At 34.1% G+C, this 144,179-nt stretch overlaps 2 protein-coding genes across 3 annotated transcripts; one reads left to right on the top strand and one right to left on the bottom strand.

Moving 5' to 3' along the window:
• The first annotated feature begins 2,878 nt into the window (after window positions 1-2,878).
• LOC113500010 (Hermansky-Pudlak syndrome 5 protein homolog) lies at window positions 2,879-14,507 on the top strand. The gene is made up of 5 exons (XM_026880652.1): window positions 2,879-3,144; window positions 3,787-3,897; window positions 6,427-6,666; window positions 10,531-12,774; window positions 13,114-14,507. The coding sequence occupies exons 1-5, from the start codon at window positions 3,049-3,051 to the stop codon at window positions 13,465-13,467; spliced, it is 3,045 nt and encodes a 1,014-aa protein (XP_026736453.1). The 5' UTR covers window positions 2,879-3,048; the 3' UTR covers window positions 13,468-14,507.
• Window positions 14,508-19,345: 4,838 nt separating this feature from the next.
• On the bottom strand, window positions 19,346-119,302 carry LOC113499865 (transcription factor egl-13). 2 transcript variants are annotated; one of them, XM_026880443.1, is made up of 7 exons: window positions 118,882-119,302; window positions 83,561-84,103; window positions 68,694-68,838; window positions 28,438-28,599; window positions 26,699-26,924; window positions 21,019-21,313; window positions 19,346-20,907 (listed from the first exon to the last, which is right to left on the bottom strand). In XM_026880443.1, the coding sequence occupies exons 2-7, from the start codon at window positions 84,097-84,099 to the stop codon at window positions 20,655-20,657; spliced, it is 1,620 nt and encodes a 539-aa protein (XP_026736244.1). In that variant the 5' UTR covers window positions 84,100-84,103; window positions 118,882-119,302; the 3' UTR covers window positions 19,346-20,654. The 2 variants fall into 2 exon arrangements, with proteins under 2 accessions (XP_026736244.1, XP_026736243.1); XM_026880442.1 differs by lacking the exon at window positions 118,882-119,302 and having other exon boundaries at window positions 83,561-85,095.
• Between the last annotated feature and the right edge of the window lie 24,877 nt (window positions 119,303-144,179).

Genomic DNA, 144,179 nt, shown 5'->3' on the forward strand with positions numbered 1-144,179 from the left:
GGGCAGGAAATCAAAGCTTTCGGAAGAGACATTAGGGCTTATGAAGAAACGACGTGAAAACCCGCCTGTCACTTCGTCAGCTAAGCGGGCTCTAAACCAAGAGATCAACAAGCACGTACGACGCGACCTCCGGTGCTCCAATACTCTAGACATTGAAAGAGCAATTGAGCTGAATCGGGGGTCAAAGGTGTTCGTACAATCTCTTGGAAGAAGCCACTTGACGAAGCTGACCACAACAAGTGGAGAAGTCGTCTCTTCGGTGCCGGCAGTCCTTACGGAAGTGGAAAATTTCTATGGCCGGTTATACGCATCGCATGCATCTCGACCTGATCCTGGAAATGAGGATCCCAGAGCCACATTAACACGCCATTTCACCGAAGACCTGCCAGAAGTCAGCAGTGGCGAAATCGAGATCGCTCTGAGACAGCTCAAAAATGGAAAAGCCCCTGGCGAGGATGGCATTACAACAGAGCTATTAAAAGCAGGAGGAAACCCCTTACTAGGGGAGCTCCAAAAGCTTTTTAATGCCGTCCTGTTTGAAGGGAGAACTCCAGAGGCGTGGAGTAGGAGTGTTGTCGTCCTGTTCTTCAAAAAGGGAGACAAAACCCAGCTGAAGAACTATCGACCCATTTCCCTCCTAAGCCACGTCTATAAGCTGTTCTCAAGAGTGATCACGAACCGACTTGCGCGAAGACTCGACGAATTCCAACCGCCGGAGCAGGCCGGGTTTCGGAGCGGATACGGCACCATAGACCACATCCACACAGTGCGGCAGATTATACAGAAGACCGAAGAGTATAATCAGCCCCTGTGTCTAGCATTTGTGGACTATGAGAAGGCCTTTGACTCGGTGGAAATCTGGTCTGTTCTGGAGTCCCTGCAGCGTTGTCAAGTAGATTGGCGATACATCCAAGTGATGAGATGTCTTTACGAAGCCGCTACAATGTCCGTCCAAGTACAGAATCAGCAAACAAGGCCCATACCGTTGCATCGAGGAGTGAGACAAGGGGATGTTATTTCCCCGAAATTGTTCACTAATGCAATGGAGGATATGTTCAAGACGCTGAACTGGAAAGGACGCGGCATCAACATCAATGGCGAACACATCTCTCACTTGCGATTTGCTGACGATATTGTCATCATGGCGGAAACGCTGCAGGACCTACAACAGATGCTGAACGGCCTGGCTGAATCTTCTCTACGCATCGGCCTACGGATGAACTTGGACAAAACCAAGGTCATGTTCAATGAACATGTTCTACCGGAACCGATTGCGATACACGGCGCCGTTCTCGAAGTTGTTCAGAAATATGTATACCTCGGGCAGACATTGCAGTTAGGTAGAAACAACTTTGAGGACGAAGTGAATAGGAGAATTCAGTTGGGTTGGACTGCATTTGGGAAGTTACGTCGAGTCCTAACATCGTCGATCCCACAGTGCCTAAAGACAAAAGTCTTCAATCAGTGCGTCCTACCTGTCATGACTTACGGAGCCGAAACGTGGACACTGTCGGTACGGCTGGTTCACAAGTTTAAAGTCGCTCAGCGGGCTATGGAAAGGGCTATGCTCGGTATTTCTCTGAGGGACCGCATCAGAAATGAGGTAATCCGTCAGAGAACCAAAGTCATCGACATAGCCCACCGAATCAGCAAGCTGAAGTGGCAGTGGGCTGGCCATATTAGCCGAAGAACCGATAACCGTTGGGGTAAACGAGTTCTAGAGTGGAGACCACGCCTCGGCAAACGTAGTGTAGGACGTCCTCAGGCACGGTGGAGTGATGACTTGCGCGAGACGGCTGGCAGGAGCTGGATGCGAGAAGCCGAAAATCGATCTCAGTGGCGTGCACTTGGAGAGGCCTATGTCCAGCAGTGGACTTCGATAGGCTGATGATGATGATGATGATAATGATACAGAACATTCTGTATCATTAGACTTTTAAGAACTCCATGTATATTATGGAACGCAATAAATTATTGAGTATTGAAAGAATATTATTATACCTAGTTACTAGCGTACCTTGTGTTGTATGCTTACTTAATCTAGTGTGTAATATTCGAAACTGAGTCTTTTAAGAGGGATAATAAAACGAATTGTAAGACCATTGGGTGTTTTCATTAACTGAAAAGATAGGTATCTAACCTGAAAAAGTGGATAAGTAAGTACCTTCTTTGTAATCTGACATCAAGTTGAGAAATAAAAGATGTACATGCGATGTACTGGGATTTCCCAATACTTACATAATTTTTTCCAACATTTAACAATGTAGAGAAAACGAATAGCATAAAGATTTAAGTATCGAAATAATATTGTAACTATTCCGAGCGTAGATTCAAGGGTGAATAAAACATATTCTCAAAGATGACCCACTGACCTAATTTACGTACAATACCTAATATTCTGCATTCCTTATAAATGCAGGTTTGAGTGTATTAAATGGTTGTGTAAATATGAACTTACTCACCTTTATGTATTAAAGAATTAGGTATCGTATTTTTTTCCAGCAATCCTCAGGATCCACTTCATAGCAAAAATGTTTGTTTACACCATTTAGGTAATTTTAAAGATCTATTAATGACTTGCTATATATGTTTATTTTAAACATAAAGCACTTTTACATTTTAAAACATTCCCGCCTTTTTTCCGGTTATTTATGTTGTTGTTTTTATTCCTCTTTAAGCAGTCTTTTTTACTATTTGCATTAATCCTTTTTTATAATTGTAAATAAAAATACATTGTCAAAATAGACTGATTACTCCTCGTAAAATATTTAAAATTATCAAAATTACTCGTTTAACAAAATTACATTACATTTCTTGATGTGTAAAAAAACATTAATATATTATACTTTATAAAGTTATCGACTGCTAAATTACTTTAATATATCTTGCAACACTAACATTAAACTCTGAATAACCTGACATTCACGATCATCTGTCAGAGTCTGTGTCTCTGCATTCCTATTTGTTTGTGTCGTACTTCAAATCTTCAAAACATCAGAAAACGTGAATAATTTAGAGTAACATAAATTAAAAGATGATCTATTAAACATGTCACGCAACAATCTACCGCCATATGTACTGCAAGAGATTCCAGATATCACAGAAAGTATAAATTATCCGATAAAAAATGTTCAACGTATAAAGGTTAGTCTAAATTTTCACTTTTTTGGCCTTTGTTCAACATAATTTGGCTAATTATCTAATTTTAAACACAATGTTAGTGTCTTAGCTTGTTTTAATCATGTATTTTTCGAACACAGTTCATTTTAATATCATCAGTAATTTGGTATTATTATGCAAGATGAGATGCATTCAGATCTGTACGATAGTACCATTACAAATAATTAATCTACTTAGAATCTCAAACATATCTTAAATATGTATATATGCTATAAACTGCAATATTCGTACTAATTTCATAAGACATCTTTCATAGGTGTGTTTCTCACTAAACCCTAAGATTTCTATGTATTAAATGTGCCCTAAATTTGGTAATGTAATGTAATTGTTATTGCATAAAGCTTCTGTAATAAGTAAAGGCTACTGATGAAGTAAGTTACTACTGATAAAATAAGAATCACAAGCTTGTCCAAGTTTTGTGTATCAGTATTTAATTAGGTACTTTCATGACTTTTCTGTCAATTCTATGTAAATAATAATGTTTTAACTATTGTTAAACTTCCTTCTATACACAAACCTATTAAAAGACATTTCTCACTTAAGATAAAACCTTTCTTGGAAATACCTTTATTGTATCTATCTTAAAAAGTATTTTGTTGTTTTCAGTACACTTGTTTCGATGTATCAAAGTCCCTAATAGCCTTTGGAGCTACTAGCGGTGGTATCTACATATTTAACCGCGAGCCATGTGAGTTTGTACAACTTATACCAAACAAGGTAAGCGGAATCAATTAAGAAAATCTCAACATACAATTACTCATAAATAAAATTAAAATACTTTAATAAACATCAACACTTGCTGAGCAAGCATTGGAATCAATGCTTAATGAAGAGGCTAAATGTCCTCCTGTATATAAAATTATTCTTAATATACCAAGATTACCAAGACATCACTGACATATGGTGAAGGAAAACATTGTCAAGAAACCTGGATTTCAAATATTGAATCTGAAATCCCCAACTCGCAGTAAGTTAGTGTGGGGGGTATGGGAAGGGGGCTGTGCCCAGCATTGGGATGTATATAGGCTGTTATTATTATTTCTATCAGGGACCGGACAACCCCACTTTAGAGTTAAGCCGTTTGACAGGGTAACCCGTACACGGGGTAACTCATATCGCAGTGTTACCTTTTGTTCGAGTTACATCCTCGAAACCCAGCGAAATGGTTAACACCTTCATTATGGTAACCACGTGAAGGGGTTAACCCCTTCAATAACTTAACCCTTTGAAGTGGTTACCTTCACGAAAGGCTTTTATTCGTGTTACCCTGAATTACCCACTAAACTTGAGCTGCATACTTGCACCCTAGCGGCCCCTCATTGCTTTACTAAGACTACAGCTGATTTTCTTCTATCGCCGACGCGTCGCGCCTCTCGGACAAACTACCTACGCGCGAAACGTCATATAGGTAACTAGCTGTTGCCCGCGACTTCGTCCGCGTGGTTAGAAGATATAAGTTAGGAATTTTTGAACGAAAGCCCTCGAAGATTAATATTTTTCCCCGTATTTGCCACATTTTCCATTAAATCTTCGCTCCTATTAGTTGCAGCGTAATTTTATATACCTAGCCTAAAACCTTCCTCGATTATTGGTCTATTGAACACAAAATGAGATCAAATTTTTTAGATGAAATTATTTATAATAATTTTAAAAAAAATCGAATACAAGTTTTTTTTCATTTTTTGCATTTTCTGAGAAGATTTGACGGGTGAATTTTCGATTGAAAATTAGTGTTTTTTTATATTAATTCAAAATAAGGTGAAAAAATAAATATTTTTAATCAAATAAATTACAGCGTATTTGGGACACAAAAAAGTAAGTTTTCACCAAATTTCGTTACAAAAATAAATTTTTGTAAAAGATAAAAATAAAAAGCCACAATCTTGGTTTTTTAGATTTTTCACATAAATTTTGAGGTTATGTGAAAAAAATGTAAACAAAAGTTTTAGATCTTTTTCTTTTGGAACTTTGCCATTTAACTTTTTTCGATACGAATTTTAGTTTTGCCGGAAATTGATAAAAACCGTTTTTTACTCTTCAAACGTCACTCCCACCCCCTTCCCGACCTCAGATCACCCGTAAATTATTTTTCCTTTCATTTTTATAATATTCCCCTCCTTTTCTAATGGGTTTCATCCTACTATTTTTTAATTTGGTTTTAAAAATTATCGACCCTGGTCTACAAGAATAGACACGAAAAATATATATCACAACGTTTGAAAAGTGCGACAAGCAAAATTAAACTGTAAGATCATATCCACAATGATTTTTATTCCATGTTTACAAGTCGCTCGGTAAATGCAACAATGGCGCCGCTGGGCGGTAAGATGTCACGTGCGCTCGTGGTTATACTATTTTCAAACCAATGTCTATGATAAAGAGTGCATATTGCATTGTCTTAGGTTGGAGTGGGTTACCCTGTTACAGTGTTACAGGGTAGTAAAGGGTAACCTGTTCGGAACAGGGTTCCAGTAATCCGTTCGAAGGTGTAACATATGTCATAGGGTTTTTTCTTGAAGCGCTTAAAAAAACCCCTTCAAAAACCCTTTCAATGAGTATCCGGCCGGTCCCTGATTTCTATCTTATGAAAACTGAACACTTTCTAGAATTTACATGTAACTACGAAACTAAGCAACTAAGTGTTCCATATAATTCAATTATTTTTTAAACTAAGTAATTGTTTATACTTGCCTATGCCAATAATGAACTAAAATATATTGATATTTATATAAACGTAATTATGCATATCTGAATCTGATTTCGGATTTAGGTGTATAAAGATTATCACAAACAATTCACTTCCACACAGATGAGATAATGACGGGAGGAGCTCGTGGCTAAGCCATAACCGCATAAGTGATACGATCACAGGTTAAGCTATGCTTGACGCGGTTGGTCTGTAGATGGGTGACCATCTTCGTCATAACGAGTTCCTCCGTGTTTCGGAAGGCACGTTAAATTGTGGGTCCCGGCTGTTATTCCTACATCTTTGACAGTCGTTACAGGTAGTCAGAAGCTTGAAAAAGTCTGACAGCCAGTCTAACCAAGGGGTATCGTGTTGCCCAGGTAACTGGGTTAAGGAGGTCAGATAGGCAGTCGCTCCTTGTAAAACACTGGTACTTAGCTGAAACCGGTTGGACTGGTAGCCGACCCCAACATAGTTGGGAAAAGGCTAGGCCAATGACAGATGAGATAATGACTTTATTCCATCAAAATAAATTTTACAAATAAAACAATATTTTTCAGGATGGTGCTATCACACGATTGGCCATATCGTTAGACGAGAGGCACGTTGGTTTCGCAAATGGCCGAGGTTTGGGAACCATAGCGGGATGCAACCAGTCACTTAGTGGCGGTCACTCCACTGTCACATCTAAAGAGCACCAAGGCAACGAGATCACTGCGATGATATGGAGTGCCAATCATATGCTGTTCATGGGTGACGATGTTGGCAAAATATCTGTATTGCAACCTCAGAACTTTATTGTAAGTATTCTTTTTTTTATATTTCAATAATTTACAGTTTCTTTTACATAAATCAAATAGTGCCTTGACTATTCTTATTTTTGTTTGTAACTGTTATACATAACTCTTTTATGGGGAAGATTATCACAATCGTCCTGTTATGGCCAATTAATGAATGCCAATTGTATTAAATTTCAAACTATGCCAACAATAATTGGAAACTAATTTTATTGACCATGAGTATTCCGCCACATACAAAATTTCCAATGATTGTGTTGGAAAAATGCTTATAGTGCCATTTTAATCCTATTTCCATCCATTCATTTTGCAAAACCGGCTAGAATAATGAAAGTTATAGATCAATTTGAAACACAGGAGTGAAAGTGTACAGACAGTATGTTTTGTAATGATTCAGCAATACTTAAAAAATGAAAATTAACATATCAGTGGAGCACTTGTTTCAACAACAATGAGATAATATTCCGGTTTAACGTTTAGTTAATATAGTTCTTTGATGAATATTCATGAAGTTCAGTTTATTCAACTGTTTCCAAGGACGATTTCGATTCTTATCCTTACGTCTGTTTCTGCGAGATACATGCACACGATTTATGATTTAATGAGTAGTGGATAGAAGGTTGAAAATTGATTAATTGAGATGGTTTGTTAATTAATTCTAGGTGTTGGAGTTTTTTAATTATCTTTAATGTTCTGTTATACGCGAATTGGTATACATTTCATTAAGTACAGATAGCAGCCATTAGAGAGCTCATATGTGGGAGTTAGAAAGCAAAATTATTTATTACTTTGTTTACAGTTAGAGGTTTCATCCTCTAGATGGCGTAGCTTTGCTTCGATTATTTTAAGGTTTCGATGCTTAAAGAGTAAAACAGAACCCTATTATTTAGACTCTGCTGTCTGTTTGTTCACTAGGCTATGACTGATCCACGAAAGACGGTTTAAATATTCAATCATAATTTTGTTTGCCATTTTAGCACAAAATCTATACATATAATAAAATTGTAGAAAAGTGGAAACTGTACATTGAATATTTTTTTAAAAGAATAATTGCCGGGTTGTCTACGAACGATTCCGATGCCGAAAATATGATTTTTAGAATTTTTGTCTGTTTGTCTGTTTGTCTGTATGTATGTCCGGAAAGATCTCGGAAAGTACTGGATAGATTTGATTCAAATTTTCAGAGAATATCAACAAGAGGTCCGGTCAACATACTTTTTACTTATTATCCCGCTTTTCGTTACAGGGGGTGAGCAGGAGCCTTTTATATCTATAAACAAATATCAATTTATCTTATAAACTACTGAATATATTTCGTTCAAATTTTGCATGAACCTTATCGTACACATGATACAACAAATATACAAAAACCTTACTACTACTATGCAGGGGGCATGAGCAGTAAAGTTTTCAATTTTTGGACTCACCCGTAACATCGTGTAATACAATTATGAGGTGTATTTTCACCCCATTGAGTAGTAGGCAGCACGGTCACCAATTTACAAAAAAAAAAATCACGCTATTTATCTTAAGACTTTTGGCAGAGCAATGATAGGATTTTTCGAAAATAAACCATTTTCACAAAATTAGTCATTTTATTCTCTTTCAAGTCTGATATAGGCCCACCGCGACTATTTCACACGTAAAATAAAAGAAACATAAACTAATACGTTTTTTTATGCAATTGTTACCGTAATCAGTACATTCTTGAAAGAAAGGAACTTAAATTCTTTTTATTTTTATTGATGTACAAAAATTGCTCAAGTTCAAATGTGGAATGCCGTAATATGATTTTGTATTTATTTACGATAGGAGTATATACCTATGTTTTTAGCTCGGCAATGTTGGCGATGCTACTTCAAGATCAAAACATTCGTAGTGACACTCAACCCAAAGTTGCATTTAGTTCACATTGATCTCATCTATAATTATGCATAACAAAAAATTACTGAACGACACAGTTAATTACTACCTTGGTTCATCTGTAACAAATAGCAACATTTTTTTTTCTTAAATTTGCAACATTACATAGGCCAAAAGTATTTCGGATAAAAAAAACCAGAAAACTTGCATAAAAACTGCATAATAGGTATGCAATGTGAGAGATCTATAAGACCAAAGCTATCAATGAATAGACATTATGTATCTATTGCTAGAATAATGTCTACTGATACCTGGGATTTTTCAATATTTTAACGATTTGATCGGTCTACATTCGCCATTACAGAGACCGCACACGTGGTCCTTCCAAAAATTCCTGTAACAATTTATTCTTTTTTCTACTTATTTAAAATTTACTTCTTTCGTAGCCTAGTAAACACAGGGCAAGGAACGAGACTGAATAAGTCTCTGAGATCCCTAAGCCGACGTGGATTAGGAACATATTTTTGGAAATTTCCCCAATAAGGCTGATAATAGCGTGTAGCTATCAGCACTTACATCCGTCATACAATGTCTGGAAAATTAATTTTGGCTGTCGGTATCGACAGCGTAACCTCATAACCAACCTCATGTAGTCTTTATTTAAGTTCCATTTATGCAGTAGGGATGACGGTAGGTATTTTACTTCAATGATCGTCAGGTATGTTAACGAATGAAATACCTAATTTTTCTTTGTAAATTGGTACAGTAAATAGAACTCATGCACATGAAGTCACTTTTATGTTCATATTTTTGCTTTGTCGTAATATCACAAATTACACATATCCTATACTTTAGATTTTTGTCATTGTCAATATTGAAAAAAGGGGTGTCTGATATTTTTTTTATTATCACGCCATTTAAAGATAAATCATGACCAAAACACCAGGGGGGCAAGATAACACGTTTACCAACTTTTTTATTTTGGAAATATTCCAAATGTTTGTGAGGATGATCAGTTTTAATATTAAGAGGACAATCAAACATAGAGTGTTTCAGGAAACCGTTTATTTGGGCGCAATTTTGCGAAATCTTATATCTTATGACACTATGTAACATCCACAGTTACCGAGCCCGACTCTCACTTCACCAGCTCCGTCCACAAAAATAATTTGACATCTTCTTTATATCGTCAAAAAACATCGTGTGAGAAAATAACAACTGTCTGGCTATCACTGTTCCTGAGAAACAGCCAGATGACAGACAGACAAACGGACACCGAGGTCTCAGAAATATGGTTCTGGTTTACCTCTTTGGTTACAGTACAATAATAATTTTATGATACCTCACAATCACTGTCATAATCCGTCTAGCAATTTCGGGTGTAGGCCGGCCCAAGAACAGACGTGCTCGAAAATCATAACCCACCCAATTAGAAAATGGAAAACCCTCGAAATGTTGTAAAACATGTCTAAACGAACACTCGCACATAATTCACGTTTAAATTAAAATAGTTCAATTCGTTCGGAAGCTATGATGTCACAGACAGACAGGCAGGCAGATATGTCAAAGTTATAAGCCCTCTTTTTGGGATTAAATAAGAAAAAATCATTAAAACAGCTCTGAAATATTTTACACCACGATAGTATCGTAAACGATGAAATGTGTTTGATTCAAACATTTGATAGTCTTTGGGCCGCTCAAGATTCATTATAATTTAGAAATAAAAAAGCAAGCTTAAAATATAAAAAAGTGTTTCACTTTCAATATTGCATTACATTTTTGAGATGATCGTTATTATTAAACTACATAGTTTTGTCACATCTTGAAAATCATGCAGACAAAGTCTCGGGCAACAGCTAGTAATATAAATACAAATGTGGTTCCTGTCACAACAACATGTTTTTTTTTGCCATCTGTATCTATGAAGACAAAATTCTGTTACTCTCTCTCCGAATTGACCCTTGATGCGTTTAATGTAATTTCTTTTCCTTTCTTATATTTCAGGCTAAAACAATGTTCCAGAGTTCTTCATTAACAATAATGAGCTTAGATTCCCGTATCTGTCAACTGGATATGAAATCAAGTATGTTGCTTGTGTCCACACTAACAAGATGTTATGTCTGTGACACATCCCGGGAACAATACAGACAGATTGGCCAGAAGCCAAGAGACGGCGAGTATGGAGCTTGCTTCGTCGACAAACAAAAGAACAACGAACAACAGACAACAAATACTGCACAAGATTTCACTGAAGTAAGAAGATATAATATAGTGAGCGATGACTCCGGGTTTGCTGTTGGCAAAGATCTGCAGAACACTCTCATATTCTGTGCAAGACCGTCGTCCAGAGTATGGGAAGCTACTGTAGATGGTTCCGTTATAAGAACTCATCAATTCAAACAAGTACTCGCAAGGAAACCAATGAAAATCATCTCATATGACTCATACCAGAATGAAAAAATAGAATTGGATAATGTAGTCAAAGAAGGTGAAGGACAATCCGTAAATTTTCCGAAAATTATATCAACAAATGGTGCCATATTCTCATTTAAAAAGAATGCTCTGTATTTTCTTAATGTCAGTGATGTTGATCATACAATTTGGTTTGATAAATACAAGGATATTGTTGATTGTAAGGTGTATCATGATATGGTGTATATATGGCTGTCAAGCGGCTCTCTAGTGAACTTGAGGTTCATGAAAATAGAAAAGTTTTTAGTCAAATGTTATGTGGAAGAAAAGTATTTATTGTGTGCGGAACTGTGTGCCTTGTTTAGTGATTATTTGCTGACTAACAATTTATCACCTAAATTACATATTTTGGTAAGTTTAAAAGATAAATTGAATAATGAAGAGTTGCTGAATAGGATTCAAGATGTTCTTGCCAAGTTTGAAGGTTTGAAGTCCAATGACGCTACACAGATGAAGTCTGGTATATACATAGTTGACAACACATATCACGCGCAATCATCACTTCTAGACACAGATGCAAGAAGTAATGAAGACTTCAAATTGACATTGCCTCCAGAAACCTTACAGACATTAAAAGACCTGAGTGTCAGTGTATCAGACAAATTAAATAGTAGCAAGAAAATATTGAAAGAGAAATGGGAAGATTTCGAGGGCAAAATGAAACATCTCAGTGTGGACAAGCATCATGAAGTAAAGGATACACCAATTATAGAAAAACAAACACATATTTTGAACAATACAAAGATACTACCGGATGATTCTATAAAACTCACCCCGCTTGTGTTAGAAAACGATATAATTTACAAAGAATCTAGTCAAAAGGCCATAGATGTAGACAATAATGCTTTAGAAAAAGATAAAGAGAGCAAATGTTTGTATCAATATTATAAATTAAGCATAGTTGGTAAGAAAACAGATCAATCGAATTTAGTTTCTACTATCGAAAATTTCACCTGTGATATTAGCCAGATCTACTCCCTTATGTTACAATTAGAAAGGTATTGCATTAATATAGGCTCGTATGATGAATCTAAATTTGTACCGAATCATATTTTTCTCAGTTATCTAAACGAATCAACGAGGAAAGAGGAATTACTTGATTCTATAATTAAAGACGAAACGTTATACAAATACTTTGTAGATTCGTGTATATCTGTGAATGTGAAGAATCAAAAGCTATCGAATATAGGTTGTGACTGCGGGTTCCCTTTGCCCTACTCAAGGACGCTACAAACTCCAGTTTTCTCTGACCTTATCGACGAATTTATTGAAAGACAATGGTCCAATCAAACAAGGAACCAATGTTACGATATTTGCAAACGCATGCCTTACTTATGGAGGAAGATATTATACTTGAGGAGAAATGAAGACTTATTGAATATTCTGAGGATATTGCTTCAAATGTTGGATGAGAATTTGCTCCATACTTTCCTACCTGGATTCACACTTGACACTTGGGAGAGAGCTGTTCAGCTATATGCGACTCTTCATGCTAACATATGCTTAAATTGCTCAAAGAAGTTTGATCATATATCTGTGAGAGAAACGTTAAGTTGGGACGATCTTGGGGCTCTGATGATCAAGTCTATTGGCGGTAGGAATGCTATAAAAGTTATGGAGAAGTATGCGAGTCTTATCGATGCTGGAGCTATCACTGTCAAGTTCTACCATACATGTCTCATGGTGACTATGTATGAGAGATATGACGTTACTATTACTGGACCAATGACGGACACGCTTTACAGTGCGTATACTTTTGAAGATTGTAGAATAGAGGTGAGTTCTGAAATATATCTATATTATACTATTTTAATAAACATTTTTAATATTAAGGGGTTTTTACACGAGCGGTGGCGTTTTTAGTTAGCAGTAAATCATAACTTCATTATCCAGTTATACAGAATTAAACATTATACAAAATTGCGTCATAAACCGTTCCATTCTCTTTTTACAACACACCCACGTTTACTTAATTTCAACATTAGCCTTTGCTTATATCGGTGAATTTATATCGACGATAATTATGAAATAGAACAGTCCAATCGACATAGAACTTTTATTAGTATGTTTATGTTTTTGCCTACCGTACGAACATATTTTTATTCTACTTTTCAGATTTGCAAACTACTACGTAGCACACTAAATGGCCAGACGAAAAATACAGCGCTGCCTTTGATCGTCGCAGCCAAATCCCAACATTGGGGTCTCAAACCGCTCACCGAAACCACAACGGAAAACGAAAGTGAAGAATGCAATATAAAAAACGTATCTATCGACCATATTTTAGATAATCTATCCCATATTAACAATGGCGTAACTGATTGCGTGCTCTGTGGGTTGCCATTACAAAATACTGTCTTACTCCAAGATGGCGGACTCTGGGTTTTCAAGTGCGGTCACACTTTTCATGGATCATGTTTAGAATTGAACAAAGTTAAGCTTTGCCCTTCTTGTTCACCTGTTAAATGAATTTTGAATTGAACAAGCACCTCAGTCATTTACAATATTGATATCGTTTTGAAGCTTTCCTATGTTTTTGAGTGAAGTGTAGAAAATATCGCATATTATTATATTGGTATTTACAATAGTACAGAGAAAGCTTCTAGTACTGATAATCACTAACGAAATTGTAGATTGTAATTAGCGATTTCAAACGACGATGTTAATGAACAAATTATCGATATCTGTATAATACGTGAACGTAACATCGTATTTTTATATGTATTTTTTTTTACAAATTAACACCTATTTTTATTATTATTTATTTAAACGTCGTTTGAACTCGAAAATTTCGTAAATTATATTGCTAAATGTATAGACCCCCATATCTATGTATTTTGTATGATAAAAATATATAAATTTATATTTGCTTGTTCCTAATGTTTTAGAACAAAAAATGGTTTGTTATGAAATGTTTTTAAAAGAACGCGTTACATATTTTTATGCAATCAATGGCACGTTATTCGCGAATTTGAATTGTTTTTATCCATATTTTAGGATTGAACTTGGCTAATATAGTCCTAGACAATTAAGATTTTTTTACTTACTTTTTAAATATTGTACAACACTCTTTACATCAATATTCAAGATTTGCAAGTTTTAAAATGTACTTTGAATGTCAGTTTTCTAATATAAGAACATATCTTAATTATTGTCTTGTTGTTGATCAGAAATAGTTTTTGTTTTCACTTCCAAATGACGCGACTCTATAAATGTACATTGCAACGTGCATTGTACAGCTGCAACATTTAGTAAATTGGTCATAGAATTTTTCGTCGGAATATTTTTATAAAAAAATAACTTGTTTGTTTCATACTGCGGTTATTGCATTCGTTACACTTCCTGTGTATCTAGATACATAATCTGCAGATATATCGAGGTCCGAATCCCGCAAGGGGTGTTTTAGTGAACTATTTCGTTTTTATCTTTGCCCTGTCTGGAGGCTAACATCTCGCCAAAAATCCCAGTAAAGCAACGAAAACCTGCTTTCAAGCTAACCGCAGAGACATATTAAAAAAAAACGGAAATACCTAATAATTTATTAAATAATAATTTACATTTATTACAACTGGTGCTGCCATCTATTTAAGTTTAGCTGCAACATTTAGTAAATTGGTCATAGTATTTTTCGTCGGAATAATTTTATAGAAAAAAATAACTTGTTTGTTCATACTGCGGTTATTGCATTCGTTACACTTCCTGTGTATCTAGATACATTAAAATAATCTGCAGATATATCAATATAATATAAATTGGTCATAGTATTTTTCGTCGGAATAATTTTATAGAAAAAAATAACTTGTTTGTTCATACTGCGGTTATTGCATTCGTTACACTTCCTGTGTATCTAGATACATTAAAATAATCTGCAGATATATCGAGGTCCGAATCCCGCAAGGGGTGTTTTAGTGAACTATTTCGTTTTTATCTTTGCCCTGTCTGGAGGCTAACATCTCGCCAAAAATCCCAGTAAAGCAACGAAAACCTGCTTTCAAGCTAACCGCAAAGACATATTAAAAAAAAACGGAAATACCTAATAATTTATTAAATAATAATTTACATTTATTACAACTGGTGCTGCCATCTATTTAAGTTTAGCGGCAGTAAGATGTTTTCGAGTGTCTTTTATTTATTTTACCGCTATTTTCTTGTTTTGTTTGAGTGCTATTTATTGAGTGTATTGTTATACTTAATTCTAGTTCTAATCAATATTTACGAGTGTAACTTAAGTTGGTTTTAAAATCCTGTGAAGTGGACTTGTTTATGTCGGACTCTTTGTACTTGTATGTCTGGAGGTCTACTGCCATGCTTATAGTAATATGATGTCAGTCTTTGGAACTTGAGAGCGCATTATATGCCCTATATGGCGTGGTTTCTCTTCCACAATTACTTTAAGAGGTAGCGATAGGCCTTCTCATGGCGTTTAAAAAAATGTTGTTACCCTATTCAGCCTATTACATACACTACGGGCATGTTACTTTCAATATAGTGATATTTTTGTATATTTCAGAGCTATGGAGCATATAAAGCAACGAAGCAAAATTTATATTTATTCATTGGGAGTTCCTAGCAAATTAGATCTTATGTATTGCTAATAGAGTGCACAATATACCTTATCTTTGCTTTAATAATATCAGACGCACAATATTCATTCATTTTTAGATGGTTTCGTGTTTTTTATTAAATTCATATAATGTAAAGGAAGGTATTTGCTTGCATCTCTTTAGATTTGATACAATACGTTATTAAAAATATCGATCGACAACTTACAGTCTCACTGTTGGGCAAGATCCCATTTTACTGCTATATCTTGAATTCACATTTCCGTTTCAGCATTATTAAGAAATTACGTACAACATAAGAAAGTTATCGTAGCATTTGCTTGAGTTGAAACATACAACGGTGTGCAAGGCAATGCTCATGCAATAAACTCTACTAGCGGCAATCAAAAAGTTCAAACAAATTTTTACCTCTCTATTTCATGTATATTTACCGGCACAGATCTTGAGCGTTCGGCGGAAGAGTAGAGATTGCCTTGCGCATCGTACACTCATGACCGAATAAAACTCCGTGAGCCGTATTGAGAGGCAACTGCATCAAAGAACGAATCTCTCATGACGGCTATGACGCGATGCGCTGTGGGCCAATCACTGCACTTTAGCCGCCCCGCGCCTCACTTCATACCGCAAAAGGGACCCAAAAAATCACTTCTACGCAGGTGAACCTGCGCAGGTACCTGATACCTCGCCATACTTCATTTAGCTTTGGATTAAGAAATTGATTAAAACAAAGTTTAAACAGGCTTCTAACTGCTCCAATTTGGTTTATGATAGACGATCAGACATGTTAACCCTTAACCCGCCTATTCGCAAAGTTTTCATAAACATATAACTCACAATAAAATATGATATTTGAATAATCTCACTTATGAATTTACCTGAGTAATTGCAATAACTAGTTTAATATTTCTACCAAAAATTAACTTATATTCTATTAATTGTGTGTACTTAAACGTTTGTATTAATTTGATTTATATCGCGTGCGTATTAAATGCAATGTTTCGTACATAATTGTAAAGAATATTTTTCTATATTCACATAGGATATCCATATCATATAATTATTTTATTGATACTTGATGTATCGTGAAATCTATGAAATTATGAATGTATAAAATTATGTAACCCTATATTCTTAATAAAATTAAATTTTCGTTTATCTTGTTATTTTTAATTTACTGGAGTGTTGGATGAAAAGTGGTATATGAAAGAAGGTATACTATCAATTCAGAACGAAAAATTACTCTTTGTTCATCATTGGCCTAGCCTCTTCCCAACTATGCTAGGGTCGGCTTCCAGTCTAACCGGATTCAGCTAAATAGCAGTGTTTTACAAGAAGCGACTGCCTATCTGACCCCCTTAACCCAGTTACCTGGGCACGCGATACCCCTTGGTTAGACTGGTTGTCAGACTTTCTAGTAACGACTGTCAAAGATGTATGAATAACAGCCGGGACCCACAATTTAACGTGCCTTTCGATACACAAAATTACTTCTTGTTGCTATGTTAAATATAAGGGAAATCATTAATTAATGAATCTTCCCGCTTGGGCTTGATTGGAAGGGAGTATCAAACTTTTACTGACAAACCATTTATTTCCCTTCCCATTGTATTGTTTGATCGCATAAATTTCGTGAGGCGCCTTCATTATTACTGATTTGATAAGTTTTCTCACGCGTATTTATCGGGATTGCCTCTCTGGTTTCGGATCTAACCAGAGTTCCTAATCATGAACGGTCTCTGACTCGAACCGAGTCTAGGTTGCGACCCTACCGCGCGCCGTTACATTTATATAAAATAGTACTACCCGCCTCTTAGTCCGTTGTTCCTGCCAACATTTACTGTTGAGGTAGGCAATTTTCACGCTGTTTAGTTTTCTCTACGCGTTAGAACTGATGTGACGTTTCAGCTTGTGCAAGTGTTAACCTACTTTATACCACATTTTAAATTGACATAATGTAGATGTGAAAGCGAGACAACTTACTTAGCGTAGAGCGGCATCTCGTTTTGGCAATCGCAGTCGTAGACGGCGTGGTAGGCTGGCTAGGTGCCATGTGACGCGTAGTTACTTTAATTGTGTATGCGTGTGTTATGCAAAGAAAGTGGCTCTAAGAATGTACGAGTTGGAGACGGTACGTTTCTAACTTTTATTAAAAGTATTGTTAACTATCGGTTATTAATTTGTCTCGCTTTTATGCCTTATCGAGGAACTAAGTCTGTCTAATAACTTCACAAGGAATGACACAAGACCGCACAACTTCATATGACAAGTCCACACGAAACAATTTGCTGACTACCCCCGCCGTCTATGGACAAATTTCAATAAGTTCACTTTGAAGGAAATTTATTTTCATAAAAATATTTTTGTTTTCAGAACTGGGACAAAAAAAATATACATTTATTAAAATGTTACTAATGATGCTGTTTATTGGGTTAGACAGATTTAATATTTTTTCTTAATCTATATAATGTAATACATTTTCGTGTAGGTACTTGTTCAATGTACCCTCACGGTTCATTGCGTCTCACTGTTCTGAAAGGGATAAAAAAATAAAACAATCTCGATATTTTTAATATTTATTTTTTAATATACTTTTGAGTTTTGGCACAATTTTTAAACAATGTGTCCTGGTTTACACTAGGTATTAAAAACCTAAACTCTATCTACTTACACATTTGAAACATTTTCCAATGCTAAGTATTACGGCATGCTACATGAAAATCTCAACAGATGATATGAATAGTTCAAAAAAACTATTAAAAATAACAACATTTTGTTTTTAAGTACGTAAATCAGTAGGTACAAACCGTTGAAAAGAAGTACTACGGTACTTGTAGGTACTACATATGGCAAGATGTGGGTACTACCAAACGATTCCGTTTTACATCTGTTTCAATAAATAAAAAACTCAAACTCCTCAGAGATCCTACCTCATACAATGGAAACACCAAAATTAAGTATCGTTCATTAAATAACCACAAGTACTAACATTTACATCAAAATATACGCGTATTTACATGAGTTCAACATAAAAAATAAATAATTTAACGGCACTGATCTAATCCCTTACCTACGAATACACACTACTTATAAACATTTAGTTCACATACACGCTAAGTTTATTTATCCATACTAATGCTACGTCACGACAATTACTGGCATACAGCTGTTAAAGAAAAAAAAAAGAGAAAAAAAAACAAAAACAAGTTTTACATAATTAGAAAAATAAATAACAAAATTCAAAAATGGCAATTAACGTTATCGAACAATTTTTTTTATTTTAAGTTTTATCGAAATATCTATACAAGTTCGTTTTACTAATAGCTATATAAAAATGTAGATAATATTATGCGTTACTACAGCTTAAGTTTCTATTATCTACTTATATAAATTGCACGATTCGATAAAGCGAATAATTGTTTATATTAATAATAGTTTATGGGCTACATCACTTGAATTAAAAACAATAGATAACTTATATTTTTCAAATCTCCAAAACAATCTGTAGTTAGAAGTTAAGACACAATTTTGTATCGCTACAATATTTTCGAAAAATCACAACAAAAGTTCAAAAAGGTTGTTCTAAAGAAAGATAACTACAAAGAGCTTTTGTGATGTAAACCCTAAAAATCCCACATTATGTCGGTGGGGTTTTAACAAATCAATAAAGGAAATGTCTTTATGTGATAACAAATTGACAATTTCACAATTGACCAATCAATTCATTGAAAAATACTGTCAGTAACAAAAGATTTGCCTTTGTATCGGCACCAAAATTTGACAGTGAGTTTTAAAAAAAATGTCAGTTACATCACATTTTCTAACTTTTTTTCGTTAAATATAAATATAATTTCATTTACGTTTCATTGGCTATGTCATTAGATAAACATTTAATATGCACGTGTTGATATTGCTTATTTATAAGGGATCTATTACCAATGTGTACTTAGTCTATGAGTATTTTATCATAACCATTATGCATAGATCTCACTGAATTTAAATAAAAACAGTTCCCGTGTTCAGAACACTTAAATTTTCAAGCAATCCGCTTCAAATTTTTGGTTTGATACATTTTATTTGCTTAGTTTCTAAAGCAGCTACAATATAACGTATAGTTTAACTTCGCTTTACTAACATGGCCACGCGATAGTCAAGATTCAAAGTCCATTACGACTAATACTAAATCTAACCTCTGAATCTTACACTAGAACTAGCCGAACATCCGAATAAACCTTACTAGTAAACTATCTACAAAGGGAATTTTATTTATTTACAAAGAATCCAGTCACCGTCTGTGCACTGTTGCCGGGGAACCGGTTACATCTAAATTACAATATCAATCGAAATGATTTACTTATGTCTACGTAGATATATACATATTTTCTTCTAATTATATGTAGTGTTGGGTTAATACAACGTTTGGCACAATTTCTTTTGTTAAAAGGATTATCTAAATGTGCCAATATCCTAAGATTCTAGTCCGACATTGATAGACTAATAGGTCGAACCTAAAGGGCGATATTTACATAACAGAAAAACTATACACCCGCATAATACTATTAAATAAGAATAATTTTAAGACTTTTTCTAATAGATATTAAGATAATATCTCAGTACAGTAACATATTGTCTAAATCTTATACAAACTTAATTCATTACTGTACTTAGATCTGTTACATCCGATTTTATTTCATTTTCTCCAAATATTTCACTGGGAATAATCACTGCTTAAGCACATACCGAATATACGGGCGAAAGTGTCAAAAGTTATAAGTTTCTTAATTCACTAATGGAATAATCTCATTATCATTAATCAGTTATTTTGTAAACGAGAGATCCAATTTGAGACACTGGCAAAAACTCACACAATAACATTATAGCTACCATTTATACACGAACCTCTTAATATGTGCAGTCACGATAAGAGGGTGTAGGATAACACTACAGATTCATGCTCCAAGTCTTTGTTTCCAACTTCTGAATGTGAAGCATTGTTCTAGAGTGTTCTAGAACTGTCCTCGGCCATTACCAGGGGTGGTGAGAAGGGGGTAGGGAGAGGGGCGCGGCGTGCGGGTAGGGCCAGCCGCGCGCCGTACCTCAATCATCCTCCCGCGGCGACAGCGGCGGGGAGAAACCGGGGTTCATGTAGTTGCCGCCGTTGGGGGGCGGCGAAGAGTTGGAAGGTCCGGGGGACGACAGCGCGGGCGGCAGGAAGCCCATCTCGCTGCCTCCGTCGCGACACCACAGCTGTCTCATCTCCTGCCGGCGAGTACGCATCAGGTTCTTGTACTCAGATATCCGCATCTTCTTGCCGTCGACTATGCATGTCCTTTTTGGTCTTGGTCGGTACCTGGAATGAGTACAGAGAAAGAAGCATTACAAAATTGGGTTCATATAAATTTAAAGTCTTCAAAGTCCTTATAAGAATAGAGTAAAAAAACACAAATATGAAGACACTTACCTGTAATCAGGGTGTTTCTCCATATGCAGTTTGGATAATCTCGATTGCTCTTCATAGTAGGGTTGCTTTTCAGCATTGGACATTGCCTTCCACCTCGCGCCGAGGATCTTTGATATGTTCGAGTTGTGCATGTCAGGACACGCCTTGAGTATCTTCCTGCGCTCGTCCTTAGCCCAGACCATGAAAGCGTTCATTGGTCGTTTGATATGTGGCTTGCCGGTCTCGTCGCGTCGCGGCTGGCGAACCAGCTTCGCTTTCTCCGCATCCTCGGATGGCGATTGGCTCCAAGACGAAGCTGTAATCACAGAAAAAGTTCATAAGACTTCACAAGGCTAATAAGCTTAGAACATTTTATCATTAAATGCTAAAGAGATATTGCCTTTTACGTAAGTTAGAAATAGGCAAAGTAATCTATGTTTGCAGAGTATAACAATCAAAATGCCAAGATTAGAAGCGAGCAATTTAAAGTAATCTGCTAGAATCCTCTTGTCATAAAACCATGTGTAAACAAAATTCCGAACCCGTCATAAAGTTATAGGAATATATCACACAAGTATAAATAAGATATGAAAACGTTAAAGTGCTGTCCCACTGTTGCTTGAGAATACAATCGGAAGCCGCGCTTAGCTGCGCAATAAATTATCGCGAACGATGGATGCCGGCCGTAAAACAATCGTTAAATTGGGATTGTGTGACTATTTTGAAACTCCCATTTACATCCAGATATATTTTTGTTTAAATAAAGGATTATTTTATATTATTCTGTTTTGGGTGATTCTTAATTATTTTATTGTGAAAATCAACTTTTAGAGTTATCAGTGAAAGATCACATATTATTTTCAAGGATAACCTGTGTTGCCTATTCTGGTTTTAACTGTTTCCACGGAATACCTAAATATTCTAGACCTAGGACTGAGAATAGAATTGTTTAAATGACTATGGCGTTTTAATTAAGTACTTTTTACATCATCACATGTTAATTTAACAGGTGGCATGCTTAACCTATATCCATAACTAAAATAAGCCGGAATTGTCTTGTTTCTTCAAATTATGCATTCATTTGAATACATTATAGAAGCGAATACATCCCCAAGCTAAGCTAAAACTAGTACCTTTTAATCTATCCTAGAAGTGACGGCTTTCTAGTTGCATAAATTATAGAATACTGCAATTGATAGCAAGTTTATGGCCTTTTAGTACTTAAGTGACCTAATTTCCTTGCATATTTTCTCGAGCTTTCTCTATTCTATTTTAGATTTTACGTTATTTTTAGATTTTATTAGAAAATTGTAATTTAAAAATCAATTATCTATTAGTAGTCAATTGCTTTAAATACTTTAAATGATTATATTTGAAGTGTAAAGATTAGATAAAAATGTTGGAATTTTTAAAATTCAAAAGCTGTGTAACGCAAACCAAATATGTCGGAATGTCTCTAAAGAATTTTTGAATGTAGTTTTAGTAGTCGTAATTCTTATTTGTCGTCCAAGTTTTCACGGTTTCTGTGTTAAACGATAATTCATAGGATGTTTAATTTAGTTAATGGTATTGTTTTGTTTTACTGTACATCTGCTTGTTTAAAAATATTATACCGTTTCATTGGTTTAGTGGTTATCTGTTATATCGCTTAAACGATGATGAGACGTTAGCCGGCTCGTAGGTTTACCTAAATTACATAATTTCAAACATGTATCATCATAATATGATTAGTTAAAAGCTAATTTCTTACTGCAACTAAAGAGAGACGGTTTCTAATATTAATCGTATCACGTCTAAGTGTCATGTACGTTAAATTCGAGTGTAATCAAATTCCGAAACGATCATTCGTGGTCTCCCCCGCCCCAGCTATGTGGGTCAGACTGGAAAATGTCCGGTTAACATTTGAGCTGACGGATTCGCAACCAAGTGTCCACTCGATTAATAAGCCACCGCGGAAACATGTCGCACTCAAAGCGCGGGACATTCCTCGAATTAATTTGAAGCGCTGTTAGATAATTTATAACATCCTACTGCGCCTGATACCCGCACGATACACTTCTAATATCAACCCAAACGAAAACACAATCGCGTACAAAACTGTTACACCAAAAAATGCAGAAAAATTTTGGTCATCGCAATTTCAGATCTGTCGTCTTGTGACGTCAATCTAGCTTTATTTTTGTATCAGTTACTCTGCTGTCACGCTAACAACTAGTATTAATGACGTTCGCATGGAATGATGGTAATAATTAGCTTTTCTAGACAGGTCAAGTACGTAACAGTTGGTGATTCACGTATAGTTCCAGGCCATTTCGTTTTATAGCGTTAGTCGTTTGTTTTCTCTAGGGATTTGCGTGACGTTGTAAGGTTGAAAATGTTATGTTACCGAATTGTTACCTGCTTATTGTGGTTTTTAAAGGACACCCGCCGTGAATATATTCCGTCGGCTTTCTATGCAACTTGCAAACGTTTTATTTAACTAAAAGTCAAGGCAAGCAAAACATCTATTTCCACGTTTTTGTTAGGAGAAAAACTATTAACATCATGTCACACTAGAAAACTCAGCTGTACAAAATATTAGTTACTAATAAGGCGTTGTGTTCGCGATTGTCCACAAAGGCGGGACGTTGGACCGAGCGGAAGTTTGCGTCTCGAGCGCCATCTATCCCTGGTTTCACGCGATTCTCTTGTTTTAAAGGAAACGAAACGACACTCGCGATTTTGTAACCAATTCGGTTTGGGTTTGAGCCAACTATTTAAAGTAGATATTTGTTTTATTGTGTTTGTAAGTGCGATCATACACAATTATTTATGTATGAATTATGAAAGTTTATTATTAATATTTTATGGCTTAAAATTGTAAAGGGAACAATATGATATAATGTCGACATTAAAACGCAGTAGTTGGCATCTATTGTTCTTCATGTATTACGTTTTTCCATGCCACTTACATTTTTTTCACAGTTTACCTAAGGCTATAGCTGTCTATTTGTTTGTTTGTTACAAACAATTCCCATTAGTAAAGTTATTGGAATGCCGTCATTATTCGGGCGAGGAATGTCAACGAATCTTTGAGGACGCAATAAAAACGAAATGTAAACTTAGCAACATAAAACCGTAAGCCGGAGGTTTACAGATTACCAACTTTAATTAATATTTCTAGAGTAATTTATGTATCTCTCAATTTTGTCTGACGTTCAACACGAGATTTTCGATAGTCTAACCTACTTAAAAAATAATTTTGGTTGATAAGTAAGTACAGAAAAGCGTTGCTCCTAAAATTATTTTTCTCATAATTATCTTGTATCTTATACGTGTGACGGGTTTATAGAATGAGTTCTTGGCTATTATTGTACAGATAGAGTCATTTGGAAGTCTTTAAGCAGTTTGAACAGCAGGTTATCAGGGTGAGTACAAAAACAAAAGAATGCGCCTGCCTCTCTAGCCAAACCCTTGCATTTAAGGAGATGATAATTTTGACTCAAGTGACTTATCAAAACGAAATCTCATTTCAATCTATTTAAGCGTTTTCTATGATGCTAAAAATTGTAGAGATGTCACTTGGTACTATGAAGATTGGTCAGGACAAGAGATGTAGCTTAAATGCTTGAAGTATAATCATGTGAGTGGAAGATAAACCATAACTTCACATTCTTTGTAAGTATTGTAATATGATTATCGAAATAAGACTACATCTTCGAAAGAGGAATGCAAATGTAGAGTATTAAGAGAATTTATGTTTTAAATAATTATATCAAATTCTATTAATTAAAGTAAAGTTTATATCCAACCAATAATCACGTAACACAGTGTTAGCAATAAATTGTAACTGGAAAACCCGTCGACGGTACGTCCTACATTTCGTTCAATATTTACCGAAGTAAACTGTTTTACGGTGTAAGACATATTAATTATATTTAGCAATTAAATGCGAGACATCAAAATGTTTGGCGGCGATACGGGACATTTCTTCATTTTAACATTTAGCCTATCTCACTATTCCTTGTTTATTTTAGTTTCTAATATTACGTAAGCGCGCTTTTGATATCAAAATTGATTCGGTATAATTTGGATTTACATAAAATCGTGTGTACCATGTAATTTTAGAATTCGTCGTTCGAGAAGAGATGTCTTTTAAATAGTTTGCGTGTGAAGAATGATAAAGGTTGAATATTTAATTTTGGAGTTAATGAGCTTTGTTGATTAAATACGATTTATTGAGTGTAGCTTTAAGTTATTTAATGGTCTCGGTCTTGATAGTCATGAGCTTTGAGTTCATCATCATGAATAATTAATATTCGTTTTGTTTGGTCTTGGGGTTTGTATCTCTTGCGACAAGAAAACAAAATTACAAAGTTCTGGGCTCTACAGACTACATACGTTAATCGTACAGATATTCATATTTCTTATTAATATAATTATTGTTGTTAATATATCAAAACAATGTTTTACATTGCTATCCTCAAACTTAAATAATTTCGTCGTTTTAGCATAATATGCTATGCGTATTTTCATAGGCCACCATGACCTTTCCAACAATTATTTATTTCAAATACAATTTAATAGCTATACAACAAGATTTCAACTAATAAATTAATACATAATAACAGAAAATGTTAATAATTTATTGTAACTGATTAAAATTTAATGTACAGATAATATAAAAGTCTATGTAATCGATATAATTAATATAATATCGTGCTTTACTCACTTTTAATTATCTTTCTGTAATAGTTTAATGTAGAGACTAGTTATGTAAATATTATGTTCCTTCCTAGGAATCCTTTAACTTTTGTTGATTTTGTACGATTGTATGTACTATGGACCTTATTTGATGGATCGTGGCTGATATATTAAATCGTTTTGTATTTAAACGTGTCTTTTATGGACATCTAAAAAACACTCTTTCTTATTGTGTTCTCTTATGAGACCTTTGTTGTGCCTAACTTAACACAATACCGAAATTTAACGACCTAATCGAAATTCACTGACAAAGAACGTCATACCTTTTGATCATATTAATATTATTAGAAAATATGAATGGTATTTCAAATATCTTAAATTTACGTTAAAAGAAAGGAACGGAAATATTTTTTTCACTTGCAACTTCTCAATTATTCAGAAGTGGACAAACTTTTAATAGGCAAAGAGCCTACGCACGAAAACTATTAGTAGTGGTTATTTACTCTAATGACATACATCAGGAATACTTCTCTAGGTAACAAATGAATCAGATAATATGATGACGTCACTCGCGCGTCATTACGAACCGCTTCCAAAAATATTAGTTCAGCTGTCCAATCAAATCATTTATTAGGCTTTGCGCACATTGGCCATTTACTCATGCTTAGATGTGGTTTTATTGGGCTTTTTGATCTACATATACAGCAATTCATTTGAGCTTGACCTCAGGTCTCGACCTGACTACTTCACCGGCCTATACAATCGAAAAGCACTTTCTTTTGTTTAAGACTGCGAAAACTTCATTGTGAATTCAGCTTTATTTTAAAGTCTGAACAATACTGGGTAAAATGCTTCTTGAAAAAAAGACGAGAAAGGATTACTTCAGCAATATTTCAAAGTTGTAATTTTGTTAAATGTTGGTCCTTCATCACATAAGCTTCATAACGTCTCCCATACACCATAAAGTTTACTAACTGAATATAGAGTATATCCATAATTTCTGGTGCCTGGTACTTACTGTTGCACGCAGCATTGAATTCCTCTTCTTTCGGCATATTGTATTGCGACTCATCCATTGGGGGGTATGGCACGAAGCGAGGCATCATCATGGGCTGCGCCGGCGACGGTGAGCGTTGCTTGCTGAGGTTCAGCGGGGTGTCCGGGTCTTGGGGGGGAGGGGACCGAGCGCTCGCTGTCAGCTGAGCGAGCTGGGCTGTCGCCGGCCATTGGTTCGTTGACATTGCCTAGAAGAAAGTTTAGTGAGATTATTATTGATGATGCTGAAATTGGCATGGAGGTTGTGGAGGATAGGTAGAAAGACGGAATCTGAATGAATATGGTATTGGAAAATGTTCCTCCTTCTGAATGAAGTTCATCCGAAGGAGAGTCATCAATCATCTGTAAGAGATTTTTACGAAGACCGTTTAGCTTGGTAGAATAGGGATTGGATGAACAGAAGAGAAGGTCGTACTGAAGTTCATTGTTAAATAGCCGGGTATATTTTAAAAGTTCTGTAAATTTGAATGGTAAATAAAATGTACTGTGCTACATTTAAAAATAGACATAGAAGGCACCTACAGACAGCAAAATCAATTACAGTTTACCGTAAGTCAATGACTACATTAAAAAAGTAAACGGCTAGGAAGATGACCATAAAAATATCGCAACATTTAATAGCCAACAAGTTGCACGTGTATCAAGAAATTAATGACAGACATTAAAAAGAAGAACAATCAATAAGTGATATAACTCGGTAAGAGGATATTACGCCAGAGCAAGCTCACACCGATACGTTTATAACCAAATCCACGTTAGACGCATCTAATTATAATTTTACATAACAAACACCAGTTGGTAATTAGTTTGAGAACAACTTTCGTTTTAACATCACGTCTTCTTGTGATACTAATGGCAAATCGCTATAATGTCGATTGCACCATTCAGGGTTTAGACTGAACAGAACGAAATATCGATATTGCGTAAAATGTTAACAAACGTTTGAGATCTCTAGAGATTTGAGGAATGTGTGAAGATATACCTAGTGAATTTTGGTTCCGTACCCTATTTGTACGGCATCTTTGGTTCTGCGTCAGATGACCGGTATGATGATGGGGCTTCTCAATCATTAAATGCTTACGGACAAAGGCATCCATTATTTTATGACCCAGAAATGATGCGGAGACTAATGTTTTAAAATGCAAGTGTCGCAACTCCTTAATGAAAGGAGTTTAACAATTTTAAGTAGGTATTTCTTTCTTGGACAATGTTAACCCACCGAAATATTATTAAGAGCTAATAAAATTGTATACTACAAAATTTATAAAACATTTTTTTTATATTTTGACAACCCTATATTAATGATAAACACAATGTAATTCATAATTGCTACAGAATACAGGATATTAGTCAATAATATAGATTTAGTAATGTCGACTCGTTCGTAAAAATATAAATATTTTATACATATTTAAGTATACAAACTTGATCATGGTTGTCTTAATTAAATTTGAAGACTACCTCAAAAATCCTGGTATGCTAAGATTAGGAAACAGGCTTTATAAAAATTACGTTACGATAGTATATTTTTCATCTAGCCCTCTGTGGCTTTCCTCAAATGCTCCCACGATTTTCTATCCGGGGCCATCGGAAAGATCATAATAAAATTGAAGCATTTCAAGCGTTTACCTTTTAAGCATCAAGAATCAAAACACAGCTTTGAAAAGGCCTTAGAAGTAATGATAGTACATAGTTACTTACATTGGATTGTTGCTGGGGTCTCATTTGCTCCAACAACGGTAGCAGTCCTAAGTGCGGGCCGGCGTACATGCCGTGCTGACCGCGACGCACCATCTCCTGACGCCGGAGCTGCTCCTGCTGCAGCCGCTGCAGTTCCAGCTCTGCTGTCACGTTGCCTATGTTCTGGAACAAGGAAATTAGCATTCGTGTGAACAGGTTGGCAATTAGGTTGTTCATCATATAAGACATGTAGGATGAATGATGGCTTTTTGAGAAATGACTGACAAGATTTTACGGGATATGAGTGTTGCAAGTAAGAAGGTGCCCAACTTTGACAAAGCAATAAGTTACAAACCAAGATGCATTTGTGAAATTTTGATTGCGGTGCCATTAATAAAAACTGTATATGCACTAACAAAAGGCACCGCTATACCAAATGAACCAAGTTTAAAACTTCGCAACTTTCTGCTATCAGTCTTAACGAGTCTCTCGACGCAGTATTTGTTTTACACAATATATTGCACACTTAAGCAACTCCCAACACAAAGAATAAGCTAAAATGTGTGCACAAATCAACCGACGGGACGGTCACTAAATCACGGCGACCATAAAGCGAATTCCCAAAAAAAAGTACACCAATTAATTGCCTGGGAGTCGTGACGAATAACACAATATACATTTTATCGGCTCTTCATTAAGACAGTATTGAATTGTTAATGGTTGTACAGAGTAAGACATTATAAGGTGATGAAATCAAAACAACTCGACGATGTAAGTTTCCGGATGAACGACGGCTGCAACTCTAAATATGAAAAGGATTTGCGATATTAAAAGTTTCCTGCAAACGCATAAATGCGCTCCTGACACAGGGAATACATTTAAGTGAATCACTGTCGGCGGAGATAAAAAAGAAAAAGCGCTAATGGAAGACAAAAGCGAATGCATAAATAAACGTGACATAATCGTGCGAATAAAAAGAGCGGCAGAGCGTAATAGGCGTCCCTTCGGCGATACCGCGATACATCGAGCGCCACCGGTAATCGACCAAGTTTTTCCATCGGCCTGACAAATTGCCGTCATAACCGAACGGATTAAACTTTTTATTAAAAACAACAAACTGAGCATAATGTATGGGCGTAATCGGTAAGGGACAGATGTTCCCGAATAACGTACGCGATTTATCTAATGTAAAAAGACTTTTATTTAATAGCTCTGCGGAGATGTCCTAGCAATTGGCGCTTATATTTTACAGCGGACCGTCGTTTTGGCATTTTGACCGCATTTTGATAGCATTATTAATGTTAGAGATGATATAAAAATGTGATTTTTGATCGAGGTGCCCAGCTGCTGCGTCACAATTTATTGTTGTACGTCGCAGGTGGGTTGCTGCGTCATAAATATGATATGGACGCTGAACAGCCAAGATACAGTGGCGTCGTTATGCTGATTGAAACAATGGAACCGGTGCCAATGGCAATAGGTGGGTGTGATTTGGCTAGGACCACCGCCCGATGTTCTGTCAATAATGATGACGATGGATATAAATGGAAGCGAAAACATAGTTCTGTTATTGTGTCCTTGTCGATTTTATGTAAAGAACGATTTCCTTTACCAATATTTCTTCGCGATACAAAATGGAGATAGTTAATCATACAAATATTATTAATGGTATCTCTATTCGCCCTTCGACCAAACTGTTTGCGAGACCTTGACACGAAAACTAAGAAAATGTGATCTAAGGAATTGTATCGCCGATGATCCAAAGAGATATGTTGGAGATGATATCAACATGTTTTACGTTTATGAAAAACATAAAGTTCTATAACATGCCAACACATTTTATAAGTCAGAAGCAACAAAATTTATTGATCTCGAGGATAAAGCTACAAATCCCCATAAAGCTATTGTCAATGAAACAGATGTAGAAAACCCTGATGATTTATATGTAACCACGGATTAGGTTGAAACGCACATCAAAAACAATATAATTGAAGAATATATAGTGGACAAAGAGATCACAGATGAACACCGGACATACCATGACATAATTTATAATGTGGGCGCCGATATCAAAATAGGAATCCCACTTTTTAAACGCGCTGCTAACGATATTGACCCTTACGTGGTCGGGTTAAGAGCTAATGATGTCTAATAAAAAGATTAGGTGAGAATACACGGAAAGCTTTATAATGAAACAGACGTCACATTGACGTAAGAGATGCAGATCTTTGGGTGAAATCATAATATTTACTGTCACAAGCCGACGTGCTCTCATTTCTAGATAGATTATTCTAGTCATGGATTTAGGAATCGGTAGTGTTCACGGCAACTAAGATTTATGAAAAAGAGCTGTTAACGCACACGACATTTTTTTTGCGTAAATCTTATCAGTGAAGTCGAATCTCATGATTTATTATGCGGCCTACGATGTGACTAAACCGTGGAGTTTCTATTTGATTTTCGGTATTTTATTAAGCGTTATTTTCTTTATTTGGCTGTGCCAATGACCGTGCAGCATTATGAGCGGGTTTTATGTTAATTTAATATTGACAAAACCTTTTACAGAATCTGGTTAAAACTTATAATGAACATCAGCATTCTTTAAATTCAATTCGTAGTGTGTTGTGTGGTGTATACTCTAAGCGGCTTGTCTATCCATTAAGAGAACCACAACAATCTTTTAATTTATTTATTTCATGACCCTAAAGTGTTGATAATTTGAATAATGTAATATAAAAAGGGCTTGACATGATTTGAAGGGTGCGCGGTGAAGGGCGGTACAGGCAAGCGATGACATATCAAAATGAATCGTTAATGCACTTCCAAGAACAAAAAATACAAAGAGCTGCTTTATTTTTTATGCAAAATCAAAAGTGAAAGTTTATTAGACGCAGACAAGTAAAAAATGCGTTATTTAGCTAAACAAAAAATATGATAATATGATAGCGAAACCATTTTTTGTTCGAAGATTATAAACTAATTTGAGTAAGCATAAAAACTTGCTTCGATTAAAATCGTACAAGTACTTTCACTTCTAATAAAAAAAAATGTGAAATATTTTCGTAACACTAGTTATAAACTGTAAGCAATATAAAGGTGATAATAATATTAAATTTAATGCAATAGAATAAACTGAAGCGACTCCACCCCGTTCCCTGTTCGTATATAAAAGTGTTTTAATATAGATAAACAGCACAATGAGTTGTATTAATCATAACGTGATAGTTTTTTAATACTTCATGGTTTGCGATAGCCAGATAGAATGTTATAAATATGTTTTTGAAATATAATTTCAAGCTTTTCATAAAGTGCGTTAGTGTTCAGTTTATTTCTATTAATGATTTAACAAAAACAATATTCAATAAACAATTTTTACATAATGCCATAGTTTACCTATAATACAGTACGAAAACTTTTTTTATTGGTACTAATTAGCCATTAGTAACCCATTATCTCCTAGGCCAGCCGCGAGATCTTTATTTGCCATCCAGTATTATCTTTGAATAAAATTCATTTGGACGTACATTGGGGATCGAACCCATGACACGTCGCGCTCAATAGGTTTGGCGTGGTGCCCTCAACCACTCGGCTATCCGTGCATCTGATGTTTCCAATACTACGGTTACCTAACCTCACTACACTAAATAAGTGATCAATAAAACCTATTCCCGCTAACCGTCTTAAACTGACGATTAAACAGAACCGGTGTAGATCTCCGAAAGATAAATCTAGGAAGAAAACAAGCGTGCCGACACATACTAATAAAGTTAGAATTTATACTGACTACTTAAACTTTATAGTAACCATAACTGCGCGGCTGCGGTGCGGTATGAAAGGTTAACGCTATAAGCCACTGATTTGCGGGTTGTCGCGTTCAACAAAAATAAGCGATGGGACTTTTTTGTTCATACTCTTTGGTAAAATGTTGTTAAGAACTAAATTTTTCACGAAACATTTGAAGACATTTAAAAATAGTCTACCAAAGAAATTGGTTTTCTAGCCTTTGAATACGAGTCTTTTGTTTTCCAGAACTCGAACAGGGTCTTGACAATAAATCATTATACTTAATATGCAATTCTTGCATACATAAAAAAAGCTCTTGACTCGACAATAATAAAAAACATTACCGTACAACAAATAAGTATAACATTATGACGTTGCCCAATTAAACTGGGCAGGGGTATACAAGCCGCACACCCGGCGTTCCCCGCAGGAGTCCTCTTATCACAAGTTTTATCCTCATGATGCGTGAGTCTCAGTTTTGCGAATGCAGACCCTACCAACCTCTTTATGTACCGGCGGTGGTAAGAGCGAGAAAGAGCTATACAAGGCGAGGAGCGCTGACTCGCTCTTACAACTGCAACAGACATAATTTGCGAGCTGATAGCACGCCTCAGATCTTATCTAATGTCCACGGTGATTATGCATTTTGCATAATGGAATCGATGCAAGCTTTGTCTTGAACCCCGTTTTATATTTATAACATTAAAGTATTATTATGTTTGTTCGAGAATTGCTTTTAAGAATTCGTTAACGAAAGGTTGTTGCCACTGAAATTTCGTGTGGTTTTTATGATAATGTTCGCTTGGACCTTAAAAATATACATCCACATTCTTTATTCAAATAGTCCTTTTATTGTTCATTCAAGTGCAGAACCCAATGTAATTACGAACTTTACGAATTAGTTTGTAATATCGGAACGAGAGTCAAAATATTAGGGGTGTGCCCTCTTGCATTTGAACTGTTATTGAATAATGCTTGACGTTTCGTTGGCGCCAACTTGCGGTGTTGCGATGAGTGGCAACCCTGCGGTTTCTTCAAATTAGCGTTGTGATTGGTATCGGGCGTCGGTCGGCCACGTGGCGTTCCGAATTACTGCGTTTTCATGTTTGTTTCATAAAAAGAACTCTATTATTGCCTCCAACTATTGTTATTGGACGCATTTGTTTATAGAGTTATTGTAAAAATAGATTCTTCATGACAATTTAATGACTAATTAAAGATATTTTGGTATTTTTATCGGACAATTAACTTTATTTTTATATTCAAATTATAAATTAAGTCCTTATAAATATACTCAATCACAGATTACACGCTTAACTTGTAGTAAGCAGACACTGGCGATTATAACGTCAAAAGTTTATATCTTAATTGGTCGTCAAAAGAATCTACTGGAACTAAAAACAAACATGTAACAAACTCGAAATAGTTGTTGACAACAAAACACAACTAAATAAGTACACCTCTTTTTATCTATTTTTAAAGTTACCGTGCAGCCCTATTCCACCTTTCATTATTTTACTGCTTCCCTTCGACGTAGGACATATCAAACGAGGTTCGGCAGTAAATCAACAAATTAAGCTATTACCGCCACATCATAAGCCGGCGTTCTTTGACATAAGCTTTTTTTATAATACAACAGAACAATTTTTAGACTTCCGGACGTGCAGTGTAACGACTTTATAATACGAAACATGTTTTTGTTATCGATAATGCACGAGAGAAAGCTTTGTCGGGTTTTCGTGAGGGTACCGTTTTTTGTGGGCCCCATAGTTGTTGATGGATACGAAATTAAGGGAGAAATATGAGTTTTTAATTTTTCAATCTTGCATTGTAATTTCACAGTGCTGATATATTGAGGTAGGTGTTACATTCTTACTTTATTAATTTGCGGTTCTGTTTTTATTGAAAAGTATGTGCAACTTTTCTTTTTTCTTTTTTAAGAAGCAATTTAGCAGCAAAATTGTACCTGGGTAGGACTTGCTCACTTACTGTTTATCTATACTTCTATATAAAGCTGAAGAGTTTGTTTGTTTGTTTGAACGAGCTAATCTCAACTACTGGTTCAAACTGAAAAAATATTTTTGTGTTCAATAGATCATTCATCGAGGAAGGTTTTCGGCTATAAACCATCACGCTGCGACTAATAGGAGCGAAGATACAATGGAAAATGTAGAAAAAACAGGGTAGATATAAATCATAACTTATACGAATATCTTCTAACCACGCGGACGAAGTCGCGGGCAAGAGCTAGTTTTTAAATACAAATCGTTCCTATCTATTGTATTTATTGTTAAATTGAATACTTATAAAACAAATCTAATTAAACGTCAAAAATCACCCAACCCAAAATCGTCAAAAAAGGAGCCCTAACACAAAAAATAACTTCAACAGTTTTCCCTAACATAATACGCCCAAAAAATTACCACTTCAAGTAGCATGATGTGAGTTCAAATACGATAAACAAAAGGGAACCGGGACGTCCAACGGACCGATGTGAATCCCGGGAGAGTACACAAACATGAGCCCACTGAAACCCGTCCCCACTTGCCCCCATCTCTAGCCCCCACCTCGTGCCCCCGCTCTGTCTTGCCTCTTGCTAGCCCCGGATGCTCGTCCCACTTCAGCTTTTCTTTTATTCCTTGCCTACTCTTATGTTTATTTTTGTTTTCCGTTAGCCAGCGGAAATAATGGCGTTAGGATGTTGGGGATGTTACTCTTTTACTTTCGTATTCACTGAACATTTTCTTTCAGGAATATTTTTGTTCCATTTTTTATAATAGTACAGTTATAAGATTCCTTTTCGGAATAAATAATTTTATTGTAAATTAAATAAAGTATAATGTATAAATATTGGGTCTCTGACAATAATAGGTCTGCAAAATTGAGTTTGACATTTTTGAGAATTCAGTCGAAATAATGAGGGAAAATCATTTATATGGAAATATAACCTATAAAAAGGTCGGTATTTATTTGTCACGTAAATATTTCGTACACCTTTAAAAATATTTAGTAAAAGTAAATAAAAATGTGTGTATTTTTCGCTACGAATTCCCTTCCATAATATTCTTTCGTATTCCCAAGATGACCTTTTGTAGGCGATAGAATTGTGGAGTACCGTCATTATTCTGTTCCCATTCAATTCTATATTTTACCACATTTTAAAAACAAAACTGAGCATCGTGCATTGAGAACAAACGAGTCCCGTAGAATGTACATTAATTAAGCGGTGTACTGTTTTCAATTACGCAGTTTTTTGTACAAACAATTTGTAGATGTTTTTGTACGTATTAAGGAATATGTTGAAAAAAAGGAATAATTAAGGAGACGTGTGTTTCTTGCATAATGAAATACTTTACATGCGAGTACTTTTTGTTTTGTAATTTGACATATACAATACACAATTAGCAAAGACTTTTTTGTGAATCGCAAATGAAATGTTTGCATTTTTAAGTTACGAATGTTAGATTAATCTACATTTACATTTAATGAACTTAGTTTTTAATTAGTAAATTAAAAAAACTGTTACTTTTCGCAGTAATCAATTCATTTACTTGTTCCTATTCTTAAGAGGCCGCGACATACAGACCACACGATAGTGCGAAAAATCCATTGTCTTTTAACGGCTTAACTAAAGAATATTGCACACTATACTCACATAAGCTAAAGCTTTGTGCACATCAATGGGCGATGCCACAAAAGTGCGAAACCTTACCGCATTCGAGAGAAAAGATTAATAAAGCTTAGAACACACTCAACACCTGTCCTTTGTCGCTAATGGACCGACTCTAATCTCCTTGAAAATAGTGCGGTCAGGAAAAAATAAGAAATATCTCTCTCTAATATGATGGTATAATATTTATATTGTTGTGTTGTGTTTTCTTTCAAATAAGAGCGCATACAACGACGCGTAGCATGTGTAGGTTTATTGTTTTTTAATGAGCTTTGATCGTTGTACTTATTGTAAAACATATTTAGTACTTTTTTTTGTCTTGAGATGTCTATAATGCTCTAATAAGAAGATATCGCAATGGAGACCTTGTCTTTTAGATTTAATCGTATACTTTGATAAGTAAAACCTACTTGTTATGTAAGTCACAACTTAAATATTCAAGTAACATAGAAATAAGTTTCTTCACTTGTATAAACTCAAGAAGCTAGGCAGTAGGCACTCCAGAGCTATCAAACTGGAAGAGTCCAAAAAATTAAAAGTTATATTCAGTTCCAAATGGTTAAAGCTGGTATAATTGGAGGAGACTCGAGTTAACCACCCGGATGGGGGTAACAAGCGGTTATCCGGGGAAAGAGGAACCGGGGAAGAGACGGGTAACAAGCCGGGCGAAATGCAGTAACGAGGATGCAACCGAGCTTCTCATAAGAAGGTTTTGTGGCCGCAAATATTGGAGTGTTGGAGCAAATGTTGGATGCTGGATGTTAGATACATTTATTTTGGTCTCAAATTCAAAATTTCCTTTGGCTAAAGAACCTTCTAAGATTATTTATATGTTAATCGGTTTTTAAAAACCGTCGTTTGTTGTGTCAGTGTAAAGTTGTCATTAAAAATACCTAAGTTTTTGTCCAGCCATTTTCTTAGGTATCTAAATTTCAGAACGAAACGTTAGACATAAAATCTTGTTATACATCGTTGAGAATATTATGCAACTACATATTAAGTGTACGTATTTCATATAATTATATGTAGCTCTATATTACAAAAATAACATGGCTCTCGTTCTAGATAAACAATTCGTAGAAACATCAGAGTACTTTAAAATGCTACACTTCTGTCTATTAATCATGTACATTTCATAAAAAAATAAATATTACTGACGTAATTATTTTACTTGTTTGAAATAACGAAGCGGAACTATTTTCAAGAATTTTTCACAAAGTACTATCACCGACAAAACTTTAAATAATATTTTATTTATTTTACAACATCTTTTGTCGATACATAATATGAGGTCTCTATATGTATTTGGTATATAAGGTCTCTATATGTATTTGAGCTCTTCTTGAGTATAAAAATAAGTTATTTACTTATCTGTACCTAATTGACTGGAAACTAATTTTTGCTCGCGGTTTCCACTGCCTTATTTTGGTTATAACTGTAAAAACATTACCATTCTTTAATGAAATCGTAACTTATAAAAGTACCCTACACAAGGTGTCAGCTATTTCTCTTTCAGAGGATACCAGATTTCATAAAAATCGATTCAGCCATTTAGCCGTGACGAGAGAACAAACACACACACTTTAGTATTTATAATATTAGTGTGTGATAAATGTAAAATGATTTGCGTGACTGACTGTACGACATACATTTTTATTAGACATATTTTTTTCTGCGCCATTTACATATCTTTGAGAATATGACAGTTGATGATTCAGATAAAGTGATGTAATGATGATGATAGGACACTACAATGATGTTACGGTATGGTTAATTTATTTCAATTTTCTTTGATATCTGACACTTTTTTCATACCAGCAAAAATACCAGTTATAATAACAGATAGTGAGAAACTTTTTGTAATTGGAATTCTTCAATCTTAATATTCTTGAATACCTGAAGCAATTGTTTTTGATAGTTACAGATTTCTTAATCTCGGTGCTTTGTGATGTAGGATGATCATTTACGATTTCCGATTGAAATTTCCACACAATATCCTTCTAACTCTTGGCGACATTTTGCATGTAGCATTTTTTTTATTAACAAGAACTGTTGATAACCAGATATTATTAACAGTCCAATGCTATTTGGACTAAAATATAAGTACAAGAAACGACTCCATATATGACCTTTACCGACCATTTAAACTTGTACTAAAAACTGCTCAACAAATTATAATAACTGTCGTTTCTGTCGTTTCTTAAAATCACATCCTCGATCAAAATCATTATTTATATTCATAAAATCTATACATTGTATAACAGAATTATAAATGTATTCGATAAATAGCCGTTTTATCCGAAGCCCGCTGACTGACACAAACACAATGATTCGTCAAAGCCGTCAGACTGAAGCGCGTCTCTCAGCGGACGAATGTGCGTCATCCTTTATTTATTGTTTATCAAAACGATTATAATGGACTCGATGATTGCCATTATTGAGCATCAAGACTAGATGCGTACACTTTGTATTTTGATGTTCTAAATGTACATGAAAAAGTTGTAGATGATGAAAACGAAGACGGTATTGCAATCGTCAAAGATGTTAAATTTGGTGAAGAAGGAAAATGAATTGTTGATTTAGTTTATTTCGTTCGAGCTTTGGACTTGGATAGAAAAAGAAATACCATAGCAGCAAACATCGAGCCAAAAGTAAAAAGTCTAATAATAAAATTATTATAATTCAATCTTCACTATCGATCGGCACGCGCCTCTATTTATAAAGATATTAACCTTTTCCCGTCAACAATATGCGGTGAAACGTAAATATTTATTTTTATACAATCCCACCGATGGAGCTCCGGCAAACGAAACTAAAAGTTTAAGAATAGTCCACGAATAAAATTTGGGAAACATACACAGCAAGCCGCCACTTGCCTTTAGAATAAACATAGTGGTCTTTGTGATCTACTGACGGGCATTACAATAAATGTACCGGGGAACGAACACTTAATAAAATAACAAACACCGAACGCTGTTCAGTGTTAACTATCAGACGGATCTAAATACTTCTTTCTATCTAAACACTGGGCTTTTGTCTATCCAACAGAGCGAGAGGCGATAAAACACAATGATGTATCTGTAGAATGATTTCATACCTGGAGTTACGCGCCGGCTTTAATGTAACATTGTTGGAATCGCACAGCTCGAACGATTGTCAAAACAAACCCAGATACCTACACCTGGGAATCTGCTCCGCCGAATGGAAGAATAACAAGGAATGTATGCTCTGCTTATTTTCGCTGGCGAGTTGTAAAATTCATTGAGAAAAACGGCTCTTGGACTATATATTTCTAGGCTACGGATTAACAGGCCTCTATTGTATAATACGATACATAAACTATGCCGTAATAACTGTAAACTCGATGGTTTTATTATAAGACGATTTTAAGACCATTCGACGCTTTTGAGGGCTTAGCGGCATCCAGCAACGACAAGGTGGCGTAAAATATTACATTCTAATGTCAGTAATATGAAATCCAATTACGAACAAATAGCTTAAGCCATTCTAATAACAGAATGACCAATTTGTAAAGGGATTGTGTGAATGTTATTACCATTTCATAACTCGTTTGTAACAATCGGGCGAAATGTAAAAATGTAATCGTTATCGAGCCGATGATACCAAATTTAAAACTCAATAAAGTTCCAGATTTGTTGGCATCCTAATAATGCGCGATATCGCGGCAAAATGGCGGGTGTCATTTTAAGTCCCCTTTCTTCCGTCCGCAACGATTTTAATAACAACATCTCCGCTTTCTTTATTCGTTCTTTTGAAATCTCTTTTAAGCTGAAGTAAGTTTATTACTAGTCAGATCAGGAATTTCAATCTCACATCCTGAATGAGACGTCTTTGATGTAACCGTTGTAAATTGTTGAATGGATTGTCAGTCTTAATTGTTGGTGGCTAGGGTTGATATTACCTTGACTGTTTCATTTCATTGATGGTTCTTCTAAAACTGAATTTGCACTCTTTAATAGTATGAGACTCATTCATTGTGATAGTGTCTTGTCAAAGGAGTTGATGACGTAGCTCTTGTATATTGGGTTTTTTATTACGTGCGTTGAAACATAAATGTTCTATAAATATCGGGGTTTTCGTATCATTTGATCAAATAATAGGTAGTGAGCGAGTATTTGCATTGACGTTTCGAATGGATGGTTCAGTTATTGTGAGCGGGGATGTTTCACATTGTATGGGGTCGTGCGACTGTGTTTGGTCAACGAACCGGTTTTCAGCTACTATTTTGGGGACAAATCAGTGAATGTACAGTCGCCGTGAAATGTATCTGTACTAGTTCGGAAACCTCTATCGAGAAGTAGTATTTTAAAAATAGTGTACAAATAGACCTGAATAATAGTGAAATAACAAAGTTTTAGATTTTGTTATTTCTTCAATTCATTTGTTTTTTTACGACACCTACCTACCCTCACCTTGAAATATCTAATTGATCTTTATTTAATTGTCACGAAATATTTCTGACCCAAATCCCACAACACATTTATTTTTTGTCTGTCCCACAAAAATATGAATAATATTCTACGCGACAGTAGCAACGACACAACGATTAATAAGAACACTAACAAAAACCTAATTAAAATAGGAAATAGAATATAAAATTTAATAAAACATCTCGCTGATATACAATATCAAAGAGAAATAATGTCATTATTTCAAAACTTGGTAGATCAAAAGAAGTAACGTCAATACAAAATGGCCGATCTTCATAATAACATTCATAATGGGACTCTTGAGAAAAAAAAATCTAAATTAATTTCCCCGATCCGTTTCTTGGTACAAAGGGGCTATCTCTTTGATAGACTTTCTTGTACAGTCGCCGGCGGTATGCAAATGACAGCCACGTTAGTTTTTCATTTATTTTTGTTAAAGGATTTGTCAGTGAGCGGGATTTTTACAGCTTTATTATGATGTGAATTTTAATTAGCAGTGGAGCTACTGCGCTTTTTATTTTGTTGTTGTTAGATTTAAAAGGTACCTTGAAAAAAAATTAGTTTGTTGAAGTCTAGTTTTACGGTATGAAAAAAACGAACCGTTACAAAACTTATAAGCTTATAGCACTTCGAACACATTATTAGGAATCAACACAATTATGGAAAAAAAATCAGAAAACAAATGACAAATCTCGATACACAAAAAAAATGAATTTCAGTTTATACTTTTGCTATCGACTGTACTTAATAATTTATGCAAGTGGTCAGCGTTTGATGAATGGGGCCCTTTAATTCATAAAATGATTTCCCCATACAAACAGATCCTTTATGAATGGCTCGAGTTTCTTAAGAAAACCTTAAGTGCATTAAATTCTGTTTAGAATTAAATCAATTATCTTTTTTTTTTGGATTTTCCGATGCCCAGCTTTTATGCTTCGAATCATTTTCTTTAAAAGAATAGAGTTTTCCTTCTTCTGTGTATTGCTATCTCAATTAATATGAGGGATGTTTTTATATTTAAAAGTAAGATTATTACGCTACAACTGAGATTTTTTTTGGAGGTTGAAGATAAATCGTAATGTGATTTATTTATTCATTTTTTTGTATATTTTTGTATTATTATCTATTGCGCAATATTTTTGTGGCTTTCTTTCGTTATTTTAGTTTTTTTGTGATTCAATTTAGGTATTTAAGTATGTAGCACTTAGGTCATCTATATGTAGATGATACATACAGTATTTTTTTTTTAAATAAGACATATTGACTTCATAATAACAAATGAAAACAAAAAGCAAACTTCGCTTAATTTGCAAAAGCTTTTACGAGTACACAATCATCAGAATTCGAAATTCAAACGCCTTTGATTCCAGAACGATTATGTACCGAACGCTAATAAAGTCACCATTTTATTTAGACCTCCCTTACCCCCTGCCTTCCTTAATTTAACAGGTGTCAGAGGGGTAAACGAATGAAAATCGAGGGCCTAACTTAAATAAGCACCTTATTCAATATAGCAGAGAAATGTAAACAGACAATCAGTTATTTTAAAGATAGAATTTGAGCGGGAGTGAGGGAGGGGCACGTAATTTGACAAACGCTTTGAAACAACTTCGATTATAAATACTTGGTGTTTGAATTTAAAATGTTACCTCAATAAAATATAGAATTGGCTTTTGGCAACACCTAATAAAATGGTTTACCCTAATAATATATTTTGTGTGCTATAATTATTTGATATTGAGTTACGTATAATTCATAAAATTATTTTCATAGTTTTCAAACACAATTTCCTCACAATAAGAAAAATAACTATGCCTATCTCCCTGTCATAATGGAATCTGTGCTTACCTGTGATGATAGTGAGAGTTGGCCATCATCCCGCCAAAAGCAGGTGTTTTATAGGGTACAATTTCTAGTCTCACGATTTCGTAAATATAAAGAATCAGCTGTAAACAACGCCCCTCCCTTTGAGAGCTGAATGTAATCTGTTTTGTTAATTTCCAACGTCGTCTGTCGGTGTTTCCATCAAAACCCCGGTAAAAGGAAAGGTTAAGTTCTATTTGCTTTAACTGTGGGGGGGGGGGGGTGATTGAGCGTTTGTTACAGGCCACAAACAAATGCAAATATTAGCTTTTTATTTTACTTTTTTGTCGAGTGCCAATGTTGGGAATTTGTTTTTTTTAAGTGATTCTTTTTTAGAATTATGTCAATAATGAATTGGTTTTTTTTACAATGTTTGGCTCAGTAAAATGTACTTGATAAAGACTATTTATTGAACGTTATCGTACTAAAGAAAACGCGTTTTTCTTGACAGATACATCTGCGCACTTACGCCTATCTATCGGATAAATTAAGTAATCATACATACATTGTATGATTAATATTCAGAAAACCAATGATTTGACAAAGCATGCTATGTACATTCCTTCTATGTAAATTAAATTTCTTTGATGAACCTGAACAATATAGATCAAATTAACAGCGATCTAATTAAAATATCAGTAGCAAGGAGACAGAATATTAAGCCATTATGTATCAGGGGACGCCTTATTTGAATAAGCACAAATTGTCAAAGAGATTTTATCTCTTTAAACAAAGATGTTCCTTGTGTTAGCTTTTGGCCCTCACAGGGGTCCCTATTTAATGGGATCGGCTAATACGGTTGATGATGCCAACGATTCGTACCCCTTGTTAATAATCCTTTTGTCTTGCTCTTCTCGCCTGGATAGATAAGGATGGAAGATATGATTATGAAAATGCGGTCGAATTATACTGTAAGCTTCTTATTTGTTATTGTTGCTATTGCTGTTGTGTGATTTTAAGCTTAAGATTAATGGAGTTTTAGTAGGTGATGGATTTTGGCTGATTCATATATTTTTTATACATATAGCTAGTGTCGATGTGACTGCACGTAAAGCTGAGTGGTAAAGGCCATCGCGCCAATCCCAATGTTGGGTTCCAATTGTTGTTCTGATAGGACAAGCATTTTTGTGATCCAATAAATGATTGTTTTGAGTCTGGGTGCCTTTTAGCATAAAACTTGAATGCCTGTGGACCCCCCGAGACGCAAACATTAAATTGCCTACTGCACGAGGCGTTTTTTATTTAATAATTCTTCTGATATAATATTAAATTTGAAAAAGGTCTTGACTGTATAAAGAAGATTTCTGGTGTGATAATTTTACTTACTTACAATGCTATTTAGTTATAGTTTTATCCAGATCCATAAAACTCCTTTGGGAAATTAAACGTTACAAATAACAGTACATTACAGAAAACGTGAGGTAATTTAACTACACGTGTTCAATCTAAAAACACTTGGCTCTAAAAATAAGCGAGTTACCCGGCGCAAACGACCCCACATTTAAAACCGCAAACAAAAATAGTTTCCCCATTAAAAACATCTCGAAATCTCAAAAATCACAGACAATCATCAATCCCAATTAAGGTGCATCCCTAACGTGAGAGAAATCTGACAAAACATTGGCCAATCACGTCGTCCACAAAAGCGTCAGCTTCCCTCCCTTCTTTTTTTAAATGGTCTCTGTCCCCCGCGTCATCGTGACGAAAGATAGCAGTTACGTCATTAGCGCCTGCCGCGTCATTCCAACACGATTTGTCGGCGTTTATCGCGCGATTTTTTGCCGCAAACGCGTGCTATCGCCACACGTACAATATGCGTAAATTTTTCGCCAGCTAATGTGTTGGAAGTAACTTTCGCGAGATAAGCGATGAAAGCGAACGCTGAGCGTAACGTTTTTTGTTTGGTAATTTTCTGTCGGAAAACGTTTACGACGCGCTAATTTTTTGTAGGTTAAAATATGTGTCATAAAGATACGCTTAGTCTTTGAAAGCATTGAGAAATATAAAATGTTACTTAATTATATCCTCTTCTTCTAAAGAGTCAACTTTGCAACATCAGAAATACCAATTACAAAATACAACAGAACATTTCCAACATAATTAAAAGGCATCCAATTGGATACATCATTTCCACGCAAGCCAACTGAAAACAGAAATAGTAAGCGGCAAAAACGCTCATAAACTTTTTTTTTCTCCCAAAATACTAACCCTTGCCAGCATAATGCGGAAATAAAAACATGACTTTAAAAACCATTATTTTCGATGTACAAAGTTCGTTCGGATACGAGCATGAGGGGTAAACGCGGGCACTAAAAAGCACAAGTGTGCTTCAAATGGCACGCGTCACAGACCACAACAAACGAACGCGGCGGATAGAAACGACAATCGGTATAATTTTAATTAGAGAAAAATTGCCGCGGCAAAATGCGCAAGTACCGTGTGTACCGTCAGTTGCAGACGAAGATAGCTCGTCAAAAAATGAACAGACGAATCCGTTATCGAACGTCAAATTTAAAAAGAGAATGTCAAAATTGAAAAAAAAAATAGGTTCCATTTTCAAAATTGAACTAGAGATGTATGTTTACACGAATTTATTGAACTTTAACTACTATGAGTTGTAAAAATATATAATTATTTTTTGAATGCAAAATTAACATTTATCATGCTGACGGTAAAAACTCTTTGGAACAATACTCGAGGAACCCTTTCCGCAAACAATTAGCGCACAAGTGCACTCGGAACAACGGCAATAGAGCGTCCCTCTAGCGGATAGAGTGGTGCAAAGCTTCCGACTGGCTGCAAGCCATCGTGCCTTTGCCTTTGCTTGCTCGGTCGCCGCCCGCCCGTGGCTCAACAGCGCGTGTACATTGCTAGCCGCTTTTGTTTTTAATCTGTCGAATGTGTAGATATTTGGATGCTTTACTTTTTACGTATCTTTTACGAAATATTTTTATTAATTTTAGTGTTTTTACACTGTGACTTGATAATTCAATTAGTATTTTACGAACATAATAGGCGAATACGATATGCAATACAATTTTAACTTTCATTTACATTATAACCATTTGAACGTAGGCGTATCAATAGGGGATACTATTGATAGGTTGTTTCATTGTCAACCGCTATCGCAAACTTATCGAGTCTCATTCTAAAGCCATGACATAAAGCGATAAGAAATAGGCAGCAAATAATATACTTATAATTAGTATTCTTGCTTTCTGATAAAACGAATACACGTATATATAGTACACTAAGAATTTATAATCTGTATCTGTAAACTAGGTTTTTGTAAGATTGAACATTTTATTCTTCTTTCAAAAGTAGATTAATGCGATTTTTGTCTTTGTCTAAAAATCAATAGTTTTTGGTGTAATTGTAATTTCGTCATTTTTTATTGAATTCGCCTCACTTTCTGAAACAAGGCAAACGTATACTTATACTTCAGTGGCAGTGCCGTTTTATCCATAAGGCATTTTAGGCCAGTGCCCACTATGACCAGGGGCCTAGCACTCAATTGTGGCAAAAGTAGGCATCTAAAAAAAGCTCGATAAAATATTCACTGAATGAACATTACTTTCATTCATTTAAGGGGGCCCCACACCACAAAAATATAGTGGTAGCTAATCTATACTAATATATAAAAGGGAAGAGTTTGTTTGTTTGTTTGAACGCGCTAATCTCGGGAACTACTGGGCCAAATTGAAAAAATCTTTTTGTGTCGAATAGACCATTCATCGAGGAAGGCTTTAGGCTATAAACCATCACGCTGCGACTAATAGGAGCGAAGATAGGTACAATGGAAAATTGAAAAAAAACAGGTATAAATCATAACTTATATCTTCTACCCACGGGAACGAAGTCGCGGGCAGCAGCTAGTATGGTATAAGATTAAACCATAGGTTAAAATGTTACCGCAATATAACCGATCCATGCGGATGAAATCTATTAAACATATTCACGTAACAAACAAGTACTTACAATAATTCAAAACGAAATTAATTTGAGAAACTCGAGAAGTTATTGCTTTTAGTAATCCCATACACTATTGTAGTAAAATAATTTATTTGACAGCTGCAAGCCATTTACTTCGTTGTGTCATAAGCCTATGATTGTTATCACATCTCTTCCTTATATTACATTTATTAAATTAATTGTATTTTATGTGAGAGAAAGTAAAAATCTTGATCTAAAATATTATTATCTCAGATCAAATAACCGCGTTATCTATATGACAAAACTTCAAAAATGCTGAGTACAAACGATGGACATACCGAAATATTTGATAAGGTTGATGTCAACAAAACGTATTTTATAAAACAAAGTACCTGTTAATTAATGACTTCAAGTTTTTTTTTTACGTAAACAAGACGCGAGTTCTTAGAAACGTTATCTCTACGTTACACTAACTACTAAACGCTAGCAATAATTCGTTAAAATTAAAAACCAACGTTCGAAGAAGTCGAGATTTGAAATTTCAAAAAACCTGTTCTAATTGGTCAGTATTGTCCGCGTTTAAAACGTTCTTTTTTTAAATTTATAGAATGCGTTATCGTCAAGATTAGTATCACGATTTATAATTTTTGTCTTTGTCTAACGATTGTATGTAATTTGATCCGTTCAAATATTAATGTTTTTTTAACCGTTTATATGAGCCTATTTAAAGAATCGTCATTTAGACCGATCTGAGTATAATAAGTTCACTATATTATGTGCTTGTTTGGATCTGATTTTGATAGGTTTATTAAACTTGAGATAATAAAGACATGCAAGTTTTTATTTAAATAATAATTAAGTCAGTGGTGTCAATTCACAGGTTTTGTAAAAAAATGCGATCTATAATGTTGTCATAAAATCTTGAATATGTGATGGCCTCATTAATAGTCAATACTAAATTAATAATTGTGTAATAGCCTAATTGTGTTACAAAGAGAATGAAATATAGTAAGTAGTTGTGTGTAATTAATTCCCACAATGCAAACCTCTAAAGCCTCTCTTTACTTCTCAATCCTCAGTACATTGTAATTATTGGATGAAAGTAACCTGCCTGTATGATAAATGAGGCAAAGACGTCCCGTCATTGTTCCACCAATGAAAGAGCTTTTGTCTATGGGCCGAAACAAAACCCTCGCTCGTTGTCTATGCCCTGCTCGGTTCACTCCTTTGTCGACCGTCGCGGCTTATTGTTGCGCGATGCGTTGGCGGAATCATTAAATGTGTTTAAAAAGGACAAAGCAAATGTTTCGCAAATATTTGCGATATTCTCACGCCTCTAAGTCTCGGCGAGCAATTTAAATGAGTTGTGGTATGCCAGAGACATTATAATGTGGTTTTTACCAATTTAAATAAACGTGGTTTTTATTGATGAACAAAACGACAGGAAATACATATTTTATAGCGATTTTATACTAATGCAAAGCATAAAATATTGTCCGCAATCAGATTATACTCGGATTTTTATACGTTTGAATCTATTAAATGCTTTTAGTTGCTCTCGTTACAAATATTATTTATTTATTATTTCATACAGAAAGTTTCTTGTTGAACAGAATTATTAACAACATAACTATTTAATTGCCTTAAAATTAATTATGATTCCCACAACGTTGTGTAAGTAAAATGGTAACGAAAACAATACTTTAAGATTGTCTTGTGTAGAAATGCGCGTGCGCCGGACAAAACGCCATTGTGCGCCCATATGGGAATATATCGCTTGTTTTGTCATCCTCATTGTTGCTGACAGACAGACAGACAACTGAAAAGACAGCCTTTGAATAGTTATGTAAGCAGGAAAGCACGTTTTGAATACTCTTAGCGACGACGTTAAATAATTCTATACGAGTTTGTTTTAATGTATCCGTTGTTGTTTTTACTTGCTTTTTTACAGGCTTTATTTAATAGATGCAGTTTCTATGTGAAGTCGATACTGACTATAAAATTCTATATGCACATCTCAATGTTTTTTTTATAAATAGTTTTAAGCATGATTAATTAATTATATAAAGCGATAGTGAAAGACTTCGGTTAGGTCCGAAAATATCTCATCGAGCTATCCCGATAAATACCCCTGATTAAATAAGTACATTTCATTCATTGTTTTATCTATTTTTTTCAATATTACCATAGTGCTCTAAATGTTAAAGACCAAACGTTTTGGGTGTTTAGAGTAGTATCTAACAAAAAGAATCGAATAAGCTTTGACATTTTTAATGATATCGAAAACCCATAGCCGCAGTTTTATCGGCACCTTCCCCATCCACAATGCCACACGGTATGCTAATAGTCCAATTAATCACAGCGCTATCCAACGTAGGTTTTAACACGGAAATATATTTTCCCTTCGCCTATTAACGTAGTAACAACTGCCTAAAGAAGACGCCATCCATTTTATTTTGAAAACAAGTTAACTGTGATCATTACCGCGGCCGGTGTTGTGAATAAATCATATTAATATTATGTTATGTCGGTCCATTACGATTCTTCTATTTTGCGTAATATTTTAATTAATAATGTTTTTTTTTTTCGATGATGGAATTGTGTAGCTTCGTTTTCTGTGGAAATTGTCGTGTGTTTTGAGAATAGGCGCCTTTTCCGGGTGACGATAGCGTAATAAGTACTTTTTATTATCCGTCCTATTATGTAAGTGTGCGGTTAATCGGATATCGATATGTAAAAGCTAAACTAGTTTTTTGTATAAATATGAGATTTAATACAATTTATTCATTAATTGAAACATTTTTTAATCTGATTGCCTATATTATAAGTTAATTTTTGATGGTTTAAAACTTGTTTATCCTCAGTTCTCGTTTATTCATTTACGAAAATCCCTTATTTGCATGATATTAACCTTCGTAATTGTTTTCAAATTAACGTTGAAAGAAATCTTGAAGCTCTTAGATTAAAATAAAGTAGCGTATACATGGGTTGAGACTTTATATTATAAGGGAATTCTCACATTGACAGACGTTTAGAAATGGACGGTAGAGTTTGATGACAGATACACAATCCACGTCCATTGATGCCTTGTTCAACGATCTCAGACGATATACACTCGGCCTTATCTCATTACATCGTTAGTCAAGTGGGCTGAGAACATTGATAGTTTTGTCCAAACTGTCGAAGCGTGGGACTGGACATCACCAACGTGTGAACTAGCTATCACCATTATTTATATTTTTATTAGAATTTTTATCGAACACTCGAAACAGCACACAAATCAAAACAAACCTTAACACGTAATGACTAAAGTACATATTCGTTTAATCACAGCGGGGGAGTATTATCGGAGCTAATCTTTTACGACTGCTTTGTCACACCAGTAGGTCCGACTTTATTGCAAGATAAATTCCCAAATCTATTTCGGAAGGTAAGCTTTTGACATATATATGATAATGTGCCTGTTGAAACTGAAGCCGTGAAATTAAAAACCATTGCTAGAAGACAATATAGTGTTGTATTAATTCACGAATTCTTAAAATACATCCCATTTTGAATATTTTGAGCGTCGTTTTATTACTCGCAGTCAAATAAACACATATTCAAGTGTGTATTAAGATTCGTTTTTGATTCGACTTACTAGTTATAGGCATATTATTTAAATACGAGCTATAAATATTGACAAAAAACTATAAAAGAGAATGTGTTTAATAGTCATATTTATGTATGAGCTAGGTTTAAGGTTAGTAACCAATGCTTTTTACTTGTTAAGCGTACTTCTTTGTATGTAATTATTTAAATTTAGAAAGGGTATTCTGAACAACCGTCAGCCATTCTTTTCATGTTTAAATTACGTTCTTTATTTGAGATAATTGAAATAAATTCGAATTTCAAATTAAATTTCGATGGCTACATTAAAAGTGTTGCAAGTATTTCACCCTATTTTATTTTTACCTAAGATTACAACACTGGTTAGTCAGGAAACCGTAACTAAGTAACGTCACTTACTAATTAACAAATAAAAACTTTTTACACAGTAGTTATAAAGCGGTTGTTACCACTCTAAACATATCACTGTATAAAAGAAGTTGCCACTTAAATAACTCTTTTCTCCCTTGACAAACTTAATTCTGCGGTTGTCGAAGCAAAAAAACGACATGCATCGCGACCGCGTCGATGTTTTCTATCTTATTTACGTACATTGCTTCTTAAGTGAGCGTGTAAGTTGACGATGTATGTAATTTCTGTTCTAAAGAGGCGATGGATTTTAAAATGTAGGGAATAACATGAGCAGTTGTTTCGTTGGGTGTATAAGATAAGTTTGTGTTGCCAAGTCTAATGGCCGTGGGGGCAATTAAAGGCAGAGATTAAAAGTAAAACGTTGTGATCTCGAGTTTCTCGGTACATTTGTGGGAAACTTTTGTTGTTGATTACTTTAGAACTGTTCTGTGGTATATGACTTTATCAGATCTTAGTTGGATTGTTTATTAGAATTTCGTAATTAGAAAATGTTTTCGATGTTAGTTTAGTTGCTAGCCGAAATGTGAGAAGATTGTATTTCTTATGTGTTTTGTGAATTAAATTACTTACTTGAATATACTGTTTATTAGAATTTTTCATTGCTTGTGTAGAAGTTTCAACTTACCTGTAAACAAGAGATAAATATTATTAATAAAAATATTATGAGTACAACAAATCCGTCGTGAATGACTTAAATGTATTTTTTTTATTGCTACTCTGCTCCTGAGTCAGATGATGACTCCTAAGATAAGCGCCTACAAACGGGAGAGGTTTAGTCAAAGTCAGAGACTTGGATATGGTTTAATAAACAATATAGCGATATTAATAAAGTTTTTATAATCAAATTCTTCAATTATCCAGCACAGAATTGTCACTGAATTTTTTGCAAAACAAACCACCGTTTATAAAACAAAACTTAAATAAATGCCAAACTTATCTGATAAACTAAAAGGTTTTAAATAACCTTCCACTAATGAGCATAATATTCATAATATTGTACCTTTCAAAAGGCCCTTGTTAGGTCCACACACGTCGCGCAAGGAGGGACTCTATTAAATTCTAACGCTGTGGTGCACTTGTGCGATATAAGCGGTTGATCATAGGCGGTAGCGGCAGCGAGTAAACAGTTAAGTGGCGGTAGCGAGATTATACCCGTTAAAAGCGATTTGAATGTAGAGACCTTACCGAAGATTTGAATTGAGAATTGTTTGTGAGATTTGAATTCAGATCTCTTTTAGAACTATTTGAATGTTGAGTTCTTCATTTAAAATTTATACATACCTAAGAAAGAACAAAGAATTGAGGTAATAGTGTTCGAATTTCAAAATGATTTCTGTTTTAGTGTCTAAACTTATATTGACATTCGGATGTTTAATAATCGAAGTCCATTATCTAATCAATTCGCAAACATACTTAATATTAAGAAAAACCTGTCATAACGACCTCTAGTCTCTCAGTATTTCCTACACTTAAGGAAGTTCTACACCATTGACCGCTCTAAGTGTACACTTTACACCGCGTCTGTTCGCATATTACCCCGCAAAGCCTTCACACATGTTCCCTGAATGCACAAAGACGTATAATAACATAAGGCGGCTTGCAATTAAAAAATTTAAGGCACTTTGTAGTCGCCCTAGCCTTTTACTTGCATTTCCTAATGTGAAACTTAACGGTCGGTAGTTTTGTAAACATTTTGTAGTTAGTGCAGTTTCACATGCCGTGTATTTTGTCTTTAATATATAAAAAGGTTTTAATGATGATGTCATTAATTTAATATTTTTATAAAGTTTTAATTTTCGAATGCGATGGTTACTGGCGAGATTTAAAAGCTTTTTTATTTCTTTTTGTGTAATTTTAAAAAAAGATTTTTTTTCTCTTAATATGCGTTCATATGTATAGTGACATATGCTAAATTAACTATAGGGTGCCCCTCGACTATAGGTGTAAATTATCATATACGATGACTAAATTACAACTGACCTACATTCGATTTCGACTTTTACAACTCATCCATTCAAATAATTATCAACAAAAGTATCTCAATTCTGTATTCTACGATACACCTGCCTAATAAAACGCACCAATTTTACTGTTTAAACCCAAAAATAAAAGTTAATTTAATGCCTATATACCTTATTAAAATGAGAGAATTTACATTAATTTGCGTTTCATTCCTTACCGAAGTTGATGAATGTCAATAATTTACGGGACATTCGGGACACATTAATGATGGGCTTTGGTTAATTTTCCTCAGTTTAACGTACTCTTGTTGACAACTGAAATGGCGCTGACAACCCCGCTATACGACTTCGTGACGAGCGATTTGTGCGCAAACCTATTTAGGGTGACATCGAAATCTATGTTCACTAATATATTTTTTTTTACAACAAAAAGGTGTGACTCTGGACGAAATTTCTTGTTCTCGTGACATTGTATGACGACTTCCGTTGAATATATCATTGTGTTGAAATTAGTATTTTGTTGTTATATTTTCAAAAAATGATTTTCATAATAATTTATTCCTCGTCTGTTTAGTTCTGCTGTCAAAATGCTTTCGAACGATGTTAGGGCGTGACATTCGTCGGGATAAAAAATGGGGGGATTTCGTAGCTAGAAATAATGAGACATCCATAAAAATTTTGTCGCATATTTTCGTATATTTTAAAGGATTTTATGTAGGCGTCAGGCATTCCCCTCTAAATTATGTTAGCTAATAAAACCCAATCGTAAATTACCGTCAGCTGTCTAGTTAGTAAAACTATCAATATTGTCACATCATTAAACCTACGATAGCACCTTTGCACACCTCATAGATTAATTTTCTCACTTCTCCATAAAAGTCGCGTAAAATAAGACACAAACGTCAAATATTTATATTAAAAAAAATAACACTTCAGCCCCAAAGATTCTATCAAAGATAAAAAAAGTAGTTCAGATAAACACAGATTAATGAACAACAACAGAAGTGTCAGTTCGCAGAATCGTTGATGAGTATAAAGCGATAGAGTTTTGCAATGGGTAGAGCTTTACTCGGAAACGCGTTACGATCTCACAGCTAGACGGATGCGATGCCTCTCTCTTTATTATTCCAATAACAATCCGTAATGAGTGCTCTGGTCAAACGTAAATAGCAACTTCATACATTTGAATGATGCCAATGTAAACTCTGTTCTATGGACTACTCTGTACCGTTTATAGGGTTAACATTTTATATTTTGTTACAAGATTACTTGCACAACACACGCATAAAATTAAAACGTCTCTGCAAATATAATAGTTATTAAAAATATCCCAATATAATTGGAGAAAAATAAAAAAAATATTTTTCTAAATGTGAATGATTGAACTTTATGTCCTCCCAAAACTACTCAAATTATAAACGATTTCAATCCCCTACATCATTGTTAAAAAGGTCACACTTCAAAATCTCGGTACACAATAAAAATATAAATATTCATAAACTAATTCAGGACAACCCTATCGTCGCGGCCGGCGTACATCAAAGGCGCACCTCACACTGGCTAGTTTACATTGTAACCTCTGTTCGGTAATGTTTACACTGACATTAGACTACTGACCTCTCCTGACACTTGCAAGTGTCGACACAGGAAATTGATTGTATGACACTCACGACACTCAAGATACTTTTGTGTGAACTTGAAAATGTAGAGCGACCATGAACACTGTTAAAAACTAAAACTTTTTTAAACTCATCTACGTCGTTAGACTGGTTCGTTGTAGTTTTGAATACAAGCACGCAATTTTTTTTCCAAATTCATGTGATTATTATAATTATAGTGCCTAAAACTTAAAACTAGAATTCAGCACACTTGAAAAATTATCCAGAGTGTGATAAGCCACATGAGAGGCTTAAACTCCGACACCAAGTTGTACATCAAAAATACAAAAAGAAAAACTCCAAGCTATGTAGGTACTTAATCTCAAAACCTTAACGTGGGAATTTCAGTCTATGTATCGAATTTAATTCTTATAAAAATAAAACTCTACTATTTTTAGAAACTAAGCGCTCCACAAACATAATAGTATTACAATCATTTCGTACCACCGCGTCGCGAACAATTCAGTAATTAAAGCATTTACGTATGAGACCGTCTCGCGACATCTCAAACGTGTGGCTCCCCACCTCATATACCGCTCTATATTAATGAACCTCTTGTTTCTAGGTTAGAATGTAGATGTAGGCGTGTACTAACAATATGCATGATAATAGGAGAAAATGAGCTTTGATCTCTAGCAGTCAAACGAAACGTTATGACAGGATATTCAATTATGTTCGCATAAAAATTGACGGTAACATCGGTCATCACAAAAGATTAAAAGAAATAACGGAATCGCGACACTGAGGGATCCGTATAAATAGGCTAAAGAAAAAACAAATATTTAAACGAAATTATTTATCAATTCGATTACAGTTACAGATGCTGTTTATAGCGGTTATAAAAATCATTTGCAAAAAATTCAACTGTTCAGCTTGCACTGGACGTTAGATGCAGCCTGGTGACAGACAGACGCATAAATGCTAGGTACTGGGGATCCACTTTTACCCTTTTTCTAAAGAACACTATATACTAGATAATGATGAATAGACCATCAATAACTATAATCATGATTTTTCAGCTGGAAACCGTTTAATCCATCTACTAAAATTCAGAGCAGTTTCATTTTGACAATTAATAATTGTAATACATTAATCTCGAGAAAGAATGACCTATCATCATTTAGTCTACAACTTTTTGTACGAACTTAATGATGAAAAAAAAATCTTCAAGAATAATCAAAGGCTCAAAAGAAACGAAATTAAGATCTTAATGTGAAACCTGATATTAATCAGAAAGATGTGAAAAAAAAAACATTGTAAAGCAAGTCAATAAAAACGTTACTACAAAATAGAAATCCGTAAGTTAAGATTAAGATAACAGTAATCCAAGTAGGTAACTAAATACATTTCTTTAATGTTTACTCCTTAGTTTACTCGTTTAATGAACTCGGGTTTGTTTGACCGGTTATTTAATCGGTTTTACTGATTATGTCCTAGCTTCAGCTATTACGTGAATTGGATAAACGGTGATTCAGTCCGTAGATAATGAAATTTGACACATATTTTTTTTTTGCTTTAAAAATATTAACTGTTTTAGCTGTAATGAATCACGACGATTGGAAAAATGAAAATAGGCGATTTAGGTGGTAAATAGTATAATTATACACGTATTTTTTTGCTTTGTATAAAATAAAAAAGTTAATGTTAAGAAACCTAATGTTTACAGTATTACAAAGTATGACGTCATGAGATATTTCAAATCAAAATTGTTTTTTTTTATTCTCATTAGGCCTCCAAATATTCCTGATGAATACCAATTTGTCACTTTTTTATACAAGACATGAGCGGCGTGATGAATTAAGAAAAAAAAAGAGAATTTTTGATGTGGCAATTATTAGCCTGAAGACACATCAAAAATTTCCCACAAAGATTAAATATGCGACTAATAATATCTAAAGTTTTATTTTTCAATCCTTGTAAGGATATAAAATATTTATTCTTTTATTACCTAGATTCATAGCACAATTTATATAAATATAAAAAAGCTAGTTAGATACTCATAAAGTTTTTCAATCATAAACACGAGTTTTTATTGCATTTGTACTACACAAATTACGATTTTAACACCTTACAGTATCTCGACAATCTTAGTCACATCGCTAAACGCGATTTCGTCACCTTTTTTTTATAAACTAACATAATTTAAATATCATAAATATTTTTTTAATGTCCGATTATTTAACCTGGACCGCAAACCGTAAAAATCACGTAAAAGTCGATGTCAGTCAGTGATGGAGTAATTTATAATGAATAAAAAGAGGAATGCCAATATCAATCTATGAAATTTACTTGTGTTGAGTCACTTACGTTTATAAACGTGATATTTTAGTGAAAAACAAATGGGAGAGTGGACAATAATATAATGTTTTGTCACAATAGAGGGGCTAACTCGTAAATCCGTCTGGCGTGGTCGAATTAGAATCTATACGAGTGGGATATGGCTGAGATGACGGAGAAACGTCGTATTATTTTGACGGGGCTTAAGATGTGGAATTAAAAAATATATTTTGAGGTAAATCTTGAGTTTCAGGGATTAGTTTGTGAAACAGTTTTGTGGTTGAACTGACTTTTGGGCGTTGTTTATAAGTTTTTGGACTGACTGCTAGATTTTAATATTAGCATGGGTTTTTAATATATAAAAGTAGGAAAGAAGGAACGAACTGCAACTGTAGAAGAACTATAAGAAAAAAAGCAGCACCTAAGCTATAATGACTTTAATATTTTGAATTTATTAAGATATCTTTATTTATGAAGATTGAACATGCTTCTATTATAAACATTATTAGAAATAAATCCTATTAGAAAGAGGAAATGTCTACAAAAATAATTACAACCCGAAGATGACAACGAATCATGAATTTTTGAAAAACTATATAAAAAATTGAATTCCTTCTTGCTCTTCACATTAGTAATTTTTCATCAAAAAATTTATTCTCTTATGTATTAAAACAGAGAAATAACAATAAATTGATCTGTTAACTTATTTACAATTATTTTAGTTGTAATTTATTGTTATATTCTAAGAAAATTTGGACAGGAAACAGTCGAACACATTTACTCGGCACGAACAAAATAATTCGAAATATTTATTGTCTTTTCATTCGATAGAGCTATGTATTACATTTTTTTGTGCTGGCAATCTAAATATCTTTCAACACTTAGCAATAAGCGTAATGTGACCTTTGGATTCTTAAAAAAATACTATAACACGTTTGCTTTCCCGAGATTCTTAATCTTCATGATTAAGTAAGCATCGTTAAAATATCTGCTCGCAATCTGAGATGTGCAATAAAAGAGATTTATTAACATTCTTATTGTGAACAATGCGAGTTTCGGGGCGAAAGAAAAAAAAATCGTCAATGACGCGTCACCAAAAATTATAATATTTTGGTCATCATTTAGTAAGGTTTATGTCAACGCATTTGGAGTTGATGATAGGTTAACAGCTTCGCAGGTCGACATTGAAGATTAATATACATTCATTTATCGCACATTCAATGATGAAAATAAATTTCGCGTACTCGCACCTACGTTACACCTTTATAGCTTTTCAGACGTCTCTTTTTTGACGGCTGTTATTTCTTTTAAATTCGAATAAATATAGCTCATGTCAGTTAACTAATAATAGGCATTAAGTACCTAACTATGCAATAGATCTATTTTTGTTAGGATAAAGGATAATCCTTAAGACGACGCAACATAGAACGTTCACACACCGACCACCAACAATGGACGGCAATTAATAAAAACGGCTTTTTAAAAAAAGGAACCGGGACGAAATGCCCGACTCCTGCGCACCTTAGCCAGCACTAGGGTTGACACTCGTCGTTCATTTGTTTTTATTCAAACTTGTACCTAATCATTCTAACCAAATGTGTCTGTTTTGTAGGTCAGATTTTATTTCAACTTTATTCAGTCTGCATTTTTTTAAAATATTGAGTTTAATTCACTTGACGATTGTTTTAGTAAATTACGAATATTATTTTAGTTCAGGTTTAGCAGCCCTAAGTGTAACGCATCACGAAATATACGCTCATCCGCGCACTTCGCACGAGATCACGTTCCGCGCATTATTTTGATGAATTCCAATTTCGAACGCACCTACGCCATTTTGTTTTCTTTTCTTTAACGTCTTTTGTTGTAGGGAAATCGTTAGGGATGTTTATATTTAGAACAATGATTTGTGGGCCTAATATATTACGTTAGGTATTCGGTAATTCTTTAGTATCGTCAGAATCAAATTTGATTACGAAATCCAAGCTATCTTTAAGCACAAAGTAGTAACATGTATTTTTATTTACCAACGTCATTATTTCAATAAAAAATCTATTTATTATGTATCATTGTTTTTTGAACAAAAACTGAAACAAATGCAACAAGTCATTACAGTAATACAGGGATAAATGGAAACAATAAAGTAGGTAAAGCCAAGCAATTAAAAATTCATCAAGTGGTAATTGAGAGAGACATAAACAACAGTTTATTGCCACAATTAATCACACAGTTAAAATCTCGCGTCAGTTATATAGGTGGCTATTGTGCGGTGTTCCTTTCATGCGCGGTGTGACAAGCTGCAATAAATCGCGAGTGTTGCCATCAGTAAATGTTACGTGAATTACAAGTCGGCCTTTTCAACTTTCAACCAATTATTAACAACTTACCTGGTTTTTGTTTTTTTTAATTTTGGTGTTGTACGATAAAGTTTTCGTGTTATTGTTTTTATGTGTTTTACAAGGTGTTCGGTGCATATATTTATTTGTTGCGCAGTCATTGAATTATAAGTAGGTACATAGTTGCTTCTGAAAATATTTTTGTCCGTAATATTTTCCTCATATTGATTTGTGTTACGTGTTAAATAATAACGGTATTATTTTTTATCTCATTCACATTATTATCATGAATCAAAAAAGAGGAAACGCTTTTATATTTTGTATAAAACCTCACCTAATTAGCGCGATATTTCAGCCAACTGTCACAAAAGAGAAAAAAGAATAAATGTAAAGCTTCTGTTACCTTTCAAAAACAAAATACTGAAGATTTTTTATTTGTGAGGGAGAAAAAAAAAGAATAAAAATAAGAAAGAAAAATGGAAAGTCCGATTCATCCAGCTCTCGTTCCCGGTGCTCTATTCAGAAACAACTTATTAAATAAATTAACCGCAAGTTGGTGGAAAAGGAAAACTAAGGCGGCGAGCACAGGCATAGGCGGTAGCGAGAGCGTTTTTATTTAACCTTTTCTATGGCTTCATTTATCGATGACTGCTTAATTAGCTAGCCTGAGTAATAATAGTTTTCATATTCATTAAAAATCTCGTGACTTTTATTATACTGCAGAAAACATCAAGGGCTACCTATAAAATATCGTATAGAATCTTACCTCTTCGTAATGAATTCTAATCGTAATTTTAACATCTTGCTAGCTAACATTTCACCCGTTTGACTAGAGATGTCCAGTGCAAATCTTTTCGAAAGCCAAAGTTAAATAATAATGATTTTCGTATCTCGCTATTCGCTATCGCTTCTGCTAATAAATGTCCTCGAGTAACAAGCAGTTCGTAGCCGCCATTTCATCGGGACAAAGCTGTTAATTCCTTAAAGCTCCGGCGCTATTCTATTCGCATTCAATGCCGACTAGTCCGTGGTGAAGAAAGACCGCAAAAATAATTAGAAAGTGACGGGAATAACTACGTTTTAGTGATGGTAAATGCATATATCGATATACTAGCTGTTGCCCGCGACTTCGTCCCCGTGGGTAGAAGATATAAGTTATGATTTATACCTACCCTGTGTTTTTCACATTTTCCATTGTATCTTCGCTCCTATTAGTCGCAGCGTGATGGTTTATAGCCTAAAGCCTTCCTCGATGAATGGTCTATTCAATACAAAAAGAATTTTTCAATTTGGACCAGTAGTTCCTGAGATTAGCGCGTTCAAACAAACAAACAAACAAACAAACAAACTCTTCAGCTTTATATATTAGTATAGATTAGTATAGAAGTATAGATTAGGTTTAGCTAATTTAGCTTATTTCAGTTAGAAATACGTCTGCTTAGTTCGAAAGGAGAAGGGCAAGAATTATTTATATTATTGAAAGCAGTTTCCTAAGATTTTTTTTGAAAACTTTTTGATCCATTTTAACCGGAGCCCTTAATAACAAGCTGACGAGGCATAAAATTATTCAAGTGCCATATGAAAACTACGCTAAATAAAATGAATTTTACTAAAACTTACAAGAACAAAGCAAAACCGAAGTCAACATGCATCTTCCATGTTCTGCATCAAACATTTATCGATAAGCCACAGTGTCGCATCCCTACGCCGCCTCGGGACCGCGGCCCAGATTCCCAACTTTTCATCAGTCTCCTTGCCTTCCCGGCCATTGTGTCCGTGAGAACCTTTATTACCCCCATAGAAAACCATGAATGCCGGCCAAGAAAAGCATTTGTGTACTGAATACACACAAAGAAGCGTTTCAGTTGATTTCGTACCTGTTTCAGACATCTTTTCATTCCGGTGTTTTCCGATTGGGGCAGCTCTATTGGCTACGGTCTTGTTTTGTATCGGTAAATGAGTTTCGTACTGTAGAGGTTAATTTACTTTTCAGTAATGTTTTGTGGGAGGTCCTATTTTTGTTGGCTCTTGAATATTGTATGAGTTTATTTAATATTCACGTTATTTATTATGTTTTTGGTTGGGTTTTGTAGTGGATTTTAAAACCTCTATTGTTTTCTTTGTGTAGTAAGATTTATTGGCGGCCCCTTGATAAAAGTATTTTCTTTCCGAATTATGAAATGCTAGGAAAACAAAAGCCTGTCCACAGCTTTAACTCCGAGGCATTCGCTGTTGCTGATTTATGTACACACTAATGCAAGTCTGTTTTTTTCCTTGACTTCATATTTTGATCAATAGACTACATTTCCATATATAAAATTTGAAAGAGTAACCTAACTTCCGACTCTCTTCCTTATCTATACTTACTAATATATAAAGCTGAAGAGTTTGTTTGTTTGTTTTTTTGAATGCGCTAATCTCAGGAACTACTGGTCCAAATTGAAAAATTATTTTTGTGTTAAATAGAGCATTCATCGAGGAATGCTCTATTTAACATTCGGCTATATACCATCACGCTGCGACTAATAGGAGCGAAGATACAATGGAAAATGTAAAAAAATAGGGCAGATATAAATCATAACTTATATCTTCAAACCACGCGGACGAAGTCGCGGGGAACAGCTATTTAAACAATAAAGAAAGGCTCGTAGTAGTTCTTATTTCGAAAATGCTATTCAGTTCAGTTCTTGAAATCCTTACAAAACTTTCCCGTCATCTCTGAGTAACTAAGCGTGCACTACTTAATTACGAAACAAGTCCTTTTCGGATCCGTATTCCTTAAACCATCTTAAAAAGAGAAAAATCAATTTCAACATTTTTTTCATTGTTTTCCTACACGATAAGTTCCTATAGATTTAATTTTAGACGCTCTATAATTACACTGTTTTGTTTTATTTATCTTAAATGATTTTAGGGTTATCAATTAATTAAGTTTTATTTTATAGGTCTACAGTCTGAACACATTAATAGCAAAGAAGGAATAGATTAAGGATAGATGCAAATGGAAAAACCAGGATAAAGTATCAGTGCTTTTCCATTGAAACGACATAATAAATACTAATATTACTATCTTTTAAAAGCATTTAAAACCTCATCCTTCCGTTAGCAGATTAAAACCGCGAGATATTAGCAACGGGTACTAAAAATGTACATAATAGCTTTCTTATCGAGCAATGAACAAAGTTATTAAAATGTATGTAAAGGAAATGAACGGAATATTTGATAGGCAAACTTAGATTAATACTACCATTACTGAGGCTACTTGGTTACAAAGGTGAAATCGTGCATCGACAAATGTAGATATATACCGAGCACATCACTAGAAAAACTGATATCGGAAAATCGACTTTAACGTTTCAGACTTAAGAGCGTTAATATAAAATTGTTTCTAGTGATGTACAGTAGGGTAAAGATTATTCTATCGATATAAATAACGCAGTAAAATATGTTATTGCTTTTAATATGTATGCAAATATTAAACGGAAGGTTCTATATATTGTCTTATAACACAGTATTCGATAGCTAATATGTTATTAGTGGGGTATTCTAATGGAGTTACCGATATTATAGTGGTGTTTGTCATTTGTTTCGCTTTAGCTGGTCAGTATGGCGTGTAATTACTATTCGATAGCCTGCGCCAATAACCTGATTAGGTATTTGGATTGTTAGAAAGAGGACTTACACTATCATAACGTAGCGTAATATATTGGGATCTATATCGTTTTGTACGTCGAGTGGTAAAGTTCAGTACGGTAAACCTTCTGTGTCTGGTCGCGGATTCGATTCTCGCATCGGACAGGTATTTGTGGGATCCACGAGTAGTTCTCAGTCTAGGTGTTATTTTGCATGTAAATGAATGTTTGCATAACCGTCGCGACAGGACTAAAAAAGTGGAAATCGCATTATTTTCAAGAAATATGACACTCAGAACATCGGTCCGAAAGCCTGTAATGAAAATTTTCAAATGTTTAAATATTAATAGATATTTATAGAGATCTTAAGAGCCATTACATTTAACAACCGATCATTAAGAGTCGAACATTTAATTTTATTTTCAGTATATTTATACTTTACACAACACTAAAAAACTATTCAGCAAAGACTCTACACAAAGTATTTGACATTATTAAAAAAAATAGATTACTAACGGTCTAAACTCCAGTTAAACTGACTATGTATATAACAAACGATGTATTAATGTTTTTTTTACAACCACGAATGTTACATATTAAACGGCTTATGAAAAACCAAACATCGTAAACGATCGCTGAAACGACGCCAGTGAGCTTATGCAAACTATAACACCGCTATTTATACCTACACTACCCATTGTTTTCACGTAACAACTAGCGAATCAAATTGCCTTAATCCCGGCAAGCGAAATACATCCTTAACACAAGACTCTACAAGCGAATTTCGATTGTAGAGCACACGTCTCGTTTCAGAAGTGGGGATAACAATTGTCTATTGTGTTGGCTATCTCTTTTGCGCATCGTAGCGGCGTCTTTGTGTGAGCAGGACGGGTGTATACTGCTGTTGCGCTCTCCCACAATGATCGGTGGAAATGGGCACGCCTTTGTGACGGAGATTTTCTTCTATTCGTCCGTTTACACCGGTTTAGCGATGTGTTATAAAATTTTGTGCGCATGTCTTGTCGGTTATGATTTCACGGCTTAGCTGAATACCGATTGTTGATAGGCGGATAATAAATATATACCTATCTATAATAATAGGTATAGAGCGGTAGAATGACGTCCGACATAGTCTCTTAAATAGAAATCCAATCATAGTAAGAAGGATATGTAAAACTGGCTGTCAGACATTTTAAAAGCATCAGTTTCGTTATTAACTAGGATCAAAAGTTAGTAGGTATTTACATTAATTAAAAACCTCACTTAAAAATCAATTTTACTTAGAGATCATATATAGCTTAACAATAACTGGTAAATAAATAAAAGAAAACTTTGTCCTTTCATTAGTTTTGCGTGCTCTACATTCGATATTCGAAAATCCGAAGTAAAATATCAGTATCTTTAGAATGCGTAACGAGTTTTCGTGGAAAAATCTCGAAGAATAGGCGAAATTGAGTAGATAATTACAGAACTTTGATATCAAATTGAATTGAATTTTCTAATTTTGGAGTATGTGAGTGTGTCGAACAAATCTAAAAATAGAAACTACTATGTTTAAGTAATAATACAAAAAGAACCTTTAGTCTTATATGTCATGGCTGGAAAATTTAACGACTGTCAATAAAAAAATATTGTATTCACGATAAATGACGAGGATCCTATGGTTCGAGAAAAATGCAGTTTTTACGATGCGGACAAAGTATTTAACGGTTTCAATGTATCGATTAAAACCACATAGTACTTTTAGTAATTTCAGTGCGTTGGGTAACTCGTCTAAGCTATTAAAATTCTACTTAAGATAACTAAGTCGTGCTTCTAATTTGTGTAAAACATGTTAGCGGTTAAAATACTTAAATAGTCGAACTTAGTGATGTATGGTGCAGTTCATAGGAACAAATAGGGGTGATGGCGGACGCCAATCATAAATCGTTTCTCGATGACTAATCGTTCTGTCAGTAAACTAATCGATAAACTGTATATCGATTACGTGATGTTTAATGTTTCGAAATTTAAAATTGGCTGTTGTGAGTTCTTAAAATAAATTTGAATAAAATATCTGGCGGTTGAAAATTAGTTTTTAACGTTTTTTCCTCAAATTTGAATAAGCTACGATTTGTGTTTCTTTAAATTGTTGTAGTTAAAATGAGTTCTAAAGAAAAGATACCTACACACTGCTGAACTAGATATAATAATATGGCTATTAAACGAAGCATCTAGAAAAAAACTTCACATTTTTATAACAAGAAGTGAACACTATCAACTTTTCCAAGTCCTCGTTTGGCTAAAAAGGCATGCACTTCGAACTAACCACGCCAAAGAGCGTGTTACCACAACTTTTATATTATCTTTTAAAAGTTTTTTAATCAAAAACGTTGTCAACACATGTCTGTCCGTCACTCCTGTAGTTTTCTTTCAAAAACTAATTGGTCTGACACGGTTAACCCCTCGAATGTCGGGGGATATATATATTTTTTTAATTTGAAATATTTTTTTAAAGAGCAACTTGTTGACTCGCTTTACCGGGTCGCAGTTGACGGTTAATGGGAAATGACACCTTTTAAAAATGATTCTGTTTTAGCATTTGATGCGACAGTTAATTCTTTGAAATATTTTGAAAATTTTAGCTTCTATTGGATTTCATAATATTGGTAGACGATGTTTTTAATTTCAGCTAAATATTTAGTCATATTTATAGATTCGATACCTATATCTTTTATTTTCTCTAAGCATGGTATTTTTTGTAAGATGCTTAAAGGCCATCATTTGAAAGGTAAACAGAAAGCAAATATAATATTTTCGGAACCCTATCATCCATCCTCATCAAGAAAAGGATCTATTTATACGAAAATAATTAGCGTAGCAACTTTTATCTACCCTCATCCCCCATTCGAAATACAAATAGCGGACGGACAGAACAAAGATGGCCACCCTACTAATTTATTTGTTTGAATTTTTAAAAACAGAACCAGGAAGCGGACCAATGAGACGCGTCCTCCGACTGATTGTCAATTAGCGACATCAAACGGGCTTTTTGCGAATTAAGCGGTCGTTTGTGTTCATTTTTTGTCCGGCTGGCGTCGTGTACGGGCGTCTGATGCGTTTTTCCGTTTATACGTTTCATTTTCATATTTCCGTTTGTCTGGCCCTTGGGGAGGGCTACAAATGCTACAATATAGGGGGCCTGGCACATACCAATGTTTCATTTATTTTGGTGATGTTTTAATTCGAGTGAGTGCACTCACAGACGGATTATATTTTGTGTTTGTTTTTTATTAGATTACCTACTGTGTGTATCATCACACCTGTTTTTATTGTGTGATGAGATAAATTCAAACGATAATTTTACGAAGTTTTCAGTTTTTGTAAAAGTATTAAATTTCCTATTATAATGTGTCATTGACACAATAGCTAGTTGCTTTATTTCCAAAAGAAAACAAACTAACAAAATACTTCACTGAATGAATGTTTTTCCACAAACTAGACTCAGAAACGTAGGTATCCACGCATACTCGATAACACTGAACCTCCTTTCATACATTCATGCTTTTAGGGGTATCTGCGCAGTGACGTCAAAATGAAACACCAATAGCAAACCAAACAAAACACTGCCATTCTAAAGACAAAACATAAAAAAAAAATCATGAATCGAGAGCGGCGTATCGAACGCTATACCAAATGCACCCGGTACAGTCAACAAAGGGACGCTCTGAAAAAACGCGCGAATACGAACGCGGCCCGCCATTAGCCGTTCCCATTTGCACCGCTATAGACGGGCCTCTTCAATCTATACCGTCAACAATGTAGGGCTGTTACCTGCGTTAGGCAAATTACGCAGTACTCAAGTGCTCAACTTTTAATAGGCATTTTCAATTAAATCTATAACTTTTGTAAATATTTTACTGTTATAGTATTTTGAATTTCTAACATGGCAACATGGTTAGATATAAACTGAAACCTATTTAAATATTTCTATGATTTACATCTCATCCTTAGTTCTTCTGGAAATTATTTTCCGTCCTAGACAAGAAATTCGTCTAGATCGGTTGCAGTTAATCAACTAATCAATAATTAAAGTCATACGTAATTTGAATAAAGCCTTTTTAATCAACATTAACTTTTTTAGAAATGTCACTCCTACAAGTTCACCTTATTCTATGGATTTAAAAAATAATAGTTTCTTTTTTCAACTTAAAAAGCTATGCCCAAAAAACATCAGCCAACCCTATCTAGAGGGCATGTGATCGAGTGTTGTTCGAGTTTTTATCGCTGATTCATTAGTATGAGAGTGTCTTTGTTGCCGACTGTACACAGCCCAGCACAATATGCATTCAACATGAAAATTGATTCGAAATGAAAGGATACACGGTATTGTATACATTTGTAATTGAAAATGAATGTGCGTTATGCGAGAGGAGTAATTAGAGGCTATGTAACCCGTTTGATGTGTTATTTGGCTACCTACTGTTTTATATTAATGCTGACAATACAAACACATTGATTAATAATCGGTTAGTTTATTGGATAATATATCTGTCGTGGATATTAAAATTTTTGTTTGATATTTGAAACCTTTTTTTGAAAATTGAGTTGTGACGTGTTGTTGGAAATGAAATTGAATAAATCATACAAACTTTGATGAGAATCTGTTTTTTTTAGTTAGGCAAGGTTTTTTTTTTGATGTGTAATGATTTGCGTATCTGAAAAGTTTTAAGTCATACGGAAATTTATATAGATAAATGTACGGTAAAAATATGTCAACTTTTCCGAAAAACAAAACGACAATAGGTACCATTTGACAGCCTTGTTTGAATAAGGGAGTTTTAAAAGTCGCGTCCGTAACAAACCTAATTTGTCAAAAGGGTAAACAAAAAGTTGAAGATGAGGGAGGAATTACAATGAAAGCGTTTCTGCGTCAGCCCTTTTAAGATCAGAACTGATTGTAGAAAGAATACATTTTGAGTGATTTTTTGGCAGCATTGATTTTTGAGTTTTTAGATGTCTTTTATTAAATAGAGAGATAATGAGATTAGTTAAAATACCTGACTACTATTTCATTATTGATATTTTTAGCCTTATCCATAGATATATCTATATATAACCCAATAAGCCTCGTATTTTTCATATCGCTAGAATCATCATGGTTAATCTTCATAATTTTAGTTTCATTCCTAATTAGATCATCTGGAAGAACTAGTACTTCAAACGTTATAGTTTTCCACATCTTTTCTAATAAAAATCATTACGCAAGTTAATACACAATTGTTACTTTAGATAAAACACTGGTACCATGACGCCTGTGTTCACTAGTCGATGTAAAACGTGACGTCCCCTTTCAATAAGAATAAAGGAATGTAATGTACTAAACATGGCGCCGCATCATCCATACATTAAGTTTTATTACGCAAAATGACAAACGGAAAGAAAATTCCGCAATTCCCCATAACAATTATCAATAGCATTGTAGAAAATTTATGTTATGATGTACAGTTGGATTCTTGTAAGTAAAACGGCCATTTAAACCAAGCCGTAGAGCTGTCAACTCCATAAATGTTCATGAAATGGAACAATAACCACCAGTTTACGAACTAAACGTAAAGTTCCAAAACAGGAATAAACCTTCATTCCTAAGCCCTTTTCAATTCGTGACCTAGCATGCAAAACAGATGTCTGTAGTGTGATAAAAGCTTTTGAAAACAAAGTATCGCCTCTCGTTCCTAAGTGGGGTGGAGGTCGAATACAATCGTCTGCCTCTACGTTACTATTGAAGCTATTCTAATTAGTGAGTAATGTCATTAGTTTTACTTAAACTATGGTCTTTAGAAACATGTGATGCTAATATATTTATTAGGGTCACTCCTTTTCAATTACAATAAATAGGAGATAAAGCACGTATTTCAATCTTAACTTATTCATTAAACTCTACTTTCAAAACCATCAATTACAAAGAAGTCATTAAATTAAGAATACTTATTTAATATCCATCCAATTACATTTTTGATTACGGACTTTCGAGACATCTGATAAATTAGTACCAGTTTGTCAATTTTGCAGAACAAAAAATGTTAAATTGAAGCACAAGTACTTAAACTACATTTTTTATAATAAGCCAGTAAATCAAGCTTGTTAAACAAAAAATGGATCCTCTGTACTTTCACAAGGCTTCATTTTAAGAAAACCAGATAGTTTTTTAGTTAAAACACTAGAAGTAATTTATTTTTCATCAAAAAAGACATAATTTTAATTGTAAATCCATTTGTCTTAGTCGACGATAATCCCAGAAACTTCATTACAAAAAGTTGCCAACAACGAACGAGGTCATCTATGTACTTTATTTTTAATTCAAAAATATGAAATCAGATAGTATTGAAGACGTGACAAATATTAGTATCGGCCATTTTTCTAGCGGATCAAACGCGTCATGAACCAATTTTTAATCGTCAGCTGAAAATAACTTTTGTGGCACCGATTGTTATTGATTATGCCCTAGATTTTTTTACTGCCATCAGTTTCCAGTGACTCTGATATCTGTTTTATTAGATTTAATTTTTCCACGAGTTTCATTGCTATTTAACTTTTCAACAGTTTTCACACAACACTTTTCTTAAGGGATTTCAGGCTAAATTCCAAAAATATTGCCATCTTGTTTGCTTGGTCAGTTGACGTAATTTCTATGAGTGTCATATTGATTAAACTTACCTTAGCGTGTTCTTGCTGCGCTAATAGCTGTTCTCTGACCATCTGTAGCTGTAGGATCATCTCGGACAGTTGTCTTTCCTTCTCCAATACGCTTTCACCAGCTAACGCTTGCAGTGCTGCTGCGTCGAGTACTCCTCGTCGCTCGCTGAAACAAGAAGTAGTTGTTAGTATGTCTATATTGTCATCAAATTTACTTAAAATACTGTCTTTAAATTCTCCCGTGATTATAAAATTAAGAAAACTGTTGCCATTAGGAACATACTGTACTTTTTCGGAAACTGAATTAACAAAATCAAAATTGAAAACTAAAATTATCAGAATATAATTGAATTTTAGAATGTGGAATTTTCCAATCTATACTTAAGCATAGCTGTTTAAATTCAAAGAAAAACAGAGTTACATAATTACACCGGTCCGTTGTAAAACAGAATAAAATCGAAATGGATAAACAAAGATTTAATGACACATAAAATTTACAGCGATTTTCATAAAGCAACGGTTCGTGTTAATAAATTGGGAATACAAAATGTAACTGTGTATCAGGTAGACAAATTCGCGTGAATTATTCATGGCAGTGTTACGATGCCAGTGGTGAACGATATCAACAAACAAAGATTGTATGATGGGACTCGAGGAGCGATACCATTGGAACTCGATGTAGCTTATAATATTATATTATTAGGGTTATTTGAAATACTATAGATCGTGAGAAATCCTTTTAAAAATCCTTGACTGATTGAAATAAAACGGCCTAGGTATGAGATTTTTTATGGAGTTCATTTCTCCCGCTGCTTGTTCATGTTTTATTTTTTACAAGTATTTGATACCTGAAAATTCAGTATCTAGACTCCTAGGTTCAGCAGTGGACTGAGATATTCTGATGATGATTTTATACGGGAATTGTTTAGTCGTTCATTGCAATAACTAAATAATTTTAGCTATTTACATCAAAAGCTTTATTCAAATCTTTTTCAAAATCCATATCAAACATAAGTTTTTCATCTCGACTTTTAAATTCTCGTAGTAGTTCCACGTTACTCCGGCTACCACAAACAAATGCATCAGTCGGTTCTGAATTATTAATGCCGTGGTTTGAACCTGCTCTTTCAAGAGGTTATGATATAACCTCTCAGTCTTCCGCTATGTATTCCATCGACTTACAATTTTAACTTATAATAATATTTTTATCTTCCCCCTTTTTCTTTTGACTTTATTTGTATTGTTTTTTTCCTCTTACTAATATATCTGTTTCTATAAGTTCATTCTGCTCGTAATGGAATTTTGCTGCTAGTAACTTTGGTTAAGAAAGCGGTATAAATATTAGGTATACTGTATGTGATACCGTCACATATTAAATGAAAAATAATTTTCTATTACAAAAGAATACTGCGCAATACGACATTATGTTACTCACGTTTGAAGAAATTGATTCTACAATTTTGAGTGTTATAAGTAGTCCAGTATGTATATAATTATGTCGAAAGCATTAACGATTGTTTCACTTGTCAGAGTATTTACATAACTTTTTTTCTTGTAAGACACAAAGGATTGGACCACTTTCTCGAAGAAAGGGCTCAATGAGAAACCAGTTCCGAGAAAATATAAATTAACTGTAAGCTTACCTAATTAATGATTTTTTTTTTTACTATGAACCACTTTATAATTCTCGAGAATTACGTTTAAGCAATATTGAGTTCACCGGCTTCATAATGATATGTTTATAAAACATTTTACACGCCTTGATTCTTAAATTTCACAGAATCATTAACATATTTTGTGGGTTAAATAGGTTTTTGATCTGATTGATACAAAACCTATGGAAATATTTTTTTCTGTTCTTTTTTCTAATTTTCACCTGCAACTTGATGAGTATAGAGTCAAGTTAGCTAGCTGAAAGATTATTTTTTTAAATTTAAGTTAAAAGCTTAAGCTTAAGTTAAAAATTTTTATAAAAAAATAAACGTCCTTATAGAAGGTCTATTATGTAGATAGAAAATGTGAATAAAATTATAAACAAAATGGATTATCAAAATTTAACTAGTACTAAACAAAAGTATTCGAAGGAACAATTAAAAACATCATTTCAAAATACAGGTAAAAATCTTAAAATTCAATACAAAGCCGGTAATCAAAATAAAAACAGTATCGATCATTCGATTCGATTCATGTCACTCAATTCCGAGAAAGGCGTTTTATTTTCCTGTTCAATGAGAACGCCACTTATGATTTATTATGTTTCTCTTGTACTTGTTCCCCGTGGGGACTTAACTAGATCACTTCGCGAAACACCATGTAGCTGAAGAATTGACTTCGCAGGGTTTTTAAGTTGATTATTGAAGGAGAGTGCAATGAGTTCAGAATGTTTCTTAAATTGTGTGAATGTGCCGTTAGGATAGGTTTTAGGTTAACTTGAAATCTCCTTGGCAGGTCAATATCATCATCAGCTATAGCCAATAGTTTTCTATTTGTAAATTCTGTTCTTTTTCATTTTAATTCACCCTGCACCGATTCGATAAAACCTTTAGAATACAATTTTTATTTTGACAACTATTCTTCAGACAGATATTTCGTAAGTTTCAATTCTCATGGTTTTCGCAAAGATATTTTTGTATTTTGGACATTTATTTTGTGCTAAGTATTAAAAACCCATAAGCAAAAATGGGTCAATAATAAAAAAAGCTAATTTCATAAATAGGTTTTTTTGTAGTTTTAATAAATTTACTTCTTCCAAAAAAAAAAAACAACTAGACGAAGGTAAAATCAAAGCGTAAAACAATAAACTTAGCAGTAACTACATTATAGAGGGGACCCGTAACTAAACTAGGGTGAACTAATAGACCAATTCACTACCACTCGATGTTTCGTTGATAGAATCGATTCGATTATTCCGATTCGCAGCGCACCGCCTGCGTAAATTTACTGCTTTTTTGTTGTTTGTTTTATGATCGTTTGTTCACTTTCGACATTATTGATTGTAAAGCGGTTTTCAATAATTAGTTATTTTGATATTGATATAAAGATAATTAAAATTTGAAATTTGCATCGCTTACTGTTAAATAAGCCTTCTTTTATGTATGCCATTCTTCTATCTCTTAATCTTTACATTTATCCTATTCCTAAAGCTGTGATAGTGTAGTGGTAACACCGTCAGACTGTCAAGTGAGAAGTTCCAAGTTCGATCCCAAGGCACGCACCGATATTTTGTGAATGCTGTGTGATTACTTAATCAAGTGCGAAATTACTTCGTTTAAAATTTATTGTCAATTACAATAAAAATCAGTTGATAAACCCCTGGATTCTGAACATTCAATTTTGCGGTTTGGGTTCACAACTAATTATATATCTTATATTTTTTATATCGTAACTTAAAAGCATGAATGCATAAACTCCCAAATACGAATTTAGAAGACAACAACATACATTTTGATAGCTTTGTTTGTATCAAACAACAGGTAAAGAGGTGTCTTAAAAATCTCAAGGGTTGAGCAGAGAGGGGTGACGTCATTAAAATGGATGCAAGGGGACGTACGCGATGAATTTTGACATTATACAGTAGGTTCTATTAAGGACGCCAAAAAAAAACCTAAAATGTTGGAAAAAGGATATTTTTTTATAACTGATACTTGATCGTAAAATACAAATATTAAATGAATAAATAAATAATGATAAATGCTAATTTTATTGGAGATTTTTCTCAACACATTTCCTTACAAATAAATAAAAAATCTCATTAAAAGATAACGCGTCGATTACTTCTGACCTTTGGCAAAACTTCGCAAATAGAAAAAGGAAACCAGAGCACCCTGTATAATCGAAGTCGGACTTTTAAAAGAAAGTCGTTAAAAAGCTGATCCGATATTACTTGTCACTGGCACCTGTCGGTAGCGTGATTGTAAAATATTTTCACTGTTCACGAATAACGTCGTAAGAGGTTGCTTCAAAATTGGGGGAATTTTTTCGATGCCTTTTAAAAGCAGACCGTTTTGTAAATAACTGATATTAGCGGAAAAGTGTAATTGGTCCGAGTTTTGGTAATTGGTGAGAAATTAACATAATTGTTTTGAATGAAAGATTGGAAGGTAAAATATAACACAATTGTAGACTAACAATATAGTAAGGAACATGTACCTACTATTCAGTTTCTTACTAGGTGAGGTCAGAATTTTGAGAACTAGAAGTTTTGTTATATGAACTCTTAATGACTTTAACGTACTAAGGAATTGAATACCTTAATCACCGGAGCTTTCACAAACATAGTCACATGCTCAAAGACAACAAGACTCGGGACAAGTATTCGTGAATCAGTGTATTATACAAACGCCTACCCTACGCGGTGATCGAATCCGCTACGATTTCGCGTGGTGACCTGACATTCGGCTATCTGAGCAGTCAACATACCAAGATCATCTTTCGATCTCATAAAATATTTTACAAAACCCTCCACAATTTCTATTTATCCAAAGTCAATATTTACACTTACACCGTTTTCCGATCACCACCAATACTTTTTATAACTGTATTATTTTTAAAATTTTCTTTGATTTGTTTCCCTTCTTGGTTTTCGATCAAAATTCTTAGCATCAAAGACGGGAGAGAAAGGAAGCAAATGAGATAATAATTGCTTTTCGTATTATTTGCAGACGTTTCCTTTGAGGGGCTACCTATGGACTTGAAACCATATCTATGCCATAATTGTACATTAATTAGCATCGACTTATGGGTAAGAAGCTATTAATTTCTTCGGATCTTTTGATGGGGCGATTTTAATAAGAATACAATGGAGATTGATTTCGGTTTTAATAATGGTTTACAGGTATATCAATTAGATTCCTTTCATTTGATACAGTCCACCAAATAGTGTGAATGCATTTTTTTTAATTATTAATGCTTCATTTATTTATATTTAGTTTTTGACAATGAATGTTAAAAAAATAATGTCTTTACACAGGTAAACCAAGAACGATTGTTTCACCATCACCAATTTATCACTTGAAAAACCCATGAATATAAACTCGGCATCAACATACTGATTAAAAAAACAATTCCTAGACACAGCCGGCCTATAGTCTCCGTCCCACAATAAAGAGACCACCGTTTGTTTTTCACAGTAAGTCAACATGACGATCATAAAGTATGCATCGTGAGGGTTGACGTCGCCACAATTCGCGCGCAACAATAAAAAATCCCTTAACACGAGACAACGGTGGCTAAGGGTTATCCGTCTTGTTTGCCCCTCGCGGCAGACATGCTAGACTAGACAGGACATGCCCAAATAATATTAAACATGGCTCAGCGTGTAGTGGTAGCGTTGCGTTTCTATACATGCAGTGCTTGTACTTTAATCTAAGACACTACTAACAAAACGTAGGAGGAAATCATTATGACTAAACCTGAATTTAAAATATTGGAATCTGGAATCGAGCTAGCGTCGTAATCATTACTCAAACCGTTCCTTTACGAAAAGAGGCCTGTGCCCAGCAGTGGGAATTATACAGGCTGGTACTTTTATGTTGTTTCGATTTATATAGATTTTCTTTTCTATTTCCATTTCACTGGAATAACAAAGATGAAGATTTCTCATAAGTCAACGTTAATATCTAGTTTGCATGTATTCGATAAATATCGCATGTAATAAACTGAATAAGCGTTGTCTTTCATCTTTCTCCTTGACATAATTCGAGAGCCAATAGTGTTACAATGAGGTAGACATAAAGACTATGATGTGTGTGATGTTATAGGAGAAACAAAATAAACAATTTCTATTGTTAAACAAAAATAATTAATTTCAAAAGTTCTATTGTTGAACAAAAATAAATTGAAAAATCCTTTAACATTTTTGGATTCGAAATTTGCTGCATTTTACTAATCTAGCCTTTATATTTAGCCATTATAAACATATTAAGTTGTGAAAAATACGTACCTACATAATCGATTTTTTTTGGAGGCAATCTTGGACCGATTTTCAAGATAACCGCCGACTAATTCACGTTTCAATCAGAATCAAAATCTTTTTATCCTTTCGAAAGCACGGTGCTACAGACATACACAGCAAAACGCGATTCTTGCGACGGGGTTAAACATTTACAGAGAAAAGTAAAAAAAAAATTGATTCGTATCCATAACCATCTTTCCCCCAACAATACATTCATTATTAATTTAACAAGTTGCTACCGGCGTAGTCAGTCATGTTAGTCGGTACGTTTTTATTGAACCCCGCTACGGCACCGACTAGGGGACAGATAGCATTTTAAATCAGGTTAAGGTCAACAACGACCGGCTTTGGATACTGCACTTTGATTTGTAAAAACGGACTCTTTAGAATTTGGTTGCTCAAGTTGGCTAACAAGAACGAACATTTTCTGGAATCCCTTTTGAATTTTCTTTTGATTCTTTTTCTTTTAAAAATACTTACCGTGCTGCCAAAATTACTACCATCAAAAAATTAATACTGCCACTACTAAAATTAAGATGTAAAAAAATACTGGCCCCAGAATAGTACCTTGTGGGAACCTTTCGTTAGCTTCATGCGTTCTGTTCATTACATACTGCTAAAGATCCAAATTCAATTCGTTTATCAACACATTTTATTTCGACATGCAATAGAACGCGGAATACAAAAGCAAACTAAAATAGTCGTACTGCAAAAAACCTAAAAAAAACACTGCATTTTATCATCAGCCTTTGCAAACTCAACCAAACGTAATTTAGGATCCCAATATACATTACTTAGCGAGCCGTACCATCCATTACGAGTTATATAATTGCATTAGCTTAACAAACAAAATACTCAATTACGTATCAGATAGCAATCATCGAATTATTACATCTCGACTGTAAATTGATATAATGTAGTTCTTCTATCTTAAACCGGTATGCATAACGTTTATTTTATTGATCCTGGATACTAAATCTAGTTATATAATTACTTTTATAGATATAATTATGGTGCTTTTATTTATATCTGCACGTAAAAGTATTCTTCTATCGGTGATTTTGTTTTGTCTAATTAAAACCTTTTGTAAGTTCTGGGTTGTTATTATTCTGTATCATTTTCCACTCTTCCTTTTCCCATTTTTACTGCATGACCCTATCAATAAAACGGTCAGCTATTTTTCTATCCCCTCACACCACCAGTTTTATTTATACGAAATAGTTTCGACAAAATCACTGCATAAACCACCGCTCAATAAATAAAATGGACCGAACCTGTCCGATTCAGCGTCAATAAAAACACATCCCAAATGTAAACGAGAACGATGCATGAATTCTTCATTTCAAATTGTATGGCCATGTTAGGGCATTATCATTTTTAGTGCTTGCCACACTGGTATATTCAGATGGAATTTTTGATGCACTGGCGACACAGCCGCGTTGCGATTGGCCGCCCTGAATATTGTATGAACCAATCACCGCGTTGCGCTTAACGTTGCATTCCAATTTGAAATCGTGAAGGCGGGAAACAGCGACCAAGTTGTATGTTTTGCAATAGCGTGCAATAGGCATAATTTGTTGTTACACAATCAAATTGGTTTTCCGAACAGGTATGTGTTGGCATAGCTCTGGACATAATTGGAAGGCCGATTATTGGGACGCGGTAAGAGAGTTTCCTGCGTTTTATTAGTATTGTGGGTACATTATGTCTTCTAACTGGTTAATGACTCGCGCGGCTCTGGTTGACGATTAGCGAAATATCTAAACTCGAGTTACACTATACTATCCACTGTTGCGGCGTCTTAATCAAAGTTTTTATTTCCACTCAAATATAAAACAAAAGGTGATGTCACGTTTGATAACGATATTGCACAGAAATCCTCTTTTTTTCCTAGTAACTATGTTATTGTTATAATTAATAATATCGCATGAACAGTGCACTAATTGTTGTGTTATTTATTAGCGGGCCGGGCGGCGCGATAACCTCTGCTACAACCGAAATTATTGTTCCTATATTTTGTCAATTGCTATCTGTTCATATTATTGTCTCCGCTAGTAATTGGGACGCATGCTGCGCCGGTGGGAAGTTATAAAAATTGCAGTCTTTTTAATGCTTGAGATTATAGTTCAACGGTCATTTGATAATGAACTCATGATGAAATGATTATTTTAGCTTTCGACGCACCGATACCTTTTTTGTATTGATTTTGGTATCCTGTTTGCCATAAACCTTGTTATTCTTGACTTTTCTAATTCATCGCAGATTTATGAAGATACCAATTTGTTGTAAGAGAAAAATATTGTCGTTTGTGTTCCAATAAACGTTATCGCTTTAGTTAAATATGAACCGAAAACAATAGTTACTAGTACATTCCTTTTGCTAAATAATACGCGATGACCTCATTATTGTTACTATGTTGTTGTATTCTACAATCAAGTTATAACTACATCAAATTTATTGTGAGACCCCGAAAACAAGTACCAATCAGACACGTTTCTCAGAAGTTTGGTACAAAAATCTGTAGTTGAAGGTGAAATACCAGATGATGAGCAACTTGTAGAAGTAAATAAAAATGTAAATGATTCTATAACTATTACCCACAATGTCATTTCAATATTAGAAATGAAAACAAACCTGGAACATTAACATTCCAACAAAGACAGACAATTTCAATTTGCACAATTGTAGTCTTTATGTAACAAACAAACAATTTAGAATACAACGTAGGTACTCATCTATGTGTGGGGCAAATCTTTGCAGAACGCGACATTGTGAATGCCATAAAGAGTTATTGTGGAACACAAAGAAGTATTGTCTTGGCCTTGTCGATTGTCTGGACTCGTGACAGCCTTTGAAACTTTAGGTGTGGTTTGCCTTGAAAATCTGTTTTGTTTAGTTATTGATTTGCTTTATGGTATGGAAAATCTTGGGGAAATTTGATGAGTTTAAGACCAACCAATTTGTAGAAATTTATACGTAACACAATTTCAATTAATAAGATTTGTCAAAAAAAATCAGCAAACAAACCGAAACTTCGTTTACCATTTTTTTCAAAATCTTTAGGATTTTTAGTTTTAGTTAAGATCGTTGTAAAATTTTCTATTCCTACACAAATGAGATTCAAATGTATATCATCCGACATGACTTTCAAATCGTCGATCCACATCAGCACATAAAATATCACCTTTTTATATCCCAGACTCATAAGTCCAAACAGAACTCCATAAAACACATAAATTATTGAGTCATGTTCGTAATTATTCGTGTGTTAAAACATTTCTCATGGTATAACGGGCTACAAAAACGGACGGTACGCCCTCGGGCCTCCATCACCGGCTTCATAAATATGATATTCATATTAACTAATGTTTCGTCTTCTGTAATCTGTAACACTTATATTGTGCTTTTTGGATATATATCACTGTACAAATTATGACTTTGTCTATTGTTATCGTTTGGTTCTGGGTTGTGGTACAAGTTACGAGATTCTATTTCATCAGGTGTAGTAATTTGCATTATTTCTTCTTCATCGTTTGTTTTTATCAATTTGACATTTAAATCAGTGGCATTTGCAGGACCTACATCATCGATTCTTTTTAATTTTGTGGTAACAAATTCCTTGTCATTTTAAATTAAGTTAGATTTCTTTATTGAACTTTTTTACAATAACGATAATCCAAATCTTTCACACAGCGCTGGTACTAAGGACAGTGACTCCAAAAGGAAAGTCCGCTATTCTCTTACAACTTGAACTGGTACCCAAACGCAGCCATCATAACGGAGATATATTGTACCACATTATGAACTCGCGTCTTAATCTCGTCGGCGGCTATTACGGCTCGTTTAATTAGTGCACACAATACCCCGAGCCTGGCTTAATGTTACGCCAAAAGTTAACCTTTTGTTACAGCTTTAGTTTTATTTAACTCCAGACGTGGTGGTTTGTTTCGATCCTTGCAAGCTGAAATTAAATCGTAAGTATTGTTGTGGAAGTGGAATAATAATTATATGACATTACTTCCGCACATCGTTTTATTTTTTGAGTCACATTGAACTTAATGTTTTTTCTGAATAACTTGACAAGAAGCGCGGAAATTAAAATAGGAGTTTTTTGTTTTTTTTTTTAATGCAGAAAATTGTTAATTTAGGAATACAATGAATCAGCCGAGATACATCTGATTTAGATAAAAATTTTTACAAGAATTGTGTTGGAATTACTTTAGAGTATATGGTTTTCCTTATGACGAAAGAAGTGTTTAACAGTGAGTCAGTTTAGATGACTAACAAAGATTTACATATTAATGATTATGTAATACTTTCATTGGTAACTTAGCTATTGAATGATGCGTCCGTCTATTTTTGTTGTGCTGTTTTACTCAGCCAACGAAAATCTCATTGGAAATTCAATTTTTTTTTTCAATCTAATTTCACTTACATGTTACTCTCAAACACATGGATCAAAAAAGTTTTAAAATTATCGAACGTTATTTTACTTTATTTTCATTGCACTAGACGCCTACGCTTATTCGTAAACCTGGCATGCATATTAAAAAAACTATACAAGAAAATACCTCCACAATAATCTTATGATAATCACGTGTGTTTACATCACAACATCACGACAATGTCTGTCCTGGCAACCGCATATATCCGCGAATACAATCACAGTTATCAACAAATGCTATAAATGATATGGTCGTGTAAATATTGACACTATGTGTATTGACTTAGATCACGCATGACACCGCCTTAACCTTTGTTATAATTATCTTCTGCTATTGAACCTAATCTATATTATTGAAATCTGTTTATGTACTTAATGTACCTAGATATAGGTAAATTATATTTATGTGTATTAAAAAATAAATATCGGATATTAAAAGATTCGATTCCCGAGAATTGGTCCCAGGACTAGCTGTTGCTCGCGACTTTGTCTGCCTTTTAATGAAGTTGGAATTTTAAATCGGAATAGTAGTCAGTTTCAGAGTGCATGTCTTTTCCCCCCGTGTTTGTGACATATTTCATTACTGCTCAGTTCCCTATCAATAACAGCGTGATAATAATATTAGACGGCCTTCCTCAATAAATAAAATGTTTCGTAGGACCTCAAGAATTTGAACTATTCATGATTATTGAATGATTATTTAAAATTAACTAAAAATTATCATGCCAGCAGCTTCTGTTATCACATTAAGTATATCAAAACTTTATAACTTCACTATTAACATTCGATTTACATTTAATTGCTCAAGATTGCAAAAAAGACAAAACTGCCAGACATACACAGACCTCGATTAGTTCTTCAATTCCTTTTCGTAGTAGCTCTATTTATAATGGACGGCTAATGGTTCTGACTGTTGATTAATCTGTGGACTTTGATACCAAGTTGAATTCCGGTCTAGTTTATCGTAGAACTAATTGCAAAGAGTAATAATAGTAGATAGAAAGAAAATAAAAAAACTTGTTCTGAATTTGTACACATATTTTATGTCAATTATCTTCGAGGTTTTAAAATTAAAACCATATTTAGATCTTTAAGTATAAAAATCTAAATATCTCAAATTTTTATGTCTTTCCTAGCCAATTCAGTCCCACTGTGGTGCAAAGACCTCTCTTTTAGTTTCTGTCTGTAAAAATATTTTTATAAGTATGTAAAATTTTTAGACATAAGTTTTAGTTTGACCACTACTACACACCGTCACATTATTTGAAACCAAAGAACATGTTTTTTTGCACACAAAAACACGTCTGTTCAAAACAACAATAGGCACTAAAAATAAAGTGAATTATAACGACCATTTCAACTGTAAATGAGTCACATTAGTCCGGCCATAATCTCACGCAGAACCGTTGTCTTGGCACATTAGTGTTTCGCTAACAATAAACAGAGCAATTGTCACTAAAACATGTCGTACGGTTTACTTTGATTTAATTATGTCATATTTTATAATTAATTCGGTTAAGTAACGTTGGATATTTTTGTTAAATCTGTAGTTACTGTACAAGGACTAGACTTAAGTAGTGTTTTTGTGATCCGCGAATGCTTATTCTTATTCTGAGTGGATATCCCCGCAACACAAGGATATTTTTTTTGGTGCGGGAGTCGTTTATTATAAAAATCCTTACCTTTTATTATTATTACCTCATAACATCTATACTAATATATAATCTATACTAATATATAAAGCTGAAGGGTTTGTTTGTTTGTTTGTTTGAATGCGCTAATCTCAGGAACTACTGGTCCAAATTGAAAAATTCTTTTTGTGTTGAATAGACCATTCATCGAGAAAGGCTTTAGGCTATGAACCATCACGCTGCGACTAATAGGAGCTCAGATATCATAGAAAATGTGAAAAAAACCGGGCAGGTATACCTAAATCATAACTTATATCTTCTACCCACGGGGACGAAGTCGCGGGCAACAGCTAGTCCATTATAAGACGGGATATGACAAAGTTTAAAACGATCACAAGTTACAAATAGTCCATACTCCTCGAACATATTCCAAGCGAACCTTAATATTTATATTCCAATATATTGTTTTAATTACTACTTATCCCGTTCCCCATTAATGTTATAGGCTGTAAATAATTCATTGTCCACTTAAACACGCGTAAAATATAATAGTATTAGCTATGAAACTGTAAGCATACATGTCTGTAGTTTTACAACCAAGGGCTCTACCAGCTTTTAAAGCAAGACGTTGTGGGAAAGAGATGCCATTACATACAATGTAGAGCACTGTCTCACTTCTACATCTCGAACAATTTTACTTTGACGACCAGTGGTAGACCCTAACATGTATTTAGATGAACTTTTGAGTAGCTAAGTAGGTGTTACTTAAATGTTAAGTGTTCTTTAATGAGAAAATATGACAACAAAGTCATTTTAAATTACTCATGATTATAAATATGACAAGTTTGAACCACCTTGTTAAAATGTCTTTAATTGATTGCAACTTATTATGCGTTTATAATTAATTGTTTATTTGACGGTGATGTAAGATAATAACTAAGTTGGTAGACAATAATATTATTTCATTATTAATTTATTTTGACTTTGTATACGTCATTGAATGTATCGTTTTGAATATGTGGCGTTTATTTTTCAATGTACGAGTATCTCTTCTTAGATCAATAGAGTCACCGGGATCAACAGAAAATATAATAGTTATTTTTTTCTTTAACAGAGAAAAAAGAGTACCGGTTTACAGTTTTGTTCAATCACGAGTTGCTAATTATATATGACCACACGTAGCCGTTAAAATATGGCAATATTTACCTACTCTCAATATAATCAAAATGTAATACTTTCATAACTACAAACTTCTTTACGATTTCCGACACACAAGTCGGTGGACAAACTTAAACGTCGTTATATCTATAAAAGCATAGTAAAACATGCGTTTAACGCTTTATAGTGGACTTGCGGTGGTCCCAACATTGTTTTTAATGTGCAGTAATATGGCCAATTAAATTCTGGTAAACGACTAACTTGAAATGTGCTTAGTATGTTTTATTTTAGATGCGGACGGCGACAGTACTTAGAGAGTAATTAAAGATGTTGCGAGACTACGAAACAAAAGAAGTTTGTTTGTTTGAATGGCTGTTTTGTTTTGGAGAGTCGAGATTGTGAAATGTTATGTAACATCGCTGTTCTTGTGTATGATTTTAGGTAGAGAAATTACTTTATAGTGTTGTTTTTTTTTGTTATTATTTTGAAATGATGAATATGACATTTTCGTGCTATACAAGATTTTTGAAATTTCGCCATTAATATTATTTTTTTGTCATAGTTAGGGAAACACTTTCTTAATTTTGTGTAAATCTTTCAAAATTAATTTACGCATATTACTATTACTAATACATTTACGCATTGGAAAATATACCGGACCTAGGAGAAGAAACCTTAATTCTCATAAACACTTTATCAGTAACAAGATTAATAATAAATTATCGTTTGTAATAATGATTTCCGTATCTCTACATAAACAGTGAAACAAAACATTAGATAAATCGATGTAGGAAACTGCCAATAATGGGAAGGTGACCAGTGCCTGTACTAAGTGACTCTAAAATCACGGCGTCGAAGCGGGACACCGCGACTGGCAATGTAGAGCGCTATTTCTGCGCTATGACTGGGTATAAAAAGTAAAAATGTATTTAGTCCTTCAGTTTGAAAATATTGGAGAAGTATTTTTGTTCTTTATTGAACAACAAAATTTACAAGAAAAACGGATTTAAAGATTAGAGGAGAGAGGGCTCGTGATGTAAAGAATTCCGTAAAATTTTCTACACAGTCGTGACGACACGTGTACGTTTCAAGCACTGTTATTTATGTTAACGAGGCAAAATAAAAACACACATCTATTATTATGCATTAAACTACAAGACGGGCACTGAAAAAAAAAAGTCATCATCCCTCTTTCAATAGGATTTCATGGTACAGGCAGAGATCAATTAGACGGTATTAATTTATATGTAATGTCTAGTGTTAATGAGGTGTTCTAACAATGATATACAGAGGACGTTCAATTGTTACGTATGACTCTATTAGCGTTATTGATAGCCGATGATGCGATTAATTTATTGTCGGATAATGATATAATTGCGACTGTCAGATAAAATAGTTTAGAAGTTTATTTGATGAGTACTGAATCGTGTATTGTGATGAAAATCGAGGTCCAAATTAGGTTTAAGTGACTAAGAATATGACTTTTTTGAAAAAAAAGTTTAGTACTACGATACCATGTCTTAAGTGTGTTAGATAAAAAAAATAATCGCAAAATGTTTGTACAATTCTACTTGTTTTAATAGTTTACACTTAATAAAACACTCCTTTAGAATTGTTGAGTACGCATAAGTCTCTGCAATCAAGTAATCAATGTAAATTCATTACAAGGCTCTTAATGTAAGTCTAACAATATCGCACTTACTTGTTCTTATTAACGGGCGTCGTGGAGGGTGTGGGCCTCTTCTCCTCTTTAATCGTACTATTGTTCATTTTCGACGTTAACCTCTTCAAGACGTCATCCATAGAACGCTTGTGAGGTGCAGTCAATGACAACGCGCTATTGTGATTCAGCAATGAATTGTTGTTGTTGCAGAGTCCCAAAACCTTGGCCTCGGCGCCGGGACTACTGCATTCTGAGGAGCCTCGCCTTCGAGCCTGAAGATCGTTCACTTGGTGGAGACTTAAGAAAGATGATGGGACTAGAAGGTTATTTGTCATGTCTAATGATTGCTCGAATCTTTGCTTTTTCGAGGGTCGCTCGTCCTCGTAAGTCGCGGTGTCTTCCTCGCTGATGGAGCTTCTCGTGGAGGAACTAGGGGAGAACTTGTAGAAGCCCTGGTGCTCGGTGTCAGACTCCTGGTGTTCCGGGAAGTCCAGGTTGGCTGGGCCCGCTTCAGGCTTCTCTGTTTCGGCGGCACCTTCTTGCAATTTCGACGGAGGCGACTTTCGTTTAGATGACATGTTTCTGTAAAGAAATACACCAGTTAGACTCATGAGTAATACGGTGATGTGAGTTAAATAGGACCGGGAAATATGTGATATTTAAGACTTGTCTAGACATCCTAAGTGCTGTCACAGTATTGAGTGAGGACTGGTTAATAGCTAGTCAGTGACGTCGTCACCGGAGATGTCCTAATTATGCTGTACAGTTTGTACGTAAACACGAGCGACGTTCAGACACTTGTTAAATGCAAAATACAAACACAGTTTACAAACAGTATCACTGTTTGATCGAAATCTCGGGTCAGACGTCAAACGTAGTATTTGTCACCCAAACTCCCCGACTAGTTACGAAACTCGCTTCGTTAAAGCACCTAATTGGGCTCAACTAATTGTACTAATTGCAGTTACTGCCTCCTTTGGACTTAAGGTGTCCGCCGGTCCATGTAACCGGCTGGAGATAGATACAGAAACGCGAGCTTTATTGCGTTTCTGTCGTCTGTTTTGTTTAGGTATTAGAGGGGCAAGGAGGTTCTTGTAATCTTAGTTGTGTTTATTAGTGTGTGGGTGTAAGGTTATGTGGGATTGGCCAATACTGTACGTAATATTGTAGATGCTGTGTTAGTGTGTGTGATTATAGTGTAACATGTGTACTTTGATGCTGATTTGAGTTGGGAACGTCTTCATTGATTGTGTTAACAAACGGTTCTCGCCTAGTGTCTGGCGCGGCTGCTTTGATGTCTGTCTACGTATCTGTTCGTGAGTATTGATGTGATTATTTTGAAACGTTTACTTGGTGTCATCCTCTTGCCGGAATGTTTCATCCTTTGAACATCAGTGACAAATGAGGTAAACAGATTTAAAGGATATCTATAGTTGGATAGCAGATCTGTGTTTTCTTAGTAATTGTAACGATTTTGAAATAGGATTGCATTGTATTATTAAAGACGTTGTACGAATAAGCATCCCTTGGATAAATTTAATAAAAGGTTACTGCTTTATTAATAACATACAACGATTTATAACTATTTCAGAATTGTCTTTCTTTTAGAGGAAAAAAACGGAAAAGTAAATTAAAAATCATCTTTAAAACCTCTTTTCTACTTTTTAATTTTAAATTGTCAATTCTTATATGGCCGACTGAGCTAACTTCTTTTGCTTCTAACTTCTATACGAAAACGTATGTATTTTTATTGAAACGTTAGAAGGTATTCAAACTAAACCTATTAACAATTATGTACACAACATTGTTTATATTTAAGACGAGTTGACTCAACGTCTGCGAAGTTACAGATTTGACAAGTAACGAAGAATCAACATTTACATTTTAGGGCATTTTCTGTACGTTTATTCAGCAATGTGGATACCTAATTAAAATAGTTTTGATTAGAGAGAATTCTAATTAAATTGTCGATATTTTTGGTTCACAATCTTTTGAGAACATGAATCTTTGGGATAAAGTCAATTGATTTAAGTAGGTATGTATATTTTTTAAGAATCAATTTTGCAACCTAATATAATTAGTCATAACAAATTTATTTTTTGTCGGTGTGTGTAGAGCCACGCAAAGTTATCAGTGTCCTTCAAATTGCATATAACAGAAAAAAAATCAAAAAAAAAAATAGGTACTTCTACAAACATCGTGAACAAATTCGTTGCGTCTATAAGTAGGTGTGTAAGACAATCGATCGACTGAATAGGTGTCAAATCGATATTCACAGCAAAAAGGCCTGTTAGCATACTGCCGCGACAAATTGTGTTAGTGCCTCTGAGATAAAAGGGGGTGATGGTTACAGAGCTAAGAATCGAATAGACGCAGACAATACTTTTTATTATTTTTACGAATTATTATTTGCTGTTCGTATGTCAGTACAAAATAGGGTTAAAATGAAAAAAGAACTCAAATATAATGGTTGGTATTTTAAATTTTGGTTTAAACAATCCTATATGGATGGACTTTTGATTTTTTAAACTAAGTAAATTTGGGATCGAATTTAAGACTAATTCAGACTCGAATTCAGATCAATGCTGCATTAAAAGTGTTTTTCGAGGCAAGTGTTCAAAATTATTCAGTATAATTAATATTAGTTAAAAATCCAGAAAGCTTAGAATAAATAAAAATAACAATTATTATTTGCTTTTTGCCTATTCTATAACTCGTTATTTTCCTAGCTCTGTAGCTGTAAGTGAATTTAAAAGCACTAGGCTTTTAGCTTCTTGTGGCAAAATGTTATAGGTAAACTCTTGTTTTCATTAAAAGTCGTTGTAGCACGTTTAGATCATATTTAGCTAGATTGTCTTTTATAATACCAATCTATAAAAGTCCCACCGCTGGGCATAGGCCTCGTCCCGTAGGTATGTAGAAGGTTTGAACATTTGATCGCCACGCTTGCTTGCTGACGGTTGGCGATTTCAGATTCTTACGAGGTTTTCATTCACCGTGTTTGTTAGTGGTATCTTGGTAGGATTCAAAAATTAAATATGTATAACTTTGAAAAAGTAATATATTATGTACATTGCCTGCGTTGGGATCGAACCTGCACCTCGTGGATAGAAATCCATGCATTAATGCATTTTGTTTTATCTCTAAGTCGTGATTTAAAAAGTTTTTGTTGCAAAAAACTTCGTATAGTTCTTTGCAATTACCAGATGAATCAAAAAAACTAAATCAATTGACACTCACTTCACAATCAATCAAACAAATGTTTGCACGAAACTATCATTGAATTGTTATTTTCTATACAAACTTTATTGCTAACAAGTTGAAGAAAAATAAACCGTATTCCTGGCACAATAAGGATTCATAAAACAGAACAATGCATTTGCCAACTCCAACTACTAATTTCCTTTTCATTACTGTCACAATGACGTCACGCGGTGGCGGGAACAATATGGAGAATTGGCGGGAAAATTGACATGTCAATTACTATTACGTTCGGAAACGTTTATTGCAGCGTTTTTATAATATTTTTTTTTGTGCTATGGTAAAATAAACGTTTTATTAATAAAAAATATTTGATTAGTTAAATAAATACAGTTTAAAGGAGATGTGTTTTTATTGGAATGTCAAAACTTGAGGACAAGAATAATAAAAACAAAATAAATGATAATTAGGTACAGATATCGAACACTGTTTTCATTTTCAATTATTTGTATTTTCCAAAAAAAAGTTCTATAAAGTTAAAATACAATTATTAAAAGGAAGTCCAATAAAAAACAATGACGCGCAGTTCAATGGTGCAAGTCGATTTCAATTTGCAGTGGGGTGATTTAACAATGACGGTACAGAATTGCTTGCAAATTGTTTTTGTAAACACCCTTTGTTAAATGGTTGCCAGTGATAAAACGGGTTGCGATTTTTAAAGAACATTGAACAGTTGTTCGAGTGCGATGAAGATTGGTTTTATCATAGATTATAGTGACATTTGTCAATGTTGTTGGTTTTTTTTTTGCTAAGTTATACATGACATTATTCAAGAGCGTGATTTTAAAAGACTGATCGCTAAACACTAGTACTAAGTTGTATCAGAAGTCAACCGTAACAATCCTTAACTAATAATAGGTTCAAAATATCATCTATATGTAGACAACTAATATACACAGACATGTCTAACTACTCGTGACAAGTCCTGTATTATAGACAACGGCCACAGTAAGTAAACATAAGTTGTTAAGATCCAGGTTCATATAACCGCCCTTAGCACCCATCCTCAATCAAAATAACCCAGAAATCTACAAGATTCCAATTACCGAGCAATATATGCATACTATTGCAAAACTATTCGTACAAACATGTCACGTGTGGACCCGACTTCTAATTTATACGAGATATTAACATGTGCATCCGTTTAGAAATTAATCAGTGTACGGACGGACCGACGGACTAAGTAAACGTAACGACTGCCTCCAATCTATCTGACGAAGGAAATTGCCGACGCCCGTCTTAGGTAAACGGCTAAGGTTTCCGACCCGATCACTGTACTACAGTGTCATCTCATGTAACTTAGTTGCTGCCTTGCCCAATAACCCCTTGCTGTAGATTTCATCAAATTGATTTCGATTTTCAACTCTAATTTGTGCTACGTTTGATTTAATTTTGATTGGAGCAATTACAAATCGTGCTATAGCTACATAGGTATAGACTAAAATGATAATGAACTGATTTGTTTACTAATAATGCACCAATAATGTAATTCAATACGGAAAACTCCGTAAAAAATAACGTAAACATAACAACACAGCCAATGAAAACATTTATGAAGGCGACGATGGGAAAAGCTCAAATCAAATAAGCGAATAAAACTCGAAGAGAGTCGGCCGAATACAATACAAATAAAAATTAAATAGAAAAATATTGTGAAGAGCCAGTAATTGAATGAGGAACGAGAAACATTTCGCTTTTCCTTTGGTGAGAAGAAAAAAAAATGTCAGCAGAAATCTTCCAGTAACAGAATTATTCCTATTCTATAATAAGTTTATTCACAATAAGGTGGAATAAAATTTTGTAGCGCTCTTCAAATTAGGTTTTGATGTGCCCATTTACTTGTTCCTCCGATAACGTACCAATTTGTTCATTTAATTCGTTTTGAAAATCTTCAAAGTACCAATCCGACAAAAGCGTGATTTGAAAATACCTTTTTGTAATACTGGTAATCAAAATTTTATGAATGGTAACCCAATGAATGCTAATAAACTAAGCGAAAAAGTTATTTCATAGAAAAATACAAAATGACATGTCAAAACAAGCGCTGCATCGCACAATTGGCCTCTATTGAGTGAAGCGAAGGGAGTTGGAATTATCGGCGGCAAATTACAAGAAAACTCCCTCGTACAGAAACCCGAACAAAATGTAGTTACAAGTGTAATCACGAATAAATATTAGGGGACTAGATACGGCCCAACGATGCGGCAGCTATTTTTATCATTAAACAATATAGCTTTACCTAATCCTAAATTAAATCTACACTTGTAGTTCGTATATCAGAAAATATACTAACCTACGTGTCCAATGAAAAGCTATTAACTAAATATACTTCATTTTATTGAGACCAACCACCCAATCAATAACAATTGAATATTGTTTAGTTTCCCTAACCGCAGATAAAGTAGAAAAACCATCAGCTAAGCCAAGTCGTAAAATCTTAGTTTATAATGTGTTTGAAAAGGTTCCAGAAAGCATACATAAATAATATAATTAAAAAAATATACGTGTAAATAGTGAATAAACATGTGGATGAAGTCAAAACATCCATTCCATTCTGAAATGCTTATATAATTTGTCATGTGTAATATCGAGAAACCAAAACGATGTCTATATTTTGTCGCACACCACTCACCGATGCCTTTTGATCTTGAACAAACTAAATATCTTTTCGAAATCTTAATATTACTTTGTGCTAAATCGTTTCTATAAAACGATTACTGGTAGAAAAATTACTTGAAATAATATACCTACGCGGTTAATTTACTTTCGATTGCTAATAGAATCGAATATTTCTGTTATGAGAAATGCAACATAAATTTTATCCGTTCTTGTTTCCTCCTACGTATTTTTCTTATATTTTATTCTTTGTGGCGTTACGAACAGGTGGGATATATGAAATATTATGTACCGATCTACATTCTTTCGCAGTTTTTTTTCTCATAAATATTGGAAGCACTAAACCTATTGAAGCTTTATTTGTGACCGCGTCAGCGTCATTTAAGATGAAAGTAATTATAGCCATTTTTTTAATATAGTTGATTTCTTATAAATTTACTTCAAATATTAGGTCATCAGGTGAAGCCACTTCTAGTATCTCATCAATATTTGTGTACATTTTCTTGTGCCTGACAATGGGGGAAATTACCCATCGGGAGCGCGACAACGCGAGACGAGTGGGCGAGTGGGTTCAAAAGTATGGAGAGACTTTTATACCGTTTCGAATAGTATCGTTATTTTTATGGTTTCCATGGTATTTCATTATGATATAGTAAATGTATCATACGATCTGTTTCTCATTAAGAAAAATCTTTTTTTTATCCATACCCAACGGAATAACGGTTATCCGAGAGCCGTTACAGTGGTTTTATTTTGGGATTCTTATTCACCCATAACCCCACACCATAACCTTATAATTTGAGATAATATTTTTTCCGTCAAAGGAAAATCCGAAAATATTACTTTTCCAAGAAAATCCGTCTCCACACTCGTTTTCGACCCTCAAAGGGCAATGAGACGCTTTATGATTTCTCCGTGACAAACAATGCAGTTAATATGGCGGCACAATGCCCAATCACCGTCAACCATTGTTCTCGCAGGTTGCTACTTTTAATGAGGGCTTAAGTATATTTCATGACTATTCTTTTAGAATAGGCTTCTGAAATCCTGCTTTTGAAGTGACTGTGATGTGGGTTGTGAAAAATTTTTTATTTCGGAACTTTGAGCAACGTAAATAACGCAAAATCATTTGTAACAACAGCATTTGCAGCATCCTTACATTAAGCGTTATTACCTTACTCTTTTTTACTATTCCCAATTTTAAAGACTATACTAACCAAATTATTAGTCACGACAATATTAACCTTGCAGACACTACAGATATTTAGATCTCAGTTCGTGTGTGAAACCATAATGGCAAGTATACTAACTTTACTATAAGCCGACATAATTAGTGCCTACTAGCACCCCACAACTAACGTTGCCTTACAAATCCGCGACCTACTCCCGTATCTCCGTTGCATCAATATAAGATATAATATCAACAATTAAGACGTATACAGACTCGACGACGGCTCAACGATTTTCCTAAACAAGAGACTCTGATGAGTGTCTATTGTCCCTTAGGTCACTGCTAAATGAACTGGCGAAATGAACGCAATGAGAATGTAGTGCAGCTAAACGCTATTCAACTTCCTCGCTTTTTGCTTTCGTCATATTTGTGTAGTCAGGACGAATTTTCTTCGACTTTACGTGTGATAGTTGCTTCTCTATTTAGTCTCGCTTTTCAACGTGACTTTCTGCTGCGGGTGTCACATGACTTATTCGTTTTTAAATCTTTGGAATCAATCGATGACTATTCTATACTGGTTCTTTTACTAAGAGTACTATAGCTATTAAAAAGGCAAAATTGACACCAGCATATTCTAACCATACACATTCCTGCAAATCAATAGTAAAATTAACACGAAAACATGATTCCGATACGTCAAACTATGATGCACAGCTTACAAAAACACTTGCTTGCAAATCGATGGAAATAAAAAGCTTTTTCCATCAACTTGAACACAAACCAACGGCATAAGCGAAATGGAAACAGTGGAAACAAAATGGCAAAGTAGAAAAATAGTTGAACGTAAATGAGTGGTGCTTGGAGTCAAGATGCCTCTACACGGCTCCGTAAAGGAAAGCTCACAGGCGAGGAATTCGGTTCATGAGAAGTACTTGAGAGTTCCCGATCCTTGGCACAGCTGGGTAAATGTTGATTGTTTGCCAATTTGGTAGTTGTGAAAATATGAGACTTGATTTATGGATTAGGTGTTGAAGGATTCTGGTTTAAAATAATTCAGTTCTTGCGGCAATGGAGTTTGCTATTTCGATTAACTGAAGCGATATTTTATTGCTTTAGATACACGTTTTCGTTCTGTAGTGAAATAAGAATTAAATTCGTCTTAACATTTATATTATAAGCCTAAAATAAGCTTTTTTATGAACCAAAATAATTACAATCAAAGTGCGCTACCAAAAAGTAATGACGCAAAGTCTCCGATTGCCATTCTGCTACTTAAAATCATCTCATTGTTTATTCTACTCGTCTCTGTCCCCTCCGCTTAAAATAAACAAGTGCACATCCTTTGACAGTGCAACACAAACAATTGTCGAAATCATAAACAATAGTTTACATCGCAAACATAAACCGAGTCCACAAAGTATCCCTATGTATAATGAACCATTCATACTGCCAAACAAACTCCAACCAACCATATGCAATAATTCCATACAGGACTACTCAATACGATAAAGCTGTAAACCCCTATCATGTTACAAAGGATTCTACATCGAAAATAGATGGCAGTAAAACCGAGAATTAAATGACTAACGTAATAGATGTAAATCCTTGGTTCGCTGACAAAGAACAGAAGCGATTTCACGACATCAAAGTGGAACACGACATATTACGCTACAAAATAAACACCAGAATAAATACATCGAAATGTTTGTTCGGAAATATTCGGCGATGGGGTGATCATATTCTAAATTATCTGTTAACAGAGGGTAGTTTCCCAAACCCTTTTGACGGTAGGATTAATTTGCTGTTTGTGTATACGGTTTGTCTCTGAACGGATTTGCAATTAATAAGACTACATATGCATGCACATGTAGAGTTGGTTCAGCCAAGCTTCCATATTGTGATTCATACATGTCGCCCGCAAACACGAGCATACAATAATAGCAGTATTAAAACTTTTCTAACGAACCCAGATTGTTCACTGGGCGTCTGAGTTGAAATCCGAGCAAGCTCAAAAATGGTAGGCTATAATTTGCACATAAAACGTATCCTAATGGCAACGTACGTGATCACTTATTCGGCGGACTCACAAAGCGGGACATCTTCATCTGAAAGCAGACTCTGATTTAAATACATTATTCTTGTAATAACAGCCGCGCACCGGACGGAGGGAGCCCTATTGAAGTCGTAGAATACATTATTTTAATTCGTACCACCTCTTTGTGACCCCATCAGGGAATTAATGGATTCAAAGCCTTCTCTTCCGTTCGACAAAGAATAATTTGCTAAGTAAATGAACGGACAGACAATCGTGTTACGAGCCCGAGTTTTGTTTCGATTGTAGATTAAAGAGTGGCGAATCAGTGAAAGGGGCACCTTTCAATCTGAGCCTTTGTGCCTGTTATCTCTGTTAATTTTGAAAGGTCAATGAATAAAATAAACAGTAGGATTTCATTATACATCTTCGAGCTTTGATTACGTTTAGCATTGAGTGAGGAGAGGTTATTTTTTTAATAATGCATATCAAGGAACGTATTCCGATTGAAGTTTGTGTGGGTTTCTATTAAGATATTGTATCGCTGACGGGAAAGCAATAATCTAAATTGAAATAGGTTGTGTCTAAGATGTACGAAGCTGGTCTCAATTCAGTATTCATTGGGAGCGGTAGAATAGAGGAGCTATCGAGAATTATTGTCAAATCTCAGGGGCAATGCGACCGCCGCTCGGTGAACATGAACTGGGAAGGGGCCATTGATGTTTTAGAATTGTGTTATTTGCTTAAGTGCAGATACTCCTTGTGAGATACAGAAACGTGTATTTGGTTTATTACTAGATGTCTTGGACTTGGACTGTGTATATTGACACAGATTTGAAAAGAAACTTTTAATTAGAATTATAATTTTCTCTTCATCTCAGTATCATTATGTGACTTGATCTTCCGAGTTTTTTGGGAGTTTCGTTAGGTACTCGTACTACTTTCATGCCCTTAAAAGATCTCATCTATCCAGATGTGATTCATAGAATTCAACAAATTAATTCTCCTCAACCACACTATAAGTACTATCATTCAAACAGCTAGTTTGTTCTCTTTATCCTTTTTTATCGCATCTTTACAAACGACACTTCACCCTTTACCGACGTGACGGCTAAGGGGTAGACGACTTAACCCCTAGGGTCAGTTATTGTGTCATCAAAGTCTGACGTCTTGCCTTAGTGATACTTATAAAATAGACTGAGGGGAAATGTGGAGGGGAGGAGAATGTTACACAAAACAAACTATAATGTGAAATAGTTTCGTAGGTCTTGTTTTTATTAGGTCTTGGTTTAGCTAAGGCAATGTAGTAATTTAGCAAACGTAGTGTAGGACAACCTGTAGCCAGAAGGCGGGGTGATATTTGTAAGGCAGCGGGATTGGAGAAGGAGAGCTAAAGGTCGAGCTCAGTGGCGTGCCACGGCCTATGTCCAGCTGTGGACTAATGCGGGCTAATTAGGATGATATTGATGATAAAGAAAATGTGCATACATAAGTAAGATACGAATGATTAAAAACATAAGCGAGAATGTGTTCTCCACAGTTTTTAATCGTAAACAAAACTTCACAATCACAATAGACATTTGCAGAAAAGTGATGCAGGTAAATATAGAAAAAAAAACTATTTTTAATAAGAGGACCTCGCACCAAAAATAATGTTTATCACAAAAACATCTATGGAGGTTGAAAGTTTGCATGAAGTAATATCGAATGATTTATATATTATTCATCAGGTCGGTTCGGTGAGCCCATTACATCTTTGTGAATAATTTAGTCCTCAGACACATATTATTTTTGCAGGGGCCGGTCGGTGTTTGTCCTATAAAATATCATTTGAGGACAACCGGGGGAAAAAATCCTTGAGGTTAATCTATGAAGGACGAGATGTGGGGTGAATACAGTCGATGAGTGAGAATGACAAACTTACGTTTGGTTTTTTGTGTTGCAATATTTTTTTGGTAACATTTCTAATATGAGATTTGTATTGAGTAAGATCGCTGACGGTAATACTATAATGTAGTGAGTGCATTAATCAACACAAGTTAACGTGAAATATCCATCGTTTCCAGTAAATTAATTCTTCAATCATTAGAATTGTCCTACTGGATACCACGAACTTCCGAGTCTATTATGTCTAGCCCAATTGTAGTTTGATTTCAATGTTTCAATACCACTGCACTCCAAAAGTAATTAATAACAGAACAATAGAATAAACTAACTGTTTGTTTGGCTTTCGACGCGAAACTACACGTTCATGACATGGAATCAATCTAGCCACACAATGGCTCAATCTGGAGACGCTTCTAACCGAATTACTTCAGAAACCTACGTCTGAAACCATTATTAACCCCTTTCAGCAGTCACAATCGCAATTTGCGGTTATTTGTCAACCTGTTACTGCAAAGTAAACGGATTTGTTTAATATTTGGGCTTTATTTCGTAACGTTAAGCGTTTTGTTGTGGTCGTGATTGCTGGGAAACGCTTGTTTGCGGTTTGAGCATTTGTGATGAGGTTTTTATGTCCCTGTAATGATAGCGAGTGTTAAACTGTCAGTTGCTTTTGAAGATAGCAATGAATGTTTTATAATGAAGCCGTGAATGGGATTTAATTTCAAGTTAAGTGTTAAGGTATGGAGTTTGATAATGTGGGAAATGATATTAATATTTTTATTATTACATAACTGGTACTTTATGAACATAATAAAGACGTATAAAATTAGTAATTTTACCTTCAGACGATAAGGAAGATGGCGGAGAATAAGATTAATTTAGCGAACAAAATAACAGCGTAGTTAACTGTAGGATAATTTCTCAACAGTTTCCAAACGACTTACTTGTCGTAGGTAATGAAACTCGCACATTCAATAATAATGTGTCCCTGGCCACGTCACCGACTGTCACAAACATTAACAATTGTATGGAACAATACGCTTTCGCTGAACTTAGAACAATAACACTACATTATTGAAATGAATAGACCCTCACAATGTGTTGAAACGTGGCGAAACTGCGCAGGCTATGGAATTTCTAGAGAAGTCAAAATGGAAATTGTTCGGTTATTTTGAATAGTTGTGACAAATGAAGACGGCATAGCGCCTTCGACTGAAGTATTGTTCCAACCCAAATGACTTTAGTATTATGGCTGAATTTTGAATTGTATATTTCCTATATGTTTTGATCAAAGCAGTCTTACGAAATTTCCTTATGACACTTAATTTTGTAATACTAAAATGGACTATTCATATAAAATTCTTACGAAATACGTAACTATTTAAGACCTAAGATAAATTACATAAAGACGTTAAGTCTAACGGAACAATCAGCATTAATTACACAATAAACGGATTATGTAATTATCTTATAATCTTGTGACCAATGCACGGCTCGCAATAGACTTGTTTGAACCCAATAAGTGTGAGATGAAGTGGAATAATCGATCCGACAAACAAGAGGGCTCCGCGGTGCGTCGAAACATCGATATACGATTCGATACAGACGTTCGAATTAGAATCGATTTCCGTGATGTGTTCACCGTTGGCTTGTTATGCTGTTAGGGAGAAAGGCGATGTCTTTGTTGATTGTTATGTCTCTTAGTGTTTAATTGGTTGATATTTAACCTCTTTTGTTAATGATTCGAATGTAGATGATGTTTCTAGCGGCAACTTTGATGTCAGTCAAATTGAAAAATTTGAATGTAACGAAAATGTTTTGAATACGAAATTGAACAAACGAAAAAAAAAGTTAAAACTCTAATGAAAGAATCGTGTTAATATGTTTGTAAAATTCATTTGTAACATAAATAAGCATTGAAATTCCTGAAATTATTTCCATGTGTTAAAAGTGCACATTGTAGATTGGACAGTTATTATGCTTGTACAATGTTCACAATAAAATCCAACATTGATTGGTGACATTTACAATCTTGACACAAAAATTTCGCAACTCACCCAAGTTTATTAGACCAGATTATATCTCTTTAGATTTTAATGAAAATCAGACATTATTAAGCCAAAGTCTGGGAAACATTACGACTTTCATCAGCTTCAAACATCAAAAAGAATGTTTCTGTCGATAACCATTGATTAGTCCCTCTTGTCACATCAAAGACCCCCGGGTCTATTGTGTGACCTCCAATAATATTTCCAACAATTTTACTCAAAGAATTTCTGTAGTATGTACCATACACAATAATAGGATCAAACACGAAAGCTTTCTGATTGTAATTGAATGGACAACTCGTAATGATATTGACGTGATGAGTGATAACATGTTTAATGATGACTTTGATGATCTGGTGATAAATGATGAGAATTTTTTGGACGCATACCAAGTGTTACAGCCTGTTAAAATTATATATGATGTACAAAGTAAGTGTTGTAATGCAACCGGACACATTTGTAATACTGAAGAATTTTAAAAAGGTCAAGATTGACACAATAAACATTAAATCTTTGCTAATGGCTCATAAAAGTATTACGTATTGTCGTTTATTCCTTATGAAGTTAGTGATACAGGAGAAATATGTTTGGCACTGCTTGGTTCGTGCTTGTCAGATTGAGTTTTGTTAATATTGATCTTTGTTGCCGCAGGTACTTTGGAGTTAATAGCCTTGTCATCAGCAACTCGACGCGTGACTAACACACGTAGGTATCAGTTCGAACCGTCATTACTAACACTATTGTTTTTGGCACTGCTGCCGTGTCAACGCCGGTCACCACTCACTTGTTTCAAACTAATAAATTTCCTTCACTCCTAAATGGGTTCGGAGAAAATAATAAATAATTATCATTGACTTTTGCAGTTTTTTACAAATTTTATGTTTTAGACATCAAAGGATCTTGAGTGGTGTGAGCAATAATTGGTCAATGTTAGGAACCAACGACGCATGGCCTGTGCAGTGCCAAATTGAAAATGGCAAAAAAACATTGTTTATATGACGCCTTATTAACGAGAGATTTATCGTTGACGTTTCTCTTAAAAGTTTTCTGTTGTTATTTTTTTGACGTTTTAATTGTGAGCCAGATGTTATCTCGAAGCTTTAGTGTTGCCCTCAAGGAGTTCAATTATTCTTAATTTTTGAGGAATATGTCAGTCGAAAATATGAGTAAGGTTAAAAATATAAATTATTACTAGCTCAAATTTTGTTCTACAACATAAGCTATGAAACCAAACGGTTCTGATACCATCTGTTTGTATATATATACATTTGCGGTTTAATACCGGCTGCAATCAAATCCCACAAACCAATAGCTGCAAGATCGATACCCTTTGATGTTAATCAAATTAAAATTAATAATATCAAACTATCCGAAACACATGCGATGACTCACGAAGAAAACGATCAGATTAATACAATCGCTCAATGTTAAAAATTACAAGATTTTGCTGTGACAAATTAAAATTGCCAAGGCAGCGTCAGTGACATAGTACCCGTGCATCTGAATGTCAACCCAAACGATATTAAGAGTTAAAATACAGGATGTGTCTATATTATCTAAAGAATTTGACAGCAATAGAATTATGAGCAGAATAGCAATTTTTATTTCATTCAGTCGATATATCATGGAAGATATTTACGAACAAATAGAATGTGATGTTGGCACAAACCTCAGAGAACAAAGAGAGTGATAAATAAAATTATAGTACGCTAACAGGGCTGTCCGACAATGGGAATTGAATTAATTCTTAAAACTGAGGAATATTTTCTGAAATTTTACTTAAAATATAGGTCATCCCATTTCAGTATCAAAGAAAATCAGTATATTTAGACTATTATTGCAAAAAAATGTTTTCCTAAAACTTTCTAAAGAATCAAAATGCCATTGCTTTTACCAAAACTACAACTTAAATGTTATAAAATGATTACTTACAATGAATGAAGATGATAAAAAACCGTCTTAGAAGACAAGTAAAAATAGCCCTAAAATACATTTCCCCAAACCAGTTTGACGTTACAACGTTTATTAACCACAAACGCGAGTATCTTTCAACAAGTCACAATAGTTACAGTATTTGTAGCCAACCCTGCGTCCATACAACTGACATTTTCTCTACATTGTATCGATATAGCTGCCATATGCACTTCCCTTGCAACGTTCATTGATATTGTTCAGCATTTTACTTTGAGTGATAATTAGTATATTACGAGCGATCTAAATGACATTTACAGGAATAGACTCTGAGTAGTATTGAAGGAACTTGAATCTCAGATCTTTATCGATATATTTTACAGGTGTGACAATTTTACATATGAATGAAAAAAACTAAGGGGTTGAAAACGCGTTTTTTTTTAAATTTATACACTTACTAGATAAATATATTATGTTGATAAATTAAAGGTAGGTCATACCTACCACCATTAATATACGCAACATTATAATAAGTATAATTTACATAAAAGTAAATAAAAGATATGCTAGGCTTAAACATTTGCACTAAAGATATTTTTCGATATTAGTCTGAGTACAATGAATATAATTTGACGTACTTGTAAGTAAACAATGTAATATAATCGATGACAAGATACGTCATATAAAAATACCTAATGTACTCAAATAAACATGAACAAACTACCAATAGTTTTAAAGCGATAAGCATTTAAAATTAAACGGAATAAAATAATAAAAAGTATTAACAAATTCGAACGCTCAATAGAATTCATTTATCATGTATTTATAATAACGAAACATTTTATCAGATTTCAATAAAATCTGGTTAGTCATGAAAAAACGAACATTCAGTTATAAAAAATAACAAAACGTATAGGAAACGGATGTTGTTTAATTCGACTTTGTCTGAATATTTGTTTAGTTATCAATAAAAAATCACCAGACGTACATTCGTTTTCAAAAATAATATTCTTCTGTTAAAACGTAATCGTAAAACTGTTAGTTCAAGGATTTTATTAATATGTATAATTTTAAAATTAGATTTACGTATCATTGGTTGCCCTGAATCAGCGGCTGTTAGCTACATGTCTGTTTTTAACGGAATACGTTACGAGTATTCATGCTTTGAATAAAACATTTACTTTTTAGAACTATTGAATATCACTCTGAAGATTTGGCAGTAAATGGACTATGCTAGGAGTTTCTGCCATTCGAAATTCAATGAAATAATTTATAAAGTTTTTATTTTATGCATTAAGTGCAACTGAAAAAAATGCATAGCGTGCTTCATCTGCATCAACATTATAAATCATAGTAGTTGTCCAAATTAATCCTCAAATAAATATAGATTATCTTCTCACAATCAATCAATACAATTTCCACAAGTAAAACGCGGAAAAACAAAATCATTTTCATAAACGCAATTGCGGTTTATAAATAACAGATGATAACATAGAACAATAAATCTCGTAATTTATACAACAATAACCAAAATATTTGATAACAACACTTACTGATAACCTCCAGAATTCTTTACGGTAAATAGGAAAATAACTATTAGAGATAACCTAGAAAGTTTAATAATGCTGCATTGTCCCAAAATTGTGTATTGAATACGGATAGAATATGGATAGAATCGATTTTGGACCCTATACACTCGAAACTAAAGATAAATTTGTTTAATTAATAGTAACCAAAAAAAATTACATCATGAAGTTCGTAGACTAAATGACCCTAATTAAAGAAGGCTGGAGTTCAATTTAAGAGGTGACAAAATATACAAAAATCCGTACAATCCAAATAATAACAATTATAATAACTTGCACTGATAGCCACTAACCTAAATTGTAAACCGTTTAATTGATAAACGAGACGAAATGGGAAACAATAAAACATTTGAACTATAAAAATATAATTATCTTTGGGTCACCGATTGGCTGACCCATATTTTTGAGCATGTTACAGACACCTAAACTTAAGATATGGATATTTTTTCACAACAAATTATTGCAATCATTTAGTCTTCAAGTGATAATGTAACACTTTTGTTTAAACTTTAATTTTAGTACAGATTTTTCACCTAGTAACAGAAAAAAAAAATGACCTTGAATGAGATTATGGATTTATATCAGACCTGATTCGTGGTGGAATTGTCAAATACCTGTCAAACCACCCTAACACATATGGACAAGAATTAATCTTGGATGAAACCAAACAAGCAATGGAATGTTCCGACAAGACAGCTCACGCAGAAGAATTTAACAAAACAAAATCCTTCAACAAACCAGGCGTTCACCAATACCGGCATTGTGAGGAAGATGTAGCATTAGCTTTTGTTTAGCCCCCAGCACGTGTGATCTGACTACCGTCCCTCAAACGTCATTATTTGCATACCAACTGGTTCCGTCTATACGATATTAATCAAAGGTTTTATTAGTGAACATCAAAGAATAAGCACAATGCTAAGATCTCTTATAAGGTACCCTCAATACTATTGTAACTTTTGTCTGAGCTTGATTTATGAGCGGCCACTGTTGTTGGGCCAACGTATTGTGATGTCAGTTTTTGTTCGGAGCTCGCCGACATTGTACTACCCCTTCGACGGTCCAGCGCGGATGCCTTTATTCAGGTTGATCTCACTTTGATGCTTCTAAGTCGGGACAATGCCCCGTGTGAGTCACAACAGATTTTACGTGTATGGAATTTGCATAATTCAAGCTATCCATGTTTTCCATAGTAACCAATCTAACTTGGATGTTTGCTATCGTCTCTAAAGCTACAATGACAATATATTTTCTTTAAAAGAGTTACCATTTTAGATGTTTTGAAATTATTTTTGGTTAGCGATTAGCATTAGGTACAAGTTAGCTACAAAAAACTTTACTTGGCAATAAATATTAAATTTCATTTCTGTACATCACAATTAATTAAAAACCCGTTAGTATTCAAAATGTATTATCATAAATCTAAGTCCATCACAAATTCATAGCTTAAACAGATTTCAATTTTACCATCCCGCCATAACCCTTTGTCGTTCATCAAGTCCTTGACCGTCTGCTGAGCATTGTGCAACACAAAGGAGCGGCCGCGATTGAGCCCCACATGTAATTTTCATGGTCTGCTCCTTACATTCACGCTTCTACATCCACTCGCTTCCAAACCATTAAGTTCTTTACCTTTGTCTGCCTTCCCCGTCTTTATTACGTGGTAATACTTCATTGTACACATCTTATTCTTTATTAGACATAGCATTGTGAGGCAGTGCTCTCTTGATTGGCTCTCCGATTTTTTCAACACTGTTTTGAGTTACGTTTGCGTCATCAATACTAATGATTGCAACCGGTAGCACAATACTTATTGTTTGGTCGGTTTTTATTTTGTCTGTACAGGTTTTTTCAACATCAGAATTTACATCGTCATTACATTTAGTTGGCGTTTTATTACTATAGTTTAGTAACAATAAAATATTGTTGAGATCGAGTAAGTGTTGGCGGGTTGCGTGCCTTACTGATTGATAGGACGTCAATATGATAATCAGATCGCGTATATTGTGATTTCCCGATAAGTTATTTAGTATATCTGATTTGCTAAACCAAATTCTAGTTCGGAGACTAAATATTGATAATCATGAAGCTAATAAGTAAATACATCCACAGATAAATACATCAAGCTCAATAGAAGGCAAAAACAAACAATTTAGAACTAACATTCACAACATACAGTGACCTGCTGAAATGTTTGCGCACACGAATAACAATAAAACATGGTTAGCGATACATTTATAAGAAATAACCATCGATACATTAGATAAAATTTAATGGCGCGCACTATATAAAATACATGCGGTACAAGAGATCTTTGTCCGGTCAGTTTTGTTCATAACGAAATTGAAGTCATAAAAGTTTCATTATAATCTCAAAGATAGCACCAGAGTCTTATGATTGAACACCACGTATGAAGTGCACACGACCATCTTCATTCGTAAGGGAGTCTACACACGTTCGATCAATCGCGCTACTCAACAGCTGTTGACTGGACAAATATAAATGTCCTTGGTACATGAAATTTTGTAGACCAGATGTTTGTCATTTCATTTGTTTATTTATAGATTTAGAAGTACTTAAATTATTTTCTATGATTTATATTAAGCTTCGGATTCTTTAGTACTTATTCTTCAGTATAGGTAGGTACTACAAATGTAAAGTTTCCATCTTGATTGTGTATCTAACTGGAAATCTTGTTAGAATTCTTAACTTCGTGTAAGAATCATATTTTTGTTGTAAAACTTGCAGTGGCAATTGATGCAATTGTTTCTTGGATTAAAACAGACGCAGCAAGAAACGGATCATCGTGTGTAGAGTTCTTAACAGTCTAAATCCGTACACAATCCAGTCATAAAATATGGCTCCAACAATAAAACAGAAGTGGTCCGTTCTACTTCAACACTGGCGAAAGTGTTCTATATTCTTAGAAGGATGGACTTTTTATTACTGTGCACTGTTTAATTTCTTCTAATCCAACAGGTTATGGTGTATTTTCGAATGCGTCGTTTATATATTTCAAAGATAATAGATAAACAATGAGTTAACTTTATATTCGAACTGTTTTGTATTTAAAATAGGTATTTGAAATAAATGCTTTCTTTAGTAGTATGTGTGCTTTAAAAAACGAATTCACGATTGTTTTCTAAGGATAGATCGAAGAAGTTTCAACATTAATAAATTTACAAGTAACATGAAAGATAAAACTAGCAAAATCTGTACAACCATTAAAACCAACACTTTATTATAACAGACAAAATTTTTCTGTGTCAAAATTTTAGAACATCAGCATTCATTTTAAAACAAAGCACACATAAACATTTATATAACTTTCATTTAACTAAGAACAAAGTGCTACGTCACGCTTACAGCCACTAAATAAATCAGACGTGGAACAATATTACCCTTTATTATTGTTTTTTTTTATGAATTATCGCCTACTTCTGATCTTCTTTTATTTTGTTTTGTGACTCCACCGGTAGCATTCATCATGTTAGCATGTTATTGTTACAATATCTAGTGACGCTCTCACATTTGAAACTCGATTTATTTTCGGTTGTATTTCATAAGAATGTTTTTGTTGATTATTTTCTGCTTCTATGTTTACTTTAGTATTGTCATATTTTTAACGTTATTTAATTTGCTGTAATACTGAGTGAAGAAGTAAAACGTGTAGACGAAAATACAGATACAAGAGTAAAGAAAAAATAGGAAGTAGGTATGGCAAAGAATCAAAATGATTATATCGACGCCAATAGAGGTTTTAAAATGTAGTATTAGATTTAAAAACTAATAGAGTCGATGGAAACCATCGACCGATCCCATCCCTACTTAACATTAGTCATAAGAATTCGTTTTGTTCCACCGGGATGCCTCGTTTGTGTGGATTAAGACGCCCTTGGTGATATCCAAGATGGATTCTGAATGCTTACATTCTTTCTATATCTGTGAGATTTGTTGGATCTTATAGTATTAGAATGCAAATATCTAATGTGTTCAATGCATTTTAATGTCAACATTATTGTTAATGTGTGCCATTTGTTTCTTGGTCTTGTTTGTTTTTGTTTTTGTTTTCGAAATTTAATAGGTATTTGTTCTATTTTGATTCTGATGAGATTTCTATTTTCTGTTTAACTGTTAATTTTTTTTTTATACATGTGGAAGTATGTCGAAATAACCATTATGAAAAAAATACCAACTTTGAATTGGACTGAACTTTGACCAATTCTCCGAGATTCATCGAACAATTATAATCCTAATAATTAAAGACCATTAATAGCGAAATGAATTTCACCGGCACATAAAATTATAACTTTACACGTCTTCATTAAGTAGAAGTAACCAGTTCGTGTATTACGGAACAGAATAGTGTTAATAATAACAAACTAGTAGTTAGAGTTAAAGTAATTAACGGTAACCGTACATTAGCTGCTATTAACAATAAATGTGGACACGTTGTTAACACAAGTCGCTTAGATGTTGGCGTTATAGATATTGTGTGGAAACTTGAGAGAAATGCTAAGAATATTAATGATGATAATTGTTGTAATGGTAGTTTAGAAAACGGATCGGATAATAATTATTATGATATTGATGACAAAGTTATTGGATATTGAAGTAAGATTATGAATGATGCTGATTATTGAAGCGATTTTTTTTTGGGTTGATCTATATTGTTAAGATCCGTCTTCATCATATGAACCGTGAAATCTTCAAAAATGATGTATTTCTGTTTCCGTTATCACAACAAATGCGAAAAATGCATTCAACCAATTTATTTTTATTTAGCTTATTTTACCCTGAGAGTCGCGAGTCCTATTCTCACTTCATAGTTTTTTTTTAATCATCATTCATTGTACTCTATAAATGATTTATTAATTTCACAATATCCTTAGTCAGCGCTTTAATATCTTTCCCCATTTCCTCTCCAACAAAAGAATTTAGATCACCTTTTTGTCCACCAAATCATATTATAACTGGCAACACAGATATCCTCCACAGTCATGAATGAACGTTTATAATATGTTATATTCGCGTTCACAAACTGAAATAAACGAGCGAACGGAAACGGCCGTAATATTATTAGATACGACAATTCTATTATTTTTATTCGTAACACATCTCGGTAGATTTATACGAGAATCTGGCTCGGCTCGGTATGGTAATGATTCCTAGAACCGATGGCGTTTTACACCTAATTGAAATTCTTTAATGAGATCATTCATGAAATATGTTTGAGGTGTATTCGTATACAATTTGGAGTTAAGATTAGCTACAGGGGATTTTTTTAATGGTAACACATGAATTAGTTAAGTAGGGTTTTATAATTAGAACAATAAAAATACTGAAATTTGTAAGATAGCATTAATATTAGTTATTGCACTTTGATTATTGCAGAAGTACTAAATATACAGTTTTTATATGATAATCTTTTGCTTTGATAAAAACTTTTAATAATAGACCGCAAAAACTGCTACTGCAATTATAGCTGCCATTTAGTATAAAAATAAAAAGTACGCCCAAGGCCTTCCAGTTTCAAATATTTTAGCGCCGAGAAAAATTACACGGCGCATTCCATCAGAATTTATTGAAAAAAATCTTGTATCGCTTTGAACTATATGTAAATCATAATAAGAACCTATGGATCCCTGAATATTATAAAAACGAGGAAAATTTATAGTCGATTTAAACGTTGTGTTCTTATTTTTGGTCGGCAAATGTCGTGTGTATGACTGGGAGCATCTTTCATGTGGATCGCCACGCATTATTTAGAAGAAACACTGCTCTGTTCATTGTTTCATAATAAAACATTAATTTTGTCAACGGCCACGGCTGGACGGACCGCGACAATATTAGAACTTCCGTTTGTCAGAAAAAACGTCCGAGATTCGATAACAGTAAATGTGGCTGAATTATTATATTTAACGTCTGAATTGTTCCATTATACAAAAAATGAGATTATAACATTATAGTTTCAAACTGTTTATTTTATAAAGCTCGCATTAAGAGTAATAAATTCATGAATTACGCTTGGAGAATCACTTTTTACGTTTTTCTTCGTAAATATTAAATAATTAAAATGTTATATGTTTCAGCACTTATAAAAAATCTGTGACAACAAGAGCTTATCGACAAAAACCCAATATAAAACTTCGAGTTTGCGATCTCACTTGAAAATTCGATGGGAACCGTCCCAAATGTCATGTCCGATTCAAAATGTCGTTCAAACGGTTTTGCACACATGCAAATCTTGTACAAGTTCAAACAAAAACAAAAACCTCTTCAGAGGGACTCCGACAAAAAACAAAACTACACGTGCAACTAAAATGGAAGCAAAAAAGGTCAACAATATGCCTAATCTACAATCCGTGTCACAGGCTAAAGGTTATGGAAGGTTGCACAAAAAACCATCACAAAGCGAACCATGTTCAAACGAAATCGACCGTAATACACTCATCAGCCGATCGATTATATATCCTATTACTTTCATTTTAGGGCTTAAATTAATTATGATGTCACCGACAGGATCTGAATGGTATTGTTCGTACCTTAGGGAGTAGTGACAACAGATTTTTGTCTTTTTTCTCTCATTTCACATGTGGCACGGCATCGCAATCCTGGACGATATGTGACACATGTGCCGGTTTTAAGTTACTTCACAATAATGACTGGCTCTTCAGTTTCTCATGCTTTGCAGCTTCCATTACGAGATTTCGGTTGAGTCTAATTCCAAACTGGTGTCAATGCACCTTTCTTTTTGATGTTCACCTTTTACAGTTTTTAGTGGAATATGATAGCTTTGGTCATCAACGACCGGTAATGTTTGTTTTCGCGATTGCGACAATGTATTTTTCTTGGAATATCTCAACGAATTTCGAGTATTAGTGTTGATCCTAGTATTCTCACTTCTTAATAATGACATGCGCATTTTAAACTTATCAGCTGTTAAAGTAAACGACCTTTATGTTTTTAGTCAGTAAAAGTCACGTACTACAATATTATTGGCTGAAAAACTTTATTTCTTTTTAAACAAGCAGATTCTAAAATTAAATTGAAAGTAGTCTCTCGGCCAGCCCATCCATGATCCAATATTTAACGACACAAAACAAAACATATAAATAACCATTGCACAGTAGTAACAACTACCGTTACGTATCTGGACAATAAATTCAGATGCAGCCATAAATAGACCTATAAAAATTATTTAACGATACACGAGTGAGTTACATAAAGACAATGTTGAGGGTATATTACACAATGAAAACATTATGGTTTAATTGATTTGGCCACAATGCTCTTTATGTGAAGACTGGGTTTAACAAAGCTGTTATTGTCTATCGTGCAGACGTCTGGAAATACTTGACTGAAGACAAAATGCCTTTGTACCGATGGGAGGCGCCAATGGTAATTTAATATGGATTCTAATTAATCAGGTTTGATTCTCGTGTTGTTTGACCAGCGTGGGATGTGATCACTGCTTTTATTTTTAATTGGTCTTCAAGATCGTTCAGGTTTGGTTTCAATGATAATAAGAAAAAATAGTTACAAGAGAGATAAGGTACTTTTAGTTTAAGGTCTAAAGGAAATTCTAATAGATCAGGTATTGTTTATGGGTATTACTTACTTACAGGGTTCTTGTGCCAAAATTAAGTGAATCGAGGAAGATATTTACCTGAAACAAAAATATAAACATTAGCGTGTGTACAATATTGTAAGTCTCATACATATTACAAGTACTCATAATAAAATAAAATTACATATTAATAAAGCATTGGTACTAAGACAGGTCCCTGTGGAACACCTTTTTAGGAAAGCGAGAATGCTTTAATTTGAAATACGAAATTGCGGATTCCTTTTAACAATAACAATAAACTGAGCAATTAAGGGAGAAATCAATACATTAATAAAATCTTATAACAAACCACCCATATGGGACTAAGCCATAAAAAATGGCAAGCAGAAGAATCGAACATAGAAATTTGATATTATTTTTCCCAATACCCCGTACGTCCAGATGTGTTAATGCAGTACATGTGTTCGTTTATCTCCAGTACAATACGGCTGAATGCCTGCCCAATGCCTTGTCTTGCACGAATTATTTATAGATACCATTCCTCTTTTGTTTAATTATAATATGAATCTTTATTTTCATTTGGACTGGGCTTGTTGATTTTTTTGACGTCCGTTGCTTCTTGTCGAGATTATTGAATCACTAATTCTGTTTTTACATTGACTTCATATTGCTGTATATAAAATATATTTTTTTATTTCAATATGCGTTATTTTGATTTTTTCTTTACCTACGTTATTGCTGAATTCCAACATCTTCAAGTTAATTCGAATTCCGCCAACTACCACTTGAAATTTCATCCTCTAAAATTCTCCAAACATTAATAGATCATTCATTCTTCAACTTCCTTGCTAGCTTATATAAACGTCATTAGTCGTCCCTAACTTCATCCCCATCTTTAATCACCAGATGTCAATGATCAACATCGTTAAGTATCTCCGAACAGACATCTTAAACAATAGTTTTAGTGAGTGTAAAATGAACTGATACTGGATAGGTCCTGTCGAGGTCATAAAATCTGTCATTGGTAACATTAAGGAAGGACTTGGAGTGAAGAGGGAATTACATTCAGGAAATGAAGAAGGGATTGTTCAAATAAATGGGCATTGTAAGGCCTGAATTACAGGAACGGAAAGATATCTGTTAGCTACAGTTTCTTCTCCGTTAAAATTAGGGAATCATCATGGTAATATATCTACTAGTGCGTTATAGTGATGGAACTTTTCTTGCATCGTTTCATGATTTTTACTAAACCAGGTATTTTTTTTGGAATTCATTTTCTGTAATTAAATATTTAATAATAACCTTTTAGCAGTGGATCTTGATAGTCTGATTTGTTGTTGAGAACGTTTGTAGTTAAAATACGTTTCTTAGACAATAAAGAAAGCGAACGAACCTAAGCTAATAATTACACCTAAACGCTCCCAAATCATATTTCATCTTTAGTTTACGAATACCATTATAAAAATCACATCTGATATCTATCAACGGAAGTCCATAGAAACTCGTTTGATTATTATTATAACAATTTTGTACGTAAAATTAGAACTATTACGTACAAAGGGGCATAATAAAGAATTTTATGAGCTTACATCGAACGTCAGTTAAATATCCACAGGATGCAGGATTATCAAACAATATGGATTTAAGATCAGAGAAAATGTTATGAGATTTTGGAAACATAATATCGAAAAGCCAAGGTGTCTTGTATGTCTGACAATAAAAAACTGAGTCTAAGAGAAATAGTTGTATGTATATCCCATAATAGTAAAACAAGTTTAGAAGTATCAGAGTAAAATGAAAATTTTAACAAATATAGGAAGTACATTTTTGCCGAAAATAATTTTAAGGCATAATTTTATTTTTAAAAGCATTAATTATGATAGAGTCATACATTTCAGACGTCCAACATATTTTTTCATTATAAACAAAAGTGAATCGACCTTTTTATTAAACAAACATGTTCATCCGGATTTTCCTCCTGTATTTTTCCACGTCCAACTATATAATTATCCGATTCTAAATCAATCTCCATACAATACAGAAGCAATATGTCAATCGATTTTTGTTCCGACAGCCATTTTTCTCTTTTACAAACAAACAGACGTCTGTTTGATAGTAACATGTTTACTTTCAGACGTCACTTTAGCCATAAATTATAGGGAAATCACATTAATCTTTGTTTGACTCAATTTTGGAGCGATTCGAGCTACTGATGGGTTCCTGGGAGTTTGGGAATGACAATACTAAAATATTACGAGGATATTCGTGGAAAGCGAAAGGATTAAAGTTTATCCAGGTTATGTGAGCTTAAAATAACCGCAATCGTAGAGAAAATTGTAGGAATCTTTGTAGATCTTAATGAAAAGAAATTGGTCAAGTACGGATCTATAAAAATAGGCTAAAAACTAATTCCCAATCAAACTCATGATCTTAAGGTTCCTGATGCAAGATTTTGATTTCAGTGTGATGACGGACAATGGAGGGGCTATAAGCAGACGATTAGGCGAAAAACTCCATTCCTTTGATGAAAATCTACCACACGCTACGAATCCCAATACCTACACCAAAAATAATAAGATCAAATACGACTATAATAACATCGAACCAAATCCCATTTCACACGTGTTACAATAAAGGTATTTCTTTTGAACAGGCTCGTATGTCCCCCGACAATTGTACAGGAAACTCTTTATTTTCTATATCCATGGAGAGGAGGAGACGGCACGTAGACCTTGGGAGCTCAAAACGATGTACTTACAATTGATATTATATTATTATAGGTTGGTCTTGATACACATCTAGTAATATCAGTAGGAACTTGTCAGTTACTGTTGTAATGTTCTTGGATTTTGAAATGACAATATTTTTACTCTTTAATTTTTTTATCCCAAGAAATACCACCTGTGAGACACAGGTCTTGTTGTCTTTCGCAAGCCAAAGTTCATGTTTGCTGTCAATAATAAAAAGGCAATATTGAGAAGAATTAATTTTAAAGAATGACAGAAATTCAATTTTGGAACTGTATTACGTGAAGATAAGTAATCAGATTTTTCCTACACAGAACAATGCTGTACACTTCATATTCAGACTCAATCTTTAAAAGCTAAAAACTTATTGAATCCAAGCTCATTACAAGGCCATTTCCGATTCGCCTTTCCCAGTGTTCTCGTCCACTTTGCTTCGATTCTTTCCAAACACCAACAATGGCACTTCCTTAGCATTCTGTTGTCGCCCTACAATAATTGCGCAATAACTACACAATAAAACACGTGCTAGCAAACAGAAGGGGTTCTGACGCTGAATAATAGGGACACCTAAAATGTACACCTACTGAGTATTCTTTCGATTCGTTGTTAGAGGGACAAGTTGTAAGCTGTTTAGGGTTTAGAAAAAATAGAAGCTTTAATAGATTAGTACGTGTTAACAAACAACTGACTTTAAATAAAAACTACTCAGCCAAATTTGATGATTTTTTTTATTTGACCAAATGACAGCTATTTGCCGTTAATAAAAAAATAATCAACAAATCGATGCAGTCGAAGCAACAACATAAAAAGGTCGAATTCGAAAAAACAGTTGAATTCAAAAGCTCCTCTTTTTTGGATTCGCATTGATATAAAAGAGTTATCAATGTCAAGGTGCCACAATAAATTTGCATGAAAGCATTCGACGTAGTCAGTCTAAATATTTCTGACAATTCCAAGTTTCTCAAAAAGAATGAGAAGCTCTTCATCCAAGTTTTTTAAAAAGCAGACATGTATCTTCTTTTTATGATCAGTTCCTCTATACAAAAAGAGCAGTCAGCATATGACAGAACTACATAATACATTATTACAAGTATGATAATCGCTGGTCGCTCATAACTTGTTCCCAAATTTGTCTTTGTCCTTTTTTAAGATTCAATGAAAGAAACGGAAGGCGTTGTCTACGGGAATCGAGGAATTATATCAAGGGTTCGAAGGGCGCAATCCATTGTCGGCCAGTCAATGAGGTTTATTTAGCATAAAATATTATTCAAATAACTTCGAGAGGTGCTAATGCGTTTGTAAAACGGTACTTAGGCAATGTTTGTGTTCACAAGACTTGGTTTTTTACTTTTGATAAAGTATTAGTAAGAGAAAAGAGTCAGAAAATGTTTTTAGATGGTTTAGTTCCATCACCAAAATGTTTTGAGGGCAGATGATGAATGTAAGGACCATTAAAAGAAATATAAGCGCAAAATGTTTTACCCCATATGGGAAACTGGTAAAAACTCTATTTTTCGTATACCTAAATATAATTACCGAGTCCCCATAATTTTTATTTCCCTTTTGTGCTCACACAAAACCTACGTTCACGCACAGTGGTCCTAATCGACAAAGCTGAAGACAAAATAAGAAAACTCCATTCAATAAAGTATTTGTATTACACATGGTATTCACAATGGGACGAACAAAGAAGAGACGTGGCGGGAATTAATAAAAATCCAGGCCAAAGGTAGGGTGGCGATAATCCTGACAATTTCAGTCAACGACTTGCACAATGGTGACGTAATACGTGACCTACCTATGTAATTTGGTCGGGTTGTAGCAAGCATTTGTCTTGTAAATCGGATGGGTGTGTCGGATAAGACTACTAATAATAGGGTCACAATTTTTTCTGTTCCTTTTTCGAATTTTTCAGTTGGGAAAGTTTTTATTGAAATGTTACAGCTCTTGTTTTTTTTATGAAATATTTAATTTTACGATTGCAATTGACATTTTAAAACAAAGTTGCAAATGTTACTTCATAATTTGTAACAGCCTTATTTAGTTACCAAACACGAGTCAGTTAAAACCCCATTTCTTATAGAAAAAATAGGTAAGTAGAAAAACTTTTTCATTTTATTAAGTGTACTAAAATAATTACGATTATTAGGCCATAACAATACTAACTGTAAAGTTCTAGTTAGTTACTATGTAACGTAATGACCATAAGACAGGTCAGCATAATTACCGGTAACGACTTAGCTTTTACAAATTATAAGCCCACTAACCTATTTAAAATTAACCGTGTAACATCGTGTGGGGTGGTTTAATTATAAGGTAGTGTTATAAAATTACTTAGTCCTATAAATGTAATGCACATTGTATTTTTGCTACTTAAAATAGCATTAAGACGGAGCAAAAGTCAGATATGCACTTGTATTGAATAATAAGTGTCGTGTCATAAGTTAAAAAACAGTAGTTTAAATGTAAAAGTATAAAAAAAAATGAACAAAAAGCAGCCCTTTCCATACATAATAAATTTAAAATTTGAAATGTGTGTATTTAATTATATTGACTAGCAACAGTATTCGTGATTTCAAACACGTAAGTTAGCAATAAAATTGTTTATCAAAATCAAAAAGAAAGAACCTCTCAGATCATTACACACTAATAAAACTCGAATACTCGTAACCATTAAAAGTCCAGTAACCACAATGTTTAAACATCGACTCAAGACAAAAACCACATCCTATAGATTTTTATTAAAAACTAATAAATAGTTAAAAACCTTATTAAAATTTACCACAAACTTCGTTTTATGAACTTTTGACGTTACCTATTTAGTCTATGGTTAAATAGATTTTTTTTTATATCTTACATCCGGTGCATGCAGTTTACATTCGATTGGATTTACGACTGTTTTCATTGCTCGGCGTTTTAATATAAATAAAGCCAGTTTCCTGTTGGTTAATAACAAAAATAATATTTAGTAAAAACAATTGGTGTTACCTAGTTTCGGGGAATATGGATTTATTGTTGTTAGAATTTGATGAACTTCCTCATTTTTTACGTAACTCTCTTGTAATATAAACATCTGTACTTTACATCATTTACCTTAATTTCCAGTAAGGTTAATAATGTTAGCTAACAATTGAAATGATGGTCAGAGTTGAGTATAATACTATCGATAAAGGAATAGTGTTTTTTAAAAATAGCAGCCTTATAGAGCAGAGCATCCCCTTTAAAGCTATCATTGAAAAATGGCCACTCGATTTTTTTTTATCTTATCAATTTTTTACTTTCCTGCTTTCTTAGCTATCTTACTAATAAATAATTATTACATTTGGTTAAATTTGTCTCATGTATTCAAATACTTATATATTTTTTGCGATCTATTCATTTTGAGTACAAACGGAAACTTGAAAGAAAACACAATATTTTCGAATATATTCCTTTTCATCTATTCTTATTAATTAACTGTTGATACTTTCAATCATTTTTCAAACCAAAAAAAATCAAATTACAATCATCAATCCTAATTTCCGAAACACATGAAAATCAAAAACTAAAAGAAAATCTATCAGCACTGTGGGACAAAAGTAGTTCAAAATGTACAGAGAATTATGTTTGTCTGTCTGTATGTTTGTATGTATGTAAGTCGTAAAACGGAGGCGCTAATTGATGAGTGTCGTGGCAAGCGGTGATACGCCCTGCGTTTGACAAGCCGACAACTAAACGAATTTCCTATACAAATGTTCACAGAAATAGCTTAGAACATTCCTAGTGCTCATTACCCACAAAAAACTTTAACACAGAGGCTAGGTATTTCTAGTTGTTTTCGAGTTGAATAAGTATTGTTTCAAAAATAAGTATGGATAATCATAGAACAAAATATATTCTTTTATTCTTATGTCTTAAAGGATTACAGCTAAGCAATATCCTATAGGTATTTATAGTACATTTGGTTTCAATATCTAAAACTCCAAATACGATGTTTCAATACAGTATAAAAAATCTAAAAAGTTTATAAACGAAAATCAAGTATTAGAAAAGCGTGAAGTAAATTTATTTTAATTAATGTAAAGAATTTTCAACTCATTATCACAAACGGCATTATCAAAAATATCGATTTATTATAACTGTCCTTATTTGCTTAGAGCTGAAACTCTACAAATAAACACCTACTCAATTATCGATACTAAAGAAAACTAATAAGCAATTTTTCCTATACAACTATCTTTACAATCTCCGCATAGTGGTCAATTCAAGTAATTCAAAACTCTTTCATAAGAGACAATAACGTCCAATTAACAGTTTCAAACGTACATACATTATTGTAACCACCCAATCGTAATTCCCAAAAAGTCGTCGTTAACAAATTGACACGTTTTTATGACTTAAAAAACCTTCATTAGTAAAATAGAGACAGCGCTGGTCCGTATAAAACACCATCTCACTCCCACAACTAAAACGATCTTACTTTGTATTATAAGGTATCATTAAACGAAATTTAAGAACAAAATAAACAGTTCCCAAAGACCAAACGATTTCGACAAACAACAGATCAATTCACGTTAATTTACCGCCTACTTAATTTTTAAATTTAATTGCGGTAATTCCGAAGTAAATTTACCATGCTGACAATACAGCACTAAATTTACCATTGTAGGGTTTCCCATTGAAGGGACCAATTAGGGATTGTCACTGATGAGTAGAAAGGGCTTATTTCGAGTGACGTGAAAAATTGAGCCCTTATTCTTTTAACGATAAGCTGTTTTAGGGTCACCTGATTACGAAACAGGTGTTAATAATTTAAACAAGTATTTTTTAACTAAATGTATACGTATCATTTCACCTTATTGATAAAATATGAAGATTTCAGTAGGTATTATATTGTTCTAATCCACTGCAAAAAACATCCATTGCCATTCCCACAGGAACTCTACATTTTGCAATTAAATTATATGCGATAATTCATATTTTATCAAAATATATCTAGCCGTTTAAGCGAAGAAGTACCAAACATACAAACGTTATTTATAATGATAGTGTAATAATTAAATATTCTGTATAAATAGATACTGATTATCTTGCATATTATGCGGTTTTAAAGCTTAATAAATCTCAATTATTTATTAAAACATGCAATTTGTGGCCTGAAATAAAATTAACTAAGCTGAGTACTTATTAAAGTTACATAAGAAATATTGAGTGACTACTAAAGCGTAATGTTGTAATCATAAGTAATTATGTAGACAGAACTTAGCAAAATCCTTGGATATTTTTTTAAACTTTAGAATAATTATTTCTGATAATTTATTAAAACTTTTTACGCACGCTTTACATTTTAAATTCTTTAAATACCCTTATATCTATATTATTATAAGAAAGCTTAATTATATAAATATATACTGAAGAACCTATTTCTAAAACGTATTCATTGAAATTTCAATGTGATCAATAAATGTTCCTTAAAATCCAACAAACGTAATTTTAACCCTAACCTCAAAACACGTAATAAATTTAACCCTAGAAAGATAATCATATTGTGACGTACGTTAAAGATAATCATGCGTAAAATTGACGCATGTGTTTTATCGGTCTGTATATCGAGGTTTATTTATTAATTTGAATAGATATTAATTTTATTATATTTACACTTACATACTAATAATAAATTCAACAAACTATTTATTTATGTTTATTTATTTATTAAAAAAAAACAAAAACTCAAAATTTCTTCTATAAAGTAACAAAACTTTTAAACATTCTCTCTTTACAAAAATAAACTTATTTGTACTTTAAAAACAGTCATGTTGTATTAAAATAAGTAATTAGCTTAACTTATACATAATAGAAACAAATTATACTTATTAGTCAGTCAGAAACAACTTTGGCACATATCAATATTATGCTCTCGACAAATAACTTTTTTGCATTTTTTGCACGATGCATTTGCCTTTCGCCTTATTTTAGAGGGGCAGTAAGTACAGTAAGTACGTTTTTTCGTTACTGGCTCTTCAGTACTGTCATCTGATGTACCAGGCACTTCATTTGGCAAAATATTAGAGATATTATCGCGCAAATATCTCTTCAAAGTAGGAGCTTCTAAACGCTTACGCATAAACGATGACGTCAGGCTCATGTAAAGGTTTCTCATAAATTTTTTGCGACTTTGAACCTTTTCTCCCTTGCTACTGACATTATGGCTGTATATAATAAAAGAATTTATGCAGGCAATGTTTATCATTCCGTACAATAATGCCATAGGCCACCTATTCGTCTTCCTACTGCAGGTCATCACAGAACACATTTGGTCTAGCGTGTCCACTCCGCCTTTAGTTTGATTATAATACATAACCATTTGCGGTTTACCGGTACTTTCGTTGATAGAAGCATCCTCATCACAAGATGATAATAAGTATACCATCTTAGCTGGCTTCGGTTTATATGAGACGAGAGTAAGGGGTCCGTCAAAACAAAACATCGATGTTCCCACTGGCCTGGAGCGACTGTTTTTCAGTACTTCCGGTATCTCGCGTTTGTTTGATCGCACGGTTCCCACAATGGTTAACTTATACGGTTCTTGTAGTAAGTTTTTTGCCAAAGGGATTGAGGTGAACCAATTGTCACACGTAATATTACGACAACTACCGTGCACAGGCTTTGATAACTCCTTCACGTAGTATTCACCGAGTGGTACTCCGTTGGTCTGTGTTCCTCTTCCCAAATAAGGCATTCCATTTATCATATACTTTGTACCACTGTCACACATCATGAGGATTTTTATTCCATACTTACTTGGCTTGTTTGGGATATACATCCTAAACGGACACCGTCCTCTAAAACCAAGTAACTGTTCATCTATGGTCAAATGAGCCCCTGGAGTGTAATTTTGTATGCACTGATGGATAAAGAGATCCCATATTTTTCTAACAGGAGTAAATACATCGTTTTCTCGAAGTGTGGGCCGTATACTTTTGTCATCCATTCTAAGACATCGTATCAAAAAATCAAAACGATCACGACTCATTACAGAGACGTACACCATTGACAAAGATCGATCAAAGAGGTCATCTGTGGACATGTGGTTATCTTTTCTCACTGCTGTCATTACCAGAATACCAAAGAAAGCATAGATTTCATCTTCATTCGTGTCACGAAATGTAGCACCTGTCATAGATTCCCGACGTTTCAATGATATCTCAGCATTTGTCCATTTTACAATTTCCGAAATTATCTCATCAGTAAAAAATAGTTTGAAGCATAAAAGTGGGTCATATATATTGCGGCACATACGCGTCGGACCTCTTTGAGATCTGACAATGTTCAGTGCAGAGACTCGGCTACGCCTCGTGGACTTTGAAGTTGACCAACAATGTTTATTCTTACCTCTAATAGTCCTCTGTGGCAAGGTCAAGATTTTGTTAGAAGCCAATGAAGAACCTGGTTGTTCAATAACATTTTGTTCGTCTAATATTTCACTACCGCTTGACGTTGGCTGCACTTCATGTACCTCATCTATAAACGCTTCTTCTGTATCGCTCTGGACGTCATCTTCACTTACGTGATCTGATATTTCACTGTCAGAATCCTCACCAACAAGCTCGTCATCGCTTTGCAGAAGAGCAGAGAGGATATGCTCATCGTCTAAAGAACTACCCATTTTATTATATATTAGTCACGATATCTATAACAAGAAAATATATATATAATAAGTTATCACGTAAGTAGAACATGAAATAACAATATAATTATCGTATGAGTTAAATCTTAAAAGTCACGTAAAAGATAATCATGCGTCATTTTGACTCACGCGGTCGTTATAGTTCAAAATCAGTGACACTTACCGCATTGACAAGCACGCCTCACGGGAGCTCCAAGCGGCGACTGAGATGTCCTAAACGCACAGCGACGGATTCGCGCTATTTAGAAAGAGAGAGCAATATTTCAAGAATGCATGCGTCAATTTTACGCAGACTATCTTTCTAGGGTTAAGAAATATTTAGGTCTCAACATAAACTAAATAAGCAAAGATATACCTACTTGTATTAAGGTACAAAAAATGTCTAATCGGTCCATCTATTGTGCTTCGAATAATAATATGCAGACATGTCAAATATCGGCAATAACATGTTCATACAAACAGGTTTTCATACAAAACCTACACAGAGAACCGATTACAATAAATATGTATGGACTGTACTGAGTTACAGGGAGATTTGCGACAGAATTATTTTTGTCCACAAAATGTTACCGTTGGACCACTGTGCAGGTTGTAACACGAATAAAATATTATGTAACTATTCTTAAAGACACATTTGACGTTAGAAATCCTGGCTCCAAATATAATTTGTTTATTCAAATTATTGATAATAAATTTTGTTATGATAACGAGAGTGGATTGGACTAGATTACACCACCTACATACAAGTTAAATAACCTAGGCAACCTATTTATAGTAGCCACTAAAGCAATGTACATTTTAAATAAAAAAGTCTAATTTAAAACTGCGACAGAAGTTTAGTTCAATAAAATAAAAATATAAAAGTTACCTTTAGTTGCGTTACCATCGTTCCTCTTGCTGGTCGAGACATCAGAAAAAAAGTGCGACGAAAACTAATAAAAATAAAAAATGTAACAAAACTAACGTAACAACACGTTAAATCGTCCGATCACACCGTTTCTTTGGCATTATTTTCACAATCATTATATAGTTCTAAATGTTAAAGTCACAAAATAATAAAAAAATAAACACACAAACGTAAAATGTAACACAAATTAAAAACAATAGTCCAACACAAATATATTCGCAGCGGAGTTGCGTTCGAAAGAGTTGGTGCGACCGTTCCGCGATCGAACGCGATTCGAGAATTTGTAATAGGAACGTGATACACGTCTTGTGAACGCGCGGCGCCGATACACAATGCTGGCAGATCGAAGCGGGTCGACAATACGCGCGCGCTACAATACCGCCCCCCGCCCCGCGCCCGCCCCGCGCCCACGTGCGACAAGGACGCACCGACCTAATGTCACTGCCCTATGAACAATGCCGTCCTTCGGAGCCCTGTTCTCTCCGAATATGAATTAAACACCAAATTCTGACCACACCATCACCTATATCACTCTACAATCTACCCAAAAGTACAAAAATCTGATGCAGTTGTATTGAAGAGATGTGTTATAATCAATTGTCTATGCGGAATAACAGCTTTCATCCCGCGGAATCTATACAAAGCGGTTGAGGCCATCCTTTTCTAGCGGGGCATGTGTGCGTGGCGGGCGTGCGCTCTCCCGCTCGGGCGCGCGGGCGCGGCGCTAGGCGAGGCTGCTCTCGCTCTAAGCTCCGCCCTGCGGCGTCCGTGAGAGCGGCGAGTGCGCGCAGTGTGCGTGCCGCGGTGAATAGCCCGGCATTGTGAAACCATTCCGCACACAATGAGACTCAGGTGGGTGTGCGCTCTATGAGGGCGTTTAAAAAGTCAATACAATCTCCGTTACGTTTGTATTTGTGGAGAAAATTTTCTTTATTCACGAATGTTGGAGGATCTAACTGGGCGTGTTATTGTACCATTGTGTCAGAGGCGTGGCTAAAGGAAAACGTTCTATTGTGTGCGCCGTTTGTACGATTGGCGAGTCTATTGTTGTCTGACAAGGGATTCCCACCAAACCTGTAAGGCGACGCCGAAATGTGCCGAACTGGGTTGTCACTGGCCTTTTGATATTCGTATACGTAGCCATTAATCTTGAATGATTTCATTCATCGAGTATTGAATTACGTTGAGATAATGATACGAGTAATGTTGAAAAAAATAAAATAAAAATGTAAATTTATGCTGAATGTCAATGTCGGCTGCTATAAATACGGCGCACGATTTTAGAGCGAGTGTAACTGGGACATAGTACGACGTAATCCCTACGGAACAGATGGATTCACGGTTTCTATAGAGTTTCATATTTTCACGAGAGTTTCGAATAAATACGTTGAAAAACGTTCTGTTTGCGGAAAACATTGATTTATCCCACGATTGTAATAAAGAATATAATGTCACGTCTGAAACATCACAAATTTCAGCCATCTTTTATCCCGTTGTTGGCTAGAGACTCTACCTATGAAGAGAACCTTTATAGCTATACCCTACATTAGTCACAATTACCTGAACTAAAACCGATACAAACAAATCTCACAACTAAAAAGCATTCACGGAATTCGAACTCCCAGCCCTTTAGTGACCCAAAACCAGCCAGTGAACCAAGAAACAAACAGCTCAGCCTGACTCATGAATATTCAAACCAAACTTGATGTTTTAATTTCCCTAGCCGCGTTATTTTGAGAAACCTTTGAAATCTTATCTTTACAATTATCATTTTTATAGCAAGATAATATTTAAGACGGTAGTTCAACTTAAATCTCTTAAAACAGGACGTTTACTTGTTGAAAAGAGACAACGATATACAAAATGTAGAGCCCCATCTCGCTCCCACACAAGTTTACGACATCACTTTATTATATAATTCTAACGTAATAAAATAAAGATTATACCGATTAAGAAGTAAGTTAACTGTCAATTATTAAGTTATTTCAGTAAATATGTAATTATTAACTAATCGTTTTGAATTTTAACTTTAATTGGAATGTTTTTAACTTTTTTATCAAACGGTGATGTTAAGATAACTAAACGGTTTGTGGAATGACTTTATCTATGTTTACATTTAATCATGGTTAAAACACAGTTATAAGTGTTTGTTATTTCTTACATTTTTGCATAATTATTAACGGCGTTATCAGAAACTAATAATTTGTGGTCAGATAGAGTCGAAGAAATTATATCTCAAATCAATGTTCTTTGAAACTTGGTAATTGAATATTCTTTTTAAAACTCACATTTTGTCATTCGAAGACCGTCTTTTTTATAAGTTGTCAGGTTTTGCCCAGCTGTGGGACTCGTGTTGGGATTATTTCAATGTCTCGTGAAAGGTTATAAGTAGCTATAAGTTGTCAGAAGATGTAAATAGCGACTTTCAAAGATTTTTGAACAGCTTAAGGTCCCTATTCTACTGAAAAACTTTAATTAGCTGTGAATCCGTTTTTAATTACTATGTTTTCTTTAATCATTTAACAGTTATATCTAAGAATAATTATGTACATAATATTTTGTAAAATTTTGGATTGAACCTGCAACTCGTGCTTAATAATCCGTCCATAGAATGATAAACCCACCACGACATTTTACAGCTAAATATTATCGTAATATATCTTTAGATGTGATATATTATTTGCAGAGGTATTGACCTCTAAACCCTGGACACATATAAAGAATATAAGAACCATGTAACAACCCACGTACATAAATAATTTATTAATAATTTCATCATTTTTGGTATAGTTAGTCACAAGCAACATACTGTGCTATTTCAGTTTAACTTACCTCATAGTATCAAACTAATTATGGAAGCTTAAACATTATTAATTGATTAATGTTATAAAATCATATAAGATTCCCACGGAAAAACATAAAAAATAAAATTTTAAGTTTCCCATCTGAATAGTTAAATTGCCTAGTTTTGGATAAGAAAGACATAAATTTTAATCTTAAAGTTAAGTGTAATAAAATAAAATATATATTGATAATAAACATAAAAAATATAATTAATGTTTAGTTCGCCGAAAAAGTTTGGTGATGTCTGACGAATAAAAATCTCTTGTTCGGAGTAGCTTTGAAAGAAAAAAACATTTCTTAAAAAGTGTTGAAAATGTGCTTATGAAGATGCGACAACTTTATTTTTAGTCAATTTGAAGTCAAACAGTCTCTATCATTTAAATAACCATAAAGAAAATATAAGATCTCAAAATTAAGTTGAATCTAAGGTTAACAAATTGACATTAAAATTTGATCTCAATGTTACTACGAGTAGTTTATCTGCATTGCATCTAACCAATAGTACTAAAACTGAACTTAAGATATTCCTAAATTTCTCCCGTCGGATGTAACCATTATAATCAATAAGAACACATATACACACACACACACACACACACATCCCTAAAACACACAAATTGACCTTTTCAAAACTCAACCTTTGTATAAGGACAAGATCTTTCTTTGAAGGAAGACAATATGACCTACATACCGCGCACGCGTGTAAGAATGTGTGTCTCGGGGGTTGCCCCCACCCCCTCGGGGAACAGTGGGGTCTGGGGGTGGGGTCACCCCCCCATGGCTGTGTTCCAAGCTTTTATTAGCCGTGCGGGGGTAAATTGCTTTTTGTTTGATGATTTGTAATGAGTATTTGTGGATATTATATATTTTTTTGTTTTTGTGTTTGTCTGTTTGATTTTGTGCGTGGTTTGTGAGTATTTTTGTGATATTGTTCGGTATTATTTTATTTTTATTTTAGTACAGTTTCATATTTTTGTTTAGATGATTATGAAATGATATGATACTTGAAAAGGCGAGACAGTTTTTCGTTTCAAGTACATAATAAATGTTTTTCTATCTCCACGAATTACGTTTTCATACATTTTAGCTATTTCTAACAAACTTATTGTTTTTTAGGTACTTATTATTTCATATCTAAACAAACATATTTTTTTCCTTTAGGAACTTACGTCAAGATTTATCGTAAATAATGTATTTCGGTACATTACTACACAATTTATACATAGCCCTACATTTAAATAGCCCCCAGCTAGCTAATTAAGGAGTTTCAGGTAAAACTCGTTCCTTTGTCTCGGTAATGAAGATTATCGACTAAGGAACAGAACCCGGGGCAAGGCAATTACTTGATTGGTTTCTGGTGTTGTTTGTACCCCCAAACGATGGTGTGGGTTTGTTTGTGGAACCCTACTCCTTTACAACTTGTGTCGGTCTTAAGATTATTTGCCCGTAAAGAGATGAAGAATTTTGATAATGTTTTCTTAGAGTTAGCTCCGTAATTATTAGGGGATCTATTTTCTTTTTTTGTATTTCTGTTTAATAAATGTATTGATCTCGTTTTCTATTTGTGTACCTATCTAAAGTATAATAATTCGAACGGTTTGTGTATAAATTAAAAAAATCAAAGAAACCGATTTTTTATTATAGATAACAATCTTTAATTTATTTAAAATTTTAATCAAAATTAAGAAATGCAGCTAATCGTTGTAAAATCTAGCACTAAAATTATATTACTGTTTCAATTTAAATAATTTAAAATAAATATTCAACGCACGCAACAAATAATGTAAAAGAATTCCTTTCATAAAAACAACACGGTATCTGGCATTCAATCTTTTAAAAAATAAATTCAATTTTATAAAAAATCGAAGTGAAAAAAGATGGCCGTGCGCCGAAAATTCGAAATTTAAAAGTAGAAGCCGCTTCACCTTAACCGATGTCAGTGGAGGGCGCGCGGGCTAATTGGCGTCACTTAGCGCGTCCGCGGGCTATCTATTTAAAGATCTTTGCTTCGCTTTGAATCTAATCCGCGCGAGTCCATGTCTCATTGTGGCATTTCCGCCTCTGTTACGCTCAATGGTCGATGTTTTTTTGTTTAATTAGGACTTGGTTTACAGGTATTGTCTGTAATTTAGTGGGGATTTGTTGGGTTCCAGCTACTTGGCTTACGATTTCACGATTTGTGTGGGTTTCGTTTAATGTTAGGACTTCGACTTTTAGACAAATACTTTTGTTGCACAGTCGTTGAAACCAAACGTAATTGCCGTGTACTATATACACTGACTGCGATACAGTTAGAGAATAAACATAATTTGCCAGGAAATAAGATTGATTTTTGTAAAGCACCTTACTTAAAGAGCTTTGAGACTATGTAAGTCTCTTAAGTTATAAAATTATGTGTCAGTGCTTACATTTAGTATGTACCTAATAAGTAAATTACTAACGTTCTGTACTTAGAACCTATCTAATTGTAGAAAGTTAAGTCATGTAATTTAGCTGTTACATCTAGCGGTAATTATGATTCAGTACTTAGGTTCCTACTTAGATATGGTTATAGGTGTGTGTTTGCTTTATCTAACAGCTTATGGCTTTAACAAGATATAAATTTACTTAAGGAATATCTGAACTGACACCACTGGGGACATAGCTGTTGATTTAGCTTGGATCTCAAAATGCAATTTTAATATTTCGAAGAAAGTTGAAAAGTATTTTTGTTTGATAAGGTCCTCATGTAAAACATTACCCCTAAACTCTTCGAAAAACAAGCCCCATGCTACTTCCCAAACATTATGCCTTGATCTATCATAAAATAAGGTACTCAAATATGAAAGTTTAATCCACCCTTTCCTCAAAATTATACACAACACATCAGTTGATATCAACCCCTTATCTTCCACATAACGGGTTCATTTTCACCCTTCCGTTTCGCCCCAACATAAACTTAGTTTGATGGGAAACTTACCCCGTTCGAGGGGTTTTCCATGTGGTTTACTTTATAGCGGTATTATGTCAAAGAATTAGTTGGATTGTGTTATGGTAGTTTCAGGTCCCTTATATTTGAGGGTTGGCTGATGTGCTGTTATAGTTTGTATCTTGTTTTTTATTTTATTTTTCCTCTAGCCCACTGTGTCCCGCTGCTGGGCAACCCCCCCCCCCCCCCCCCCCAAATCCTTCCACGATTCTCTCTTCTGGGCCGCATGTATCCCTGATTATAATTAATTTCAGGCTAAAATGAAGTCCAGGTATTCACAGCAAGAGATCTCTATATAACAGCAATTGAACTTTTGGCAAGGGTAGAGCAAAATAACAAATTTTCAACAACTTTACATTTGATGATGGAATCACAATAATAATTACAAAATACATAGATCGACCTTCACTTTCGTATTTAACATACAATTTACATCATAATTGACATGTCTGAAAGTAAACACACATGTATTAAAGTAGGTACTCATCTTTGTAAAGAACCTTTTATGAGGAATAAGGCTTTGATCTTACTGCCGGCTTTATAATTAGCTCGTTATTAAATTCCTTGAAAGATTCTGTATCTATATTGATGCGTACTTAGTATGAGTGTGTGATGTTGCTAGTTTTATTAATTACTAGTTTATCAGAAAGTTTATTGTAATATTTCGATGTAATATTTGATGAAGTGGAAATCAAAGACATCTTTTAAAAAGTGAATTTGTTCTGAACGTTGTCTTTTTGTTAAATCTCAAATTTGTTTCTAATTTCAGTGTTTTTAATAAGATTTTGTTTTGACAAGTGCCAATTTAAAGGATACTTAAGTATACGTAAAAAGTAAGTCACTGCAAAAGCTTATTAAAATAATACAGCTTATGAAAAGTTTTGTTACTGAATTGCAATATGACATCAATTTCTTAACCACCATTCGTACTAATGACGCTAGGTCAGACAAATATATCATCACCTGTCCAACAATCAAAGGCAGGAAGTATGGCCAGTTACAAAGGTAAGTCAACACCAATTCTTCACTAACAATAAACCAACATTGGCCCCTTGGCTCCAACATTGGAACAAACTGCAACCAGCAACCAGTTAATTAGGTAGTGCGTGTCCACTTTATTAATTATCTTATCTGTCATCAAGTACCGACCAGTTCCAGTTGACCCTTGATGTCCATTCGTTACTTGGGAACGAGAGACCCACGCGACTGGTTCCCATGACCCTGTATTGACCTTATAAAACGGTCGGTTAATTTATTGAAAAATTAATACTGTTTGTTGTTAAACGAAAGTGGGGATTTATTTTATTGTTGGCAGTGAAAGTTGTAAGCTTGGTAGTTACTGGACAGTGTGGGATAAGGCCTGTGTACCAACCTATGTGGTTTATGCTTAAAGGTAGTTGCTTATACATCGATTTCAAAACCATCTGCTTAGCTAACACGATACCTATAGAAATTGAACTGACATGACTTCTGTGAGATATGTATATCTAGTTAAGATTGTTTGGTTGTATTTTTCATTGACACTTTTAAAGGCAATGGAATTAATATATAGCTTTGCTCAGTCTGATTTATTTTTTTGAATTTGTATCTAACTAAAGTAAAGTATTTACAAAAACATCATTATTACTACTGAACACATTATCATGTAGATGATTACATGATCTAAAAAAAGATACTTTTAAGAGAAAACAATCTAAACACAATAAATCTATATTCAACGTACATCAATTCCAAACGGAGTACATTTGAAGTAAAAATATCGGTACTAACACGTCCAAATGGTACCATTAGTGGCACTAATCTCCGTTTGTGGGCCCTTTGCAACATTACCGCTGTTTTAGTCTGCCTAGAATGTAGGGTTCCTTAGTTCTTATATTAAAAAACCTTTGCAATTAGAAATCACACCTTCAACCTCTAAAATCGTTTCTGATTTATCTTCAGACTTTTCTACAGAATAATTACGCACTATCTTATATTAAACATAGCCAATAGTCATCATTTAATGTCTTTTCTCGTATCAAAATCGGCCTAAAACCAATAGCAATATCCCAACCTAACCACAGATTACAAGTAGGTTGGCTTCAGTAGGTACATACCGTCATCTTTTGTAAAGATTCAAGTGTATCAGACTTGTTATTCAAAGTAGGGTCAAAGAGATGCCCTTGAGAAAGATTTCTTGTATTACAAACCAGTATTCCGTCTCGTACGGAACCGCGTCCCATGTGAGCGTGACGCAGCTGACCAATTTTATAAACGATGCTTTTACGGAAAAAATAAGTAGCTGCCATTTCCATTTGGGGCGGCTAAGTGGGCGCGATCTTTTTTTTCTAATTTATTACCAGTTCACTTTCTGTTTTAATGTGTTTTTGGCTTTTAAAAATCTTCTCTTTCCTCATTTGATTTTGTTAATGTTTACTATTAAAATTGTATTTGCAACGCTCATGACTCCCTTTGAGTTGTAAGTTTACTCGTGTGTTTTTTTATCACAAGTCTCATTAATTAACGAAACATGTCTACTTAAATGTTTCAGAACGTGAAATTTTGTAACAAAAATAAACTTTGTACCTATATTTAAGATTTGAATCCGAACCTACTAGAATTTTACGAATGTCACTTGACGTGAAACCGTTAAACAAAATCTAGTATTCTATAAAAAAATATAACAGTTGTTGGGCGGTGCGCGTCGGCACGACAATAGGGCATTGTGTGGGGGGCGTGGCCCATTGTGCCAGCCAGCCAATCAGGGCGGCGTATTCAACAATAGCGCACCGAATTGGAATGCCGCGTCACTTCTATTGTCGGATTGGCGATGGACGAGTATTGTTCCGCGTTCAAAATATTTGATTTGGCATTTACCGTGTTCTAATTTTGTGTAGCTAACTGGTTGCATTGTTAAAGACATAGATAGTTTTTTTTTTTCATTTGTATTGGCAGAATAAGGTTTGTTTCTTTTCTATTCGATGAATAAAATGGAGTAAAATTGGTTAGAGACAGTTTCAACAAAGAAAAGTAGGTGGTGGAGTTCATCCGTCATTAGGAAAATCAGTTCAAATAACTTCTTTTGTAGTGAGGTTAATGATCAGCCCTATATTACATGTGCCTTAATTTATTTTTCTAGTAAACGAGCATCATCTGATAGCAGTAAGATGTATTAACATTGAATCATAATAATTGCACAGCACTTAAACCCAACCATTTAACTACTGCACTAAGCGAGTTTCGCACACGCTTTTATCTTAACTACAGTAAACTAACAGAAAATAAGCTAGAAATAACCTCTGATAACATCGACATATAAAAAACCTAATAAAACTCAATACATATTCACATCTCACGCCTGTTCATTAACTAGTTTTAAATAGACCTACTATTTATAGAAAATGCTAACAAAACACCTAATAAGTCCTTCACTTAACAAGACAATAACCCGGAGTAAACCTAACGCGTTTAAGTTACGTCATCCACTGTTTTTTGTACCAATATTAACGTAAACGCAACCGTCGTGATAAATTAAATAAGAGTCATCGTCAGTAAACTCACACAGATGCGTCAATTCGTGATAGAATCTTAATACTTTTTGTTTGAATAAGGAACAACTTAAAAATCCACACGTTTAAGTTACGCCACCGAACAATATCGTTCCAAAATCAAATGGAACGCAAACCGTGTTGTAACTGACGAACAGACTCCGAAATCCAACACGGTTGACCGCGTTTACGTTTGAAGATCGAACGAATCTACTCGCAAAGTGAACTTAAACGCGCCAGTTCGAGCGTATTGCCGTCGTGAGTAAGAAGAGCTCTCATTAAGAAGTGCAATAGGCATAGTATCTGTGACCGGATGTTCGGAACAGGTGTCGCTGACTGCCCCACCCTGTACCACGAGGCGAAACGATACACGATCGATCATATCGTTTGGCTGTCGTACTTCGTCGGTCTCGTGGTACAGGCCAGACTTATTGTAGAGTTTTTTTTTTACATCTTATGTTCATTTGAATAATTGTAATGTGTAATTAAGCTTGATGTGTGTGGGAGCTGTAACACTAAGCTAGCATCTATTTAAATTATGTTTGCGTGGATCGACTAACTTTAAAACGTAATAGAAATGAATTCTCCTTTGAAAAAGCTAAAATATACTAGGAATTTCCAAAAATATTAAAAAAAACACCTTTTGAAATAATGCTATAAATGGCCAAACCTTTACACAGGGAACTAAAGGAAATAACATGTTCCAACTAAATTTATAATTCATAAGACTTCGTTCCACCGTCCACGTAACTCTAGAATACCAAGAATACCGCATACAAAGAAGAATACATTTCTCCTGTATTCTGCAGCTTTGCTTCATTTCAAATAAACGAGTCCACACACACAAACAGCGCTTAAAAACCTTATTAACCATTTACATTTGACCTACCACCCCTCCCCCTATCTCCTGCAACACAGACTCAAACGGGACAAAGTAATGCATTTTCACAGCTCATCTTGAATTGGACATTGTGTTGTGGAAATACCAACTTAAGCTTGCACCATCTGTGAGCCTTACTCCGATGTTATAGAGTCTATTTTCGCTTGGTTTGTTGATCTTTTATGTTGGTAATACGTTTCCTAGTACATATCCACCTTCTCATACTCCTGGTCGCCCACCACCCACAAGCAGCGTCTTGGAAATGTTTAGTCTTGCCTCCATACGTATTTTGTTTGCCTTTTATTCTCGTCTCCATAGGATAGATAGATGGCTACCGTTTTGTACGGCAGTGTCAACTTTCTTACGTTTTGTTCGTTGGTTCTGCATAAAAGCTTTATATTTGATGGGATCGTTCTTTGTATGGGTTTTATGGATGGGGAAAATTGTTATTTACGTCTTTCGTGTGATTTTTGGTTGGATTGTGACGTCATCAAAATTTGGTATACAGTGTTCTACCGCAAAGGAACTAGAGGTTAAAGAAAATGACTGTCTTTTCTGAACTAGCGGTATCCCGCGGCTTCGCATGTGTGGTATATCTATCGCTGTTAAACACAATCCTGTTTTTTTTTTTAATTTGACTAAACACAAATAATATTATATTACTTTTAATCCCTCAAACAACGTTCGCAAGTATTTATCGTGTGAAAGCGTAACAAATAACTTACATTCACATTTATTATATTAAAAAGATTTTTTACATTACATAGAATGGAAAGCAAACCAACGAATAATGTGCGTTCATACCCTGAAACTTCTACTGTTGTACATTTTCTCCACTTTCCTTTAACCAACAAATGCTATAAATTAGAAAAAGGCGTTATAAACGATTTCCTTTAATAAATTACAACCCATCAACCACAACCCACACTTAAAAGTCACGCTAAGATAGAAATAGTAATAATTTCTAGAAGTGTAAAGATTTCATTGAATTTACTTATATAGTAATTCATTGCCTTAATAACCGCTTATTAGCAATCTATATCTAAATAGTCAATATTATTTCATTAAACTGCATGCCTTTTTAGACATGATTATTCGATTTAACATCTTAATTTGCAAAGAGAAAGGTACTAATTATAAACCGTTATTAATTTAGTACTAAGTACACGGCATCTTTATTTGAAAATGCGTACGTTTCTATGGTTACCGTTATAGCACCTACAAAAAAAAAAATGATCTAATTATATCCAAAAAGGTTTTAATCAATGATATTAAAACGAAGCTAAATAAAACAAACGAATCATATTTCTAATATGGATATTTATATAGACATTCAAAATATTCGGAGTTTGATAGTCGCGATGTCTTAAGATGAGGGTTGATAACGCCATCTATGAGGCAATAAGAAAACTAATGTTACAGCATCTTGTGCGCAGAAGAGGGAATGATCTTGTGAATCTTTTTAGAAGACAGGTTGAGATTTTGATCTTGTTGTATGTATTCGTAATATTTCACAGTTTATGCTACTTTCCTCTCTAAATGCTTGTAGAGTGCTCTCTATTTTACTAATTTATTTGTCCTTTCTCAGGTCGGCTAGTAGAAATTTCTTAAAGAAAGTAACTTTGTTCACTACTTCCGAAATATGTCGTAAGTGATCGACAAACAACTGACATAATATAGGCATACAATGACTATTATTCCAAAAAAACTACCCAAACAAATGGCTTAATATAGTGCAGGCTATGAGCAAAAGGATTCCCACAACTGCAATTAGGTCTCTACATACATTAAAAGGTATTAGAACTGCACAAAGCGCCCACGACTTCCACGAATCAAAGCTTAATGAAACAGAATTTCAACGAATGTATAATTATATTTTTCATCTTTTCTAACATCATATTAATTCCCTTTACAACTCCCGATTCCATGAAAATCCCATCCAAAGAAAATCTTATTTTAATATACAAATCACATTGACTAATTACAAACAGGCCTTATACCGGAAAATTGCTGTTAACGTAACAAAAATAGTTACAAAAGTGAGTAAATAAGAGTCAAGGGAGAACATGAATTCCGTCGCATGGTTGGACAGAGGACAGAGGGACATGGGTGGGAGGCAAGAGGGACCAAAAAGTAAAAAGTGGAAGGAAGAAGTGAAAAAGAGCAGCCGCGCCTTTGTGTGGCACCCTCCCGATGTAGCGACAGCAGAAAAGTCGTATGGAAATACGAAATTTATTTAACTTGATATAATGATTAATTTCCTGGACTGGACTGACTGGAAGCCGACACCAACATAGTTGGGAAAAGGCTAGGCCGATGATGATAATGTAAATTTTTTCAACTATGCTTCAAATGCTGTGTAGCTTCTAGTTTAAGATGTAACAATTAACGTCAGCATACAAGTCAATTAAAAATCCACACGTGAGTAAAACATGCCGCAAAACGTATTCTACTTGATCAACATTTCCCGTTTTAATGGTCGATCAAAGAAAAACAAAATCGATTAAAAATGTAAATAAACTGTGTGTTTATTAAATTGGACACTTCGAAACGTGTTTTTTCCCACTTATATAGATATTACAACTATTTGGATATTATGTAAAATAAATTGATTTAATTGAGAAAAGTGATTATTAATTGTGCTAAATGCTCCAATCGTACGCTGTGTTAATTATTTTATGGTAAAACGAAATTGCTTAATGTAGGAAATGGCCGGTTTTTATTGAAGTTCAACAGTTATTTACATTTATTTTCACGCTGGGGAGGTGGTGCTAATTTGCAGTGAATATTTATAGCTTGAATGTTTTCTTTTTATTAACAACATTTATACCAAACATGTGGTCAATGTAGGTTTTTCAGATACTTAATAATTCTGTTATTCATTTGTAAAATGCACACATACATGTATTCTAGTTCTTCGTTCAATTCTGTCGCTAATAAGGGTTTTATGGTTAGTCGATGGCAATTACCCTGATTGGTCCCATTGTTTGAGCGAACTCTACCCTTTTCTAATATTTAAGTTGTATATTATATACACAGAGTCGACATCGACATCGCGACACTAAAAGACCTAAAAGCTGATTCATTGACCTTCATGATAAAAATAAATATAATTTTTTGATTACACTTTTTCTGCTGACCGTCCTGACAGATACAACTTTGTAAAGCTCGTCTGTGGGGGAGGCGAAATTAAGAGACACTTTGTGTTGATTCATAAAGGAATGTTTACATGCATACCTACATAGACATAATTAACTTTCTAATTATACTTATGTATAGCTAACTTTGAGCCAAGTGGCTCGCTTCCTTGGAGACGAGATTCATATCTCTAATTTGTACTTTCTTACGCGAATTATGTCAAACACTTTTAAGGTTTTAAGTATTCGTATTTATCTAGGCAAGTTTATTGTTGTGATTCATTTGTTGGTAGAAAAGATTGACCTTGTTATAAGACTATTTAGAAAGCGATTATTCTACTAATGCTGTGCCTCTGATGTTTACCAAGACACCAAGGGTGCAAGGAAGCTGAAGTGGCAACATACAGATGCAACATCGACTCTGAGCCATCTCGCTTCGACAATAGCTGCGTTTTCTTATGTGTAGGTAAGAGGGCTCTTAGAACCCACGGGAGCCAAAATCGAAATTATAAATTATGATTGATTTCAAATTCCTTTTTCAACCTATTGGAGCTACTTCTAGTTAATGCTATCAAACTCCTGCTAAACAAAACAATAACCACATCTTTCAAAACCATCCTCCCGTCACACAATAGCATTTCACAATTCAAATTCGCCCTCATTACTTCTCAACAGATGTGGCCAGCGAATTACCACCTTTAAGACCGTTTATCATAGCTACCAGAAATCAAAGAGATAGTTAAAAAGAGGAGTTATGATTTACGATAGCAACGGCCAGAGATGTGACACGAATCAAGTACATCATAATAGCTAGCATTGGCAGCTGCAGTTAATGTGTGCCTAATCTGTTGCTATTTATAAACCCCGAGGTGTAGTATATGGGGTATCAATAGATAATCAATTAGGATCTTTCTTGGGTACATGATACCAGCCTAAATACGTCCAATTGCTTGGCGCAGGCCTCTTCCCATAATAATATAGGGGAAGGTTGAGCATGTCGGTCACCACGCCAGCTCACTGTATGTTGGTGGTTTGAGATTCCAATATTTGATATCCAACGTGTTAGCGTCAAGAGGTAAGAAACAAGGTTAGCCAAAATCTGCAATTTTGGCTGTCCAATTATATTTAGCACCATATCTTTTAGCGTAATGTATGTTCATGTGCATGCTTCTTATAAGACAATTTTTCATACTACTTAAAGTTGGATTCTTCATTGTGTTTGATCAGAGACAGTAAAGATTAGTATCTAGGTTTATAAAACCTTTATCAGACCAGTACTTTAGAACAGAAACAGAATGATATCACGATTACGTTATTATTTCCACTTCAATTTATCACTTTCTAACAAAACAAAAGCTTTATCTAACAACCTTTCATATACAAGTAACATTTGAAGACAAAACGTGCTCAGCTATGAATGAAACAAAAGTGTTCCGGTTGGCCGCAAATGTCAGCCGATTGTCAGAAATACATGAGCAATAATAACGCGGGCCCTATTACGTATACGTTATTTGCTCCTATTGGACGATAAACAATAGATTGCTATTGTAAATGCGGTTGCTATTAGGTTTATTGAGCGGTGCGTTGAAAAGCGGTCTGAACAGGTGGTATTAAGTATTTCTAGTTGGTGATTTCTATTTGCTTGAAAGTTGAGTTTGTTGTGAAATTATTGGATTTTATACATATGTTTCTAAATTGTTACTAGCGTTTAGTAATGTGTGTGTTCTTGTGTGTATTAATATTTAAATAATTGGTACTGTTCTTCAGGTTCGAACTTGTTTGACTAGCCTATTGGTCTAGTGGTTAGTGACCCTGACTGCTATATCGGAGGTCGTGGGTTCGATTCCCACAAAAGACAAATGTTTATGTGATGAGCACGATGATTTGTTTTGTGTCTGGGTGTAATTTATCTTTATTATGTATATATTTCTTTATGTTCACAGTGACGATAAGTTAACTTAAATAGTTAATGCAAATCATGATAAATAGTTATTACACTCGTTTTTTATTTCATTATTTCTGCTGTCCCTACTTACACAGCATACACGACCACGACACTTTACGACAACTTCCACACACTTCACCACTTTAACGACACAAAATAAAGACCAAACCACATAACTTAAGCGAGTAATAGTCACCAAACGCATTGTTTATTACAAAAATAATTATCAAAATTAATAATAGCGTTTAAAATAAAATTCCATTTTTACGATACACTATAAATGTGTAATTATGAAAAAATATATGTTCTTTAATAAATCTTTAGTACAATAATAATAATAAATATACAGTGGCCAAAATACATGTGGCATTAACATTTGACACCGCGTTTTAACTGCTTCTTCGCCTGCTAATTGGTCGTAAATTATTATAATTTGCTTTGCTGCCCACCCCAGTGAGTTTAGTGCGCCGTGAATATGATTATTAGATGGGTTAGCGAAAAAAATTGTTTTGATTTATAGAGGATGGGGAGTTTATTAAAAATGTTGACTTCCTTTTCGTTTACGTTTGTTTGGCATTTTTTTTATTGGGTTTATTGGATGGTCGAATTATTTCTGAATAAATTAGATTTTTTTTTGTAATTTTGTATGCATCAAATTGATTTCTTTTCCGTAATATTAAAAAGTCATCGCATATTCAGAATACAATTCTAATTAGAGAAATTGATTTAAAAGGTACAAGCATTTCATTACCTAATGACGCCAGATTTCAAACCTTTTTGTCTCCTGTTTTCTAACTCTTTTTCATACATACTTCTTTTTTTTCTTTTCTTTGTAATTTTGATAAAATATCAATGACATTTCTGCTTTTCTTCAATCTCTCCCTATCTAGGCTCATGTTTGCAAAGTATGCTAGATTTTGATTCAATACGAAAAAGAAACAATCATTGAAAATTTCAAAACCCCTTTTTAAATTTATACACAAAGCTTACCTTTAAACATAATAAATAATAGCAGAATAACAATCGTAATGAGCACAATTAATCTCAAATGGGATTACCTATAAATGTCAGTAGGATGCAGTAATTAATACCTTTGCCCCAGAATCTTTGCCAATAATAGTGTGGTCTTATAATAAACATTCAGAGTCAACAATGGGTTTGGCTTTGACAGCGGCATCCGTTTCATGTGTGACTTACGGTCGCCGAGTCAATTGTCTTAACTAAATGTGGAACCAAACAAAACTAACTCGTTCTTACATTGTAGTGCAAGCGAAGCGAATAATATATTCTTAAAATTATAGCTTTACATCTCATAAAGTTGTTTGGTTATTGTGTAGTATTTTAAGACGTTTTCTCGGTTGAACAATGAGGTTAATAAAGTTAATCGAAGTGTTAGGGAATATATTACGTCTATGACGCTGTTAAAATGTCAGTTTCTCTTTGTACAAAAGTCATTATGTCGTTATTGTGAATCAGATGTCACAATGGTTAAAAGCAAGTTGGGAAGTCCCGCTGCCGAGGTAAAGCAGAATTTTCTGAAATTTTCTGCTTCAATGTTCTTAAACACTGTATTATGAAAACCGTGTTTTGTGTACATCATATTCACTTTGAATTCCCAAATAGTGCAAGAAAAAAATGTTACTATAGGACTTCCCAAATTGACCAGAAAAAATATAGTTATAATGTAACTCATCGCAAGCAATCGCGCATCTGTCACTATACCATAATCTTACAAAACGAAAGAGCTTAGTTCAAGGTAGGACACACGTTTTATTCATTAAACAAGTAACATTGTTGTTTTTCGTTGACACCACTTGACAGTACCAGAGCTCCTACCAGAACTTCCTAAAGTAAGATCATTACATAAGTGGAAGGGAGACAGCACTCTACAGAGTGTATAGCGCCATCTCACTTCTGCAACAGCAATATGATTCCTTTATGAGGTGATGGTAGATCCCCAAGATGGGTTTATGTCCTCCTTTGAGATGCTATTGTAAACATCCACTGAAGTACGACGTGTCTTTTTGGTCTTTTTGTGTGGAGTTTCTGGCTGAAATGGAAATGTTTCAGGATGCTAATTGGATGAATGAATATGACAAGATCTAATGAGACTTTCGGTGTTGCTTGGAGAAATCGTTGACATTCTTATTGGATGCCTCGTTGAGATTCAAATTGGACATTTTGGTAACGTTTGCGCAATTAATTGTTTTCTTTGGAGTGTTGTTTGCTGGCACAAGAATTGTGATGGAAATGGAGTTTTTTGGGCAAATTTGATGATGAGGATGTTCCTCTACTCCGATATCATTCTATACTGTATTTATCAATCGGAGTTAGTAGTTTGACTAGTTCTAATGCCAATCCCCAAAATATACATAATACCAACTTCTTTGGACCTGTGATTGCTCAGAGTTGGTTTTGCCTGAACTTTTATAGTTGCAACTTTGAGAAAGCGTAGGATTGACAATGAAACCTTGTTGTATAACATAAAATACGAAAATGCAGCACTCTTAATATCAAATCAAAATCTCAAATTTGATTTCCATTAAATATATTAGCGCAGATTGTGATAAGAAACACGATAGTCATTTACATAGACAGTCAGTCACATAGACATTTAATCCAACCCTGTTTCTCGTCCATCATTTCAACTTAACAAAAAGACGCGTTGCTCTAAACAGTCATAACAAGCATTGTAAACGGAGCGACATTGCATCCACATCCGCGTTTATTACGGACCATCATTCTTGGAACTAGAGGGACAACAATGCCAGCCTGTCTGACGACATGTTGCAAAGCTTTTATTGGCAACTTGCTTCCTATAAGCGTAAAATCATTAAGCCTAACTTGGTTTGACATCTGTAGTCTGTTAGCTTCCCATTGCGTATCGGATTGCCGACTCTCTTTCTGTTTTAGGGTGTAGCGAGCAATGATTAATGTTTAATCAGTTTTTTTCGTTCTACATTATTAGTAGAACCTACTGTATTCGTGTGATCTTTGATTTTTTATTCGTCATCATTTATTTTGGTAGTAAGAGAACACTTGTAATTTTTGTTTGGAGTTGAAAATTTCTAGCTTATGTGAGTTTCCAAGGTATATTTCTATGTCGGTAATATCAAAGTGACTGAACAGTTGTCAAACAATGATTGAGTATTGTCTTTTTCTTTATTTGATTTTCGATGACCTATTGTTTTAGCAAGTCGTATATTTCATGAGAACTGTTGACAATTCGCTACTGTTTAATAGTTTTAGCTTCTGTTGTATTATTTCCAGTAGCTACTGTTTCAAAGCCGACATTGTTTTGTTTTGCGGTTAGAAGCTATATTTTTGTTTGTGTTGCCCGGACTGGTATCAATAAAAATGAACGAATCTACTACACGAGACTTTTGCTCTTGTATTTTTTTCTACTACTTAGGCAATTATCTCATTGTCCTTCTGTGTGTCTTTTTGCATGTGAATTGAATGTTTATGAAACCCGCCGCGACACAAGGATTAAATAGATTAGTGTGGGAGTCGCTATAAAAAAAAATCTAGCCATTCATGTCTACTGCAGGGAAAGAGACCCTTTCCTCCTTCCTTTTATGCCAGTATATGGCTAACGTGGGCCAGTCTTGCAAGAATTAATCCAGCTTGCTTCTTATTATTATCATTATAGAATATTTCACCCTTGAATTTGAGTAACAGCACAAGTGTGTGTACCGTTTGGCATTGACAAAGACTGTCATTTGTTCATACGAACAATATATTGGTCGATGTCACTGTCCATATATAGTTAGCCACTGGAGCATGCATGCGTGTGCGCATCGTTTCCGCTTAATATTGCACAGGCCGCACACCGCTTTGTTTCAATATAATAATGCTGTCGTGAATTGGCAAGATTAGAATTGCATGATTGAAAGAATAACTGCAAGTCTTAGATTTTAAAATAATGTTTTATTGTTTATTTCTTTTGTGAGTAAGGTTGACTATAAACTACATATGTTGGATGTTGTCTTCATGAATGTAACGATACAAAAAAATCAGACCAAGAATGTAATAATTTCTTAAAATACCACCGTTTTATCTATTCAAATAAAATGGAAATTATCATAATGTATGCCGTTAAGAAAATCAAATATAGTTTTATTTCATTATTTAGATTCGGATACGCCTAAGACATTAATTACTAAGCGCCTTAAAAGCTCTAAAACTATAACTGATGAACCAATTTCATGTCACACCAATATAGGCGATCAATGCTACAGTATCGTCGTATGCGCATAACATTTATGAATTATTGTGCTCTATTCCCGTCCTCTGCGCGGTTAAGAATGGACGCTGCGCTTGCGCCGGTCGTTGTGTTTGTGCGCTGTATTGATAGCAGTTTGAGTATTGTGATTTTAATGTATTAGGTAGGGATGTTTTGAAATGAAGGCTTATTTTTTATTCTTTTTCGCAGTGGTAATGCTTTCTTCCGTTGTAGATTTGAGTGTATTATTAGCTTTGTGAAATACTTTAATCCTTATTGATTTGACTTGTTAATTTCACAAGTTTTGCTATTTGCTGCTTTTTTTATTAAAATGTTCCATAAAAAAATGATATAACAAACGGAACCATAATTCAAAGTACAATAAAATACTTATAAATATTTTCAGAACATCAACCATCAGAATGGCCATTTAATTTTAATATCTATCAGCGGGCAGTCCGCGATATTTCAAGCGACGCAAGCGCATATTTTTTCATCGCTAATGGCGGATGTTTTGGCGCGAAACGTCCGCGTTTCCGCTGCGTCGCAACTCGCGCGCACAATCACTGCATCCTGCGTGCGCGCAGGTTACGTGTCATTTCTTTTAACAGGTCGTTTAATCTTCATTTGTTTTTGCGAATATGAATTAAAAGGGTAAATAATGTTGTCTGTTTATTGGAGCGACGGTTTCAATTAGATTTGTGATGTAAATGATTTTGTGGGATTTGGTTTATAACTAAGAGTCGTGTTATCTTTTTACTCTGTTACTTGTCTCATTGTTAATGGGTTTTCTGCTGAATCAAACTTAAATTGACATACCATAATTTTGATTCAGATTCAGAGGTAATCTAAACTGATTATGAATTCTCTATTTATCTACCAAGAGTATTTTTTTTTGTCAAATATCCAATTCCACTAAAAAAACTTATTATCATTACTATGAACTTTAAAATGATGTAGATTTAGTTCCAGATCCTCACCAGACAGTCGACACAAAAAAAATTAAACGACTTTTCACCAAAGAGCCCATCCATGTCCGATTTTTATCCAAGTTTGGACAAAAATCTCAGCGCTGTAACTGCGGGTTAACTTTTACATGAATTTATCATGTAAAAGTTAACCCGCAGTTAACATAATCGCAGTTTAGGAACCTGTTGACTGTACCCACCGGCACTCCACAAGACAAATGTTTGTTCATTCCAACCCCTATTATTGGGGGTGCATTGTTTATAGGGTTGGCAACTGACATGGGAAATAAAACTATAAAATAATTTATATATTTAATGTGAATTTCTATAGATACAGATTAATTTATAGGAATTGATAGACATTGTCAAAAAAGATTTTGTGCTTTGGAATGAAAAACTGGGTTTACCATAATTTTCACAAAATGTTACTTAAATACGTCACTATTTGACACTAGAAAATAATCGTTAAAGAAGGTAATAAATCAATTAACATAAAGATTTTAAATAAACTGCAATTAAATATCCAATTTAAAATATGCGAACCTATCAAGCTAAAAAATACAAAACATGTTTTTTTTCATAAAAATAAAAACTTACCAAAATCATTTCAGTGGCAGCCCTATACATAATGGCTTCCACTTGTTGCTCCCCAACGGCCTCAACAATAAGTCAGGTCAGTGTAATGGTAGGGTTGTCAAACGTAATGCTCGGTTGTCACGCGACGCACTTACCTGCAACAAGGCAATTATTTGATTAGATAGTGTTGAATGGTGGCCGTTCTTTTAGTGATTAAGACTAAACTTATTTTTATTCGACGTTTATGATGGAATGTTGTATAATTTATTCGTTTAAAGTGTGAGATTTTTCTTTTTGTGCAGCAACAGTTAAAGTAACATATTATTATTCAAAGACGCAGACTCAAAATAAACATTCGTGGATCACAAAAAAAAACTAGACCTATGCGGGGATCGAACTCGCGACTTGTCACAGATAAACTTAGCTTTTATTGTCCCTCTGCCCAAAGGGTCAGGATGGTTTAGGTTGAAATACTACATTCCTATCACTTACTATTTATTATCAAGTTACCTAATGATCCATAAATTCAAGTAATGAAGACAGGTATTTAAGCATAATTGTTTATTTTAACTAAACGACTGGCCTTTTGGCCTAGTGGTTAGATGCGCTGATCGCTATACTGGAGGTCGTGAGTTCCCTTTTCACTTAGGACAAATGTTTAAACCTTGGTCTCAACAATTTCTTTTTTGCTTCAATCAAATAAAAGTGTTCGTTCATTTAATAAAACTAATTAATTAACGAAACTTTTTCTGTTACTCTACATTTCTTTGATCCATAATTAAAAGTTAAAATCTACAATAAGAACATCAAAAATAGTCAACTGTGAGGCAGTTAATTTTTTTATTACTGGATCGAAGTAGACGGGGTTTCTTTTCATCCTTAAAATAAACTTTTGGCGGGTTCAGAACAGCACGTCACCTCCACAGTTTGCAAAAACATTTTCCCAAACAAATACGCAACTTCCCATTTCACATCCTTGTTCAATAACAACATACATATTTGGGAATGCAATATACTTTACGATAACACAGCACACAACATGGTTCGACAAGCGATTGAGTTGTTGTTGCGCCTACGCATCGCATTGTATGCTAGGCCGAACACGTTGCGAAATTTACGAATAATGTACGGAGAGCATGCGAAAAATTATTCGAAGCGTACTTTATGATCGCGTTTAGAATGTTTAGCATTATTCCAAGGGTTTATAGTGTGTTTGCTTTGACTGAAAGTGAGAATTTAAATGGGGGGTTGTTTGTAAGCAACTGAAATAACGATGTTTTAAATGTGGTCGCTATGGAATTTAATGTACGCTGATTATACTGAGATTTCTGATCCGCTGTTTTGGTTTATAGGTCAAAGTTGCGTTTTGATCCAGATGTTCTTTTTTTATTACTAAAATATCTTACAAGTAGATACCTAAGTAAAATGTAGTAGTAATACGTTACTTTTTATGTGGATTTTTGGTTGGTCTAAATTTTGGATCAGAATTGCGATCTCAAAAAGAAGCTCTATTAATAAAAGTATTTTCGTTTACAAGTTAATGAACAGTCGGATAAATTCTAGAATTAAATATGTCTACAATCAGTTATTTATTTTCCGATTCCCCTATTAATTATGAAATACCTCATAAACCAAGATTTACAGCACACAGCAAAACCTTAGTACATTAAATAAAAGGAGTCTTAAACCATCGTTGGGCGGTCTCAAAGATTTAATAGTTGTAGCACTCGGCAATTGTCGTGTCAATTCGTACAAGATCGGTTTTACCACGGTTTATGGTTGTCGTGCGCACACGCCGCTGTTTGCGTTAACTCTGCGGTAATATAATTGTCTCTGTCTACAAATATTTATTGGGCTGGCGTGTTGTGAATGCCTGTTAACTTATCGATTAGCGAAAACGTTATAATAAGACAAGCTGTTATTAATATGTTTTATTGGGTGTGAGTTATGTTAAGGCAGTTGAGAAGTCGGGTTTATTTTTTGTTGGCTAAATATAGATACATAAATTACATTTAATTTGTACTTTCGTACTTATTAAGGTTTGTTCCGTTGACAGTTTATACTTACCTAATTTGTACCTATTTCTTAGTGCTTTTTATCTAATAGTGTTATAATTAAATTAAGTGGTACTTTATAATACCTATATTTATATACGTGTATTAACCCTATACATAATAAATAAATTCGAACTATTCTAATAAAATCAAAATCAAATGAAATGCCTTCAAAACACTAATGCAATCAATTCAAATTGAATGAACGCAATGATTACGAATCTCGCATTGTATGCCGCTAACATGTTTATTATCACGACTGCAATGCACACGAGAGCGGCAGGATGATTCGTCCAAAGTACCGTGTATCTGAATGAATCGCACTTTCATTGATGGAGCCAGAAATACACTGCGCGTGAGTCGGTCCCGGCTACCGGCTGTAGATACAATAATGTGATAGAGGGGGCTATGTTGAATTTTGGGTATTCTGAAATGATATAATATGAGTTCTGGTAAGTTGTGGTGCGGTGGCTTAAGTGGTAGACCCTATGTAATTAAATAAGCTTTTGTTAAATATTATTTTGTGACGGAGTGCTGTCTATAAATTAATAATCCTGTGGTTACTATAAGCAGAAAACTTATTATTTATTTAGGTGCTGATGTTCTATTGGATTAAATACCTTAGATTATTTGTGTATAAATAAATAATTATTTGAATTTATGATCGAAATTAAGCTCAAAACTAGTTAAGATAAGATTTTACACGAAAAACAAGTTATAGTAAAACTTGTTACCTACTTCTAAAACTCATATTTTTGATATGTTAAAAAAGCAAGAAAAAGAATTTTCTTTTAAGTTAATATTGTAAATATTGAAATAAACCACCATCCACCACCATCTGTGGAAGCTTGTTATTGGCATATGCTAGTATTATTTAGCCGTAAGCTCCACAAATAAAATTAAATTAAACAGCCTATACTATACATTCTGTGCTCTACTTCATCCAGAGATGAAATGCGATGATTATCTGGGGGCATTTCCTACCGAAGTCTTATTGTTCATGTTACAAAGCCGGCTGCCGATCAGACAATGATCATTGTCTTTTCCTGTACGTACTATCTATTGATACAAATGTTTAAATGTTGTCTTGATTTTGTCTGAAGTAAAACGTGAAATAAGGTTTTTATGTGAAAATCGTGGGATTATAGAGAATTCACCGACTTGTTGCCCGCGGTCTCGCCCGTTCAAAGCTAAAATGATTCTACTGGAACATAAAATCGGGATAAAAACTATCCTATGTGTTAATCTGTCATAAACTATCTGGCACTAAGCTTTGTCAAAATCTGTTTAGTGGTTTATGCGTAGGTAATCGGGTAACAAACATCCATACATACAAACTTTCGCGTTACTAATTATGCGTTAAGTAGGAAGTAGGAATTATGAATTGATTTACCAACAGATCTTAATTTCTAGGTATAGAAGGTTTCACCCAAACCTGGTTAATTTACTATCCATATTAATTGTTATAGCCCTCACCATTGTTTGATTTTATATCCGTAAATTTCCGCACTTATACGGCTGAATAAATGTCACACAAGCACTTAAATACAAAGCACAAAATGAAATGCAAATGGTAAGTCGTAACTGGGAGGCGACAATAACAGTTATTGTTTCAACCTTCCGTTCAACTAAAATATCGACCGTACGGTATACTATAAAGTTTCTATTCCATTACAAGTGAAACACCCATTTCAATAACAGTATTTTCAATAACATACAAGGAAGAGTTTACTAGGAAGACGCTTTAGTTCCATTCGAAATCCATTTTGTCTACTCGACTTTCTCCAACATGACTCTGATCAAAATACTCCGGAAAATATATTATTATGTCCTACAAGAAAATGTATTGCAAATGACCCAAAAAGATCAGTAATGATTGCCGCAGCTGTCCCAAAGCACCTGACTTTCCTGACTTAAGATATTTATTTAAATAGTTCATCCCTGATTGATAGCAATGAAAATGGGCCAAATGCTCTTGCCACCACTAAGTAACTTCCTCCAGTATTAACAGTAGTCATTACCACATACTTGACTGACCAAATTATATTCACTCACTAGTTGGCTCAAGATACAACGGTATTGCAAAACGATGAAAAGGTCCTTTCATTCAGGGAATTCTCTCTGGAAGACAGAGA

Source organism: Trichoplusia ni, chromosome 13 (assembly GCF_003590095.1).
Source record: "Trichoplusia ni isolate ovarian cell line Hi5 chromosome 13, tn1, whole genome shotgun sequence".
NCBI classification, from domain to species: domain Eukaryota; kingdom Metazoa; phylum Arthropoda; class Insecta; order Lepidoptera; family Noctuidae; genus Trichoplusia; species Trichoplusia ni.

What these genes read in the sequence shown, in the direction of transcription:
- LOC113500010 (XM_026880652.1), top strand. Translation starts at nt 3,049, where the DNA reads ATGTCACGCAACAATCTACCGCCATATGTACTGCAAGAGATTCCAGAT. An exon ending in TACAACTTATACCAAACAAG is followed by an intron (nt 3,898 to 6,426) that starts GTAAGCGGAATC and finishes AATATTTTTCAG; the next exon opens with GATGGTGCTATCACACGATT. An exon ending in TGCAACCTCAGAACTTTATT is followed by an intron (nt 6,667 to 10,530) that starts GTAAGTATTCTT and finishes CTTATATTTCAG; the next exon opens with GCTAAAACAATGTTCCAGAG.
- LOC113499865 (XM_026880442.1), bottom strand. Translation starts at nt 84,132, where the DNA reads ATGAGTCTAACTGGTGTATTTCTTTACAGAAACATGTCATCTAAACGA. An exon ending in ACGCCCGTTAATAAGAACAA is followed by an intron (nt 68,839 to 83,560) that starts GTAAGTGCGATA and finishes TTCTTGTTTCAG; the next exon opens with CGAGCGACGAGGAGTACTCG. An exon ending in ATTCAATGCTGCGTGCAACA is followed by an intron (nt 21,314 to 26,698) that starts GTAAGTACCAGG and finishes CTGTGATTACAG; the next exon opens with CTTCGTCTTGGAGCCAATCG.